Here is a 144,179-nt window from a genome sequence, read left to right on the forward strand (position 1 = left end):
CTCCGTTTTCTCTAAGCTTTTACTTTATTTCCTACAACTTTAATCCCTTCTCCCTTTCCATCATCCCTCCATCCCTGTCTAATGTTATTATTTATGGCACATCACTTTATTGTTGTCATTATTTGCCGGTTTTAGCTTGATATTCCACTGTTCTTTTGTCCCTTGATTTCCACAGAAACTCTCTATTGCACAAACATGCTTGCTAAGATAGGAAAAAGGAAGAAAGACATGGAAAGATGTTGGCAAAATGAAAAAGTGGAGTGACATCAGCAATATTGGTAAGAAGAATACAAGGTAGGGAAATGGTTGGAGACAGAGAGATACATAGATATACAGAGTGGAAAGTATCAGAAAATATTAGACAGTTTATCAGAGTTTTCTTTTCTTCTCTTGTGCATGCTGCAGACAGATTGGCACACACAGACAATAACCAGTTGCCACAGTTCAATTGGTCCATTTAGCAGAGAGGTAAAGGGGGAAATCTGTAATAACCCGGATACAAACAGTCACTGACCCACATTTTTCTGCACGGACGTAATAGTTACAGTAGAATGTAGCATGGGCAATACCATAACTTCCTAACATCTTTGGTATTACTGTATGTCCATTTCCGCTGTGCGATTATACTTGGTGGATTTGTGTTTGTTTCTGGCAAATCCACTCTCCCCAGAAATCAGCATTGACTGAGCTTAACAAATGCTTTGGCTCTGCAAATTACTGTTATGTCTGTATACCTGTCACTTTTGTGCCACGCACGCACACACACACACATACACACACACACACACGGTGTAAAACTCCTTACATCGTCCTTATATTTCAAAACCACAATGGTGTCAGTTTGAAAAAGTGGTTTATTTTTATCTTTTCAAAAGCAGTATACCCACTGAAGTTGTGTAGTAGTCGGTGAAGGTCATGTTCTTCTATCTTAATTGGCCAGTTAGCAGTAGTTTCAAAATTATGGTCATGGCAACAAAGGCAGTGACGGCGCAGTGAATTGGGACAAACAGGTACCGTTTCCAGTGTAAACAAGCCTTTCAACCTTGCTGTAGGTCACAAGTCATAAGGTTGTTTTTTTTGTACAGTTTTCTCTGACTCTCTCACCCTTATTATCTCACTTTCACTTTCTCACATGTCCATATACTACGTACGCATATTGTTCTTGCAGAGTCTGTGTTCACAGTCAGTGAAACACCAGAGCCTGTATGAACAATAATTATGTCATCAGCATTAACAGTAGCTTTGAAGGGAGGAATGTACAGAGCAAGTGCAGTAGCACCCAAGTAGAAGCCACATACTGAATGACATGTCTTAATTTTCGGTCTTTTCCACTTTTAGTTTTTGACAGTTCAGTGAGAGAAAGGAGAAAGACGTGCAGGAAATCGTCATAGGTCTGATTCAAAACCTGGACCTCTGCGTTTAGGTATAAACCTCAATGTACATGTCCGCCTGATCTACCACTGAGCCAACCTGGCCGCTACACATGTCGCATGTTTTTTACTTTAAAAAAAATATTTTTTACAGTCTACTGTTCTCTTCTTCTCCATGCTTTTTTTGTCATTTACAAACAAACTCCTGATAGACTCCTGATAAAAATAGTCAAAGAACAAAGCATTTTTTTCATCACTTCTTGTTTGTGACTGACGTCTGAGTGGGTGAGAGAGAGGATCAGAAAGTCAGAGAATGGGAACAATTGTTTGTGCACACAAATGTTGGTATTCGCGTGGTTAACCATGTTTAAACTGTACAGTGTGTTTATGAAAGTAGGAGAGCCAGAGTGTGAGAGAGAGATAAAAAGAAAGAATGGCGAGGGATTACAAAAGATATGTGGGTGTGCACAACCAGTGAGCCTTATTGGCCAGATGAGTTGTTTTCCCTACAAAAGAGTGATTTTCCTGAGATGAGAGGTAGTAAACCCAGGGATTACGTCTGTTGGGCAACAGAGCACTAGGCCCCAGGACGGGCTTTCTGGTTGGCTTACTGGAGGAATGGAGCCCATGTGTCATGTGGCTCATGTTTGGGAGACAGAGGGTCTGGTGTTTGTGAGCTAGAGTCATGCTTGCCTGGTAAGGCTTAATTTATGAGGCGGTAATTTGCACTTTACCAGCTAGCCTTTAAAAAACTACCAACATTGGCATTAACACACTGGGGGAAGAAACAGTGCAATGTGGTTTACCTGGCATACCTGGATTATCTCACAAAATGATCACAGACATATGCAGAGAAGCTCACACTAAGAACACACTCACCTTTTCTAGCACTTTCTCCCATCCAGGGTATTTAAAAAAAAAAGAGAGAGAGAGATGGGAGAGAGAGAAACAAAATGCATTAACTTTATGTTGCACTCTCAGTGATCTCTCTTGAGATCTCTCGCGTTCAGTGACAATTGACTATGTCTATTGTCAGCTCATTATCTTTATTGTGCAACCAATGCATTATTTAAATGTATCATAAAGACTGAAAAAAGACTGCAAAGTGTAATTTCCATTTTTTTAGAAGTCCATGGTGGTCAAAGTGCATGTGTTAAAAATAATTTCCATGTGGCTGGCTGGTATTAGATTTGTACTTTCCCCTTCCTAGCCTGAAAAATAATGAAGTCCTCAGAGAAGATGAATTGTTCCTTAGAGAAAATAGGCTTCTTTTCTCTTCCATCTTTTTTTGTAAGTGTAGTCACAGTGGGGTTTGTGACTAAAATCTGTCATTTTCAACTTCCTTGTCTCTTCATTGTTTCATCAAAAAATTACTGTGAGAGGAAGAAGAAAGTTAGTCTCATGTAAGTCTTTGAAACCTGGGTTGAGATTTGTTGCCCAATGAAAAAGAAAGGTATGCAAATGTTATGTCAAGTCCATCGAATTAGTTGGTTTTGTCAGGTTTGGTAACTCTTTTTGGAAACTGCCTCAAGCCAGTGCATTCCCGGCAAGCCATCAATCCTTTTCTGGAAAATGTCAACAAACAAGTCTTTTAGCAATTTGCTTTTTATACGACAAGTGACGTAGTGTTTTCCCCAGTACCTGGATTAGAAGCCACAGGAAGAAAAACTAAAAACGTAAGAAGCAGAGAATACACAATTCATAGTACAAGACCTAATAAACCGAAAACCAGTCAAAAAAAGACAGTAATCTCTGATGTCAGTGACATTGTGATGTGTTGTGGAACTGGTGCAATGACGTAAGACTCGTGCCTATTAACTAAGTAAATCATTGATTCATTGTCTTTGCTTAGGGTTGTGATAGCCTTGGTGGTTGCCTTGGGGCAGTGTTTGTGCCAGTGAACAAATATCCTATTTGTACAAACTGTTCTACAGTATTGATTAGAAAGTAAATATATTAGATACAGCAATTTCTTATTTTAAACAATTGAAAACTTAATTACCCATTCTAGACGGGTATTTTGCTGCCAGTTGATCTAAATACCCTGCTGTAATGATTGATGTCTTCTTTCTGTACCAGCTTACCTGGGTTGGGATAAAGAAATGTACCACCATCAACTGAACTCAAACAACTTCACGTTCTATTCCTGATCATTAATCTCTTCACTTTGGCAGAATTTAATCTGATTTTTCACTGGAAAACAAGCAATATGTATCTGTATCAGAGATACATATTCAGCTTGTGTGTGTTTGAGAGTAGATATACTTTTTATACATTTCTTTATAAACTTTCTGCTTTCTTGCTCCACCTTGTTTGTGGTTTTGCAGTATTTCAACAAACCTACTTCTGCAGATTCCCTTTTGATGAGTGTATCATATTGCTGGTTTGCTCATAAAATTATGTAGAATGAGTTTGCAAGAGAGTGAACAATCCCTTTATTATTTTTTACTTGTATGAACTTGTTAGGAACTGGATGCACCTCCAACAGAACAAGACATGGTTTATTTATTTCAAGAAACGGGTTGTGTAATCACCGCCTGCATGCTAGATATGTCATGGTGCGTTTTTATAAAAGCTTTGGCCTCCCTTTTTGTTTGCCATGCAAAATTCTCATCAGCAGATGCTCGCTCCCTACACCCCCTGAGTGTGCTTTGGTTAGTGAGGTTTGGATTCTTATTTGAATGTTTCCGTGCAACTTTCCATCGACATCCTACAGTCCTTCAAGACCTGGTCAAATTAAATTATAAATCTGAAACAAGTCAGACACTTCCCTTGCCAAATGCCAATCATTTTACATAGTCATTCATTGCTATGGCAGTCATTTTTTATGCTCAATCTCTTTAACTTCACTTGTCTTTTTGTTTTTTTAAATTGCCCTGAACTCACTTATTCAGTTTTAGGGCCCTGCAATCACAGTAAAATTTGATATCAGTGTTATACTAGCTCCCCCTAGTGCCAAACTATGCTAATTGGTTGCAGTTTACAACGATTGCCTGTGTGAAGTAAAGAACAAAGAATGTTGTCAGAAAAATCAGCTACTGAGAACATTTTAATTATAGATTTATGAGAAAGATTTTTTATTTTTCCACACAGTTATTATTAATACGGCAAGCGGCATAGACATACAAACTGGAAAATAAAAAGAATGAAGATATTGATGCCACAGAAAATTCCTAATCAGGTAGGACTGTCAGTTCCAAACAACGATCTAACTTACTTACTAGGAAATCATTTCTTTTTGGCCTGTGCATGTGACATTACTGGTTAGATCATAGTAATTTAAGGGTTTTATTCTTCGGTGCTAAGGTATGCCAAACCCATCAGAAATATTTAGAAAATTGTACACAGTTTTGACAGAACTGTTTAGGGCAAATAAACATATAGTAAAGGCAAACAATTATGTTGTACTTACATATGTGCATGAACACAGTCTCTCAGACTTATATTGTGGTATTTCACATACACAGAAGAACCCTGCAACTTGAATACAGTTGAACTTTGAATGAACATCCATCATATATCTAACACAACCATCCAATTTATGATAATCATCAGAAGTTGTTCGTTGGTGATTAAACTTCCAACAGATATGGATTGAAATAAGATGTTAAATTACCAGGACAGCTTTACAGCCAAAGAGCCTTTATCCATACTGACACTCAGGTGTCAATAATAGAATTAGTTTTGGCTAAATTCCATCTAGCTGCTTTGGATTCAGGGTGCTGATATCATAGACTGTGAAATATATATATTATTTTACAATAACTTTGCAGGCTATGGCTGCGATATAGAACTTTTTACAGAAGACAATTTGACGTGAATTATAATAACATTTAATTTAGCCATAATATTAGCATGTCAATTAGTATGCATAATAGCATGGCCATACTTGGAACACCTAAATTGTGTGGAGCTGTCGTTAATCTTGTTAATAACAACTGTGAAAAAATGCCAATAGTTTATGCTCTCAAAAAAACCTAAGGCTGATCAAATCGTACTTGAAAATTACTTGTAGGTGTTGGAAGCTTTGAGGATGTACCCCAGCCTGAAGACTGGTCAGGAGATTATAGTATCCCCTCACCAGTTACTGTCTGTGGAGTCTCTTCTCAAACAAGCCAGAACAGGCTAGTACAAGATTAGATGGAGACCGGGATTACTAAGAAGTTAACAGGAAATTACATTTGCATCTTTTAGCCAGACAGATGTGAGGGACTGGATACTTTAGGTAATCAAGTGCTAAAATCATCAGCAAAAACTGCTGATTAACTTGGAGAGTAATATGTTTCATCATAAAAAGACTGACTTTCAGAAGTATTGTTGCCTGCAATGTTACTACTGATACTTGAAGTTGTTTTTATTTGTGTCTTAACTAACTACATCCACTGTGTTGACTTTCAAGCAGTGTAAAAAGTACTCATAACATTATCAGAATATTAATACTAATGCATCAATATGTAAACAGAATTTTACTGTTGGAGCTGGTTGAGGTGGAGTTAATTTGAACTATTTTATACACAGTTAGCTAACTTTCAAACGGTCCCAAAATAAATCTAAGGGGTCGTCTTTGTGGAATATTAGATCATTTCAACAGTTATTGACTTTAAACCATGTGAAAGGTTTAAGTGTCTCTTTGGAGGAACAACTCATAGACATCTGAAACATGGCAAGGAGCCCAAACTAGACATTGCTGTATTATTAGAGGTTAGTATTTTACTCAAACAATAGGGTTATTTACTTCCATGTTTCCCTTTTTCTGTTTTTTATTTTCACTCATAAAAAACTCTAATTGATGGTGTTGTGTTTTGCCAACTTTAAATTTTTATTTTTTTACAAAATAACTCCTATCAAGACTTTTTAAAGATAGTGGTTTAGACATCTATTCCTAATAATGTAAAACTCCTCAGTATACTGTCCACTGGACAGTACAAAAAATGTGCTTTATCTTGTAGGCAATTGATGGTGAGGTCAAATTCCAACCACCAGGTGGCAGCAGAGAGCTCACAATCACTGAAGAACTGATTTTTTTTTATCGTCCTTGTCTCATACCAGCTTGTCTCATGCATTATGCATAGGATCGGCATTTTATAGGTTATTTTGGGGGGGATTTTTCAGCCTTTATTTTGATAGGACAGCAGAACACGTGAAAAGGGAGAGCGAGGGGGAACGACAAGCAGCAAACGGCCGTAGGTCGGAGTCGACCCCGGGCCCGCCACGTCGAGAATCAAACCCCCACACATGGGCGCCCGCTCCACCAACTGAGCCACCCGGGCGCCCGAGGAGTGGCATTTTACACTATTGCTTACTTTCTGCCCGAGTTTTATGATTCACAATAGTTCGACATTAATTGCATTTCTAATAATTTGCAAGCAATTCGCTTCAGACTCATAATTGGTTCCCGAAACTAAATCAATGAGATAAGGGCATTGCTGGCATGTAAATACAACAACAATACACATTTATGACCGTGTGTTGGATCACGGGAAACATGGCAACGATGCAGCTCTTTGTGTAACGCCGTAAAGTAAATTATACACACACCCGGTCCCTCGAATTCACCCAAAACATCTCGTCCAATCAGAGCACTGCGATCTGCATGGGGTAGTCTGCGCCTTGAATACTTTCTGGCCAGCTGAGAGGTGGTCTTTGTATGACATAGCTGAACAAGAGCTCCTGACTCTGCAGACAGCAGACGACAGGCCCTGCTGCAGCTGCTGGGAACGCAGATCAGTTCACAGAGAAGTGAGAGGCTGCGACTTGTGCGCACACAAACAGCAGAAAGAAGACGCGCACGAAAACTCGATTCCTACATCTATTCCGTTTTATTTGGCTGATGTTGCGTCTTTTGTAAGTTGTTCTAAATACGTTCCAGTCCGTTTTTAAGAGTCCGATGTCTCTTCGTTTATTTCGAAACTCACCCTGAGGTTCAACTGGCGAGAACAAAATACTCAAGAACTTTGCCTAAGAAGCATCTTCGATCTGAAATGGGCAGCAGATTGGTGTGGTTGTCCCTTGCGCTGTCAGTGGCGTTTTCCGCCGGGCAAGACACCGGGACCGGGACCACAAAGGAGGACATCCCGGAGGGAGCATCCACCCTGGCTTTCGTCTTTGATGTAACCGGCTCCATGTACGACGACCTGGTTCAGGTCATCGAGGGCGCGTCCAAGATTTTGGAAACATCCCTGAACAGACCACAGAAAACTCTGTATAACTTTGCCTTGGTCCCCTTCCACGATCCAGGTAATGTAAAGCATGTGGAGTGAAAGTCTAATTCTACAGTGGTCACTTTTTTTACGCATGCCATTTTTGTTTTGTCTTTCTTTGTAATTTGTCTGCACACGTTTTGGGATTATTTGGTGTTTACTCTCCGCTGTTACGACAAAAGCACACAGAAAAGTGAGAAATGTAATAGTTTGCTCACAATCCGCCCTTTGAATGCCTAATGTCCCTCACACCTCCAGAGGAGGGACTCTGGGAGATTTTGTGTCGGCACACAGATGTTCAGCCTGGCGGTCACTATCATTAGCATTCCGCCAGGGTTAGTGTGGCGTTAGGTTTGCAATGCAACTTAATGATTATCATCACCCCTGGGTGCTTTCATTCGGAACAGCTAATAATGCCCAGACAATATATCATTGGGCTATATAACAGTAACACTGACATGTACAGTAGGTCAGAGGTAATATGGCGCACTGTTATGTAAAAAGAAGAATTAGTGTTAAACAACCAGGATTCATTTGATTTGAGTATTATTTGGCAGTTATAATGTAGTATGGTAACGAAAACAACGTAACTTACATTAGTAATATCACTTTCAAGAAAAATGCAAATTTACCAACACAACCACATTATTGAAGTTGACGTATAAAGTTTTAAAGTTTTGGCGATGTAAAGACTTTGTGTACACATTCTAAAGTCTCTGTAATTACTATTTTCTGAGGAGGAAGAGAGGTCACTTACCTGCTTGCGAAAGCACCATCAAAGGCTGCTGTGATGCCATGTGAAGGGGGTTTGTGTGCTGATTTGGAGGTGAGACATGTTAAATGTCCACCTGCGAAAAAAACCCATCAAAAGCAAGAGCAGACAGAGACAGTTAGTGGCAGAAATGACAGAGGGAAAATCAGAGTGTGTGTTGCACTCAATAGCTATCTTTTGTTTAGGGTCCTACCTATTTCAAACATTTCTTACGATAGACTCGCTTGAATTGCTTTGTAGTATTTGGGTAGTATCCTGCAAAAATATGATTTGAGTCGTTTTAGATATGCTTCCCCCTCGCTACTTCGTGATATATATGTTTAAAATATACTTAACTTGAATACACTTAGCAACTGCAGAGAAAAAGAACGAGAGGAATCAACAGAGGTGATATGTGTGTTGAAGAGACATATTCCTTTTCCAGATGTTTGCTCTCTTTTGCTGAATTTCAGCATGTCACAAATTCCTATGAAGCTCAATGCCTCCATCACAGAGTCTGTGCCAAGAATAATAATTATCTACAAGGAAGAAATATGCCCCGTATACACAAGTGTAATAAATGATGAATTCATAATCGTGTGCTTCAGGGGGGAATGTAAATCTTAGATCGTTAGCAGATGACAAAAAAGCTGTGATGCATTGTATCTTGGACAAAGCAGTAATAGTGAAGGAGTTCTGTGATTACAACATGTATCCAACTTCAACAATTGATTAAAAGCAAATTTTACTACTACTATACATTTCTCCTCCTACAGTAAACTGATGTTGCTGCAGCTTGATTCAGAAATTCGTTGTTGACTTCTCTTTGTGTTTGTCCCTCAACAGCAAGTGACGTTCGTTTGCTTCTTAAAATGTTTACGAGGACGTCAGGATGCCCCCCCCCTCTAGGAATAGAGGAATGATTAGCAGAGCACACTGAGAGCAGGGGTAGCTTAACATTTTTCCAAATGTTGTTCTACCCTTGCCTTACTTTTAGTCCTTCTCTGACAATATCCCAGATCCTCAGAGAGAATCAGCTCTGTTTTCATAAGAACTTTTACTTTGGGTTTGTTTCATTCTGACACTGATCCATATTCTCTATCCGACCCAGTGCAATAACACAGTCCCTCCTGTTTGATTTGGCTCTTTTTAAATCAGAGGCCGGAGCTTCCCCTTTATTTACACTGCAATCTGACACGGTAAACATTAGAGTGTGTGTTTGTGTATCTTTGTGTCTCTCGGCCTGTGTGTGCGTGTGTGCTTGTCTGTGTGCGTGAAGCGAGAGTGTCAGGAGGATGCCTGGGTATTGGGGTCAGGCTTGTGTGGGAAGATCAGTCAGGAAGCCTCCCCCCTTCCTCCATCCTGCAGGGAGAGAAAGAAAGAAAGCAAGAGGATATTTTAGTCATTTTACTGAGGCACAGGGTTTGTGTATTTAGCACTACATTTTGAAAACACTTTAATAAAACAGTGATAGGGATGAATTTTTGGCCAACCTGTTGTGTTATCATTTCATACCGAGGTTACTTTTAAAAATAATTTTCACTTTATCAGAACTCCCTTTAAAGTTCCATCCTAATAACAGCTGTGAACATGAACATCTCTCTTAAGTAGCTACAGTCCAAAAAACAAGGACACCATTAAGGAATCCAGTCTTAGGCTGGTGGAGTCAGAGGTGTATTCCAAGTAGACTTTTTGGACTCAAGGAACATTTATTTGAGAGTTTACAGCTTACACTTCTACCATTACCACACCAGAATTTATCCCAGAATTAATTTCAAATCGTGCCGTTTTCCAATTAACCATAAAAAAGACATGATGTGTGAATAATGTGCTCTAAGGAGTTGATGTGAAATATAAATAGAGTGTGTGCGCACATGTCCACAAATTAGTTTTCTGTGTCCTCTGAGATTCTATGTTCTTTGTGACTCTGCTGACGTCCTTACATACATGCTTGTCCTTGTAAATACTACCTTGTGGTGAGGGTGTGTGTTTGTGTGCCCTGTACATGCCTGTGTCAGTTTTTAACTAGCTGAGTTTGAGTTGGGTCAGAACCCATTGCCTTGGGTTAGCAACACTTTTTTGTCGTGTTAGCTGTGCACTTCAGCATAACAGATTCCAAACGGAGCAATAAGGTTATCTTTCACAATAACCTTATTGCTCCATTTGAAATCCTTAAAATGCTTTTATTTGAGGGTGTTTGCATCTGCAACAAAAGTGGCAAATATTTCCTTTTTTACATATTGGTTAGCAGCGTAGTCCTTCAATTTTAAATGTCCAAAAGCAACAAGTTAGCATAAACTTAAATTAAGCCATTATATTTAATGTTTGGTTGCAAAGCATTTGTAATAAGTAAAGATTTGGACCCTTTCCGGGATGCAATTACTCAGTGATGTCTCGAGATTTTGCCATCTTCAGTTACTTGCTTGTTTTGATTTTTGTTCTTCTACGTTGTCCTATGCATGGTAACCGTATAAAAGTGGCTACAAAATCGCACATGGTGCTCCCAATATGGATGTGAAAGCTCCCAACACACACTTGGAGCTAATGATAGAAGTATGCTAGTTCATTGAACCTGTTTGACGATGTCTGGATGCAAAAGTGGTTGGAGCTGCTGTCATAGAGTCCACTTTGGGACTTTCCTGGAAGGCATTCATAGTGTTGCCAATCAGTCTGCCAATTATTTAATCCTTTGGGGGCAACGGCGAAGCCTTCCTCTCACATGTGCTCGTCATTGTTTACAGTATGAGTATTATCCAAGTCCAGGCGCAATTTTGCCTAATCTCTATTAAAGGCATAGTTGGTAACTATTTCCAAAATATACTTTTGTATAGTATTTCAAATGATCTTTACACTCCGACAGCAATAAAGAACTTGTTACTTGGCTCTGAAAAAGGGGGCAATCTGTGAGCAGGTCGGAGCCCCGAGCGGGGGGAGGGGTAGGACGGATCCCAAGGAGATGCTACCTTCAGATCTTGCTAGTTTTTCAACATAACCAACTATGTCTTTAACAGACATATGCATATGAACGCAGATTAATAATCACTGACAGTGACAGCTGCTGTTTTAAGGATTTGTTTCAGCTATGAGTTCTGTAGATTGGTTAAGCTGAGTTGATGGCCTGCTAGATAGAAGTAAATGGACCATGAGAGGAGTGATGAGAGGAGGTGACGGGATAGCTTCTATCTCCTCTGCATGATCAAAGGGCTCCCTTTGTTGGTGTTCAGCGTCCTTTTCCACCAACCCCTTTTCCCTTTGTTTCCTTCTTTCCTGAGCAGCAGTTTTTTTGTCTGAACCGACCCGCCCGTTTGAGATTACAAGGAGTCTGCGTTTAGCTGGACAGAGTCAATAATGATGCTATTAGGCTGGAATGCCATAAGAGAGAGGTGGAGGTTCTGGGAGAATTAGAGGAGGAGAGAGGAGTGTGGTGGACTACAGTGTGTCTGTGTGTTTCATGTTCAAATAGACCTACCCTGGAATATTAAAATGGCCTTTAATTTTTAGGACTGTATATGTACCTCCTGAAGAGCCCCGTGGTGCTCTTAGCACAATAATTTCAACTCTATTTAGCTTTGTAATCGGTGCTCAGAGGTTGTCTCCCTTTCATCTTGAAAGGCAGCACATACCTGAGGGCTGCTAGGGACGCTTTAAACTGCCATTTCTGTTCTCTGTATACAAATGTGTATGTATGATAGTTTTAGAGAGTCCGGGGTGCTTCAGGTAGCTGACCTTTGAATGCAGTGGTTGACATGAGTGACCCATGTGTCAAACGTTTGTGGTACTTTGTACTCTCAGCCATGTTGTTTCTCTCCAGGCTTTGACATTTATTTCCGACCTCGGATGAATTCTTAACCTCATCCTGAGGTTCGGAGGGTTCCTGGGCCCTCGTCGTGACCTTAAGGGATCTTTGACATCACTGGCTTGGCTCTTATTAATATCCTCTTGACCTTTTGTTCCTGTTTTTTTGTTTTTGAACAAGCATCTTTTGGGTAACTGGCCGAGCATGGAGGTGTGAATGTTGGACAGGCTGCACCAATGAAAAGGCGGAAAAACTGACTTGGGAAGTTTAGATGACACATAGCTATAGGGGTAAAGACATTATGCTATAAAGAAAAGGAAGAATGGGAATAGTTTACGCAATCAAACTAAATATGTTTTTCATTTCCCCAGACTGTGGAAGTTAATTATGTGAAAGAATAATTTCATGATGGAGGCCTTAGGAATGCCTTGTACGTTCATCTGAATGAGGCCACTCTGTTAGCACGACATCGATGCCAACACTGAGAGCACTAGCAAAAACATTAAACCTGGCTCAACTTTTACGGCAATGCATTATGATGTCATCCAAGACGATTGCAAGATTACGGTACGTGCCGTGTGGATTACTTTATAACCTGAATGCTGTATCTCTACTGTTTGCCTTGTGACCAAAGATAGAATGAGTGTTACCGTGAGAACTTTCCAGACTTGTAACATCCTGTCTCATAGTGTTTTAAACCGTGTGCATATTGTTGTCTCACTGGTATCTTCATACAACACACCACCAACTCAGCCCCTTGCATTTTTTCTGAACGCCCAAATTATAAAAATATCTTAATGAACATGGTATGATTATTTAAATTTAAAGGAGTCAACGATGTAGTAAATGTTTTATTTAGACCCTGTAAAGCCTACATCCCCTTAAGCACTGTGGTCTAGTTGTCAAGCTTAGAGTATAATTTGTCCAATTAAAATGTATCTTTATTGAAAGAGATTTATTAGTGTTATTTAAGATGACAAGCTAAAAACAACAAAAACAGGCTTTTAAAGGCAGGTAAATATGTCACAAATGCCTTGTTTTGCTGCATGTCTGAGATCTGTTTCCCCTTTCCTTGGGCAGAAATGTTTACCTTACCTATCCCTAACTCTTACCATGTGTCCACAACATAAGGAGCCAGTCACTCCAAGTCCATTTAGCTAGGAGAGCTGAGCACCCGAGGCAAGTCAGGTGATTTTGATAACAGCTGCCACTGGTTGCCATACGTTGGAGTTGCAGTTTTGTCCATTGGTGTACATTGGGTAGAGAACATTTTCAATTTTCAAATAAAGTTGTGAATACCATACTGACCCATTTACATGCTTTTACAACAACTATTTGGTTTGACTTTCAAAATCCCTACCCTGGAATCCAAGTGGAAAGTTTATGGCTTCTCATTGCAAACGTGCTGACATATATGCATTATATTGTATTTTAGTATTTGCCTGTCAGCATTTTATAGTGCTTTATTAATCATGATAATAATAAACAGGACCTCATCATTTTTACTGTTGCCTCTTTAATGAGGGCTTTCCTCAAATCAGCGTTTTTATAGTTAGTTTAGATTAGACAGATCGATGTCTAGACAATATTATTAAGAGAGCATTTTTGAAAGCACAGATTCATTTAATTGTTTGACGTCATACTTTTGGGCTCTTTAGGATGCATTTGGAACACATTAGATATGAGTCCATAGAGAACTGTTGACAGAGTTGAACATTCTCATGGTTTGGTATGGTATGACCTCATTTTCTTTACTGTGTAAGCCGTTTATGTACATTTTAGTTGAAACATATGTAAAGTTTCAGCAGCTTGGCGGGTGTGTTCAGAATGACATTTACTGCCAAACCATTAATACTAGAATGATGTGCTCCTTCCCATAGAAACAGAGGACATATTTTCTGAATTATTCTATCTTATGTCGCACATATGCATTTATTTGTACTGGATGAACCTTGCCAGGTTCATCGTGAATGTGCAGGACAGGAGGATAGGAGGGATGCAGCCTGTGTCTTGATTTCTTGGCCAAACTTCATTTTCCTTTTTTGGTACAGATTTTAATTTGTAAAGTTGCGTTTATCAATTCAGTAGCTCATTGTGACAAACCGACAGAGGATTATCTGTGAAGTGAACAGTGAAGCGTTTAGCTCAGCAGTTAGTCTAGACCAAAACAAAGATAAAAATAATGTAAATATATTGGAATAACATCAGTGTGCCAGAGACACAACTCCAAATGAATGTTGACTGTTTGCTAACATGTTCACCGCTTTATGAGGTGATAATATGTCAGTGTTGTTGCCAAAAAAGTCAATTATTGTGGCGTTTATTCAATTTTGTCTACCGGGCCAGCTTCACTATACTGGAATAGACCAAGGAGGGTATAACTTCTTTTTATTGCAGGACAATAGGTTTACAGCCGTATGTGAGCAGAACGTTTTCAGTGACAGGATCTACGCGATGAGTTTGTGGGTCACTGTGAAAGAAGTCTCGTCAGTGTCTGCTCAGTGAGCCAAATCACTCTGATGCTTTCTGTTTAATTGCCTTTTTGCAGGTACATTGTTATCATTTTTTAGGTATTCTCATCCTCTTATTTCTCTCTTCCAGAAAAAACTGAATAGTTTACTGAAAAGCTGCACAACTAGTGACGTGTCTATGTGTCCGCGCTAGAGGAAAGGACATAAAGATAGAAGCAAGGTATAGAAACAGAAATTAAACAACAAGGCATCTAAGAATTTAGATTGACATGGAGGCCTTTGTGGTTTTTAATTGTGGCAAAAAGTGTTTGAATTACAGACTGCAAGGCTGAAGATCAGGCTGTCAGTGCCCTCCGCCCCTGCCCCTGAGGGGTGTGTGTTGGGGAATGACATGTATCACGAAGATCCCTCAGAACAGTTTTTCTCAATATTTTATTTGCATAGCCCACTTTCTATGTACCAAAAATTTCTGGGCACTCTACAAAGCACTTAAAAATTACAAAATACACATTTAACTTTTTTCATTCCATTTAAATAATAGTATAATTCTGTCTGAAACTTGAGCTTATTTTGATGAACCTGGTATTCTGTGTCAATCTGATGAAAAGCTCATGGTCAACTGTCAAGGATGCATATAACGATTTATAACTTTCATTTTAAATTTTTACAACACATCTGGGCAGTTCTGAAGGCACTTTTGTAGCACACTTGTTGAAAATCATGGCCTCAAACATATGAGTGTGCATCTGTGTGTGGTCGGCAGTGTTGATCTGCTCAGCACGCACAATTAGAATTTCCTCAGTAAAACAAGAAAAGGCACACAAAACAGAAAACACCACCCAGTCACTTTTGAGCTTTTTTGGATTACACCATCACTCATGAAATACTTGGTCATGAGCTTAACATTTCTGTGGTTGTAGTATTATGTTTGTTTCCATTTATTTTAAAGCTTTCTACCTTATTTTTGAGGCAAGTTAATGCAATTAAAGGGCCACACTTACTTGTAAAGGTCATTTTATTCTGAGAGTGAATTATAGAGTCAGCCTCAGCCAAGTTTCAGGGTTTGTTGCCTGTATTTCTACAATGGAGACCATATGTAGAAACATCCCAGCATTCTCTGTGTGTTTGCTGCCTGTGCCAGTTTTTGCCCTTTCGATCAGAGGCATTTAGAGGCTTTACAGAGACAACACTACCTGATGCCTCTCTAAGCCAAAACTTTGTCTTTTTCATCCTCTTCTCCAGCCCTTCTGATCCTTAATATGTTGTCCAGACAATAGAATGATCATCTGTCTTAACTCTTTGCTGGGATGCATTTGGTTTAGGGGATATGTTGCACAACACATCAGCAGTGGTTGCAGTCTTGTACGCAGTTTGGTTTTTTAAGATGTTGTTTTAGAGATACAAGGTGTCACCACGAGGAGTCATGACCATGATTTGTATGTTTTTGAGTTTTACATTTTTCACAGGTGAAGATGATGGAAATTGTACTTATTGCAAATAAGCGAGGACTGTGTAAATTTCAAATAATCTCAAAATATACCATGGTTATCTACATAGGGTTGTGTTGAACAAGTTGTGTTCAAAGAGGTCAAAGAAAGATAAACTCAAAAGATAACCAACAATACCTGACCTAGGATGTCAGATTGGTAACAGACTAGTTTCTATAGTCAGAAAAGACAGCACAGTGTAAATTGTTGAATTGGGGATGTACGCATGTAGAGGAGCAAATACATATAATCTCTACCTCAGTCAACAATTCAGTTTTATGTAATAGCCATTTCTACATGTCCCAACATGAAAAAAATACTTTCTCAACATCACTCTTGTTGTCAGACAATTTTTTATCAACAAATTATTCACTTCCTTTTGCCTTCTTCCTTCCACATTTGTTTGCGTCCTTCTCTTGTTGCGGATATTCAGACACAAAGTCTAGGCGGTCAACCAACCATGCAGACAAGATTACATTCAACTCTCTCTTTTATGTTTAAATTTGCCATTCCACACATCACATTCAATCAAATAGAGGTTGTAGTGAGAAGGCTTTGACTGTTGACATGTGATTATGTTTAAATGAATCCTAAAGAAAAGACATCTTTGTTGGTTCCACTATGATTGCCTCCACCCTTTCCAAAACCAGATGTACTGTAAATGGAGCATAACAAATATGGTAGTATGGCAGTGAACTAGTTGAAATTATCATTCAATTCCTAAACTTTACTGCCTATGTTTGAGTTAATGACGTCACCATAAATTTGGATGAAGATCACCTGGCAATAATAGCACTCAGATTGAGAAAATGTGCAATCTTTGGTCAACCACAACAGTTAATTTACAGTTAAGATACTGCTGTCGGGGGCAAATAAAAAGGGTGGTAGAGGTTAACATATATGCACGGCCCAAAACTATTTAGGTACGTTATTATTATTTTATAAAGTCTCAAAAATTAACATTACATATTGTCTGGTCAGGTCATTTTATATTTAGCATATAAAATGAACAGTATCATGTTGACTTTACTTTAAAAAACATTAACTCAGACGTTTCATAGAATTACTTAAACCCTATTTCTGCTTTCTTGGAAAAAGGACAGGAAAAGTAGACAGAGACAGAACATGAAAAGCAGCATTTCTTTCTTCAGCATATCATTGTCTGATATTACTTTGAACATGTATACACAGTATAGTAAATACATACTTAAAATATACCAGGCAGAAGAAATCCATTTACTGCAAGGTCACCATGTTTCGTTGGTTGCAATAATGTCTACACCACAGAAACACATCCCCACAAATAACAATCATAGATTTACACACACACACACACACATACACACACACAAACACACACACACACACACACACACCCACACGACACACACACACACACAGACACATGGCACACACTTAATTAAGACTTACCCTCAGGTTGCATCCTCTTCTGTTTTCTGTCTCTGGCACCAGTTATCAACTGGAATTGATGACTGGTGGAGGGTTCAGAGCTGTCATCTGTCTCAGTAACACGCTCCCCCATTAGGCCATGCATCTGGGTGGGATTACATGCCTCACCTATACATGTGTGTGGTGTGTTCATCAGTTGGGTCTCACTATATATTTATTTGTGAAAGGCTGTGTGTGATCATTTGAACTCATTTTTAGGGATACATGGATTTGTGGCGCATCGTCCTGAAACATATCCAGTTGTGTCACGCAAAAGGAAACAAAAGAGGCCACGCTGCATCTAGCAGAGTTTAGCAGCCTGGTGGTCCTGCTCTCTCACTCTGTTGGTTGTGGCAATAAGTTTCCATCACAAATTCAAGTTTGTGGTGGTTAGAAATCGTCAGCTCTGTCGCCCTGGGCTAAACCTCAGTCATTAGATGGCAGCTAGTGAAGTCAGGCAGGGTAAAAGATGCAGTTTAAAAGTGCAATGTTAAGGGAGAAAATAGTGAGAAACAGAAACATACTGTAATAAAAGACAGAAAGAAAATGTAGTGAAGAAACAGAAAAAAATGATGAGACTGAGCATGGATTGTGCAGCCTCATAACCAAGATGCGTCCTCCAATCCAGAGGAAAGCGTAAAAGGAGAGATTTTGAAAACAGTCAGTTTACAACAAGCCTAAATGTGATCTTTTTATGGTCTTTGATGTATTACGGAGAATATAACTGAGAGATCTGACAGGAAAATGTACATTTGTAAATCGTACCCTGTCCACATTGGAAGCAGTACTGCGCATTAAATTAACTTGCTGCTAAGCTACATTTAAATACTTTATGTGTTGAATTTCTTCAAACATCATACTGCTAGAAGAGGAGGATAAAATTAAAATGTGTTTGAGTTGGGTTAAGCGTGGTGAAAGAAAACATTTCTGATCTAGCACTATTACAGGTGTGGCTATTGTATTAAGTATCAACATTATTTTAAATAAATTTAGATTATTATCCTAAAAGAGGGATAATAACCACACTGTTCTTTCCCATTTTAAATAGGCAACACATATGAACTTGGTAAATAACCAGGAATTAATTTTTTACAAGGCAGGAATTTCCTGTTTTCCTGTTTGGGAAAATTGTTTAGGGCAATTTTAAAACTGTGGTTGAGGAAGCTGTCCAATATAATCCCATTTTAATTTCTTTCACAATGGCAAGGAAAAAAAGAAGAATTGAAAAGAAAACAAAGGAATAAAAAATTAACAAATATGAAAAATGAATCATAAAGTGAATACTAAAAAATGGAAGAAAAGGACAGCAATTGCAAAAGAAAGATGTTAACAATTAAGTGCCACACATTGTTTGCATGCAGTGTACTCAGACCTTTTTTGCAGTTTAGTTGCCTATTCCCAAGAGAGACTTAGCATATGTGCACACTCTAAAAATACTGATGGCTGCGCATACTGAGGCAATTACAGAGCACTATGTTGTTTAGTTTTCATCCACAGCATATGTGTTTGGGTATTCATTTATATGTCAAGAGTGTAAATGGACTTGCGTGCCTTACCTACCTATACGCTTGCAAACATGTTTCCTACATTGCATGCAGTATACATAGTGCTGGTCACTTTCCTCACTGAGGATCACTAATTGCACCGTGTGCTGTTTCACATGTGTTTTCTCCATGGGGCTGATTAAGTGAATTATGCTTCATAGCTGGCGGTCAGGGTGACAGCCACTCTTTTTCTGGCAGATTTTACCCTGAGTCAGCAGAATGACAAAAAGCTGTGTGTGTTTATGGCATCTGTTGCTGTTAAGTGCTGTAACAGCTACGTGTTGTGCAACCTGTTGGATATTTTTGGACGGGAAAAGCCATAGAAGCTCCTTTACCTGATCCTTATTTAAGTAAATAACTTATACTAGTAACATTAAACTAGTTTGATAAACTGGGCACTTAGGGCACATTGCATTAAGAAGAATCTTGGACTATCAATGAACCGGTGGCTGTAAATAGGAAAAAGAACATTTTTGTGACTGTGTTGCTGCTGGTATTGTTGAATAGAAGATTATATACAATTTTTTTTAAAGCAGAGTAATTGTGAATTAGGAACTTCCTTGTATTTGCCTTTATGAATGAAAAAAATGATATATGAAGAGCATATAAAGAGCATAACGTTGCCAAAGTGCCAAATCATACATCATGGTCACAACTTTGAAGTGGTGTCAGTACGATAACTCTTTCAATTGTCTGTAGCAGCTTGTGAAGCTCCCCTGTTGTACATTTTGCTGCCAAAATTCAGAATTTATTTGGTTGGAAGACAAAAACGGCTGTGACCTTTCAATGCATTGGCCTTGAAATTCTTTGCTGGTGGTAAGGAAAGAGAAACTCACTTTGCAATGAATTCATGAGTGATTCCCAGCAAATTACTTTAAGCCTGAATGTCAGCGGAGGTGAAACTGAGTTTGTCATTGGACAGTTGCCCAGTTTGTTCCATCCCATTAGAATTTTTGTCCATGTTTAGGTTTGCACGTGATTTGCAGTTGCATGTTTGATCATTTATTTCAAGTCGACTTGTGTCAAAAACTTACACAATAGATTAAAAAAGAGGATGAGATGCAGACCTTTATCTTGATTTGTTTTAGGTTTGGTCATTTTCTCTCTCTCTTAGTCATTTTCTCTCTTTTGTTATTCCTTTGTCAGACTTTAGATACTTTTGAGTTCATTCACTTAGTCATGTTCATGCCACTTACAGGATGCCGTCTGTGTTAAAACTATTTTCTGTGCTGCAACCAAAGGACTGCCTTGAGATTTCAAATGCTTTGAGATTTGAATGTTCATTTAAGGTTTCATTTTATTTACAATATTCAGGTGTTAAATGAGGACAATAACTTTGTTCTAGGCCTAGGCCTAGTCACCCATTGTTTGTTAAACTTTAATGCTTTACAAACACCAAAGCAAGTAAGCGCTGTGACTAACGTTACTCCAGGCTAATGTGAAGGACAGTGATTGCATGTTGCTTCCTCAATTAAGTTGCATTAATCAGGGGATTTAGTTTGTATTTGCAATGAACATAAAACACTGACTACTGTAGCTTCGATGACTACCCATTGAACACTTTTGCCATCGCTGTGTAAGCGGCAGCTGCTGCCTACGGTACTGTTCTACACGCGGAGAGCCTCCGAGCCTCACTTCCCTCTGAACCTCACTTCCCAACAAACCCCGTCGAACTAACGTCACATACACGCGTTCCCCAGATGGCTACCTGTCTTAAAGGGGAAGGGTTGGATGATAATAATCATGTAAATGGACCACGGTGGAAGTTTACTTTTCTGAAGCAGCAATAAAGTTTTAGCGTCAACATCGTAGCATCCTACCACGTGACTATTGCGCATGCGCACATCGCGATGTTGATGCTAAAACACAATACCATTCAGCCCTACTTTGTTACACTGAGTTTTGTCCATTTGGCTGAAAAAGTTCTGATATTTTGGGCTAGGAAGGAACAATTGGTTTGACTCTTCAGACCCGCAGGGAAGTGTGTTTTTGGAAATGAAAATGTATTGATTTCCCTTCCGTTAACCACAATTGAAATGGCGCGCTTGGGCAAAGCACTTAACCCCCAATAGTTCTAGTGGACTGCTGGAGCTGGGAAGCTTCCAGGCATGGATGTTCTTTGGTGTTAGACCTTGGTGCTGGCACCGTAAGCACAGGTTAGGTTTATGTCATCTCATGCTGTTTAGATCTCATGAGTACTTGCTATGATTTTTAACAGTGCTGGTGCAAAGACAGTGGCTGTGGTTAAGATCACCGTAGCCAAACTAGTCTAAAGACTACTTACAACAGCCATGGGAACTTTTCTCATAAGAAAAGGGATGTCAGCTTTTCCATCTCTGAAAGGTTTGGCTCGAGATGCATATTCCGTTCAGAGCAGCCAGACACATTTCCATGTTAGTTTTAAAAAGTGTCTCTAATCGCTGTAAATGTTCCTTCGCTCCACCTTGAGGATTTACATGCATGCCAAAATCTGGTTAATTTGGAAAAAGGCTTCTTTGTGTATCTTATAGAAACTGAAAGTACTTGTGGAGTGCTTTTCAGGAAGAAATGTAAGGTAATGTTGGTTGCAAAGAAAAGAAAAGAAAATGCTTCTGATTCTTCATTGCATGCAGTTTAAAGTTATGTCAGACCCAAATCCTAATTTTTTTACATTGCAAAATCACTTGAGACAGAAAAAGAAGCGAATTATGTTCGAGAAGTCTCGTCACTGCACTAAATGTGGGCCCTGACTTCTAGACAAAGTATAAGACTGTTGTAAAACAGTAACCTTTTTCAAAAGTCAGGCATCCTTGTCCTCTCTTCAACAAGGGAAACCTTGTTTTACAATATACTTGCATGTGACCAACTGCAGTGTGTGTGTGTGTGTGTGTGTGTGTGTGTGTGTGTGTGTGCGTGCGCTTTTTGCAGTCCCTCATCAGGCTCATTCCACAGCACAGCTGCAGTGGCTGAAGTCACACAATTTTGACTCAAGAAGGGGCTTAGCAGCTCATTAACGGATAGAAGTAAGATGAGAAACAGCAGTGACTACCAACACTGGCATAGGTGGTGCTTGACTTTCATGGTACAGTTAAAAACTTGGTCCAACTTCAGCCAAATCCTAACTAGGCATTGACACAGGAACATTACATTACAATAACTAAATTATAAAGTATATTGTCTGCAACCAAAGAAGAGCCACTAACATTATATAGGGCCCTATTTTAACAATCTAAGTGCATGGCATGAAGCGCATAACGCAGGTGTGTTTAGATTCACTTTTGCTAGTTTGACGGGGGAAAAAAAGGCTCAGTGCACCGGGTGCATGATGTAAAAAGGTTGTACTTAGTGTCTTCATTAAATCATAGATGTTTTGGGTGTAACATGCAATAAACCAATCAGAGTATCATCTCCCATTCCCTTTAAAAGCCAGACGCGTTTGTACCTTGGCACATTGCTATTATGATGGTGGATTTGCACCGCAATATTTTTACATGTAATCTTTTGCATTTGTGTGTACTGCTACGCTTCCCTGCATGTATGTAACAAGCAGAGTTTGTGCGCTGTGCACAAGCTTAGGCACATTTCACTAATGCACTGTTAAAATTCAATGAAATGCTGCGCTATTGACTTTAGACCAGGTTTTTGTTGGTCAATGGCACAATCACTTTATGCTGCCGCAATAAAGCAATACACCAAGAATTCACCTGAACACACCTCTCTGTAAGACCAGCATGCCCATGGGCTCAAAGATGGGTGCAGGCACATTTTTTATATAAACAACGTAGGCGTGGGATGGGATATTAAAAACTGCATCAGTCTTAAAATATCAAGACACTTGTGTTGGGCTTTGCGCTGCGCCAGGTGCAATATGGGGCCCAAGGAATGTCAGGGAGGATTGTTATGATTAGTCAGTTAATCAATTAGCCTGACTGATTTCCAGTATATCTAGATGAAATTCTGGTTCATGGCATGTAGATGAAACCGCTTTTGCGCATCAGTGACAGAATTAATTGGCAAAGTATTTTCAGAGCTCACCATCATTATGTCTTGAGAAACATTTTAAGACTATAATTCTAGCCTTCCTTTTCATTCCTTTTATGTTTTTTTTTCTTTATTATCCATCAATCTATATGTCAAGTATCTTTCTCACATTTCCTCATCTCCCTCCTCTCTGTTGGATTTCCTGAACTTTTTCCTCACTGCAAATCATATAGTGACATTTTAATCTCGATATGCCAATCAGCCAAAAGCAATATTGTGCTATGGATAGGATTTAAGGAAACAAATGATACTTCAGACTGTGGCCCTATTAATCACAGAACTTCTTTCTGTTGTTTCTTTGCAGAGATTGGACCCATAACAATTACAACAGACCCCAAGAAGTTCCAGTATGAGCTAAGGGAGCTGTACGTTCAGGTGGGTTTAAAGATCACATCCATCAAACCAAGGAAACAACAGCAGTAGTCTTTACGCTATAGCATTGGTATAATGTTATCTAGCCTTGATAAAAGTGGCAGATTGTGGTCATACCAGACATCTGGGTGTGGACATTTGTTAGCTGATTACGGTATGACCAAGTCTGATGGGTAGTCTACATTGGATGATGAAAGACATTTTAAACAATGGTTTATTTTTCTTTACTTTTTGAAGAGACATGCCATTATTGTTACCTGTTTTTGTGGGGTTTCATCCTTCATATAATGTAGCTAGGGGTCCTAACACTCATGGGGTTACTGTCTTCATCCCATGTTTATTTGACTTCCTGCACCATTACAAACAAATGTATAAACATAAATATACAGTGGCTAGACATCTAAACAGAGACAAGAAGCTGTGCACAAAGCCTGTTCTTTAGCGAAACAGAAAAACTGCAAAGCTGGTACTCCTTATGTCTAGCTACAGGATGATAGAAAGAGACAGACAAGGGCAGAGATAAGCAGCATTCAGAGGTCTGTCCTTTGAAGAAAAATATTTTTGGCAAGTTGCTGTGCATCCTTGGCATGTGCTACAGTTGATCTGGTGTGCAAGCATGTTGTGTGTAGAATGGAAGAGATCCAGTTTCCTCTCACTTGTCGCTTCATTCCTGAGTCTGTTTTTCCTCCCCTCACCGTTTCAGAGGTTTTGGCCAGAATGCATAGAAAAGATACTCTTTGGAATGGACATTTTTTTTGAAATGTAAATTCTCCTGCCATGAATTATGATTATGGGTGAAGATGTTAGGCAAAACTTAAACTTTTTAAGCCGCAAGAACAAAAGTGCACAGAGGGTTTGTCAGGCTTAATGTTGGGGGCAAGGGGGGTATGGGGGAGTGCATCTTTGTCCAGTGGGGAGATGTTGGTGTTCTGGAAACACAGATGATTCCTGATTCCCATTCCCATTCAAACATACATCACAATTTTTTTTAAACGATGGCCTGTTGCTTTTATGGTGAAAAAATATTTTTTTTGCCACCTTTTGTCCTTTTTTAAATGCTACACAGTTCATGGATGTGATCTTTCTACCACTAGATATCTTTTTCAAGATTTAATATTGGTGCTATTTATGTATTGCAGATTGGAAAGTCTGGCATTGAAAGTCAAGACTTTCACAGACGCTTCTAAAAGGCAAAGCATTCACTGAAATGCAATTTTTGTTTAAAAATTGAAGCTTGAAGAGAAATTTGAACAAGCATTACAGAGTTTTGTAAGTTTGCATGAGAATTGTTCTATATATATGTGTTGGCTCCATCCATGCTATCAAAGCACTCCATTGGTAATTATATATTACATACACTCATTAACCAGTTTTCACATCGCATTCTTATGAACTGGTTCATACAATATCGGATGGAAATGTATGCACATCAATACAAATGATGGTCATGCAACGCCGGCTACTGAGCTCCTTGAGCTGTCGCCTGTATCAGCAACCGTTGCTAGTTGAGTTTAACCGACAAAAGGTTACTAGAAGCCGGCTACAGGGCATTGCGAGATGACAGTCCTTTCAGGGGCTGTGGCAGTTAAGTTCAACTGACAAAACGGAGCGCTGACAATTAAGTTAAGGCACCAAAACAACTAGTTCAATTTAGAAAAAAAGATTTTGGTTTGGATTAAAACACTCCAGAGGAAAGTCTTTTGTTGTCCTCGGGAAGTGAACTCCGCTCCCCGGCTTGAAAGCTCAGTGTTTTATTCAGCAGCAGTCAGTGTGGTGCATAGAGCAACAAATACGTTAAATACATACAAATCCTTGTTCTTTACTTTTCGTAGTTTAAGTCAGGTGTAGTTTAAATCAGGTGTTCATGAGAACACCTGACTTAAATAATGCCTATAATGTTCAGTTTGTGTTGACATAGTACAGGTATACCTAATGAAATGGCCATGTATTACCTTAGACTGCATACTAACTAATAATGACCAAACAAATCAGAGAGCTGTGTTGGTTGATCACAAACTCACACATATATATGTACATACACACCATTTGCTGATGATATCCTGCTCTTTCTCAGGGAGGTGGGGACTGTCCAGAGATGAGCATTGGCGCCATTAAAATTGCCTTGGAGATCTCCTTGCCGGGATCCTTTATTTATGTCTTCACAGATGCCCGTTCCAAAGATTACAAGTTGACTCATGAAGTCCTGCAGCTTATTCAGCAGAAACAGTCACAGGTTTGGAAATTACTGCACACAATAGCATATTGTATACAAGTTCAACATACAGGTAAATTATTACCTTAATGTAATTATATTTATATGTGTGTGTGTGTGTATTTGTGTGTTTGTGTCTGTGTGTGTGTGTGTGTGTGTGTGTGTGTGTAGGTGGTGTTTGTGCTGACAGGAGACTGTGATGATAGGACTCACATCGGCTACAAGGTTTACGAGGAGATTGCCTCTACCAGCTCTGGGCAGGTCTTCCATCTAGACAAGAAACAGGTCAATGAGGTAAGAGCATTACTAAACTAAATTTGGAGCTGCACTTTGGTTCAAGAAGAACAACTTTCTGGTCAAAGACGTGCTTTGGTCACAGCATTCACATTATTTCACTAAGCTGTGTAAAATAAATGGCAATAAAAGGTTTTACATATGCCCATGTTCAAGTCTGGACTCCAGATCCAATAAGCAGGAAACATTCAATTGAATGATGGATACTGTAGCTATTTCAACCATTCCTAGAATTGTAAATCAGCAGTCTTGGACTCGGCAGCAAGTCAAAGCCTGTAGTTCGAATAGCATTGCTGTTTTATTACTTTAATATAAGATTCAGGGTAGGGGAATAAGGGATTCTCGATTTTGAACAATTTTCTATGAGACTGCATGAGAGTCCTTCAACGCTTGTCTGTCATTTTGGTGATACTCCCATTTCTCAATGAATCCATTTTTTGTACCTTCTGTGTCTCTCGGTTTGTCCTTTTTATATAAATGTTAATCAGCAGCGTAATTTTCACTAAAAACATTTGCAGGATAACAAGAAACCTTCCTTTTACTATTATTTATTGTTATTTGTGCCACCAGGGCTGATTTCAATTAAAGCAAGGACGTAAATTAGAAATGTTGTTTTAGAACTAGTTTTGAGAAACACTAGCATCAAATACCTTGACCATGTTTGGTCTATTTGCAGTGATTATTCTAAAAAGGCTTGTAGCTTTAAGAAACAACTTGATGAAAATTCATGACAAATCCAGAAAATGTACTTTTATGGAGCATCATCTTACTCTCACATCACAAAAGCCTGTTTGACTTTTAATTGGTTAAATTGTGTCTGGGTTTCACACAGTAGCTGTTGAGTTCTCCATAGGGACAGGGGAAAACAGGGGGCAGGACACAGGGGAATGTCAGAAACTTCCTGATGAAAGCTTTGCACATGTTGAGGGGATGACCTTGTGTGCAGCGGAGGGGGTTTTGTGTGTGCGTGTATGTGTGTGTGTGTGTGTGTTTCTGTGTCTGTTATTCATTGATAAAAGGATTTGTTGTTGATTGTGGTCAACAAAGCACCTAATCTGACGTAAACAGTACCATCATAGAGACAGATTACATTTCCCACACTATAAATAATGTGTAATTCCTACATTGTTCACATTTTCTTCCTTTCGCTTGAGGTTCTGAAATGGGTGGAGGAGGCAGTTCAGTCATCTAAGGTCCACCTGCTGTCCACTGATCACATCACTGGTACCAGCAACACTTGGCAGATGCCCTTTGACCCCAGCCTGAAGGAAGTCACTGTGGCCCTCAGCGGCTTAGCACCTAACATTGAGATAAAGAACCCCCAGGGTATGATAAGTGTTACCATACATAAGCAGGATTGCTACTGGGATTCCTAAAAAATCTTCACTTTTAGATTGATGTTTATATAAATATAAACACAGTATATATATGGTTGAGAAAAATATAAATAACAGCGGAGTATAGGGTGTGTGGGCTCATTGAATGGTTTGATGAGCATGAAGATGATTGAATCATATGTTATGAACATCTATGGGAGATTTTTAACACAGCACTCTCCACCACATCATAATAAATACTGTATCTTTTGGAAAAAATTATCTTCCATTGCTTCAGTAAAACATTTCAGACTTAAAGACTAAGACTAAGTAGCATTATGTGTTGTTTATTTATATAAACTAACCAAAAACTTGTGTATTTATTGCCCATTTATTTGTCTAGTCTAGTGACTACGCGGAAAACAATAATTCTCTATCATAGGGCTGGATGTATTCCAACGTCATCTGGGGTTCAGTAATTAAGCACTTGTTGTTTAATGCTAAAACCATAGTCTTTATATGTCGATGACTTTTGTAATTTGAAGCCATGCATCAAGCAAAAAGTGTTAAGAATTCATTTGTATCAGTCAAAGCTGCAGAAAAGGTGAATAATTGTCTCAGTGTTCATGTTTGGCCTCTAGGGAAGCTTGTTGGGAACAGTGATGGCCTGACGGAGCTCTTGCACATTCTCAACTCTGCCAAAGTTGTCAACATCAAGGATCCACAGCCTGGGATGTGGTCTATCAAGGTAAACAATTCATTCTTTTTGGGAATGTGTGTAAAATTGCAGGCTTCTCCTTCCCCAGCAGGGAACTGTGCCCTTGAAAGTAGTTCCTAAGTGCTGATATATTACTACAGTAATAAATCAGCATGTTGGGATACAATGATATGTAATAAATTTAACATGCGTGACATCTGGTGAAAGAATTTTCAAGCAAACAAAAAACCTGATCACAAAGACACATTTGAGCATTAAAATGATTTTTAAGACAGTCTGGTAGATGAAGATAAAGTATGTTCAAGGCAACCACTGTCAACGTAAGCTGCTACATTTTTGTCTGGGGCTCTTGCTGTTTATTTCCACTTTTTGAGTTGAAAATGTTGGCATCTTGCTGTCGAGGTAATGCAAAAAAAGGACACACGTTTGACTGCCTGCGCTTTTGATACCAGATGTTGGGAAATTGCAAGCATTTTAACCTGGTGGCCCCTGTATTCTCTTTAGACTCCTTCTGGGACACCTTCCCTCATCTTTGCATAGCTGTGTAATGTGTTAGCAACGATTTAAATTTAAGATATTAGATAAAAAACTATGTCATCTCTATGTTTCCTCTTCAAAAAAAGTGCAATTGTGAGGACATGAGGATGTCTTAAGGATCTGATTTCCCAAGATTTGTTCTGGCACTTCTACACTTCTAGGCTGTTTTTATTCTTGTACAACATGAAACTTCCATAAATACAACCCTGCGTCTCTTACTTGTTGTGGCTCTTCTTCTATGTTCTTCACGTCATGTCTTTTAATGCTTCTGTAATCATCTCTCAGTGGACACTAATGGCATTATGGGCATTTTGCAAGATCCATTGTATTCAAAGTTTAAATTACATTGATTTGTCTTGATGTAAAGCTAACTCAAAAATGTAACATTGATGTGGGATGTACATTCAGTCAGTAATGCGTTTTTTGATTTTGGGACTGAGGATGATTTACTGTATAGGATGAAACAAGCCTTTTCCAGCTGTGTCTGCACTTAACCCACATGTTATTCTCATGCTGAGGTCTGTCACTAAACACCGGTGTAAGGAGGCCTTTCTCTGTTCACACAGAAAAACTGTCAGGAGCTTAACATTTCTTACTGTAGCATTACAGGTTTTTGTGTGTTAGAACCCTGTGAAAACACTCCTCAGTATGTTGCATTACCTCTGGCAAACCCTTTTCAGCTTTTGAAACGTTGTTTGCATTGGATTTCTATTTTCATTCCTGATCGGGGGAACTTGTTAAACAAAACTTTGGGGTTAACAGATGCTTTAACGTGAAAAGTTCTGCATTACTATGTTCTGTTTAATCTCAACTTAAACACCATATCAGAAGTCTTTGATTGAGGTCTTTTCTTTCAAACTTCAGCCAATTAACATGGTAAGCTGTTTCATTGATAGTGCTCATAAAAGTGATGAGGGATATAAAGCAGACATAGTCAAGAAAAATTGCATCCTCCTGTTTTATTTCTGTCCCATTTGCCTCTTGTTATGCTCTTGTCTCATCTTCCTTTATGACTCTCTCTCTGTCATCCTCTAATTATCTCCCTCTGAGAAGCCCAGGAGGATCTTCTGTTTTCTCTATCGGTCTCTTTCTTTGGCACCAATACATCTTTGTCTTAATACATCGTTTGTCCCATTTATTTTCTTAGGCACTGCCTTTTCCAATCTCATCTGGCTTGTAGACTAAAATATCTCCCTCTCATCTGTAGCCTAGTTTCCCAGGACATCGAAAGAAATGTGGATAAATACTTTACGGGGATTTATCTGTTCTGCCATGCTGGGTTTCAGTAAGGCTAATGGCCCTAACACCCCAGTGTAAGACCCAGGCCATAGATTGTGTGTGAAAAGGAATTTGATCCATTTTAATCTGCCTTTAATTGGATGTTGTGGCGAAGTGTAGAAGGTGGGCTCACCCCACTATCACCCCCTGCTTCTTCAGTTTTGCCCACAGTTTTAAACCTTGCCGACCTACCTTACATTCACTGTGTGCTAATTTCAGTATATTCAACTACTATTACTAAGTGTAATCAATGTGCAAATACTGTAATGGCAATTAAAACAGAAGAAATATTATAATTATCTGTTTTGCACTATGAGGAAATGAGACCAGGTGTGCATAAACCAAATGCCAGTCAACAGTGACCCTGTTGTCAGTTTCAAATGTGAAATCTTCAGACTGTTACCTCTGTCAGATAAAAAAAGGATCTTCATTAGAAGTGAACATCTTTTTCATTTATGCTTTGTGTGTGACTATGTGTGTGTAAGTGTTTAAATATGAGTCATGTAGGTCAGACTTCTTCATGCTACAGTGACATCAGCATTGATGAATGCATTTGAGCTTCATCCTGAATTTTATAGCACATGATAATAGTTTAGAAAGGCTGTAATTTGAAAAGCATTTAAACAGCTCAAAGGAAGAACGTCAGTGACCTGCCCCACTAATGTTCTTTGTGTCTGCCTTTTCTGCTCCTTTCTTCTTATATTGTTCTGTCTGATGGTCAGATAGCAGCCAGGTATGCTGCGCTAAACACAAAACAAAACATCACATCTTTAAAAAAATGGGGACAAAGAAGCAGGACAGTAAAAGACCTGTGCTGCTCAATTTGTCCGAGTGGGTGTGAAATTGGCTTTAATGACAGGGATTCTTCTAGTCTTTGGTAAGAACGTGACCTTTAAGGGACCTCTCCTCTAGTTATGGCCTCATTTACAACCAGCTAATGGCGGCCATTATAGCTGGTTTGATGGCCACTACATGTGTTATTTTTCATGTTGTGCAGGTATTAGCATTAAAGGCTGTGCCAGATCCTCTTTGCCCTGGCATAAACTCGTTGTTTGATAAATGTCAGCTCTAGCTGTGGTATACGTCTGTTTAAATGCACCACTCTATCCTGTTGGCGGGTTTCTTTAAACAAGGATTGAGGTTTTAGTCAAGTAGAACTCAGTAATTGCAAAATACAGTAAATCCACACATTCTCTTTCATTTTAGGCAATTGCAAATGACAGTGTATGTTTTGCGTGCCTCACTCTGCATCATGAGTAAATGTCTGTGACACCTCTGAGGTGTTTTACCTAAGATGAGGAGTTTCCACCTCTCTCCAACCTATATTTTATTGTAATTACTCTGTCTCTATTTCTGCAGAGCTTCAAAAGACCTCCACACTAAAAAGACCCCATGATTATAGTGGTTGTGTTTTTTTAATTAAAGTATGAATGTCAGACTGAATGGGTCATCTATGAATTATGGATGTTTTATAAGCTCTTGTGTAAGGCAGCCAACAGTCAGTCTTGACTTACTTAAAGTGGCCTGTCTATACACGCAGGGATGGTTGGCATACAAGAGGCTGTTACATCACAGTCCCAGTACTGTCTGTCATTTAGACCACTTTGTGCTGCTGTTAAAGCAACAACTATTCTTTCTTTTGTTTTCATAAGTTATAAAAAACATCAATTGTTAGCTGGAGTTTTTGACCAAATCAATTTGTACCAAAAATTTAATACTACAGTACTTATCAAACAACAGTTGTAAACCATAAAGATGTGACCGCAAAATGTTCTTGTTTTATATAAATACTGATTATTTATAGGATATTTTGTAGGATAAGACAAAATGTTATCATTCAGATTAAGCCTGAAACATGGATGTACTAACCAGTGAGTCTTGGACACATGTAAATCTACAGTTCCCCTTTCGTTGATACAGACCTCTAGTGAAGGAAGACATTCAGTCCGTATCTCAGGTCTCAGCACAATTCACTTCCGAGCCGGGTTTTCCAGTAAGCCCACCCTGGACTTCAAAAAGACTTCCAGTAGGCCAGTTCAAGGTCAGTGAGGTCAACCTTATAAAATTGTAAAAAAAACAAAAGAAAGCTGCTGTTGCTTGCTTTCCTTTCAACTGTTGTGTTTACTTACAATATTTTGCTTTGGGACATTAAAGTATACAGTTTAAATTTTACCATTGCAGGTATTCCCACTCACATCCTTTTGAACACCACCGGGCTCTCACCTCCTGCTCGGGCTGACAGGCTGAACCTTGTGTCAATCAAGGGCGAAGTGATCAAAACTTTGCCAATCCGCTACTACCCTAAGCGCGACCCATTTGGCCTCTGGAACATCACAGAGTTCATTCCACCCAATGACGCCTTCTTCCTGCAGGTGACAGGATATGACCGGGATGGTTTCCCGTTCCAGCGACTCTCCAGTGTTTCCTTCTCCAGCATTGTACCAGGTCAGTGATACAGGTTGTCACCCATATGTATTGCTTGGTAATTTATTCAACTGCCCGATGTTAGTGATTAACTTGTTTGCTGATTTCCAATCTCTCTCGTAGATGCCCCTAAGGTGCTGATGCCAGCCACAAGTCATGGATACTACCTCCAGAGAGGGGTTGTCCACTGCCAGATAGAGAGCCTTGTCCCCTTCACTCTGCGCTTCAGCAGGGATGGTACACAAATTGGGGTGGACCAACTCTTCAGGTGAGCAGGGTTGGGGAGATGTGTGTCAGTTTAGACACTGTCCTTTAAAATCAAATTGTTTCACATCAAAACAATATTATGTATGTAGCCCAATATCACAAATTTGCCACAAGGGAGGTCAGTCTATGCAGCATACCACCCCCTCTATCCTTAGACCTTCAATTCAGATAAGGAAAAACTCTACCAGGAAAAAAAAGTGACTGCTTCTCTGGTGCTCTTCTTAAATAAAAGTAAAAAAAGTCAGATATAAAGAGGAAAAGCATTGCAGTAAAGTGCATACATCTGCTAAAACTGTAGTAACACTATATGCCAGTTTCATGTGATGTAATTTCAACATAAGGTCTTTTTTTATCTATATTCCATTTTCAACCTGTTTAAAGTCATGATATTCATACATTATTATGGCGGTTCCTGAATTGTGTCATTGGATACATCTGTTAAAGTCTTATCCACCTTTTAAGTATGTCAGAAGACTGTTTCAGCAACATGTGTTCGATCAGAACTGTATTTGTTCAGCGGCTTTATGGGTTGCCCTTCTACTACCTTACCAGTTTTGGAAATCCATCACTCATTTTCAAACTGGACAGGAGCTCCACAGATGCACTGTGTGCAATGTTGATAGATGAGGTCGATGATGAAGCGGTTGCTCCTTCTTCTGTTTGCTAAGAGTTTGATGATGATATGATCTGTTCAGTCATTACATGCTGAAAAACCGTATCACTTACCCCTTTGGCCAATGACCAGTCATGCAAATCTGCTAATGTATTGATAGCTTCTGAGAGATATCTCTCCATAGGCCGAAAGACAAACTGATACACTTAGTTTGAGCTTAAATCTTGCATATTATGTTTCCATCTCTGCACTCCTGTGTAAATAAATCTGATTTGATTTCACCAGATCAATGGATGTAGTAGCTAGTAGGAGATTGAATGGATTCAGCATTATTCCGAAGGAATAGTGAAGATAGAGAAACTTAACATTCTTCCTTTTGATTCTAGTGAGTCCGACAATGCAATGTGGGAAATAGCACAGGTAACTCTTAAGGATGAGGGTTACTACGAGTGTATTGCTATCAGCAGCGCTGGGACAGGAAGGGCTCGCACCTTCTTGGATGTATCAGGTAAGCACACATACCAAGATTCATTCGCCCTGTCACAGTTTGATAACAGGCAATATACTCTACCTATTTGGTGATTTACTTGTAATAATGTAATAATAAAGCAACAATTCCATTAAAATCATAATTACAAGCAGACACACAAAATGCAGAGGGCCTCAGTAAAGCTAAACACTCTGTCAGCACAAATGAACTATGTTTACCAATACAATGACATTAGGAACCATATTGTCAAAAGAAAACAACTGAAGCAAAATTTATTTGTAATACTGTAATTTATGTTAATTAACAGTTGAGCTACCCTACATCACAATGTGTAATGAGCCAGGGCTGTTAGACAGAAATGTTTAGGGGCCGGCAAGCATTAGACTGTCAACAAGTGCAATTGGTGTGTGATGGATTTATTTGTAGGGTAGTCAGCAATTTAAAGTCCAACTGAAATTAAATTGCATTTTTTTCCTGCACTTATTTTTTGTTCTTTTTTAAGAAAAGAATGTAAAACCAAAAGAGAGATTTAGTTATTTTTGGTTTTGTAGTGGCATCCCATAGTTTTGCATAAAATCAGCGGAATACTGTTATTAGGTATTAATCTATATAGATGTGTTCCTTTTCACTGTCTGACATGTAGGCTGCAGCGCAAAGTTAGTTTACTTTCTCACTCATTCCCTACGGTGTAACATTGGCACTCAGGCAGCCTGCCAGATGCTATCCACACTACACACCGACAAGGCAATCTAGCCATCTGAGACGATTATTTTATATTATATTTCCAAGACCTTATTTCTTCCATTTAATAATACAAACTGTCAATACATTTAAACAATAACAATACATTTAAAAAACATGTTGACATTCTTTTTTATAACAAAAAGGGATGGAAAATGTGATTTCCCTTGGGCTTTTAAGTATCACTGTCTTTAATGAGCTGTATCATGTTTGGAAAATAATACTTGCACTATAAAGACACAAAATACCTTGAGTGAAATGGTGCAGCAAGAGGAAGTTTATGTCAAACTCAATAGGTTTACACACACTCTCAGTCCCACCAACCCATACACTTACACTACTTATGGACATATGTTTGTAATCTGAGTGCCAGTTGATGTGGGTTGAATTTCATAGGGTTTAAGGTATCTTGTGCATCCCAGCGGAGAACCTGCCGGATGGCAGAATTAATGTAGTTTTAAGGAAAATTTAAAAATATGGTATTTTTTTGTGCCTGATTTGTAAAGCAATTGGCTGTAAATATGATGTAAGTTGAGAATACATATAAAGCTGTAAAGGAATTCCAGGCTCTGCACAAAGAACACAGTGTAGTGATAGTTTAGGTCTGTATACTGTCACTCGTATGCACAGCAGAGCTTAAATACAAATACTCACAGGTCACCACCATAAGAAATGCATAACAATATACAATCCCACTGAGAAATTCATAATCTATTTAATAAATTACTTTGATAGTGATTATGTGATCATCTTGATGTCAAAGCTTTAAAAAAAAAACAGACAAAACCATTGGGATCTAAGGATTTATACCTACAGATTTCACCACTGGGCAACAATGTAGGTAGTGCGTTCATTTTTCAATCTGAGCCCTTTCCATTATGAGAACCCAGAACTGACACCACATAAGTCCCACTGCAGTCCACGTTTTGCTTTCCAAAAAACTTCCTGCTTTGTGAAATTCACTGGAGTTCCATCAACATGATGAATGTCAAGCCAAAAGGAAGAAGGGGGAGCGCAGAGAAAAAGAGAGTGTGAAGTAGTTGAAAGTTGCTTTGTGAAACAGAAAAAGGAGGAATGGAGCCAGGCACAGATCTGTGGAACGTCTAAGCGTAATTTATTACTACAACTCACCCACTATGTTTGCAGTAGAAAAGTGCAGAGGGGACATGGTTTGTTCAGCTTTTACCTCTTTTAACATCACTAAAGTTAGTCACTGGGTCAGTAATATTTGGAACACGAGGACAGTCCTCCACAGTTTAGACTTAAATACAGAAACATACACATAATACCCGCTCAGCTGCCAGATTTATGACATCCTAATCCCAAGGAGTGGTGCTGAAATCCCCAGCATCCTCCTTGTACCAGAGCCAAAGCCTCTGATACCTTTCCTTGCCCTCATCTACTGTTTCTCTCTTCATTTCCCTACTTGGCTCTGGCTCACCCTTGAAAAAAATGATTGAAGACACACTGAGACATTGTGTTGAGAAGAAATACAGAGATAGTGGAAGATTGAGAGACAAATAAGATATGAAAGGGCAAATGATGAACATCATTCAAATAATTACCATATCAATATCATTATCATTATCACATAATTGTATTACATTATTTTACACGCAAATATGCTACATGTAATTCCTTTATTAAAAGTTAAGAAATACACCAAAACACACTGTAGGTAACAGCTGAGCATCATAAAAGGGTTAGACAGACATCAATATGCTGCTTTTGACGATGAAACATGGATAAAATAACATTGTATTCACTTTGTATGCCATAAAGTTGGTTGACATGTGAGAAACAAGTCGTAATAAAAAAAATTTAATAAGGAATGGTCAAATTGAATTTCCCGATTATCTGCTAACAGCTCAAATTCACCTTGAAAATGGTTGGGGTCCTGACCCACAGGTTGGGAACAACTTGTCTGACTCAAGCAGAAAGTCAAGTTTTGGCACAAAGAAAATACATTTAGGGTAAAAAGAAATGCTATAGACTTCTAAAAATGAAAGTAATTGCTCCCCATGACTGGAACATATCTCATAGATGTCTCAACGTATGTAAGTGTATGCAAGAAAGTAACCACTTGCTCTGAATTCCTGTCTTGCTTTCTTTATGATGTAAAGTTCCTGGCAGCTGTCAACAACATTATTCCCTCATCCTGCAGAGCCGCCTCCAGCCATCACAGTGGAGGGTAATGTAACTGTCTGTCCTGGCTCCAGTGCTGTCCTCACCTGCCATGTCGTCAGCACGGTCAGCTTCAACCTTACCTGGCTGAGAGGAGGTCAGGATGCCCGTTTGGACCCACAAGTGCAAATCTTGACCAACCTTTCCCTACGGGTGTCCGCTGTGACCCCAGATCACTCGGGCTGGTATGAGTGCATCGCTATAAACGAAGGAGGGGTGGTGGCAGAGCGAATTTACCTCACTGTGCAAGGTGAGGAGTGTGTTCTTGCTTTTTAGTTGAATTCTTGAATAAAAATAATAAATAATTTCTGGGCAGTTTTGAAATTCATGTTACCATGCCCCCCTTCCCCCTCTCGTCCTAAATTTGACCCATTCTCATGTGGGCACCCTACACCCTAAAGCTTTATGAGATATGTGAAAATAATTTATGGCTGATTGTCAGGCAGCTCTAAAATACAGTTTTACATATTCAGACAGTTCTCATAGTCTGTTCCTAACACTTCACTGACACTGAATCAGGAACACTTTGTTGTACAGAGTATTCCTGGCTATCTGACCAGCACCACAGAGTACCGCCCGTGCTTGGCCAGGAAATGCTGATGTATCACAGCCATTCAAACTATAACTATAATCCAATCCAAATGAGCATCCAGTATTTACTTTGTTATACAACCATCAGTCCCAAAATCAGTCAGAAGTTAATTCAAAGACCATATGCTGCTTACTTTCGCCTGAATTCCTCCTTGAATGTGTCTTGCAATGTATGTGTTTTTATTGTTTTAGAATAAAAAAAAAATTGTTCCACTTCACCTTAAACTGACTTTTTTTCTTGACTTAAATTTGACTGATTGGAAAATTCTGTGTGATTTTGCAGCAAATAATTGCCTATGCAAAGTAAACCCCAGTGACACCCATTGAAAAGTTGCAGATTTAATACCCGTGCAGGAGACAAGTTTGAAGGGCAAACTCTGTCATTTGGCTTGTGTCACTGAGTGATGAGTTGACAAGTTGACCCTTAAACATTTTCTTGGGTATAACTAGACATTTTTCTCTTTTTATATCTTCTCAAAAGTGCATTGTTTTTCATATTTTATGTCACAGCTTTCTTTGTTATTCTTTTCTATAACCAATTTCTCACAGTTTCTTCATTATTATTATTATTTTTGGTCCCGTCTCTTTCCCTCTCTAATCCAGCTGTCAGCAAGCCCTTGGGGTTTCCTAATTACCCCCTGGTCATTCTTTTCCTAGTTATTAGTCTCACTTTGAAGTGAGTAAAGTCTGTTGACATCTTACAACACTTGGATGGAACACAGTGGAACCACATGCCAAGAGAAATTTGATGAAGTAGAGGTATATAGCTGTTTTTCTGCTGTGAAAGAAAGTTCGGAAGAAAAATTTAAGGAAAACAACCTAAACATGCTATTGTGTACGCACATTTTTAAAGATTATTTATTTTATTTTAAAGATTATATTACAAATTTGGCAAAAACTAAGCCTACATTGGGAACACGCTCTACTGGATGAGCTGAAGGTTTTTCCTAGATGTACGAAGTTAATGAAAAGAAAGGGGAAGTTGGGATAGGAGGAGGATGCATTGTGAGCGGGAGTTAATGCTTGTGAGCGGGAGTGAATGCAGATGAGTGGGGGAGGAAGAAATAGGGAAAATCCAAGCAGGTGATGAAGGGAGTGCTAAAGACAGGCTTCTTTCTGCGGCAACTCAGGGTAGAACAATGTGTCTTCCCTCTCAGGAACCTCCTTGTTCCTGAAGTTGGAGATGTCCCTGCCCCCTCAGGGCAGGGACATCTCCAACTGAGTCATCTTGTCGTACAATCAGCACAGTACAGCCTGAGGCACCCCTAAGATATATAGATCAATACAGTGGAAGGTTGCACTATTTCACTATATTTTAAGTCAAGGTTGTGATGTATCAAAAGTCTTAACTGTAAATTTATTGTCAGCATTTGGGAAATGCATTGTATTTCTTTCAAAATGTGGCATCACTGATGATTGACGTTGAAGCGTCAGTACAAAAACTAAACATTCCTTCACACCTAGTGTACTCAGGTGTGTCAACCTTTTGATCCTGTTTTCTACTGGCTTTCTATCACCACAGCACTTATTCAGTCAAGCCAAGATCGCTGTCATATTTTGGTTTATAGATGGCATGCAAGGAATAACAAGTTTGACTTACTGTCTTTCTTCTCGTTATAGGAAAAAAGTAAATCCCTCACTGACATTTTAATGTACACAAATCAGATTTTTGTTGTTTTGGAAGCGTATTTTTGTTGTTGTTACAACTAGTTCTCACATTGTATTTTCTACATTTTGGAAATGTCAGAGCATTGGAGATATTTCTAGCAATGGGAATAGAATAGAGAAAACACGCACTTGAAGTGATGAGTTACAGTTCACATCATGAATCAATTGGAAAGTCTTTTCAGATTCCAGAGCTTCTCCTGGTCTGGATTCAATATTCATCCTTTTTTTTCCAATAAAGAGGAAATAAGGGTGAAAGATATGCTGTGAAACATTAGTAGTTGTAGTAAAAGTCACCACTCTTCTTGTTACAGTGACAAAAGTGTATGCTCTGATACATCTTGTGACCGAGCCTAAATTCATTCAGGGTTACGAAAGAAGTTCCTGACCAGCATACACAGGTCCAAATCCTCAATGACATTATCTTAGGTTTACTAATAGGTAACAATATATATATGTATCAAGATTTTATGTGAAAATTCTCAAAGCCAAATACACTAATATCCTTATTGAGAAAAGAGGCCCCAAAACACTTTTATATCACAATATACTAAGTGAAACAGGCAGACATGTATAAAGTACTAGAGACCCGGGCTTGAGTAAAAGTACAAGTGCTCTATAAGAAAATTGACATGTGTAGAAGTTAAAGTGCTCTAAGTGGAAATACTTAAGTATTCAACATTTTTTGTACTTAAGTATTGCAAGTAGTTTATTTTAAAGAAATGTGTTACAATCAAAAGTTTGAATATCATATTGTTTATGTTATTTCAACTGGTTTTGTATAGTTTTTTAAAAATAAAAATAAAACTTGCTTTGGGGAGAATAAAACCACTCTGTGCTGAGTTTACTAGTAACCAAAAAAGCTCAGGGTCCTGCAAATATTGGTATAATATGAAAATGGCTATTATTGGATGAATCAAATTTGAACATGTTTTACATTATTAATTAATTTCCTATGCTGGCCTAGGACACACATTCATACAGCTTGATAAAGCACTTATTGGACTTTAACTTATCATTCCACTTACAATAACGAGCGTAGAAAGAAAAAATTGCAGCAAAAGTTGCGGCCATTCACAGTGATTTGTTGTAACAAGTAACGATGCAGCACATCCAAAATGTATGGGAGTAAAAGTATAAAACTCATAGCAAATATTTACTAAAGTAAAAGTGTAAGTAGTAGAAAAAAAATAATACTCCAGTAGAGTACATATACAGCCTTTTAGTACTTAAGTAAAGTAGTGAAGTAGTTCTACTTCGTTGCTATACATCTCTGGAAACGAGTGACTGAATTAGATGTTATATTGATTCATTGTTTAATATTTTGGCAAATTTTTATTTTTGATTCCCTTCGCTTTTCCTCTAGAGGTGCCCAGAGTTTCAGTAGAGCCTCGGAATCAAACCTTTACAGCAGGAGATGAAAAGAGGATCAGGTGCTCGGCCAGGGCCTACCCTCCACCCCGTCTTGTCTGGACCCACAATGACATGTTCATCATTGCGTCCAGCAGGTGAATTCATCTTCTTTCACATGAATAAATTAGAGGACTTTAGAATTAAAGGTCTCTCTCCCATTTGTCCACTCCCACTTCCATGTGCACTTTTTGATCATGCTGAAATGTCATGGAAATACTGAATTGTGTATCTTGTGTGTGTTCAGACACAGGATGACGCCTGATGGCACATTGGTTATAAGAAACATGGAGAAAAAGGATGGTGGATTGTATGGCTGCCTGGCCAGCAACCAGGCTGGGACAGACACTGTTACCTCCGTCCTCACTTACCTTGGTGAGTGCCACAGTGCAAATGCATCCATTCATCCATCCACTCATGCATCCATTCATCCATCCATTCATAAGCTCGATTCTCTTATCTTTTAGAGGGCCGTGGAGAGCTATAGCCAATCTCAGGTGACATTGGACAAAAGTACACCCTGGACAGGTCTCCAGACAATCACAGTGCTGACACATAGAGACAGACAACCATTCACACCTAGAGTCAATTATTAGAGTTAATAATAACCTAAACGTTATGCCTTTGGATTTGGAAGAAAACCGGAGCACCAGGAAAAAACCATGCAAGCACAGGGGACCTGCAGTCAAATGGAGATAAATAAAACAGACATTAACGTTAGCTGCACTATGAACAGCCATACATTATGTACTGCATTTCAAATTGTCAACAAATTTGTTTCTATTTTTTTACTGTTTTTTAACTGATTTTGTGTAAAGCACTTGGAACTGCCCTGTTGCTGAAATGTGCTATACAAATAAAGCTGCCTTGCCTTGCCTTGTCATACTGGTTTTCTTACTGGTGTTCCATAATTGTCCTTCCCTAGAATCACCTGTGGTTACAGTGGCTTTAAGTGATATTCTCATTGGCATTGGAGAAATCACAGTGATGGCCTGCTCTGCATCTGGAGTCCCTCAGCCTAACATCTGGTGGTACAAAGGTAACATCTCTGAAGGAAGGAAGTATAACAACAAAAGAACAATATTTGCATGTTCTGGACAAAAACAAACAAAAACCATAAACAATTATTAAAAGTTCAGTGTAGAGCTATATTTTCACAGAAGGACTGAATAGTTTGATCACGTAGCCTACCTATTAAACTGTTGCATTTGTTCTCATTGCTAGATGATGTGCAGTTGCATTCATCATCATTCTTGGACGTGGATGCTTTAGGAGGTACATTGACAATCAAGGAGACCCAAGATGTTGATGCTGGAGATTACATCTGTGTAGCAGTCAATGCTGCAGGGAGTTCTTCAGGAAAGATCTCTCTCGATGTAGGAGGTAAGAATGGCACCAAGTTTAGTTAACGTTTAACAACACTAATCAGTTTAATGACGTTAGAATGAGGACAGAATAAATAGAAAGATTACTACTTATGTAGCCTTACCATAGCTGGGAATGTGAGTGTAGTAGCAATGGAGGCATTGGTTGTTTTTTATGTTGCAAGGCAGCTGTTTCATGGAATGCATCTTAGACCCTTAAACCCTAAACTGTCAATGAAATGGGTGTTATGGCTCACTGTATACACTAGTGTGTAATGTCTGTTTATAATGAAACAAAAGCTGTTTTGGTGTAGTTAGTGAATGATGGCATTGCCTAGGCCAAGGACAGAACGTGTCTGGTTTACACCTTAACAAAGTTACACAGGGATGTGTCAATATCGTGTGCGAGCTAGAATTTTGCACATGCGTAAAATATAGAAATAACCGAAAAATATAACACAGTACAGTGCTAAATCAACCCATCATACTTCTGCCAAATCAACACATATCAAACCCTAAAATGTTCAATATTAAATGAATAAAAAAATACATTGTGAAACAAATAATCACATACACAATAAATTGTGTAAAATATATAAATGGGAACACACCGCCGGCGAAGTACCATGAAAAGTAGATTTGTAGTGAACAACCAAAGATTATACGATGGACAAAGTCAAAGTATTTTTATAAGTCTCCCTGAGGAGAAATTTGTTTTGGACACTGGGAAAATTGCTGCAAGAGTTACAGGACACACAAAAAGCACATGATTAAAACAATTAAAAGACAAATGTACAGTAAACATATGGGCTACTCAAAGAGCTGTACAAATTGCAAATTACCATTTTTGTATACAAAAAAGCTATTCTTCACCTGGATTGTCGGCACTTTTTTATCTTTTTACTTTGTTCCAGCCGAGCCCAAGTTCACTCGAGAGCCATCAGATGTGGCGTCAGACATTGGTTCCAATGTGACCCTGCTGTGCCTCGCCCAAGCTCACCCCGAACCACAGATCACCTGGAGGAGAGAGGATGGACTTCCAATTTTCAACAGGCCCCACACACATGGCATTATTACACAGAGCGGCGGAGCACTACATATTAACAGTTAGTTTTTTAGTGGAATATGTGCATACACATTACACATGAAAATGTTCTACATTGATGCCTACATAAATATTCCTTTTCCTCTCAGACCTGTGGGTGGAGGATGAGGCAGTATATGTCTGTGAGGCTCACAACCACTTTGGCAGGATCCAGGCCCAGGCCAGAATCACAGTAACTGGACTGGGTAAGTGCAACCTTTGAGAAGTCTTGCTTCTATTGATTAATGTATTAACTTTTGAATCCCTAAGAAGAATTTGATAATGCTTTGAATGTCATAAGTTTAGTGGGAGGCGAAGGAATACTGAAGGGTAGCTGAACAAAAAAAGTGCTCAGATAGGTATGCCTTGATATTCTTTTGTAGTTCAAAGGCCTGTGGAGCACAACATGCATTTACACACTTACACATGCTTACATTACTTTTGGCTGAATTTGCAGTTTACTGAGTTGTCATATCAAAGAGCACATCTACCTTTCATGTGAAGTAATTTTTCTAAAAAAATGTACAGTACCTTTGAGTGCATAGGTCTGTCTGTACTGTATGTCCTTCTGGATGTGTGTGAGTGTGTGTCTCTGTTCAGTCTTAACATGTACCTCTGAGTTCATTAGCACATTTCAGTGGGTGTGTTTGAACACATGGACCTTGTTAACCCCTGTTTCTATTTCACCACACTGTTTTCTTCACAGTGGAAACACACTGAGCGCTTAAATGTGGGCCAAAGGTTAGAAACCACATATCACTGCCCCACTGCCCCCATTTCCCTACTGTGTGTGTGTTTGTGTGTGTGCGTGTGCGTGTTTGTGTGTAAGGTTGTGTTCCCAGGCCAGTCAGGGTGGTCGTCAAATTCCCCTTGACGACACCGTTGTCTATCTATCACAGACTCCACAGATGACATCAGCATTATGTGTGTGGTGTGAACACAGTCAAACCAAAAAGACAAACGTGACCATTAAATTGATGTATAGGTATTCATATGTCAAGGAAGAAATGGGTGTGTTGATATTTTTAGCAGTTGTGGAAAATGTATACTGTATGCTGTGTTGTTGATGATTTTCCCATTCCCATTTCATCATACACATGAACACTTACATGTGCTCCTTTTTAGTTTTTGATCTTTAATCATTAGTATTTTTATCTAAAAATAAATACAACCACCCTTTTGTTTCCAATCTTTCTCATATTTTCTGCATTTTATGACTGTCTTGGATACGTGAGTTTTTTTTAAGGATGAACTGGTTTACAGTAATTGGTTGGTTTCTTTTAAATGTATGCTTTCAGACACACAAAAAGAGTTGACCTGTGTGTGTGTGTGTGTGTGTGTGTGTGTGTGTGTGTGTCTGTGTGTGTCTGTGTGTGTGTGTTTGGTCTCTATGCACAGAAAAGGCTGCTACCTACAATGTACATCTCAACCGAATCAAATAGCTTAACAGGATTTTAGCTCTCTGCTAATATGAATCTACTTAATCATTTTGTTGAATACTTTCCCGTCATCCTTTCATGGCATCTGTAGTCTCGCCCGTCATTGCGATGAGTCCAACTGTGCTCAGTGTGATCGAGGACCAGCAGGTGACTTTGCCCTGCGTGCTTTTGGCTGGGAATCCACTGCCTGAGAGGCAGTGGCTACATGACTACGGCTTGGTGAGGACACAGAGAGAATATGTATGTCTTCCATGTCTTCATTTAAAAAAGCCATGGTTTAATTTGAACCAATGTTACCTATAAATCGTTCAGGTGACCTCAGACGAGTTTGTGACTGTGAGAAAGGACAGCAGTCTGCATATTGAGAGAGTCCGGCTGGAGGATACGGGTGACTACACCTGTTTGGCTGAAAACGTTATTGGGGCCACCAACCATACCACCACTGTCAACGTCTATGGTAATGTACAGAACTGTACATACAAACTAACTATGAACAGAAATGCATATGCATAAAAACTAATATGGAGAAAACTCAGTAGTTTAGCCTTTAAGGTATCTTGTGGAGTTTTTGAGCACATTGTGTGTGTTGTATCAGCACACTCACCTGAACAATAACGTACTGTATATGTAGAAATTTGGAAAATGTATTAAATGTAATGTATTGTGCATACTGGGACACTTAATGGAACTGACCAATGGTTAATGTTATTTATCACATGTGCTTTTTCTTTTTCTGCCATGACGAGTCAAAACATCTTCTATGAAAAAGGCCTATTGTAAATGTTTTATTATAATTGAAATGCCCCCTTCTCTAAATGTCTTCTTTACATGACAGAGAGCTCTTCACCCATGAATAGGATTATCTTTGAGGTTGCATTACAACCAGGAACAGCTGAGGATAATGGCAGAGTTTGGAGCACAGTGAGAGGGGAAAATGTGTTCTCCATTTATACTAACGTCAGCCATTGCTAGATTCTACCAACTTAAATAAGATTTGTACGTGAAGAAATGACTCCCTCATGAAATTAGGTCAGTCCTTTTCAGCTGTACATACACAACACCCTGAACATTTTTAGGTCAGTGTATAGTTACATTTGTCATAGCCCTTGAAAAATACTTCCCATAGAGTCAACATCATGCCATGTACATGCAAAGATGCAGATGGAAGACCACCATGCAATATTTCATATTGTGTAAACTGTGTGTGATTTTGTTGTTGAGTTAAATTCCAGTTTTCAACTCCAACAAAATGCTCCAAGCCCCCCGGGGCCAATCTTTTTTGCAGATTCCCGGGATCATGCCAAACAACAAAAACAAGACAGATAGTGAACGAGAGCGAGAAAAATAAAATAATAGACACACACAGACAACCAAACACACACACAGAATATACAGAGAACCAGACCTAGATTTTGTAAATACTTGATGAATGGATGTATGCACAAAATAACACATTAGACTAACTGCGTCTTATGTTTTCTTATGTTTCCAGTAATTCCTACCATTCAGTATGGCCCTCAGGTGTTCAGCACAATTGAGGGCACACCCATCACTCTGCCCTGCCGCGCCAGTGGAGTACCCACCCCTAACATTACTTGGGCCAAGGTATGTATTGGCATAACCTCTCAGAGGAATGTAAGCCAAAGTAAGAGCCAGTACTCTGATTGCGTTGGTGTGCGTTTTTCCTGACACTGAAGGCCTTTTTTTTCTCTCCATGAATGGCAAAATAATACAAGATAGATGTGGGAAACCCCATGAAAATTACGTTCAGGAGGTGATCAAGAAAAGAAATGTCTCATCACATTTTGGCCCAATATCACCAGATGAGACTCCACAACATGCAGCAATAGGAAAGCTCTTTACCAGCAATGTCATGCCATTTCAAAGTAATGATCTTTTTACTGACAGCAAAAGGCATGAGGCACTTTCTGATGTCTTAACTCACAAACTCCCACTCATCCACAGATACACCTCTTGACTGTTTCCTTTTAAATTAATGCTGGTATGCAGCTCATTTAAAGTCGAAATGTGGACTGTTTGTGTTCATGTAGTGTGGCTGAGATAAACTCAACTTAAAATAGTCCAGATGCTCTGCTTCAACTACGATACAGGTCCTTATGTTGTTTAGTCTCAAAAGTCAGAAGTGCTATATATTTTTAGTGAATTAGTTACTCTATTAAGGGGCTCTGGCAAGACAATGGCACGTGCTAGGAATATGTGTGAGGGTACATGAATTTTCCTCATGTGCTGCTCCATGAAATCTGTGTCCCCTGGCCTTGACAGTGTGCTCACAGTCTTTACATGTGTTCTTTTGTGTGTTTGTGTGTACTATTAGCCCTCAGCTCCTCTCTGTTTTCCCTCTTTTACACTAGTTTTCTAGGAGTTGTAAAATTGATGCTATTAAAGTGAACAGAGCTACAGGGACATATAAAACTAGACCCTGCTACGTTTAGCACCAGCTCTGGTGATGTTGTTCTTTCTGATTCCTTTGCTGTTCCCTATAATATTAGTCAAGTCAATTCAAGTCAAATTAGTTAATCAGATCAAAAAGGACAGTCCAGAGATGAATCATGATGCACAGACTTCACATTTGCTTTGTGTTTTGTTGTATTTGATTTTCTACCCATTACCATTTTTATTCACAGCCTTTTCATTCAACAGCAATTCAATTTAACTTAAATCATAAATTTAAGAATGCTAAGTAGGTCAAACCACACACCCGTCTGAACTTTTTTTCTTGGACACAATGTCAAGTGTTAATAAAGCTGAGTTAATGAAACAAACTGTGGCCCCTGCCCTTTTCCTGTTGTGATTTGTTTTGCAGGGTGGGGAGCTGCTGTACTTGGGTGGTCCAGCCTTCTCCCTAGATTTTGACGGCAGTCTCCTCATCACCTCTCCCTCTGGAAATGAAACTGGAGAGTTCATCTGCACGGCTACCAATGCTGCCGGCTACGCCTCCAGGAAGGTCCAGCTTACTGTCTATGGTAAACCCCACCAGCTAAAGCCTGGATAAAATCTGTACACGCAGATAAAGGAGAAATAAATAGCATTTAACGTCAACAATTTGTTACTAAACTAATTTTGAGACATTAGTATAATTACTATGTTAGATCTTGTCACTGAGTTCAATTGCAGATCCAGTGTCCTCAAAGACTGTTTTTTAATGTTTATATTTACAATACACAGTCACATTTAGATAGCATATGTGTATAGGTTTGAAAATGAGTTCCAAGTCCTTAGCAAGTCATTGGCTCCACTTTCCTCACAGTTCTGCTTGTGCTACTGTTTAGTGCTCAACCACACTGATCACTTTTGTGTTGGCAGTGATGGAGCAGTTGAAAGTGGCTTTGTAGAAAATAAGGGGACAGGTATATGCCATCCTGTTTTCCATTTTTTAAAGGTGCTCTAAGTGATGTTGGGTGAGGTTACTTCTTCTTCACGTGCAAAGTATTTTCAAACAAAACAAGACTAGCTTGCCCCTCCCTCCTTCTTATCCCGTCCCCTCCTCTCCCTTCTGTGCTTCCGTGCACTACTCCTACCCCCAAATCCTTCTTGTCCATTTTTGGCTGGAACGCTGGAAAACAGTTTGTGAATGCTTCCTGGTGCAGGTGGGCACAGATTGTTTTGGCATTTTTGGCAAGTTTATCAATATTTAACTCTTTGTTTGCATATCTTTACTTTATTTAAACATTATATGTTTGTCCAGTCCGTCCTAGATCCAATGTTGGTGGTGCCGGAGGCTCAGCAAAGCCTCAAAGAATGTCAGTGATTGAGGGTGTGGATGCCATTTTGCCATGTGAGGTCCACAGCGTCCCACCTCCCACCATAAGCTGGGCCAAGGAAAGGCAGCTCATCTCCCCGTTCTCACCCAGGTAAAACCCACACAGAACCCCACACAGCACTGATGATCCAATTACAGTAAAATCACCCCTACAGTAATTCTTTCAAACACACTGCTGCCTTTAAGTGCTCATAATATGCTTTTTGGCTTTTTCCCTTTCATTTATTGTGTTATATATCTTTTTTGTGCATGTAATAGGTTAACAAACTGAAAAAGTCCATCCCTTAACAGATTTACCATCTCCAACAGAAAACACAAACTGCTCCAAACAACTCTATTGTAGTCCAGCCATTACTTCCTTGATGAACGTACGTTCACTTTGTAACAGACATTATAATGCTATCCTCGCTGCTAGCATGGCATGCCCTCATACTCGGCTTCTGACCAGCTAGCAGTGCTTACCTAGTTACTACACATGTGCAACTCCCAACAAAGATGGAACAAAAGTGAGATGCCTCACTCGGTAGCTAAAACAGAAAACTCACCACACAGGGTGAAAAGAGGAGCTGCAGCAATGTGCAGTACAACAAAATTATGGTGTTTAAAAAAAATGAAACCATGTAAACCTATTCTGATAAAACCTCTAAATAAAATTATAAACCTGAAAATGAACGTACAATGAACACTGTAAAATACATGAATAATATTGTCTATTAACTATTAATAAACATTTGATAAAATCATATTATCATGGTTGTAACCTCAAAGTTAGAATTGTAGTTTTAAGAGAACCTCAAGGCTGTCTACATTGCTGTGCTCTCTCTTTGAACTGTAGCCTCAGGATATAGTTTGTAGTTTTATAAGATGACTGAGTAATCATACTCTTCTCTGTGATCTTTTGTACCTACTCTGTGCCTGCCACGGCAGCTGTAATTGTGGTTGATGGTGGATTAGTAAGAATTACTGGAGTATCTGTTTACAGTAATTACTGAATAAGCCATTAAGTGGAAAAACAATCAGTGAGTGTGTGTGCTTGTTTTGTACTTGGATGCTATGGAAGACAGATTTTTACTTAGACTTTCACTTTACCGTTTTTTTTGTGTATGTGTTCATCCCAGGCACACTCAGCTTCCCTCAGGCTCTATGAAGATTTTGGAAACCAGAGTTTCAGACAGTGGGCTTTACGTGTGTGTTGCCTTGAATATTGCTGGCAACTTAACACAATCCATTGAGCTGAATATTTTGGGTAAGTATATCATAAATACTAAAAAGATTAAATACTGATATTATCAGTGGTAATGTAACAATTACAGTTTTTCTACTATGCATAAAGGTAAATGTAAATGAAAATGTTGTAGTACTATCAAAAGATTACATAGTAAAACGTGCAATCATTTGGATCAAAGTTGCTGAGTGAATTCATAAAAAGTTTGATTTTCATCTAACTGTCCAGATGATGTTACTAAAGCTTATTACATCTTCTGTCCTGCAGTGCCCCCGAGTATTCAGGCTGGTCCCAGGGTAATGAAGGTACGGGTGGGTCACCCTGTGGAGCTGCTTTGTGTGGTGAGAGGGGTCCCTCAGCCCTCTGTCACCTGGACAAAGGATGGTAAGAAGTACCTAGTATCCCCTGATGGTAGCCTGGCATTGAGAAATGTGGGGCTGGCTGATGAAGGAACCTACACCTGCACAGCCACAAACACTGCAGGCAGAGACGAGGCCCAAGTTCGCCTTCTTGTGCAAGGTTGGTTTCAAGGTCTTGATCCCACAGACTTGCACTGTGTTCATTATACTAAAGTGTGTTGAAATGTTTTCAGAGTTTTATTTGTCACTTTAAGTTGGATTTTTGTTGGACTGTCACGTGTCTTTGGTTTTTGGAAAAGAATTGGTATTAATGAAGCAACTCTAATTTTAAATGATTAGAAACAATTATTGTATGGATCAGGCATGGATCATCTCCTGAACAAAACATTGAACACATGTACCGCATGTTTAGTTCAGTTTGTAATTCTTTGTTTGAATGACAACTGATTCAATACAGTTTCAGTTTCAAAGATGCATGCTGACAACTATTGCTTTGTAGTGAGTTAAATTGTATTTTGTAATGTTGTAATTTGTTTGTCACTGATTATGTGTTTGTGGGTTCTCAGTGCCCCCTGTGGTTGAGGTATTAGAGCCCCCCTTCAATAGTCCCCTGCAAGAGAGAGTTGCAAACCAGCGAATTGCATTCCCCTGCCCTGCCAAAGGTAATGGAAAATGTCCAACTAGACACAGATATAATGATAATATGTTTCCCTGTGCACAAAAAAAAAAAATACTCATACTCCTATAATAAGTTATGTTCTGCTAAAAGTATGTACCAGACTTTCACTAATAACGATGACCATGTCAAGTATCACACATCATTTTCTAATTGCAACGGCTTGGGTTTCATTAACATCCTTCTTTCTTTTAGGTCTTCCCAAGCCAGTGATTCGGTGGTCGCGTAATGGCCAGGAACTGACGGGCAACGAGCCTGGTGTGTCCATCTTGGAGGATGGTACACTGCTCATTCTGGCCTCTGTATCACCACTGGACAACGGAGAGTATGCCTGTGCTGCTGTCAATGATGCTGGTTCCACTGAAAGAAAGTACCAGCTCAAAGTTAATGGTGATTGACCTGTTCTCTGGTTCTGACCTGTGACTTTGGAATAAGTTTACAAGGCATTTGCTGACACATGACTGAAACATTACATTCTATCTTATATTTTGCATACATTTTATTCCGTGGAAACTAATGCATAAATAAAGCTTGGTTATCACCTTGGAAACTTCACAGTGCCCCCAGTGTTCCGAGACAGCGAAACGCCGGGCAACGTGTCGTTGGTCCTGAGCCAGTCCACCAGCTTGCTGTGTGATGTCATAGGAAGTCCAACCCCTGTCATCACTTGGTATAAGGATGGGGCTCCTGTAGGTGAAATCCTATTGAATAAGATGTCAAACTGTATTTTATACAAAAAAATTAATTTACATTTACAACTCTTAAGATCCAGTTTTTGTATAAATGTTCATTTTAAATGTGAATACACACATCAAATACACAGTCAGAGTGTAACATGCTGCCTTATAATTTTCATAACCTATACTTAAACTGTGGTCTAGTAAGTCATCTATGTGGATTGGATCACAAAACCTTACGAGCACAAAAGTAATGAGAAATTATAATGAATTTTCCTTTCATTTACTAAGTGCTCATAAAGTCTGAATAAGCTCTGATCACAGGGTACACTGTCCAAGAGAGAACAGACCTGAAACCACATGGATCCTCTGTGTGTGTGTGTGTGTGTGTGTGTGTGTGTGTGTGTGTGTGTGTGTGTGTGTGTGTGTGAGTGAGTGAATGAGTGTGTGAAAAAATACAAGACAGACCAGCCATGGTGGCTGCAACAGTCAAAGCTATAATGACAGAATAATTATGATTGATGTGAGAACAGAAAGTTAGCACACACTTTGCTGTAATATCCCAGTTAGTTGACTGCTTTTTGTTCCCTTGGCTGCCGTACAAGTTATTTCAGCAAGGGACAGATAGGAAATTCAGAGCACTTACTTTAATCTGCTACTAATGACCAAAGAACGACGGTTTCTCTGCTCTCTGAATGTTTTTTACTCTAAGCAACAATTTGAAACTATTCATGTAAATTATAATTCTCAGCTGAATAGATCTTTGGCTTAGACTTTAGATCCTTTTATCGTGATGTCTTACAATACGCCCCATAATTACTGTCAGACAGTATTTGTCTGTAACTTATGCTGTTTTTGCTTTTGTGTTTGATTTAATTTACTTATGTTGATCGACAGGTAGTTTCTAGTAACAGCATCCAGATTCTTGACATGGGAAAAACACTGAGACTATTGAAGGCAGCCACAGCAGACGCAGGCAGATACAGCTGTAAAGCCATCAACATCGCTGGCAGCACAGAAAAAGACTTCTTTCTGGATATACTGGGTGAGTAAGTGCAGTGAGTACAGTAGTTGTCAATGGTAGAGGTTCTTTCTTTTTTGTGCAGCCAAGAACTCCCAAGAAGATAGAGATAGAGAACATACAGCGGACTCCCTCATGTACTGTATGTCCCTTGGAATGATTTGATGTAGCCTATTTTTTTAAATTTCTATAGATTTAAAAATTGCAATGGTATTTGCTGAACCATGTAGCCTTTTGCAAAAATAAAAAACAACAATAATTTAACTAAATTTAAATAAAAATATAATTATGGACCCCTTAGCAGAGTGCCACGGACCCCTAGGGGGCCCAGGATCCCACTTCGAGAACTACTTGTTTATGGAAACTCTAAAGAAAGGACATACAGATCTTGAAATTAATTCCACATCAGTGGAAAACCCTTTAAAACATTTTAATACATAAACACAGCCACATGGAAAAGACTCTAAACTTCTTGGGCTTTCTCATTTAATCAGTTTCTAGAAGAGTCAGCTAATATACACTGTTTCTTTGTTTCCCAGTTCCACCAACCATTGTAGAGTCAGGCTCTTCTCGAGATGTTTCAGCCATTGTCAAACAGGAGATAAGTCTGGAGTGCAAGGTGCAAGGAGTGCCCTTTCCCACAATCCAGTGGTACAAGGACAGGAAGTAAGTGCCTTCCAATATTATTTAGAGTATTTACTATTAGGGTAAAAATAATCAAACTAATTTAAAAAAACTGAGTTAAACTTCTGTTTTTAGGCTGGTGTTTCTTGGTGATCCCAACATAGAGGTCACCCACAGGGGTCAGGTTTTGAGGATAAAAAGTGTCCGTCTTGGGGACAAGGCACGCTACCAGTGTAATGTAATGAATACAGCTGGCAAACAGTCCAAGGACTTCAACCTCAGTGTATATGGTGAGTGTGGATTTTGACAGATCCTAGCCAATCAGGCACCAAGTACAAAGCTTACTCTTTACACGGTAAACTAACGTGACTAAAAATAGCTTAATTATGGAAGTCAGATTCATAATTTGTGGGCCATTGTTTCAGTGCCCCCCTCCATCAAAGGTGGTAACATAACCACAGAGGTCACAGCCCTGCTCGACACAGTGGTAACACTGGAGTGTGAGGCACGCGGAGTGCCCCTTCCTAGCATCACTTGGTACCGAAATGGAGAGGCCATCCTGTCCAACCGGCAAGTTCAGTACGTCGAGCGAGGCCACTACCTGAAGATCCCTCGGGCGCAGGCTTCCGATGCCGGCCAGTATGCCTGCAAGGTGACCAGTGTGGCCGGGAGCGCTGAGAAGAGCTATGAACTGGACGTCTACCGTAAGAATCTGACATCTAATCAGAAATACACATTTAGCTTTTTTTTACCGTTCTGTATTTTAGCTTGAAACAAAAGCTTTTAGAAATTCAGAGCACATTTTCACATTAAATCAGGTTTTTGAACAGAGGAACTTATGGAACTTAAGTTTCCATTGTCTCTGCATTTGCAATCCTTCTTATATGTTTGGAGATCTGAATCTTATTATTGTATTAATCAGAGCTTTAAGGCATTTGGTTTTCACTCACACAGCATGAAGACTTTTGCATCAGACAGGAATAATTTCAAACAGCTGTGGATAGTCAGCAAACAATTTATTTTAAAAATAAAATCCTTGAAGAGCATTAAAATGGATACAGAGTGGAGTACTTGATGCATAAAGAAATTTTACATGTTTTTGGCTGATGAACGCCTTGTGTGTGAAATGTAAAAAAGATATCAATCAAGCAGAAAAGTCTTTAAAGCTTTAACTCTCCCTTTTTAATGCATCCCCCCAGTGCCTCCTACCATTGCAGGGGGTGATGATGGGCCAACTGAGAGGAAAGTGATCCTCAGTAAGTCTCTGATTCTGGAGTGTGAGGCTGGGGGACACCCTCCCCCCTCCCTCACCTGGCTCAAAGATGGAGTTCCTGTGCGTGATGGTGAAAGTGTCCGTCTTCTCGAACAGGGGAGTAAAATAGAAATATTCTCAGCCACGGTGTCAGACTCCGGACGTTATGTCTGCGTGGCTACGAGCATTGCTGGAGAGAAGGAGGTCAAATACGACGTCAGAGTTTTAGGTATAGAGACACACAATGATATGCACAGAACATACACACACTCATGCTTCATTGTTTTAATTATTACATTGTCACCGTCTGGCAGACCCAAAGTAACAAGACATGATGTCAACAAGTGGGCTGTCTTTATATTCAACATTTTCAATGTTTACAAAATATAACTTTTCAAGGATGATAGCTTGCTTTTGTGTATGCATGTTGTGGCCTTGCTGTTCTTTTCATAATTTCTTTGTTGTACTTCAATTCTAGTTTTTGACTCAAATTGATAGTGAAAAAAGAAGGATTTGTCTCTATGCATATCATGTGAACAGCAGTTGAAGAAATAAATAAAGGCCAAACATTTGATTTAGCATATGTCAGGTAAAAAGACATCCGAGAAGGTTGTTACCTGAACTGGCCAACCAGGTACAAAAATTATATAGCTGCTTGGAGCCAGGATATCTGTTGAGTACTTATGTTGGTCCAGGTTACCTAACACATACTGAAATATGTTTAGCCATGTGGCTGGAGTTGTCATCATTAATCAGAAACTATGCAGAAAACACTCTCAGTATGGCTCTATTTTGGATCAATCATTTAAGTAAAAACTTTAATTGCAAATGTGTTTTTCAACCATTAACCTTTTCGCAATCAGTAAATGCCAGAGGGAAACGCAGTGCTTTCTTCTTGGTATTAGACGGATGGAGTTGTCACAATTTAGGAAGTACCCTCTCCCATGTTTACCTTATCACTCCAACAACTTGTCATCTTCAGTTTATTCTTTAACAGTTTGTGCCAGCTAGAAAGATATAGTGCTGTTTTCAGCAGGATTTGAACTGGCACAGGGAGACCCCAATGGATTTCTAGTCCAACACGTTAACCACTTAGCCACAGCAACTCACATGAAACCAACCTGAGCTGAAACTGTTCTTTTGTGCTAAGGCTGTTGCTGTTTGCACCATGTGTGCATTTTACATGGAAAATAGACATCTGCCATTTCCCGGTAACCAAAAGATTGCCTGGTATGATATGCCTGGGTCTCTTTTCAGAGCAAGAGACCCAGGCATACCATTATTACTGATGTTTTTTGGTTACTGTTACTATCAGCAGCAGAAATAGAGGAATACTAATAAAAGTGGAATAAATTTGGTTCATTTTCCAATTGATAATGTCAAATATAAGAACATCACAGACCTTTTTTTTAAAATCCTAGTTCCTCCTTTCATTGATGGAGCTGATGACGTGACAGACAGCACGGTGATCATCAACAGCCCTTTGGAGCTGGAGTGTCACGCCACTGGAACACCTGCACCTGTCATTACGTAAGGATCTCCATCTCATGCATACAGATAAACCTAACTACACATACATTAAATACACATGCATATGTACACAAATATTCACTTTAAAATGATTATTTTCCAGGTGGTATAAAGATGGAAAACCAGTCAGACAGGGTGAGGGGTTGAGGGTAGCAGCCAGCGGTCGACGGCTGATTGTTTCCCGCCCTCAGGTCTCTGACACGGCACGTTTCCAGTGTGTAGCCACTAATGAAGCAGGAGACCACGAGAAAGACTTCAATGTGGTTGTCCATGGTAAAATATTAAAATGCTTTGTCATATGTTTTGCACTATAATGTATAGTTTTCTGACAGGCACAATAATTGAAATGAATGTAATTTTTGCGTTGAATGCAAGCCACAGGAACGCTCCCACTTTGGGTAAATAATACCCTCTGCCTTTTTTTCCAAATTTGCTGCAAAGTGTTTTTAAGAGAATAACTATCCTCTTCATCTCCCCAGTTCCTCCATCCATTCGTACCACCGGGTCTGCTGAACGTTCAGTGGTTCTCCACAAACCCATTAGTTTGGAGTGCATCTCCAGCGGCATCCCTCCTCCCAGCATCACCTGGCTTAAAGATGGTCGACCTGTCGACACAACACAGGGGCACCTTAAGGTTGGTATCCTGATTGACTGATTATTAATTTGTTAAATTTTAACTACATACCACTGGAATAGGCACAGGGAAACCCCAATACAGAATGATGCTGCTCAAATGCCCCGGACACTGTAATTCGTTCAAAAACTGTTGCTGAATTAAAAAAGAACTGTTTTGTTTCAGGTTTGTAATTTGAATTGCTGCAATGCAGCACAAAGAAAGAAATTAGGCACTGTTATTTTTTCCAGCTTACAACTACAGTTGATGTTTTGACTTTTGCCTGTGATGTTTTTTCTTAATATAGTATGTTTATATAGGGTTATGCTTAAAACACAGAAATAAACCATAGGATTAATGGACTAATTGACTTCCAAGCACTGAAGTCACATCTGTATTGGCTGATTGGCATCAAATTCTTCCAACATGTAGAATATACTTTTCTGATCACGTTTTAAAATATGAAGAAGTTTCTACTCTGAATTCTATATGCCATATGTTTGTTTGTGCATGTATCTTTCACAGCTGGAGTTGGCAGGCAGAATGTTAAAAGTCATAGAGTCAAGACTAGATGATTCTGGGAAATACACCTGCCTGGCCACCAATGCAGCTGGTGAAGCTCAACACCACATACAGCTCAGTGTCCATGGTAACTTATAGATAAACACAGCACTATCTCTGCATGTTTCTGTCTGTTGTCTCACTCACCTCCTGTTTTTTTTGTCAGATATACTTTTATGCTTTCTGTGTCGAGAGACTGGGTGGAGGCAGAAAAATATCATCTAATAAATTATTGTTCTTGTGTATGTCCCTCAGAACCTCCCAGTATCCCAAACTCTGAAGAGATCATCAACCAGACCATCCTGTCCGGCTTTCCCACTGAGCTCGAGTGCAAGGCCACAGGCCGCCCATTACCTGGTAAGACGTCTCACAAACTTCTTCCTTCGCCCTGCTGTGCTCACTCTCACGCTGGAAATTGATCTCAGATGATTTCTTACAGGCAGCTTCACTTCCCACTTTCTTTCCAGTGTGCAAATTCAGTACAGATAAGAAGTCACATTCCAATGTAATTGGACACTCTTTTCTTGGGATGTTTCTGCATTTTACAGCATGTGTCGCGTCCAACAATCTGATATCTGTGAAACCATGTTACATGTGAAAATACTTTTTTAGAAATCTGTTTCAATGTAAGCTTCTTTGTCCTAAGCAAAAATATAGAGCCCTGGTTTGTCAGCTACTTTGCTTGGTTGCTTATTTAACAAAAAACACAAAAAAATACATATGTATAAATATATATAGTATAAATATAAATTTATTTTATGCCCATTACTGCGGACACACAAATTTCACATCAAAGTAGTCAAATAGTGAATTCTATTCTATTCTATTTAATTCTAATTCACAATGTCCAATTTTGTATTTATCTTTCTTTCTAATGTTGTTTTTTGTTTTATGTAATGCATTTTTGTTACCCTTTGTGTTTCAGCTATCACTTGGTACAAAGATGGCCGGCCGCTGACAAGTGCCACTGGGGTGACCATGCTGAAGCGTGGACAGGTGCTGGAGATTGAACGAGCTCAACTGTCTGATGCAGGGATATACAGATGCGTAGCGGTCAACCTGGCTGGAGTTGCTGAGCAATCCCACAGCCTGCAGGTGTACGGTGAGTGTCTTTTTATATGACATGCAATAAACTGAGATTTGCTGATGTAATATGAAATCAGATAAGTGGACATTATAATAATGTTTCTCTATAATTAAGAGATAAGTTAGTGACAGGGTTAGGATATAATTTATCCAAGGGTGGTTATCCACCGTGTCCAACCTCTTAAAACTCCAGCAGTAATGTAGAATTTTTCTGTATTTGACTATATGTCATGCATTTATGCAATCCTTTCCCCTTCTTGCAGTGCCTCCAATCATCTCCAGCCGAGGTGGTACAGTAACAGTTGTGGTGAACGAGGCTGCCAGGCTGGAATGTGAGGCCACCGGTGTTCCTCCGCCCAGCCTTACATGGCTCAAAGATGGCAGCCCTGTGGCAAGTGTATCACATGGCATACAGGTGTATACATATTTTTGAAACTTGAATCACTATCATTATGTCGTTTTTTATGATGAGGCAAAAATGTGGCATAATCTCCAATCAAATAAGGATGAGAATTAATTTAAACACACTAAATTTAAACACACATTATAAACCAAATGTTTAATTAAACATGTCAGAGAGACGTGGTATTAGTCTGTCGATTTTTGGATGATTATATTTGTGTGTATTTGTGTGTGTGCTGTGTGCTATGATCTGGTCTCTGACCTGCTCCCCTGGCTCAGGTGTTGTCTGGTGGCAGAGTGCTGTCTCTGAACAGTGCACTGGTTAGTGATTCAGGCAGGTACACCTGTGTGGCTGTCAACGCCGGAGGAGAACAACATAGAGAGTACGACCTGAGAGTTTATGGTGAGTAAATCAAAATGTGTTAGGAGTTGTTACATTAATGATTTTACATGGATTCAACAATTCTGTCGATTTTGACTTTTAGTGGTGGGTTTTTTCCTTTTGTTCACTTTGCTCACTTTGCTCATATTAAAGTTGTTGTAAAACAGGCACTTTTCCTTGTTCCTTGTTCTTTGTGTCTTGTTTCACTGAGTAATGCTTATGGTTGATTGTAATATGGGTTTTTACAGAGCACCAGATGCAACACAAAACCTGATTTAACATACTTAAACATTTAAACATTATTTGAAAAAGTCCTCAGGCTAAACATGTGCACAGAGAGGGAGTATGATATGACTAAGTTTAGCACTCCAATAAACCTTGTCAGTTCCCTACACAGAGCTTAGCTTGATGGCAGATCAGTTGTTATACTAGTCTGATCAAAGAGAATGTCACTGAGGTAATAAGAGTAGTAGTTTACATATAAAGCCTGTGCTTGCGTGTGTCTGTCCCTACATGTCTGTTTGAACATAAGCATGCAGAATACAAACATCCACATGATGTTTGTTTCCTCAAAAAGCTCAAAAAGAACTTGTCCAAAGAAATAAAAGGCAGATTTGTTGAGGTAATTGCTACCACTCTTTTGCAGCTTCCTGTGTCTGGCCAAATACTGAACTGATCTTTCTTTCCCCAATGACCAAATTGCAGGGAAAATTGGCCAGCAGTCATTTTCTAGACCAGGCCAGATTCATCAAAAAATGGAGACGATCCTGTCTCAATGAAAACTGATAAACAGAAGCCCAGATAATAATTGCCACCTAAAATAGAGTTATATTTAAAAAGTCCAGTTTGCTATTAGAATAGAGACATTGTCATACAGGGGGTGGAATCCACCAGATGTTTCCTGAGTTTTTGCGCAAACTTAATACTTCTTCCAACTGTTTGCCTTTCTGTGTCTCTGAAATGGGTCCAATAAATGTTGAAGGAAATCTAATTTACCGGTCTCAGCGACACCCATCTTTGGTTGTGATTATACTTAGTCACAGGGGAACAAAAACATTCTTGTGGGAATTTCTCTTGAGTCATTATGTATCTCAGTGCATGTTTGCCATGGAAATTAGGTTTCATGAATTTCTTAGAAATTAAGCTACTCTGATTGTTAATACCACAAACAATGTTGAACTGGTTTAAGGATGCTGTCATAGCCCAAGATAGAATAATTACATAAAGAGCACCAGATGCTTTATTTAACAGAGCCAGTGCATCTCAGGAAGCAATCAGTCTTTTTGTTAATGAGATAATGTGAAGAATTTACAGCATTTAGAATGGAATAGCAGGCTAACTTTCAAGTTAAATGGATGCAAAAGAACATGTGCTAATAAATAATAAATAGTATGCATGCTTATCTCATGAAGTGTCTCATTTTGTATAAAAAATTCTCTTTCATCTGTCAGAGAAACATTTTCAGTAACTTGCCTTCATGTCTGCCATAGTACCACCGAACATTAAGGGTGAGGAGGTGAATGCCACTGTGATGCTTGGTCGTCCAGTGGAGCTGCACTGCCAAAGCGATGCAATCCCTCCACCTAAGCTCACCTGGCGCAAAGATGGCCGTCTACTCTTCAGGAAGCCTGGTCTGACTGTCTCAGTGGATGGTAGTTTGCTCAAGGTACAGATGGAGATTATAATACTTCTTCAATTCACCTCTTTTTTTCACATAAAATGTTTATTGGCTGGCTTCCCAGATAGCTGAGTTGGTAGAGCGGGCGCCCATATATATTCCACTCACCAGGGATGGTTTCAACTCTGACCTGCAGCCCTTTGCTACATGTCATTTCCCCTCTCTCTACTCTTTCATGTCTTCAACGGTCCAGTCAAAAATGAAGTCCGGAAATGCCTCAAAAAATCAAGTTTAGTTCAGTTATTGTTATCAATCTTTAATGATTTGTCTATATATCTAATTGTTAGGTTGATAGTGCCCAGGTGCAGGATTCAGGCAGGTATTCCTGTGAAGCCACCAATGTTGCTGGCAAGACGGAGAAGAACTACAACCTCAATGTCTGGGGTGAGTTTATCTTAAAGGTCCCATGCCATTAAAAATGTCACTTTATGAGGTTTTATGATTAGTGTAACCCGAGCCCTGGGTATTCTGCTCTGCCTTTGAGAAAATGAAAGCTCAGATGGACCGATCTGGAATCTTGTCCCTTATGAGGTCATAAGAAGCAAGGTTACCTCCCCTTTCTCTGGTTTGCCCGCCCAGAGAATTTGGCCCACCCATGAGAGAGAGACATCAAGGCTTTCAAACTAGCAAAAGGGGCAATTGATCAAGTTTACACCCCAGCCTTCCCCATATCTCCTCCTTAAAAGCTACAGACACAGAAATGGCACATCCTAGTAAAGCTCATTGTGGGACTGGCTGAATTTGGGGAAAGAGACTTCAGATATTTTATTAGGGGACCACTAAGGTCTATGTAAAAGCATCCAAAGAGCACCATGTCATGGGACCTTTAATTGGTTCTATTTTTCTGTTATTCTGTCCACAAGAATATGTTTGTGTTTGCTAAGGTGTTGATTCTGACTAAAGTAAAACATTCAAGTTGTTAAATTAGTATGCAGAGCACTAATGAAGCTGAACCCACTATGGAAGACTGCATGGGCCTGGTACCATACTGTAGATAGCTGTGAACTGACCTGAAGCCTGTTTTATGATAGCAGCAATGGCTGGGCATAATTTTGGTTTAAGTCCCTACATCCACTGTTCTAGGTGTAGGTTCAACAGTTGATGTTTTCTTATATTCAGTGTTTATATTAAAAATAAAAACCCCAATATACAAACATTTTCTAGTTACCAATTTACATTGCACTAACTTTTAACCAGCACCAGCATGTAACTTGAATAAGACATGAGCGCCTCCTTTTGGTGTCCTGTCATTATTACAGTTTCTCCCAGTATCCGCGACTCAGAGGAGGTGTCTCCTCTAATTGTAATTGAAGGAAGTCTCATCACTCTGGTGTGTGAATCCAGTGGCATACCACCCCCCAGCCTTACCTGGAGGAAGGACGGTTAGTGTGTGTTTGTTTGTAGAGACCCAAAGAAACATATATGGACAGTACATGATGCACTGAATACTGTGTGATTGACATGTTTGAACACCGTATCTAACCTTTTGTGTAAACCAGGTTCTGAGCTCAAGTCGGACCAACGGCTCAGGGTTTTGTCAGGAGGTCGCCAGCTGCAGATCTCCAGCGCTGAGATGACAGACACAGGCTCCTACATCTGCATGGCCTCCAGTGAAGCCGGTACCATTTCCAAGGAGTACAGCCTCCAGGTTTATGGTATGTGTGTCACCAAATGTGTGACATTGAGTGATCAAAGACATTCTGTCATTGTTTTGCCTTTTATGGAGATTACACTGTCAGAAAAGTCTTATCAGTTAGAGGGTGGTAAAATCACTAAAACCTGCTTTGAATAAACAAGGTAAAATAATATATGAAAACTTACATTTTTTCTAGTATTTTTATAGCATGATTTAAACTGAAGGGATGTCAAAACAAATTACACATTTATAAAGCCATGTTTGTATTATCTTTACAATTAATAAAACACAATTAAGATAACTGGATCTGCTGTGGTTGACCATTTGACAGAAAGGTGTATATTTATGCAACAAATGGTTATAGATATAGAGCGTGTCTACCAACTCACTTGCTTTTCTCACTTCAGTCCGCCCTTCCATTAGACGCAGTGAGGGCGACACCAATGACGTTGCTGTGACAAAAGGAGGCGATGTGACCCTTCAGTGTGCTGCAGAAGGCGTGCCACGACCAGCGGTAACATGGCTTAAAGATGGGCGGCCTATCACTGGGGAGCACGGTGCCAAGGTCCTGAACGAGGGAAGGCTGCTGCAGATTAAAGATGCTAAGGTGTCAGACACGGGACGCTACACCTGTTTTGCTGTCAATGTGGCGGGACAGGCTGACAGCAGGCATGATATCAGTGTACATGGTATGACTTATCAAATATTATTATTAAGTTGCTGTTTTTTTTTAACATTTTTTGTTCTTCAGTTTGGAGAGTTACAGTCCACCTCAAGGTCTTAAATTGTCTTTCTATCCCTTCCCCTCATTCCCTCTCCTCTTGTTCAGTCCCACCTAGTATAATTGGTCAGGTACATTTGCCAGAAAATGTGAGTGTTGTAGTGAAGAACCCAGTTGCTTTGAATTGCGAGTCATCTGGCATCCCTCTTCCTGCCATCTCCTGGCTGAAGGATGGTTGGCCAATCAAAGCTTCGAGTGCAGTCCGTATCCTCTCGGGTGAGTTCCTTTTTTGACTTTCTGGACTTGATAACAAGTTGCAGAACTCAAAAAATATGCAGTATTTCAAATATAATTGTTTTAAGATTTTCTTCTCTGTGTTATGTATCATGTCATATATCTTCATAGATCTATACCATTCTTTCTTAGTTTAGTGTCCTATTCATTAAGGAACTGACTCAAGTAGTGCAAGCTACCAAGAATATGAATGATAGTCTGAATTTTCAACAGAGTAACTCTAACTATTTTGCTTCCTAGCTGGGTTTCAGAGGCCAACCAGTTGCAATACATCATCAGTAATAAGATGTAATGGGATCATTGCAACTGGGGCCAAACTCAACAGACAGAGATTGGAGTGAAAACTGTGAAAAAGGAACAATTGCTTTGAATTGTGTTTTTAAACATTTAACAAGATGTATTGGGTGCTTCCAAATTAAACCATTTCAGTTTCAATTAAATTCAATTTATTTATATAGCGCTAAATCACAACAGTAGTTATCTAATTGCGCTTTTCATACAAGAGCAGGTCTAGACCGTATTCTGTGATGTTATTTACAGAAACCCAACAATTCCCACCAAGAGCAAGCACTAGGCGACAGAGTGCATTAGCGCATGTCCAAAGATAACGCCAAAATTCCAAGGTTTTAACATCCTGAAGGCACGTTTGAAGTTTAGCTAACTGATTAGTGTAATCCGGCTTGATTGATAGATATAATTGAGTATTGTTTGCTTAACAATGAAAGTTTATGGAGTGTTTCCTAATAATATTGCCTAAAGGAAGCATATATAAAGTAAACATGATTGGACCGAGCACCGATCCTTGTGGGACTCCTTTACTAACTTTGGCCTGCATGGAGGATTCATCATTAACATGTAAAATCTGAGATCGATCTGATAAATAGGACTTAAACCAGCTTAGAGCAGTTCCTTTATTGCCAATTAAATGTTCCAGTCTCTGTAATAGGATATGATGGTCAATGGTATCAAATGCAGCACTAAGATCTAATAACACCAGTACAGATCTAATAACACCAGTACAGATATAAGTCCTTTGTCTGGTGCAATTAGGAGGTCATTAGTAATTTTCAGAAGTGCTGTCTCTGTGCTATGATGAACTCTAAATCCTGAATGAAAATCCTCAAATAAGCTGTTGCTATGCAGAAAGTCACACAGCTGTTTGACGACTGCTTTCTCAAGAATCTTAGAGAGAAATGGAAGGTAAGATATAGGTCTATAGTTGGCTAAAACATCTGGCTCAAGGTTGGGCTTTTTCAGAAGAGGTTTAATTACAGCTACTTTAAAGTACTGTGATAAATAGCTTGTTAATAAAGACAGTTTGGTTATATCTAGTAGAGAATTGTTGACTAAGGGTAAAACTTCTTTCAGTAGTCTAGTCAGTATGGGGTCTAAGAGGCAGGTTGATGGTTTAGATGAAGAAATAATAGAATTAAATTGATAAAGATTGAGTGAAGCAAAGCAGTCTAAACATATATCTGATTTTACAGCTGTTTCCAAGGTTCCTGAGTTTAGAGATAAATCAGTGCCAGTTTAAGGCAGGTCTTGATGAATTTTGTTCCTAATAGTTATAATTTTATCACAAGAAGCTCAAAAATTTAAATAACACGCTTATACAGAATAATCTATACCATTCTCTGCCAAGTTCACTTTTTTTTTTTGACTTCATGATTTTGTGCATAAACTCAGGATAATGGATTATTTTTGGATTATTTTTTGGAACCAATCAAATGTCATTTTTTGTTGTCATGGAGATTAATTCAGTGCACTGTAGAGTTCACATTGTGTCAATGTTTTTCACTTGTTTTCTTAAGAGATTCTCATGAACCCTGTTAAGACAAAGAGAGATGCAATTAGTTTTAAATCTCCATAAAGTGGTTTGTAAATGTTTTAACAGCTGTGTGCCTCAGAGTCTAAATTCCTTCTGTCAGTCGATTCCACTTTTCAAAGAGGGGTGATTTACTTTCAACAGGCTTTAAAATGTTGTTTACACATCCATTGGGTGTTTTACCTATGTGAAAAAGGTTAGATTTATGCTGACATAGCTTTTGAAAACATTCCATGATGACAATAAATATATGATTATATTTGGCCCGTTAAATCTCTAGGGGGCCGGAGCCTGCGTCTAATGCATGCTGCAGTTGAGGATGCTGGGAGGTACACCTGTATTGTGTCTAACAGCGCTGGAGAGGAAAGGAAGAATTTCGACCTCGACATCCTCGGTAAAGATATTAGAAACCTGTTTTAGTATTTTGTTAGATTGCATCATGTTGAAAAAAAATGTCTTCAACTTCTGTGAAGAGATTAAAATACTTTTTAAAAGTCTGTTTACATTTATTGTATGGTGGATTGTTCGATTTCATTTGAAATCAATGAAGAGATGTGATGAGCATGTATTTCATTGTGAATGAATGGGGAGACAGTGAGAACCATGTCATTGATTTTCAGTCTAATTTGACAGTTCCGCCAAGCATTGTGGACGAGGGAACTGTGGTGGATACTAAAGTTAAAGAACAACACAACATCACTCTCATTTGTGAAGCGTCAGGTAATTGACATAATCAATACATATCTGCATTGAAATCTAAAGCACATGATCTTCTAATGTAAATGATCTTGATCAACCCTTAGTGTAAATTACTACTACTAAATGACAATTAAAGATACATTAATTTCTAACCTCACATAATCATTTTCCAGGTAACCCTGTACCAGAGATTAAATGGCTGAAGGATGGACAGCTCTTGTTGCCCGACAGACGTCACCAAGTTTTGTCTCATGGTCGTTTCCTCCAAATCTCCTGGGCCCAGGTTGCAGACACCGGCAGGTACAGCTGCCAAGCATCCAACAGTGCAGGGGATCGCAGTCGGCACTTCAACCTCAATGTCCTTGGTACAAACACATCTCTTCAATAATTTCTAAAATGAATCAGAGAATTTGAGATGTATTTAAGAAATGTTCTAGATTTAATTTATTTCCTCTTTATTCCTTTTTTTGCCAGTTTCTCCCACCATTGCTGGGTCAGGTCCTGACGGTTCTTCAGAAGAGGTTACAGTAACTCTAAGCAGCCCCACCTCTCTGGTGTGTGAAGTCCAGTCCTACCCTCCTGCTCTCATCACCTGGCTCAAAGACAGCACTCCGTTTGAGTCCAGTCGCAATGTTCGAGTCCTTTCAGGTTTCAAATCACACACACATAACAATAGATTCAATTTAATTAAAATACAGTAGTATAGAACATCTTTTGTCATTCTTCACCCATGTTTTTACAGGTGGGCGGACCCTGCAGATTCTCAATGCTAAAGAAGAGAATGCTGGGAGATATACCTGTGTGGCCACTAATGAGGCTGGAGAGAGACTGAAGCACTATGAGGTCAAGGTTTATGGTGAGATTCCTGCATCTTCGAAAACATGCTGTATATTTCTTTACAAGAAAGGAAAAGCAGAGTACAGTGTAAAGCTTAATTTAACTTGTAGCTTTCGATAAAGTAAATTAGTAAATTATTGATGTTGGATGAAGGATGATCGTATAAACATACCTATATAAATTTGTCAATGTAATCTAAAACATGTTTCTTGACTGCAGTCCCCCCTCAGATTAATAAGAATGATATCCCAGGGGAAGGACTGGCCCCAAAAGAGGTTAAGATCAAAGTAAACAGCACATTGACCATGGAGTGTTCAGCTCAGGCGTTTCCTACCCCAGCACTGCAGTGGTACAAGGACGGAAAGGTATCAATCTACTTTGATACCAAGGGAGATTACAGCAGTAAAAAAGAAATAACTTGTAAAAGCTAGAACTTCTTTTTTTCTCCACAGATCCTGCGGGCAGATGACCATGTGTCCATAACAGCCAACGGTCAAATTGTACAGATCAAGCATGCTCAGGTGTCAGACACTGGCCGCTACACCTGCGTAGCCACTAATATAGCTGGAGAGGATGAGAAGGACTTTGATGTAAATATACAAGGTGAACTGGGTTGACTGATGCTGATGCGTTAACTGAGACTATTTGTGCATTATATGGGCTCAAAGAGTATTCTCAAGCAGTGACTTTTTATTGTTTTACTTTAAACTGCACATTGAAAATTGTTAATAACTGAAAAAAATATTTGTAACATTAATACCATTCATTTTGAAGTCAACATCCTTTGAAAAAAATGCGGAGCCATAGCCTTGATTGTGTTTCCAACCACACTGTGAAATAAAGTTTCCAAAAATGCTCAAAGAAGAGTTTAAACATGTTTACTCTTTGTCTTTTTCCCTTTTCAGTACCACCTCATTTCAAAAGGCCTGGTGGAGTTGGTGATACCACGTCTTCCCCAGGCTTAGGAGGGGATGTTCGAGATGTGATTCTTAACAATCCCATTTCTCTGTACTGTGAGACCAATGCTGTCCCCCCTCCAACACTCACCTGGTTCAAAGATGGACATCTGCTGACCTCCAATGACAAAGTTCTGATTTTGCCAGGTGAGTTGACAAATAAAACAGAGCGAAAGAGAAGGAGCAAGACAGAGAATGAGTTCATACTAACATTTGACAGTGTTATTCTCAGGTGGGCGAGTGTTACAGATTCCCAGATCCCAGGCGGAAAACACAGGGAGGTACACGTGTGTCGCTGTCAACGAAGCAGGAGAAGACTCCATTCAGTATGATGTTAGAGTGTTATGTGAGTAAAAACACTTTTCTTTGTGGTAGAAGTATCAGTCAGTTTAACAGAGCTAGGGGAAAAGTATTTTCACATAGAACAGTTTGTCATTGAGAATTTCTGTCCTGCACCAGTGCCCCCAACCATACGGAGAACAGACAGCGATTTGCCTGATGAGGTCACAGTGTTAGTCAACAAAACTACGCAACTGGAGTGTGACGTGGATGGAAACCCCGCCCCCAAGATTACCTGGTTTAAGGACAGCCAGCAAGTCAGCTCTGATGGGCCACATAGCATCCTATCTAATGGGCGAACACTTCAGGTAACAACCAGAAAGGATAAGTTATTTACACGTTTAATGCCATAGCCCATTTTTATTTTATTAAACAACTTAAACTTAAAGTTTCTCTAATATACCAATTGCCAATAAAATCCACAGAAAATAGAAACCCTTGTAAAATGCAATGCTGTCCATGCAATAAATTCTAAATTTATTAACAAGTTTCTAAGGTCCAGATAAATGAAACACACATTGGGAATATCTGTCCCATTAAAAAGAAATATAATATGGTATATTCTGTCAATGTATAGTAGATTCAGCTCTTACTATTTTTCTCTCATGTTCAGGTGTTGACTGCTCAGGTATCTGACACAGGGCGCTATGTGTGTGTGGCTGACAATGTGGCTGGAAGTGCAGAAAAATCTTTTAACCTTAATGTCCATGGTGAGTCACATGTAAAATGGAAAAACACATTTACATTCAAAACTGTCTTATTTTATCAATTTGTAAAAAGATAATGTTGAAAATACAACATTTCACTTAAACTTAACCGTTGGGAAAAAAATGGAAAAGGTTATGAAGGATTAAAAGCAAACTTGCTATACTGAATGTTTTGTTTTCCCTCTCAGTACCTCCCACCATTATCGGCCTGAGTCCTGAGACTGTGACTGCGGTGGTGAACAACTTTGTGTCTCTCTCTTGTGAAGCTACTGGTTTCCCTCCTCCCACCTTGAGCTGGCTAAATGACAGGGGCCCCATTCAGGCCAACACCAATGCACTCATTATGCCAGGTACTGCAAATTTGGGTCACATGTAATAGAACGAACATTGAGCATTGGGTTACAACAGAAGCTACTTTGCTTTAAAAGAATAATTATAAAATCTGGTCATGAGCCTACCAGAAAAATGATCAACAAGCGTAGATTCTGAAAGTGTCTGTGTGTCCATTTGTGCCTTCAGGTGGTCGTACGCTACAGATTCTAAAAGCAAAAGTATCTGATGGAGGAAAGTACAGATGTGTGGCCATGAACGCTGCAGGAGAGGCTTACAAACATTTTTATCTCACCGTATTTGGTTAGTCTACTTTCACACTTTGTGTACTGTACACTGAGCGACTTACTTTGCATCATAAACTTACTTTAAATATTTTCTTCTGTCTTCGGCCTCTCAGTTCCTCCAAGTATCCGGGACAGTAGTGGGAACTCTCCTGTTGTGGTGAATGTGCTCGTTGGGAAATCCGTAACTCTGGAGTGTGAGTCCAACGCTGTACCTCCTCCCACCATCACCTGGTACAAGAACGGCAGGGTGGTGACAGAATCAGCAAACCTGCGCATCCTTGCAGAGGGACAGATGCTTGAGATCCAAAGCTCAGAAGTAAAAGATGAATGGATGCCATGTTGTCTGTTTTGTTTCTTTTTATTGATAGCTGTAGTTTTTTTAATGTTTTTTGTTGTTGTCATTTTTTTACAACTTCCTTATATGTCACCTCTTTTCTCCAGGTATCTGATACTGGACAATATGTTTGCAAAGCCACTAATGTTGCTGGACAAGTGGACAAGAACTTCCACTTGAATATCCATGGTAGTGGTCATTATAGATATTCATTTATTCAAAATGTGAACATTCATAAAAACACATCATGTTTTCCAAACAATGCTTACAATACTTGCAACATAATGTTGAAGAATAATCTTTGTCTCTTTCTCTCGTCAGTACCTCCAAGTATTCATGGCCCAGCAGAGGAGAGTGTTGAGGAAACCATTAGTAACCCAGTCACTTTTGCCTGTGATGCTTCTGGCATCCCTCCTCCAAGCCTCACTTGGTTGAAGAATGGACGACCCATAGGTACGCCTACATTTCGATTTATTGAGCTGCAAAGAAACAGTTTTCAAATTTGTTAATGTCCTCCTGGACATTAGGGTTATTTATTTTTCATCTGTATCTTACATCTAAATCAATGTATCTGTTGTTTCAACAAATTTTACACAGGAAAAAAAGTAAAAGTGTAAAGGGGAACATTACATAACTAGGTACAGTAGCTTTGTCATTATCATTTCCCTTATACCAAACAAATGAGCCTGATATTTCTGTAGAGAACTCAGAGTCTCTGGAGATGCACATCTTCTCAGGAGGAAGCAAGGTGCAGATTGCACGGTCACAGCTTTCTGACAGCGGTTCTTACACGTGTGTGGCTTCCAACGTGGAGGGCAAGGCACGCAAGAGCTACCACCTCACCATAAAGGGTACATGCGCATGCATAGCCTCAGTCATTATAATAATAATTATAACCCTTCTCTAGAGATCTTTTTAAAATTAAAGGAATGCAAAGCTTGTTTGTTTCCATAGAAGCCCCATAGAATATTATTACAACATAGTTTTGTCAGGCCGTAACCTGTCAAGCTTGTTAAGGTTATAGGTTATCATAAATAAATGTACTGTATTTACAATTTCATGATTTCTCATGGTATTCATAGGATTGCACTAAGACCACTTATTCTTTCTTAGTCCCTCCCAGTATCTCTGGATCGGAGCTGCCCAGTGAAATGGGAGTTCTGCTAAATGAAACCATCCAGCTGATTTGTCGAGCCCAGGGAACTCCAACTCCAACCATCCAGTGGTTGAAGGATGGGGAAGTAATCAACAATACAAGGATCGAGGGGCTAAGGTAATGCTTGCCACACAAAAGAATAACAAAATAGAAGATAAATGGAGATTTCACAGTACACCACTCCAGTGATAAATGATGTTATAATGATTATAATGATGATAATGATGATGTAATGCTGCCTTTCTGTTTAGGATCAGTCCAGATGGCAGCACACTCACTGTGACTGGAGCACGCACCCCTGATAGTGGCAAGTACACTTGTGTGGCCTCCAACACTGCAGGAGACGAGGACAGGATATTCAATCTGAATGTGTATGGTGGGTTTATTTCATTTTACTACATGTAAAGTCCAGTACAAACAGTCTGAGTCACTATTGTCTTTGATGATGACATGACAGGTTTGTTTTCATGTCACTGACCCAGCTTCCCATTTTACTTTTCCAGTGCCTCCTGTGATAGACGGCAACAGAGAGACAGTTGAGCACCTGACCGCAGTTCTGGACAGTTCTGTCAACATTGATTGTGTTGCTGCAGGCTCTCCTCCGCCACAGCTCAACTGGCTGAGAAATGGCCTGCCTCTGCCAGTGTCCTCCCACATACGGCTTCTTTCTGCTGGGCAGGTGCTCCGGTAGGTCAGTGGACAGGGCTCAAGAAGAATATGTTACACACGATGCTGCATCAAGAACAATTCCTTGTGCATCTTGTGTATAGGAAAATGCTGGTCGGCATATATTGCAAAACATTGTGTGAGATGTAGGTGTAATTCTTTATCTGTGTTTTGCAATTTTGTGTTTTGTATTTTCCTACTATTAAATCAGTATGGAAATTCACCCTGCATAAAACAATTTCACTGTAATGGGTTGCATTAGAAAGTGATTCATGGTTTATTATAAGCTGTTTCAAATATTTCGCTGTTCTACTAACAATAAAAGGGTTAAAAACAATGGTTTGTTGGTTCTTTTACCCGTAGTTAAAATGTAACGTGATACTTATATGTTGTACCTTTTGCATTTGTCAGGATTACACGAACTCAGGTGTCCGACAGTGGCACCTATACCTGCGTTGCATCAAACAGAGCAGGAGTGGACAACAGACATTATAACCTACATGTGCATGGTGAGTCTGAAAACATTACTTGCTTCTAAAATCTGAGGAATACATCAAAGCAATAAATAATAATCATTTGTGTTTTTTATTACTCTCCTCAGTTCCACCCGGTCTGGATGGGGCAGGGACCACAGAGGATGTGACTGTAGTCAGAGGAAACTTGGCTTCTTTGCTGTGTAATGCTAATGGGTCCCCGATGCCCACTGTGTCCTGGCTTAAAGAAGGGGTAACTCTAATTCCTGACCAACACCTCAAATTACTCAACCTGAATACCACTTTGCAAATCTTCCAGACCCAGGTCAATGATACAGGACGCTACACCTGTGTGGCTAACAACACCGCGGGTCAAGCAAGCCGCCACATTAACCTGAAAGTGCTAGGTGAGTAAAAGCCTATTATAGCTCTTATTTTCCAGCTTCTGCTTTTGATTCATGGATGAGAAAATAAATATAATTTGCTTTACGTTTTCTTATTCAGACCCTCCACTCATCAAGGGCTCTGGTGTAACAGCAGAAGTATCTGTTGTGATTAATAATGTACTAGAGCTTCATTGTGAGGCCTCAGGTATACCCACACCCTCTCTGACCTGGCTGAAGGATGGACGTCCGCTCCCACAGACAGACAGTCTGCGTCTCCTCCGGGGAGGAGAAGTGCTTCGTGTGGCCTCGGCACAGGTCAGTGACCAGGGATTGTAACAGTGAAATCTAACATGTTTCTCTAAAATTTAAAATCATACTTTTTTTACATAGTGTACATAATAACATAATTGTGGCGATTATATTTGTCTATTGAGTCTTTTTCCACACTTTGTTTATACTTTTTTTTAAACTTTTACTCAGTTGGAGGACATAGGCAGATACAGCTGCTTAGCCCACAGTCCAGCAGGAGATGATGACAAGGAGTTCCTAGTTCGAGTACATGGTGGGTAACACAGATTTGAAATACACATTGCAGTGTGTGTGTATGTGTGTGTATGTGTATTTACATAACGTGGGAAAGATCTATGGCTTGAGGGTAATTCAATTCAGTCAATCTGTATTTAGTTAATAAACAAATTTTACTCATATTCTTTTTTCATACTATCCATACTGGTCTAGACAATTAATAAATAATAAGGTGAGATGTGATTGGGCTATAAAAATCAATCTCAGCCTTGGTCTCTTTCTGGTTTTTCGGTAACAGTTCCCCCTAACATTGCGGGGGAGAGCACACCTCAGGACGTGTCAGTGCTGCAGAACAGACAGGTGACTCTGGAGTGCAAGTCTGATGCCGTTCCACCTCCAACTCTGACCTGGCTCAAAGATGGGCAACCATTGCAGGTCAGAAATCAAACAAAGAACTGTCCACAAAATGCTATGAATTCTTCTGAAATGTATTTACAAATTACTTTTTACGTTTGTGTAGGCCTCTGCCCGTGTGCGTATTCTGTCCAGTGGCCGTTTCTTACAGATCAACATGGCTGAGCTCAGCGACAAAGCTCAGTATACTTGTGTGGCCAGCAACATAGCTGGCAAGACCACGCGACAATTTAACCTGGCTGTCAATGGTACAGTTACATCTTTTATCTACAACTAATGTAAATATAGAGATACTGTACTGTATATCCTTTCTTTTAGAGCTGAACAATTCCGTCTGTAATTAGGGATAGAGCTAAATTCATTACCCAGCTACAAATGATTAACAAATATGTATGTGTTACCTGTCCCCTCAGTGGCCCCAATTATTAAGGAAGGCTCCCAGACAGTGTCAGTGCACATCCACAAGCCAGCAGTGCTTGAGTGTGTTGTAAGTGGAGTGCCACCGCCTCGTGTAACCTGGAGGAAGCATGGTGCAATATTGGCAGGAAACAACCAAAGGCAAATTAACGTCATATAACAATGATGTGTTTTGTATTGTATTGTCATTATCATCCAACAATTGCATATGCAGTTCTATGTGATTAATATCATGTATTAATGGTGACCAGGATATTAAATCTAGAAAGTAGATTTTAATATTTTAGCACAACTCAATTATGGGCATTTCCTCTGTGCTGTACCTTACCCAGTTTGTAAAATTGTGTGCAGGTACACATTTGCAGAGGATGGGTCATTACACATCCACTCTGCTCAGGTGACTGACACTGGACGTTACCTGTGTTTGGCAACTAATCAGGCTGGGACACAACACAAGAGAATGGATCTGCAAGTATATGGTAGGTGGCGAATATGTGCATATAAAACACATGAATACTTTTAAACTGTCTCAATCACCCGCAAAAACAGTCATCCAATAATTTTATGATCCTTGATTCTCATCTTTCAGTGTCTCCCTCTATTGCTGAAAGCCACACTAATGTGACGGTTACAGTCAACGTTCAGACCACCCTGTCTTGCGAGGCCACCGGCATACCTAAACCCACCGTCAGCTGGATGAAAAACGGTTGTGTCATCAATACTGACCAGAACGAGAATATGTACAGGTTGATCCAGGTTTTCTCCCTCTCTGTTTTCTAATTCAAGACTATAAAATCACAAAACACAAAACTGGAATTTAAGACCACATTAATTAACAGCTTTATTGCTTTAGTGTTTCATTGTAAGATTCACAGTTTTAAAATATATACCATATATCTCATTGATTTTGCCAATTTTAAAGAGTGGACATCAAAGTGAAACTACTCTTCAATCCTAATTTTTTTGATATTTCCAGATTACTATCATCAGGCTCCCTTGTAGTTATAGCGCCAACAGTAGAGGATACAGGAGTTTATGAATGTGCAGTCTCTAATGAGGCAGGGGAAGACTCCAGATTCATCAACCTCACTGTCCACGGTGAGTAACACAGCATTTGTTTACAAATTGATCATTCTTTTTACGCTATGTTCATTGATGTTGTGACATTATTTGATTACATTTTTTGTTTTTTATTGTTCTTAAATTTCATATCTAATGTCCCTGTAGTTCCTCCATCAATAGCAGATGAACCCACAGAGCTCATTGTAACCAGACTGTCCCCGGTGGTCATTGCCTGCACTGCATCTGGCGTCCCAGTGCCCACAATCCACTGGAGCAAAAATGGCATGAAGCTTCCAAAAGAGGGACAGGGCTACAGCATCCTGCCCACAGGTTAGAATCATAATTAATGTGAATAGTACAACACATTTATTTGTTAGAACTTTTCAAACGACCACCCACAATTCTTGATAGCAATAATTGCTAGCAAAATATGTTGCCACATATGAAATATAGGTACATCACATACCTATTTATTAGTATTAATAATGTTTCTATTCAGTTAATTCCTCAACTGGTCTCAAGAGATACTTACTGCTGTGATTCATTTAATACAGCAGTTAAGATTATGCTAAGTGATTTTCAGGTTACTTTACTAGCATTATTAATTATGTTGATTGGGTGTCTGTGCTCAGGTCCAGTCGAGATCGTCTCAGCTGAGCTCAGCCATGCAGGACGCTACTCGTGCACGGCCAGGAATGCTGCAGGCTCCAACCATCGCCATGTGCAGCTCACAGTGCAGGGTAAAAAAATCCTAAGAAACAATATATCAAGAGACACACTACTGTTAGGGACTGTCTAAAGTACAAAAAGCCCAAAAATATGCATTGTTTAGAACTTAACTGCATGTGATACTAAATAATACAATGTATGCATTTTGCATTAGGCTAAGACTATACATGCTTTTACTTCATTTTTTACCATCCCTCTCCTCAGAGCTCCCGATTATCCAGTCTCATCCCACCGCCCTGGATGTGATCCTCAATAACCCCATAATTCTGCCCTGCAGGGCCACAGGCTTGCCCAGACCCACTATATCCTGGCAGAAGGAGGGCATCAATATACCCACCACAGGTAATTAATTCTGTCTACGTTTATGTGTCAATAATCATGAGTTATCAGTCATAACATCATGTCTCTTGCTTTATGCCAGATGGAAGTTTCACAGTGCTGCCTAATGGAAGTCTGCAGATCACTAAGGCCTCTGTGTCGGATTCTGGGACATACATATGTGTGGCTCAAAACCCTGCAGGCACTGCGCTGGGCAAGACCAAACTCAGAGTACAAGGTGAGGCACACACTCAAGTCAAAGTAACTTGACTAACAGATGTATTATGTAATTACTCAGCGGTTGTGCTTGTGGATGTAAGAAGAACACCTTCGAAAGCGTATACTGATAAAATACACCTGCATTAAATGAGACTTTTGAAAAAATAAAAACAGTATCCTGATACTGTAGGTAACAGTTGTCAATGTGTCTAACTAATGAATTTCGAACATGCACTCCCTTTAGGCATCAAAATCCATTTTAAGCAGCTTAATTGCTTATTTTGCTAATGTTGCGAGTACATTTAAATGTTTTGACTCCATATTGTTTTCCTATTTGCTGTGTCCTGCAGTTCCGCCAGTGATCAGCTCAGAGACTCAAAAGTACCTGGCACCTGTGGACTCCTCTGTGACGCTACACTGCCAAGCTGATGGTTCCCCACCCCCTTCTGTCACATGGTATAAAGACGGTCAGCCGCTGACTGAATCTGTACGCCAGCGGGTGCTCAGTTCAGGATCCCTGCAGATCTCCTTCATCCAGCCAAGCAATACTGGACGATACACTTGCACTGCTGCCAATGCAGCGGGCACTGTCAGCGCTGTGATGAGCCTCACAGTACAGAGTGAGTTTCAGTCAATACAGTATTTTAAACTGTATCACTTAACACCACACACTATGTTTCTATAATAATAATTTAAAACCACAATACACATAAAACCTAAAGTTCCATTTCTCTCTGAAAAGATGATGTTGCTACTTGGCCTACCAAGTGCACTTTGTCTTTGTGTGAATTTGTTTGCACTCCCTTTACTAAAAAAAATCAGTAAAGGGAGTTAACACTTCACTAGGTACACCATCTATGATTGCAAGGAAGTTTTTGTTCAGCATTTTACTGATCTTAAATTAGCATTCCAGCTAATTTGTCCCAAAATGTAAAATGTAGTGTACAGCGCATTAGGGGCTGCTAATCCCCTCTGTAATTGTATATTTTATTCATTCAATTCAATTTTATTTATAGTATCAATTCATAACAAGAGTTATCTTGAGACACTTTACAGGTAGAGTAGGTCTAGACCTCACTCCAGAATTTACAAGGACCCAACAGTTCTAGTAGTTTCCTCCGGGGCAAGCAACACTGCGACAATGGTGAAGAAAAACTGCCTTTTAGGCAGAAACCTCGGAAAGCACCCAGGCTCTTGGTAGTCGGTGTCTGACGACCGGTTGGGGTTAGAATGAAGAGTGGCAATAACAGTCACAAAAAATAGTAGTTTGTAGTAGTTCTTTGTAGTAGTTCATGGCATAGCAGGGCACTGTGCGGCATTACAAGATACAGGAGGACGTAGCAGGGCATCGCAGAGCGTAGCAGGATGTAACAGGCACTGCAGAGCGTAGCAGGACATAGCAGGGCACCGCAGAGCGTAGCAGGATTTAACTGGGCATTGCAGAACATGTAGCGGGATCATGGCGACAGCTGCTACCATGATTTTGGAGCCTCCCTGATCCAAGGAAACATGCTGGGCAAAAACGAATATAAGGACTCCGGGGAATGACTCCCCAGAGCTAGGTTAGTGACAAGCATTTCTGGGACATGGATGCACACAAATGGAAAGATAGAAAGATAGATAGATAGAGGAGAGAGGAGCTCAGTGTGTCAAAGGAAGTCCCCCAGCTATCTAAAACTATTACAGCATAACTAAGAGAGACAGGGAAAGGAGAGGAGCCTGGTCAGGCTAGAACTCTCCCCAACCAGATTTTATTTTATAAAACCATAACTAGACTAATCTTTTTTTTTAAATTGATAATGACTTCCTTTGCAGTCCCACCTTCCATTCGTGGTGGAGAGCTGGAAGTAGCAGTGGTGGAAAACAGTCAGGCTCAGCTGGTGTGTGTGGCGGAGGGGGTCCCTCAGCCCAGCATGTCCTGGGAGAAGGACGGTAATCCTCTCAGTGAAAGCACAGGGGAGTACACAATCCTGCCCTCTGGAGAGCTGATTATAGACATTGCCCAGGTAAGGGAAACATGGGGAAAACAACATCTCATCTTTCTGTTTGTTAATGTCTGTAGATTGCTGGAACGTTAAACTGGCTTGTTTTAAATTTAGCCTACAGTAGGTGGCTTAACTGGCTTGTCTTGCCTCAAAAAGATGCATTTAAAGACTTTCGAAATACTCCCACTCTCCTCATCTCCCCTCCTTCTGTACCAGCCTGACGATGCTGGAAGTTATACTTGTGTTGCCACAAATGCAGTCGGACAGGACAGTCGGACAACAACCCTGTCTGTTCATACTCACCCCCTCTTCACTGAGCTACTCGGAGATGTGGCCCTCAACAAGGGAGAGCGCCTCGTACTGGCTTGTGGAGTCAGTGGCATCCCCCCACCTAGAATCACATGGGCCTTCAACAACAACATCATCCCAGGTATATAGCAAGGTGCCCTTTGATTAGGAACATGTTTTGAACCTTATACACCCCCCACCCCCCCCGCCCAATTATGTGGCTGTATGTGATATATTAGATTAGAGACTTGTTTATTGTGTTTTTCTCTTATTGTTTTTTACTGCCTTCGGTTAATGTTTTAGTTCACTATAACCACATGAACGGCCACACTGAGCTGGTGATAGAGAGAGTGACCAAAGACGACTCTGGCACCTACACCTGTGTGGCAGAAAACAACGTAGGAACCATCAAGTCACTGGGCTTTGTCTATGTCAAAGGTAAAAGAACACTGCCACGAAACTATTTCACTCAGCTTCCTTTTACTGATGTCCCCATATTTAGCATTTATAAGCGGTGTATAAACATTTATTAAACGGTTTATAACACATTTAATGTAGTAAGCAGATTTATGCAATGTAATTGTTAACAAATATCTCCTTATGTGGGCACAAAGTGGATGCTGGTCTATGAACAGATAATGAATGACAGTTACAGATATTACAACTTAAAAAGGCCCTTATAGCTGCATACAACTGTGTTATAGTGTGTTTTAAGTCATTTATCAAATGTTTGTATGCTGTTTATAACTGCTAAGTAGGGACATTTAAAGTAAAAAGCTACCATGTGACTTACATCTCAACTCTAATCAAGTGATGTGTCCATGATGTCAACTTGTTCTGTCTGTCTCCAGAGCCTCCTATCATCGATGGAGACCTTCACTCTAACCGTATTGAACCCCTTGGTGGTAATGCCATCCTGAACTGTGAGGTCCGGGGAGACCCCCTGCCCACCATCCGTTGGAGCAAAAGTGGGATAAATATCCAGATCAATAACCGCATCCGTCTGCTGGACAACGGCTCTCTTGCCATCTATGGCACAGTGGTAGGAAAACACATGAGACTGAGACAACTTGTGTGTAATACTCTGTACATAATGTTGATAAAAACTTAATTTGGCTATATACCCATATATAAAAGTCACTTTATATAAAAAGTTTATTTGTAAACCTATTATGATAATGAAATGTGTTTTCATTTAAATTTATACAGAGTGAAGATGCAGGCAACTACATGTGTGTGGCAACAAATGATGCTGGGGTGGTGGAAAGGAGTGTCACGCTTACCTTGCAAAGTAGGTGTCTTTATTATATTATATATATATATATATATATATATATTATATTATGTGTCAGTACTAATTAGCATAACATTTAGCATTTGCTACATCAACAATGTGAAAGTTGTTATAACCTTAAAGGGTATTCCAGCGATTTAGTATTGGACCGTAAACTGTGAAAGCATCAGTAGCTGTTTTCTTTGTGCTCCTTGTGTCTAGTAAACTGGTTTGGATGTGTGACATCATTGTAATTCCTCGTTAAAGTTTTAATCACACGGATCTGCTTTTCTTCCAGGTGCACCCGCCATCATAGTGGAGCCAGTGCAGACAGTGGTAGATGCTGGATCCACAGTTGTGCTCAACTGTCAAGCAAATGGTGAGCCTACTCCTGCGATAGAGTGGTCCCGCCAGGGGCGCTCCCTGCTGGGCAACGACCGCTTCTCTTCTCTGTCAAACGGTTCCCTCAGGATCAGCAGTGCCCAGAAGGAGGACACAGCTGAATATGAATGTGTTGCCAGAAACTTGCTGGGATCAGTGCTGGTCAGGGTCACTCTTACTGTACGAGGTGAGCTGGATTTTGTGGGGATTCTTTTCATTCTGCCATATTTTAAGTCAATTTCCATTAAAAGAAATATGTATTCTCTTCTATGACCTCCTCAGTGAAAGCAAAAACAAACAATCATCTTAATTGACAAATTAAGTTACCGTAAATTAATTTGTTTTTGAAGTTCATGGGGGCTACTCAGAGTGGGCAGAGTGGGGTCGTTGCAGTGTGTCCTGTGGTGTCGGGACCCAGAAGCGGCTGAGACAGTGTAACAATCCTCTACCTGCCAATGGAGGGCGTCACTGTGCGGGATCAGACACAGAGACTCATAGTTGTCATGGAAAGCCCTGTCCAGGTGAGAGTGCTTTCATAAGTCAATACTTGTATAAGAGACTGGTTGCAAATAGCACATGTGGTAAAAAAGGCTGTACCCTTTTCCCTCTACAGTGGATGGGAACTGGTCAGAATGGTCTCTCTGGGAGGAGTGTTCTCGTACTTGTGGTCAGGGCAACAGAACCAGGATCAGGACCTGCAGTAACCCTCCAGCTCAGCATGGAGGCAGGCCTTGTGAGGGAAAGGCAGTGAAGGTCATCATGTGCAGTGTCAGACCTTGTCCAGGTGAGTGACCATACACCTTTTCTGTAAATCCAGCAGAAGACTGTCAGCTGTATGAATAGGGGGTATGATAAGGTGCACCTGGCAGGAATGATTGTCTAATCTCAAATGGATCTAAAAAGCTAATTGCATTTCATTACACTTTTCTCAATTTGTAAATACTAAAGTCAACCACCCATAATAAATTGTACATTTACCATAGATGTCAAATAAATGTTGAGGTGTAAAAAGTATTATATTTTTCTCAGAAATGTTTTGGAGTAGTAATATACAGTGGCATCAAAAGGAAATACTTACGTCAAGTAAAAGTTCCTCAAAATAGTAGTACTAATAGTACTTGAAGTATACGTTTGTGATATGTGACTATAGGCTTGTATACAATGACTGTCTGTTTCCACTCCTGCAGTGGCGGGTAACTGGGGGTCTTGGCTACAATGGAGCCCATGCAGTGAGACCTGTGGTAAGGGCATGCAGTCCAGGATCCGCCTATGCAACAACCCTCCTGCAGCATTTGATGGTCCGCAGTGTGAGGGCACCGACACCCAAACACAATTGTGCAAGGAAAGATCATGTCCTGGTGAGGGATTGAACTTTGCGATAAAATCAGATTTAAAGACATTTCAAATAAGGAAGTCTAGGTGACTGATGCTCCAGCTTCTTCTTCTCTTGTGCCCTTCAGTGGACGGGAAGTGGTCGTCTTGGGTGAGCTGGGGAGCCTGCAGTGTTTCATGTGGAGGTGGGACCAGACAAAGGACACGCCTCTGTGCCAGCCCTGCCCCTCAGCATGGTGGCAGGCAATGTGAAGGAAACAATGTGTACATTGACTTCTGTAACAGCGACCCCTGCCCCAGTGAGTCATACTAACTTTTATTCAGTCGTTATGGTTAGATTTTACAAATGCAGCATCTTTTACTTAACAGGAAAAAAATAGATCCTCTATATCTTTGTATTTCTCTGTACATATGTTTGTAAAAAATGTATTTTTTCTTTCCAGTAACATACCTGCTTTTTTATGTCTTTCCGCATCTGTCTTTGAGATTTTGACTTTCTTTCTCTCAGTCAGCGGTAACTGGGGTCCATGGAGTAGCTGGGGCAGCTGCAGCAAGACATGTAACGGAGGTCAGATGAGGCGCTACAGGACATGTGACAACCCGGGACCTGCCAATGGTGGGAGGGCGTGTGCAGGTGCAGATACACAGATACAGAGATGCAGCACAGCCAACTGTCCTGGTGAGTAAGCATGTTCCAATTTTTTGGGGGAAAAAAATGACAAATTTGCCTCTAAAACTCAGATTATGAGGTGATAAAAATTGCCCTGCAGTGTGTCTGGTTTACAATGATGATGTTTGTTTTTGGGGTATATCATTGCAGTTGACGGTAACTGGGGCTCATGGCAACCGTGGGGAGAATGCTCTGCTTCCTGTGGGGGCGGAGAGAGGACACGTGTCCGTCTCTGTAACAGTCCGTCTTCTAGCAACGGTGGTCGACCTTGTCCAGGAGACTCCTCTCAGCTGTCCAGGTGTAACAGTCAGGCCTGCCCAGGTGAGGTGTTTTTGTAAACATATAGAGATATATTGTATATGTGTGCAGTTGAGTGCAGCTCTTGAATTGTTCTCAAATACCATCTTTTTCTTGTCAGGTGGACCCCAGAAGGCACGAGGAAGCATCATAGGGAACATCAACGATAATGAGTTTGGCATCGCCATTCTCAATGCCACCATCACAGACAGCAAATCTGGCGGCAGAATCATCAAGGCCACTATTACTAATGTACCAAGGACATTAGGTAAGTTTTCAAACTGTTTCGTATGTTTAAATATTTGACATTTTGATGAGATGTGCACCAAATAATACCAGTCTTCAGTCAACTAGTGCACCTAAGTTGTTCTCTTGAACTTTCTCATGTAGCTCATTATAAATGAAATATGCCCTTCTTTACCTTTTAATTTCAAGGTCCTGCAATGAGAAAGCTCATCTCAATCTTGAATCCTGTCTACTGGACCACCGCACAGGAAGTAGGAGAGGCTGTCAACGGCTACACCCTAACCGGAAGCATCTTCAGAAGAGAGACACAAGTGGAGTTTGCCACAGGTAATAGCGGGGTGCTACTGTATGATAACTACAATGTGAGCTGTTTAAATAATACACATTGTGAGTTCAATCTGGTGCTTGTTGTGGACTGATGATTTTGGATGTGAAAAATGTTAGTAGGGGGAAATATGACAAAGACCTGTGGTATAATCTTGGTAGGTGAGATTTTGAGGATGACCCACATTGCCAGAGGCCTGGACTCAGATGGAGCATTGTTACTGGACATCGTAGTGAACGGACACATCCTACAGCTGCCCTCACATGCTGAAATCAGCATCAAGGTAAATAAATAATCTATGCAAGTGATTAGACTTTGTGACTTACTGGTAGGTGTTTTTATTACTTAGTTTCTTTAGATTAGATTTCATCTTGTATAACATCAACTTTTAACCAGTTTACTATAAATCACATATCCATTACATTACTGAATAACCTTTCATAAACAATGCCATATTAAGTGAAGCCTTGCTACAATATGTCAAAATACTTTAAAGCTGCCTCACATGTACACTTTGTTTGAATTAGGACTACACGGAGGATTACATCCAGACAGGCCCAGGCCAGCTATACGCTCTGTCCACCCGCATGTTCAGCATCGACAGGGAGAGTGTGCCCTACTCGTGGAACCACACCATCTCATACGACCTGTCAAAGGGAAAGATGCCCTACCTCGTTGAGACATTGCATGCCACAGCCATCAGTGCTAACTACCACCCTCTGGAGGAGATGTTGGAGTATAGCATCCAAGCTAGTATCACCAAGGGTGAGAATGCTGGTCTGGAAAAAGGACTGAATGTAGGAATAGTATTTTGATTGTGGCTAAGAGATGGAGTAAAAAAAAGTCTCTAACTTCATAATAGGCTCAGTAGTTTTCCTCTGTTGTTGCATGGTAATCCAGCCAACCTTTAACATCAGATCTTTCTTTTTTCCTACATATTTACTGTAATTTAAATTAATGATGACATTTTTACATGATTCCAGGTGATCGCAGTAACCAGTGTCCTCAGGGATTTACTTTGGTATCTGCTGGTCCCTACTGTGCAGGTAATGTTTATCACAACATATTTTGCCGTTTCATATAGTGGATTTAAAAGCCCCTTTCAAATGATAAAACTTCTTATCCTAACATACTTAGCAGAACTTTATCATTGTTTGCTTAAATCTGTTCTGATTGTTATAATATTGTTGTCAATGTATCATTTATTTGCTGTAGATGAGAACGAGTGTGAGGTTGGACAACCCTGTTCTCATACCTGCCACAACGCCATGGGCACCTACTACTGCTCTTGTCCCGGAGGCCTCACCATCTCAGCTGACGGCAGGACCTGTCAGGGTACACGACTCACTTCTGAATCAGTGCTGTCAACATTATTGTTAAACACACAGGTCCTTGTTTAGATAATTCAATGCTCTTCATTCTCGTAGACATTGATGAATGTTCACTGGGCGGGAACGTGTGCCATGATGGACAGGACTGTGAGAACACTATTGGCTCTTACCGATGCGTCATGCGCTGTATGCGTGGCTTCAGGAGAACAGCCGATGGTCTCAGCTGCACGGGTACACCAACAAGCTTTATTGATCAGCTGAGCATTTGTTGTGAGTGTTGCAGATGTGGACCTTTTTAAAATTGTGTTATTTGTTGCTCAGATGTGAACGAGTGCCAGGAGTCCAATCCGTGCAATCAACACTGTCTGAACACAATTGGCAGCTATCGATGCGCCTGCGAGCCGGGCTTTCAACTCAGAAACCGACGCTGTGTAGGTAAGACAGCTACACCTTTCCGTATAGTGCTTTATCTCTATTATTCATTCACTCACCTTAAATAATTTCCTTGAAGAAACTTGTTGTCTTGGATTTGACCTCTCCTCTCTCTAATCGCCATAGATATAAACGAGTGCAGACAGAGGGTTTGTCGATCAGATCAGCAGTGTAAAAACACACGGGGTGGTTACACCTGTATTGACCTGTGCCCCAATGGTATGACCAAAGGTGCCAATGGGACATGTATAGGTGAGTATTCACAAACAAACAGTGTTCCTTGTTAAGCAAGAGAGCATTCTTTGAAGTAAAAACTATTAATTATCAGATTGGGAGAGATTTTTGTTCTGCACCTTGATTTACTTCTGTATCCTTTGTGCTGTAGACATTGATGAGTGCAGAGATGGCACTCATCAATGCAGATATAATCAGATCTGCGAGAATACCAGAGGCAGCTACCACTGCACATGTCCACGTGGCTACAGATCTCAGGGAGTGGGACGGCCCTGTCTCGGTACGTACATCCTTTGTGTCTCTTATAAACATAACAAAACATACATCCTATTTTTTTTATGACATTCAAAGGGCTTCATTTGCATGATCAGGCAGGTGATGCGTCCACCTAATGGTGTGTAATTCTTTTTCAGCTGAGGATATTTGTCAAAACATCAATTAAAAAGTGTTAAACATTGTTGCAATGTTCTTTCCTTACTCTTCCAATCAATTTGCTTGATTCTGCTAGCAAACTTCTCTCTTTGTGTCAGCAACTCACTCTTGTTGAAAAACTTAAATAACTCTGCTGCAATCTGCAACGTAGCATGGCCATTCTGCCAGTGCTTGCTTTCATCTCTAAAATACTGCAATTCAAACTGCTGACTAACAAATAACATTAAAGACCCTGCAAAGATGTAATGCATGGTATCAGGTCCTCTAAAGCTCTACATTAATGCTGTGCCTTCTTACACTATCAGATAAGTGTATGAGAAAAGGTAGTAAAGGACTACAAAGGAAGGGAAAAAGAAATGTCTCCTTCTTTGATGCATCAACCATAAAAAGACCAGCACCATGACCTCACCTCTCTGTCTGTCACTGTGTTTCCCCCACTATCTTCCAATTTTCAGACTGTTTCCTTACATTTGTATCTGGCTATTTCCTGGAGTTGCTTTGTAATGGCATAGATCCACCAGTGCCCTTGTGACATCATTAACTTTGTACACTGATGTGATGCTGTCTTTGTGAAATAATCATCTGGCATGTTTTGGATTTCTTACCTGGTATCAAATGTGAATTATTATTTGTTATAATTTAAGTTTCATTTCAGAATTGAGTTTGGAGTTATAATCTTCAAAGCGTTCATTTTATTTGAAATGAGAGAAGGTAATCTCAGATGTATTTATAGTCTCAATACATTTCTGTCTGTTAGGGACATGAAAATGTATTGTTGTTCAGTGGGGTAATTGACATATACCCTTTTTTCCCCCCTCATTCTCATCTCCCTCCTCTATTTTCATGGCCCGCACCACTTCCTTTGTTCTTTTCATCCCTCTAAATATCACCTGTTCCCGTTACTTCATGCATTCTTTTTGCACCTTTTTCTCCTTTTCCCTATCAATCTGTCTACTTGTCTTTTCCTGCTGCTGGTCTTTCTTTGTGCTGAGGGCAGACATAAATGAGTGTGAGCGGCTTCCACAGCCCTGTGCCCACCAGTGCATCAACACACCTGGCAGCTTCAAGTGCACCTGCCCGCCAGGGCGCCACCTTCTGGGTGATGGCAAATCCTGTGCTGGTCTGGAGCGTCTGCCCAGCTATGAAAGTTATTCATTCGGCTACCAAACATCACAATCCTCTCCTGAGCACAACTCCTACCAGCGACTCTACCACAACTTGGCCTCTCAGAGCTACCACTCCTACGCGGCCACCACAAGGGGGCGCAACAGGAGCCAGAGCCGCAGAGAGACTCCTATACATTCCTCACAGCTGGGCTTCCTCGCTTGTCAGCAGGGGTTTGAGTCCAGGGGTGGTTCCTGCTTAGGTAACAATGGAGGACAGGCAGGGTTAAGATGAGGGAGAGTATGAAAGTTGTTCATAGAGAAACTCTCTTTGCCTTGCTGCTTGTCGTTTTAGCTGTAAATATGAAAATATGGGACTTTAAAAATGTGTCTTGATGTGTCATTTTATGTTCTCTGATTTCCTCTCTATCATTCTGTGGCTGTTTGTGTGTTTGCGTATGTGTGTGTGACACCAACAGACATCAACGAGTGTGAGGTGAGAGACGCCTGTCAGCATGAGTGTATGAACACACCAGGGAGCCACAGGTGTCTCTGTCCTGCTGGTTACCGCCTCATGACCAATGGCAAGACGTGTCAAGGTGAGAACCACCAGCTACTCCCTGTTTCCTTCCATCGCCGTCATTTGGTGTTCATTATAGCATGTACTGTAATGACGATGAGCTGTTTGCTGTATCGACAGATATAGACGAGTGCCTGGAACAGAACATCCAGTGTGGAGCAAACCAGATGTGTTTTAACATGAGAGGAAGTTACCAGTGTATTGACACACCCTGTCCACCAAACTACCAGAGGGATCCAGCCACAGGGTAAACGATCACCTTCAGAGAAATACACTCAATTAGGATAAACTGTGACCACTAACTATTAGTTTAATTTAAGGGAGTTGCAATCATGGAACAGTTTGTATTTTTAGATACTTTTAAAACTTTAAAGGATCAGTTAATCAAAAAAATAGTTTTTTCCTGGAGCCATTGTGGTACCATATCATAGTTTCTGCCTCCCATGACAATTCTAAGTAATGACAACAAAACTGTCGCCGCGTCCACATTAAAATAAATAATAAAGTTATAAACACTAGTTAGTCACTTGCAATTACCCTTTACACAATAAGTCACTCTAACTATTCATTTATCTATCTTAGACAATATAAATGATTTTTCTGCTTTCCTACAGTATACTCAACTGAAATCTACTGTCTATGTTGTTTCTAGGTTTTGCCTGAAGAAATGCCCACCAAACGACCTGGAGTGCGCACTGAGCCCTTATGCCCTGGAGTACAAACTGCTGTCTCTTCCCTTTGGCATTGCAGCCAACCAGGACCTCATCAGGCTGGTGGCCTACACACAGGATGGCGTGATGCACCCCAGGACCACCTTCCTGGTGGTGGACGAGGACGTCACGTTACCTTTTGCCCTGCGAGACGAGAACCTGAAGGGAGTGCTGTTTACCACTCAGGCGCTACGCGAGCCTCACACGTATCGCATGAAGGTCCGTGCCCTCTCCTACAGTGAACACGGAGGCATCGAGTACCAGACTACCTTCATCGTCTATATCGCTGTCTCTGCCTACCCATACTGAGAGCACTTTAAATTACATTAGACAAGGGTGTGGTTATGAATTTGCGTCCTAAATGAGTGAGTGGGTGTGGTTTTTGGAAAAGCAGCAACATCAGTGAACAACCTAAAAAAGACTCTCAGTGTGAGAGAGTCCAATGAGTGCATACAGCCCTGAGGACGTAAAGGAACTAATTTAAAGTGGATACATTACATGCCACTACTAGAAGTTAACAGGTGGCTTGGACAAAACTGGCTATTTATTGGCTCTAATCCCTGGAATCCTCACCTCAGTTTGTCAGAACTTTTTCGGCAAAACATCGGATATTTTTGCCTTGTTATTTTCCCCTGCCTGAATTATTTATAAGATCAAGGTTTTTTTCCTCAAAGCCCAGCGTCTACTGCTGGCTGGCTCAGAAAGTTAACTTTTACCCTACTCAAGAAAGTTTAGCTAGCCTTTATTTTTATTTTTTTCGATTATTAAATGATTGTGCTTGAATGAGAAAATGGGCAGTTCCCACCTTTGTTCAGGCTTTGTGTCAAGTGGAGTTGTGACTGTTCAGATATGGTGCTCATTTTGGAGATTGAAAACTTGACTGTCACATATTCTGCATCCTCAGGTAGCAGCCAATCATTCACACAAATGCATCAAATAGCAACCCTATCTAAATATCACACTGACTACATCATCAATGTGCCATATACTGCCCCTTCCAATAGTTGATACCAAGATGTATTTTTATTTTTATGACTTGTACATATGGTTTTTTTCTGCATAATGTATTGCCATACTGGACTTAATGTAGCCATTTTGTAATAAAATGTATTATATATATATATATATATATTTATATATATACACACATACTGAAATTAAGCATTGTGTATGTCTGCAGCACTACTGCATAAAATAGCCCTGATCCTTTTGATTAATGAGCACATCAAATCTGGGACAAAGTGTGAGGAATAGGGAATAAGACAGTTATCAAGCTACTTACAGAAAAGTGTAAAATGAACATATATGCTCTGGAACAGCCAATCAGAGACAAGGATTTACCCTTTGTTGGCCATATTGTTCTTATTTTATCCTTGCATTTGTTTCAGCAAAACAAGATGTAACATGTGAAATTAACGATCATAATGTATAAACATATAAATAGGGATGAAATAATTGGATGGAAGGAAATATACTTCTTACAGTGCAATCAGAAAGTATTCACTTTACATTTTGAAATTTTGCTCAGGTGCCTACTAATTATGCTGATCATCTCTGATCAACTCTGTTGTTACACCTTGTTTGGGGTCTCACCTGCAGTTAATTCCATTGATTGGACATGATTTGTAAAGGCCCACACATACCTGTCTGTGGAAGGTCTTACAGCAGACAACGCAAGAACATATGCTACCATGAGGTTAAAGGAAATACTTGCAGAGCGCATAAACAGGATTGCGTTGACGCACAGATCTGGAGAAGGCCACAAAAATAATTTCTTCTGCATTGAAGGTTCCCAAGTAGCCTCCACACTTCTTAAATGGAAGACTTTTGGCACAACTGGGACTCTTAGCAGGCTGCCTAAAGAATTGAGCAAACGGGGGGAGGGGCCCTGATAAGTGAGGTTACCAATGAACTGATGGGTCCCCTGTGTGGAGAAACTTCCAAAAGGACAAACATTACTGCAACACTGATCCGAGCTTTAGGGCAGAGTGGCCCGGGGGACTGGTCAGGGTTGAAGGGAAAGCTAAACAGAGCCAAGTACAGTGAGATCCTTAATGAAAACCTCAGGACCTCAGACTACTTCTGTTGGGATACGTCAGTGTCATTTTAAATCATTTCATAATAATCATTAAATTACAATCTCTCCAATTTACACCCTATTGTTATTACACACAGGCCTGAATTACACACACATGCTCAGTACCTATACATGCACTAAATGGAGAGATGTCAATGTGGGGGGGGCCGCCCATGGAAAGGCACCCCGAGCAGTTGGGGGTTTGGTGCCTTGCTGAAGAGCACCATGGCAGTGCCCAGGAGGCAAACTATCACTACTCCAGCTACCAGTCCACCACCATATTTTGGTCTGTATGTGGACTTGAACCAGCGACCCTCTAGTTCCCAAAATTACACTGTAAAGAAGATGGATACTTTCTCGAATGCACTGTAAGTCAAAGATTTAACTTTTAGCAGTAATAAATACAGATCCTGACTTGTGTTTTCCGTACTTTGTGTGAATGTAAAACATCAAAATGAATGGAAAAGTACTGATCAGCATTCATACCTTATTTATTTTTGTCAAAAAAAACACAAACATAAAAAACGTAATATTGAGTAAGGCAGTTTGTACATCAGTTTATGTTCCCTCGTCTTCAACTAGAAGAGCATCTGGGACTAGAAATACATGAAGAAATCAGGCCCTTATCCTTTTGTGTTCATGTAAAACTAGACTTTACTGCATTAGAAAAGGAATCTAATGTCTGGATGCATCATCACTGATGACACATGACACATGAAAACCCATGTCTGGTGGTAACTCTTGAGTAGAACAACTGATGCGTGTTTTAGAAAAAGCAACATCCATCGGAAAATTCCACTCAGTTTGTGATTGGAAATGAGCAGGAACAAAACGTTAAGCTGGAACTGAATTCCCCTAATCCTAGGTCTACATAATATTTTCAAAAGAGCAACTTTTTGACCAATACACTTTGCTTTTATGTTCTTTTACACTTTTTTTAATTAAAACTCAACCCTGTTATCAAAAAAGTCTTCAAATACACAAGGGCAAATAATTCATCAATGTCAGCTAGAATATTTCCATGAAAGCAAAAATAAAATCATTTGGCAATGAACGTAATCTACCTGATAAGGCAGATAAAACTTTTACATTTCCACTTTTCCTGCTTGGGTAATAAAATGTATGGAAATGAAAAGCATACAGACTTCCAATTGCCAGACATCACGACATCTGGAGGATCTGTTTGAATGAACAAGCGCAATTTGAAACTGATTAAATACCCGAAACAAAAATTCTCAAGAAGAGACTCATGACAAAAAAAGGACAGGTATGAAATGCTTGAGAAAATACTCAAAAGGGATCATGCAAACAATAGATTTGTTTTAAATCACATATAATTCCCACTGTTTTCAGAGAAAAAAAAATTAATTATCTTAACTTAGTCTTTCCTGCACATTTAGCAGGCTGGTATTAAACCTTTTAAGCAGTGTTCATTTTTGATCAAGTAGGGATTTGGCCTTGATGCAATTATCCCTACTATGAAAGAAAACCAAGAGAAAAATGTTTAATCCTAGATTATGTTTCTGGTAAATACCAAAAATAAAAAATAAACTCTCTGAGAAAGGATTCTCAGGGAGACATGTCAGAAATAAAAGCAGCTTCTATAAACGGTACCAGCAGAGCCACGTGACGCCCGTACAGTAGCAGAGGGTGCATGAGAGTCAAACATGAGGGATGTGAGCAACAGTAAAATGGGATTACTAAGAGTGGCGGTGGAGATGCATCGTGGGTAATAATCCTTAACCAGGGCAGCAAGCAGCGTAAAAGGATGGATTGATGGATGGACACCCCCCCTACCCTCCATCTGTTACTGTGCTTTTTAAGAGCCTCCCACTGCTCAAGTGTTACAGGGAGAGGCAATGCGAGGCTTTTATTCCATCACAAAGTCTCTACTGTAGAGATACTGCAAGAAACTGATGGAAGACAAATACTGAGTTGTTTTCTTCTGAGAGAAGCAAAGCTGAAGCTTCTCTCAGTGTGGAAGTCAATGGAGAATACATTGCTAAGAATCACAACTGTGATTGTGCACAAATGTGTTCATATATGAGTGTGTAGGTACAGTACTGTGTACAACTAGGCTCCCAACCTCTTTAGCTTGTGACCAATACGAGGGCAAATGATCCAGTAATTCACAAAAAAGAAAAGATTAATAGAAGGTCTCACATAGTTTCCTTTAGCGGGAATGTGTTGTTGTTTTTTTGCATTTGTTCTATGATTTATCTCCTCTAGGTTGGGAACCACTGGTGTGCATGGAAATGACTTGGAGAGAAAGCGGGATACTGAGAGTAGATCGGGGAAGCAGCACAGACACGTGGGATATGCGGTTCTCTGTAGCACCCAGTGAGAAATACAATTTAGTCGGCTGTGATCATTAATGGGAAGAAAGAAACAAACTCTTTTTTCACCTAATGTGACCCCAGATTTGAGCAGATATTGTTTAGTCTAGCATTGAACACAGCAGGATCACATTGGGATGAAAATCAGTTCTTTCCTTTAGTCCCTGTGCCATCTGTTATGATTATATGAACTACTGTTCGGTGATGTGGAGTAAACTGATGCTCCGCTCCTCTTTTAGACCGTCTTCCTTGCTGTTAGTACCCTGACGATGCTGCCCACTCCTCCAGCTGCCAGGGCCTGGAGACACAGGAAGAACAACACGGTGAGGGTAATTATTTATTTTATGGAAAGAGTCTCTGGAGGCTCATGCTGTTTGCAGAGTTGTGGCCACACCTAGTCCATCTCAAACTGGCCTGTACAGTCCCACCATGGCCTCAAACTACAGACCCCATACACACTGCTTTTCATAGAAACATTCATATGTTTTACTAGTTCATTATCAGCATAAATCTGTCACTACTTCTAAACATTTATCACTTCTCTTTGACAGGTTAGAGTAAAAGTATTTCTAAAGCAAAAGAAAACATTGTCCCAGACTTTGTGTTTGAACCACTTCTCATTTCAGCACTCTCATCTCAAAGCCAGCACGTCTTCAGACCTGTCCTGGACATGTCCTGGATTTAATTTCAATTCTGCTCATCTGCTTCATCTCAAATGACAACTTACTCCCTTACTCCACTTGACTTATACTTCAATATCATCTATATAATGGTTACTTACCTTTGCTATATTATTTGATTACATATTATTTAATTTAATTTCACATCACTTACTTACATTGCAATATTTTTCGTATTATGGCTCACTTTACTTCAAAATACTTTTTATTTAATGCCATTTACATTCATTCAGTACTTTTTGCACATTGTTGTGTGCTTGCTTGTTTGTTGGGTTACTTTTTACTGTGTAAAAGTGCTGCTGTAACAAGGGAATTTCCCCATTGTGGGATGAATAGAGTATTATCTAATCTAATTATTATCAGAGCAAATACCGACCGACCGACCTGCAAACCGGATCGGTCATTCATCAACGTTAAATAGTTACTTTCATTCATTTTGAAATTCTTTGGTTTGCTCAAGTCGAATGCATTGCAATAGAACAGAACTTTTTATGTGTAGAAGAGTATTATTATATAAAATGTTTACAAGCCTAAAAAGAGAAATGGTCAGTGAAATTAAATAGTTTCTTTAGAGGTATTTTTGGAAAGATTCCCTCTCACTTTGTAAATTAGGTCAGACAATGAGGTGTAGCCTAAATAGTTACTTTTTCATGCCACTGCAGTAGGACCGCGCTGCTGTTTTCTGACGGCTTCTCGAAGCCCTTGTAGATATATTTCATCAGCAGGTCAACGCCGTTCTTGTCGAGGGACTGCACCCCCTTCTCAATGTCACTGCTCTTAAAGGCGGTGAGCACCTTCAAAACCAACGCCTCAGCACGATCCTGAAAAGAAGGGGGGGGGGGGGGGGGGGGGGGGGAGACATGTGAAGACAAGAGTTAATTACTGGTTCCAGACATCTAAATCACTGGCCACATCTCTCCACTGTATATGTCAAAGGTACCTCATCATCTCACAAATGTCATTTAGAAGTTTTTTTATCATTTAAAAGTCTAAAAGCATCCTTAAAGGATTCATTAGACAAACAAGAATGTGGCATTACTGACCTAGAAAAACAAACCCACCTTGACGTTCTGGTTCTTGGTGTTGATCGGCGGGTTCTTCAGGACTGCTTGTAAAGCCTCCATGACATTCCCTGTGCAGGAAGGGTCAAGGTTGCAACACACAGGGACCCACCTACTAATCACAATATTGCCTACAAGCCCAAATGTGATACATAAGCCCAGTGTTAAGACATCACTATTCTGTGCGACTATGGCTCTTAGCTTCTGACTTCATTCCAGTCAGACCTCTCAGGTCATCGGTTGGTGGGTTTTCTAACTGTACTTAGAATAAGATCTGGATTCTTCCTGATGACCTGAGATCTGTCACACATGTCTCCACTTTCAAAAGGGAACTCCTCAGGCTTGAAGATAAGTTACTGTTGAGGTGTGTGTGTGATTTATGTATTTATGTATGTAGGAAGGCTATTTGGTCTTTGCTGTCTTTGGGTGAATGTTTGCACATTTTAACTTACATGTAATCAAATGTGCTTTTATACAATGCAAATGGACACCTTAAAGAACAGGTTCACTTGGATGTCTTAAAATAACACTCACATGTTTCATATGTATATTAAAAGAGTTGTTGCTATATCTGCTACAGAATTCATCATGTCCATACTGCCTGTAAAGATATCCCATCTTAATGCAAACATGCTAACAGTTCAGCAAGAGTTAGACAAATCACGTAGCGTACCTTCAACCTTCTCTTTACAGTGTTTGTGTGCTCAGATAGCAAAAAGAATGAATGTGTACTCTACACTGCCAGAATAAACCAGTAGGAGCCGTGTGCCATATGGGACTGTACATAAAGACAGATACGCTTTGGTTTTCATGTTCATAATTGGAATATTGTTGTTGTCCCATTGCAACATGAGGTGGGAGGTAACTCTCTTATTCTATGAGGAAGTGCTACACTTTGTTGCCTTATACAGTCCATAAGACTGAAGCTGCTGGCTACAGACTTTACAGACACACTCCCCTAAACTGTAACTGCTGTATCAAAGAGAAAATATATTAATTTGACTTGGCTAGCCTCAGGAAACACTAAGCTGCACCAGTATTGACCAACAGCGGTTGATAAAGTCTTTTTAAGATTGGATAGGGAACTTGTAGTTATGCAAATGCACTATCTTGCAGGTAATATACATTAAATCATGTTCAGTCTTTGAGCAGAAATCCCTGGAATGCGACAGCCAGGCAAGTCTGAACAGTGACTGGCCTAATTACAAAAACCGCCCATTCATACAAGCAACAGAGGACATATGCAGACACATCTAATGTTAAACCCAAAATACAAACACAGACTTGTCGGCTGTTTTCCTCAGAAAATCGTGCATGCTAACAGACAGGCTAGCTTATCATATAAAGGATATTGCCTAATGAGGGAGTCCACCTCTGCCTCGTCGGGACCCAGCTGGTTTTCTCCTCCGTCCTCCTCGTCCACAAATTTGTTCTCGTCGTACTCATCCACGTCCAGTCGCCGGAAGCGGGCATACACAGTGTTCTTTGACATGTCAACGGCGGTTTTGGGAGTCGAATTATACCTGAGAAGGACAAGAGTTCAAGCTCTACTCCGGCCTTTATTTTAACTGCTTTTCTTAGACACGGCTGTCACAAACAGACAGCTTCCTGACTTCCTCCCTTTTCCTCTGAGTGCTTTTTTGCTTTCCTGTGCGCGACATCGCCCCCTCGTCTAGTGGACAAAATGTGAAACTGCAAGTCGCTGTGTGGTATTTGGGTATTTCCCTTCCATGGCAGCCAGAGAGCGACAAAATATAAGGAATGGAGTTTCAAGTTTCAACAACTGCAGCGAAGCAGTCGTTGACAATGAAAATATTCCCTCCAACATTACTCATTGAATATGTATGAAAAGAACATCACTTAAGTGAAAAAACGAATTTAAAACATAAAATTGTGTAAGTTAAAATATGCGGACAAAATATAACATGTTAAAAAATATATAAATGTATGGTAGACTGTAATTTCAAATGAATGTGACCTATGTGCGTAATGAAATGTAAAATAATATAGAGGTGTGAACAATTTGTTGAACAGTAAGTAAAAGGCAAAGCAATGGCAATGTAAAAGGACTAAAAGTAACCACTGTCTGTGAAAGCAGCACACTGACAATATATCAATTTAAGTCGATATCACGAGTCAACACATGTATGACCAATTAACAAAATCATTCTGTAATATTCTCTACATATAAAAAACCTCAACATTTCTTTTATTTCTTTATTAAGGCAAATCAATACACACACAGAAAACAAATAGTAAACATAGCTAATGGCCCATACTCTAGTATTGACAATCAAGCAAACACTAAATGATGGAAAAATACAATCTCATTTCAATTCAACGTTATTGTCATTTTACTGGCATAAAATAATGAATATTAATGCAGTGCAACTTGCTAAAAAATATTAAATAAATAAAACTATTAGTAGTTCTGTGCAAAATTATTTTAAGATGCAGGATCGTGAGTAAATTGATATTAATTTGTTTTTTAACATTTTACAATAATCAATTTATATAGAAACATATGTAAAAATCAAGTTCTAAAGCAGTTTATAACAGTGTGTTTGGCCTGTTAGTGAAACTTTTAGGCAGCAAATGCTACAGCCAGCCATTTTTTATATTGTTGATTGGTTATTTTAACAGGTAGCCTGACTAAGTTTAAGATCTCTTAAAAAAAAAACTGTGTGCATCTTACATTTGTGTATTCTTGTGCAATTTATATTAAATTTTTCTTACACGGTGCCTGGACTTCAAGCATAACTTATATATGTGCATGTGGCCTATATTTGTTTAAGTTTAGTACATGACAGTATATGGTATATGTGTACTTTTTTTCTTTTTACCTGTGCTTTTTCTCTCTGACACAAATACAGTACCGTTGATGTCATAGCATCCAAGCGTATCATTTATATTTGTTCATTTATTTATTATTGTTATGTAATGTTTTGTGTCACTGTATGTAAAATTGTTTTGTTTTTTGCTTCTTTTTTTAGAGAATGAAAAACCTGTGTACAAGGACACACATCAACTGTATAAAAGCAAAGATAGAATGTTTTCAATTCTACTAATGAAATGAAAAGGTTGTCATAGACTAAATAATGCACACAGTCCCACACAATGGGACGCTGTAAGTGTGTGATAACCCTGCAGAACACATATAATTCACCCCTACTATTGCATGAGCATTTCCAGATGCAACTGCTGGGGTCCAAACAGATGATCTTATTGTGCGTGTGTGTGTGTGCGCGCGGGCGCTGAGTCACTCCATCCACTTTACCGCTAGTACGTAAAATACATGGAGTATTTATTTAAGTCATGGATAGACCACCGCGTCAGCTCCGTGATGTCAGGGTTTCCCTGCGTCTTAATCAAGTTGTTTTCTTTTCTTTGCAAGAAGTAATGAACACTTTCCATGTCCTGAATAAATACAATCATCGTCATGAACAATTTGAATCAGAGATACAACTTGGAATAAAAACAAACAGACATATCTGCTTGTCAAACCACAAGACTAATGGGTTAAAGTTTTGGCACCTTCTAACCTTTTCATCTAAGCTTATTAAATTAAATTATGACTGGGGGTCTGGGAGCTGTGATGTTGCCATGAGTAACAGGCACACAATATGTGTGTGGCTCCTGGTCAATAGAAACTAGTTCATAACACACAGGCCTTTTCTGGGAACTCAAGATAGTGCGACACGCCTCTGTTTCATTGACGCCTTTTTTACTTGGAAGTGGAATTTTTAATTTCCTTATCTACCCTCTTTAGACTGATGTCCTTTTGCTCCAGGAGCCAATGATAATTTCCTGAATTTCCCAAATACCATCCAATACAGACACACCACATGTGACATATTTGACTCAGGAATGCAACAGGTCTGTTTCAGGAGAAAGAGAAAGTGTTGCTCACTGCACTGGAAATGTCTACATAAATGGATAACTGAATAATACCACCAGAACAGCAGGATATATGATTGTGCAACAGAGGAGTCTCATTCAAAGCCCTCCCCCCCACCCCCCCCAACATTTGTTTTCCTTTCACTCCCACTCTCTCTCTCTCTCTCTCTCACACACACACACACACACACTTACAGACACAGGCACATATACACACAGCCTTGCGTGCATTGGTCATGAGTGTCCTCACTGCGGCCTTTCTGGAGAGCCCCAACCCGTCAGTGCTATGTGAATGACTCAGCACATCAAAAGGCGAGGAAGCAGGCACATACATGACCTTCACGTGAATGGGAAAATTAACAAGCCCTGGAAAACTTAAATATTGAGACGACTTCCCCTCTCCTACTGTACATTTCACATTGAGACAGACAGGCACTGCAGAGGGGATGAAAGCCTCTAAGGAACAATTTTGTGCAGGCTACAGGAACCTCCAGATTTCATGTCAAATCTGCAGGGCACCGGGCCAGATGCTTCCGTACCAGAGAAAATTAGTACTTTCATGGACGGGAATTATTGGCCTTGGATGCTGATTACCTGGGGAATGTAATGAATTAGCGGGTGCAGGTCTCTTAGGCTGAGAGAGAATGTCGGTGTCTTTCTCCTTTCTGGAGGTGAACGTGGCTCTGTTGTGTTATTTGTAACATCACATTTACACCTTCATCACAAGTTTAGAGCATGTTATGATTATCACAACGGTGAAGCACATGTTTCTGGCTTTGAGATTTAACATATTAGTATTTGGAATACATGCTGACTGAATATAAGGCAAGCTAGTGATTTTGGAAAAAAATACTGACAGATATACACAGAAAGTTTTCTTTCTAGTGTATAAAATACACCATATCACAGTATATCACCATAGCACACAAAACATCTGTCTATATATAGATAGTTTTTTTCCCCCAAAGATATGGAGAGATCCAATTTTGAGATTTAGTGCTGTACAGAACATGAAATGACTGTGCATTTATAGGTTCAGTGCACCCAAAGATTGTTTTGGTTGTAGTTGAACATGCGGGACAGGAAGACAATGGGGTTATGATCAGTATATACAGAGACAGGCAGATTAGTGGAACCAACATAGACTTCAAAATGTTGTAGAGATAACAACAGAGCAAGAGTTTTGCGAGAGGTCCTGGGTTCAGATCCCGGATGAGCCCCCATATTTAACGACCAGGCCTGTTGTAAGATTGGGCGTAACATAAAATGGATGAATTTGGAGGAACCAAGGCAAAAAGGGACCGTAACAGAGCCAAACAAAGGAAACAACACACTGGAACAGTGACCCTGCACTTCTTTTTTTACGTATCTGCTATTATACGTATCTGTTATTTCAGGAGGTGTCTCGCAGCTTAAGGAAGGATATGAAGTATTTTAACAGAAAACATTACACACAAAATTAATTCTCTCTTTTATTATCATCCTTTTTGTATGATGCACATAAATGTTATGCATCTCATGCTTTGCCATTTGTATTAATACAAATAGTTAATGATCACATTAAGTATTAATGTGCACGTCTTGATTCCCTAAAACTGACCGTTAAGCATCTGAAACATTTGTAAACATTGTCAATATGATATAAATGCAAAATGAGAATATTATAAGAAAATAAAATTACTACAGCTCGTTCATGCTGTCTAAATTAGGCTAAATAACCTTATGGTATGAAGAAAAATAAAGGTGTAACATGATAGCTCACAGAGTTTTACAAGATGTCAAATACGTTGATGAATGCTTGTTATGATGCTTTATAAACTTTGTCTTAAAGGACTATTCCAACATTTTGGGAATGTGCTTATTTGCTTTTTTGTGAACCTAGACAGAAAATCAGTACCACTCTCATTTATGTCTTTCACATATACGACTTCAGCCAGCAGCCTGTTAGCTTAACTTAGCTCTAAAAGGTCAAAATATCCATCATCAAAAGATTAAGATGTTCCAGTTTTTCTTTGTTATGTGTGTAAACTGCACACACACAAAGAGACATATAAAGAAGCCTATAAATAAGACTGGTCTGCATTCTGAACTTGGACTCGTACTTTATCTATGGATGTCTCAAATATACTCTAGCCATTATTGACAAGCGACAAGATTGTAGAACAGACGTGGATTCATGACTTTGCTCTCTGTAAGGAACAGATACTGTATAAGAGTGGTATTGAATAAAAAAAATCAAATAAACGTATTCCCCAAACTATTTCTTAAAAAAACCCATAAGGCAATCCTGTAAACTGCAGAAAACATAAACATGCAAAAAAGGACACAAATAATCTGCTAAAAAAAATAAACACAAAGGCAAGTTGGAAAGGTTGGAGGGTCATAAATTCCTGCAGAAAGCCTTTTTTGTCTTCTCAGTTTCTTCCAAACCAGCAGGGGTGAAACATGAGCATATAGGTATTGGAAGTGCTTCAGTGTGAAATTTCACAGCTCTGTGTGCGGCCTTTGGGCCCCTGCAGGTATAGGTGTAGTATGTCAGATTCCAGGCCTGCACTGCTGCAGGTGTAGGTGTAGTGTGTAAAATTCCAAATGCTGGAGAGAGCCACCTTTTTCAGCTTGCAGCAAGTCTCGTGATAACACTCACCACCACCGGCACACAGCCTGACCTCAGCCCCACCTATTTGTATAGGGGCGTTTGGGGAGTCCTGCAGCAAGTTGGGTTTGTTGGAGGAAACGGCCCAAGAATAACAAACCGTCCCTTTATCAAAAAGGCAGCCTGAAATAACATGATCAGGAAAATAGTCACAGAGATAGAGAGAAAGAGATAAAAAGCGGGGCTGTTTCTATGGCATCAAGTTTTGTTTTTCCAAAATGGTGGCTTTAACATGAGACACTCCCTACCAGGGATCATGGACTGCTCCTTTCTTGTAAGTCGGAAAGCATCATTGAGATGTTTGAGGTATCCAGGGGGTGTGCTTGGCCTGTTTAGGAGTTGCCAACAAACAAAAACAATGGTTACAAGCTCCTCTTCCATGTTTCCGAACAGGGTTTCATGTTTAGACGAGCAATCCGGTTCTTTGCATGTCTTGAAGTCAATAAGGAAAATGTTCAGCTGACAAACAGTTACAGGTAAAGGCAAGGCTGCTTACAGTGCATTCACACAGCTCCAAGCTTAATTTAGATATAGCTACATAAAAAGGCATAGAAAATATGAAAATGCAGCTTTGCCCTAGGCAGGATGACATAAAGGCGGGAGGTGTCCACATGAATTAGGAATGTTGCAACAAGAGTAGAAAGTTCACATGAAGCATTTAAGTGAAATAAATAAACACAAAGATCTGAGATGGATATTTCTTTTGCACATGAAGAACTAAGAAATAGCATAGTTTCTCAGTTAGTAACAAAACAAAAGTAAGGACCCAAAAACAATATCCTGTTGTTTTTGAAAGAGCCAAATGTTTGCTGTAAGAATCCAGTCACTCATAATGTTAAGTAAGTTGATTTTTAACATCCAGTCTTTTTCACGGCCTGAAGGAAAACTAGACATCAGCTGTCTGTGGCCAATAAACACCAACAGTTTCCCAGCAGTCACATTTGTGCAAATAAAGCCAGATGAAAATTCTCATTCTGTTGTATATCTGAATGCTATCATAATGTTTTTACCAGTAAACGTTAAAGTTAAGGTAAATTATGATGTAAAGTATACAGAAAAGAGATCCACATAGCATTTTCCAAAAAGAAAAGACTGAATCAACAAAAATCCCACTTTATGCAAAGTCCACTTTATGTAAAGTTTTAGATCAGGCTACTGGTTATCATTTCCTAGGAGGTTCCAGGGATTTGCCAGATTATCTCTTTTGAGAAACTTCTTTTTCGGGATTGCACTGAGGGAGAAAGGATGGGAGAGGCAGGGATTCTCCTTCCGGGACACAATGCAGTCCTTGATGGCTTCTTTAATCACCTGCAAGAGACAAATACAGGGTTTAAATCCAAAATACCACACTGCATCAATCAATATTGTATCATCAAGGAGAAAAATATTTTGAATAAAATGTACTTAAATCCATTAAGCTATATTTCAAAAATCAGGTGTTTTATCATTTAATGTTTATGAGAAGTGGTATTTTGGTTCACTAGGGATTTTAACATCATCCATCATTGCTGATATAAAACTAAATCCGATCCAAAATAGTGTTAGATTACTATCCCGAGCATGGCTTGAAATGTTGTATGACAACACTCTTAAATGTACAAGATCCGTATGCACAAATTAGTTTGAAGTATGTTACTGTGGAGTGTTTTTATTTAATGCTGCCTAAATTGCCAACAATTTGGTGTTGCTGGGCAGATTTGACAAATGTAACTACATTGAGTGCATCGGCCTAACTGTGCTTAAATCTGCAGAGTCCAGGCATCTCTATTGTATTAATTGTATATGTCTGGCATAATAAGCTTACCATCCAGTGATATAAAAAGTCATTGCATCACATCCTTACCCAGCAGTGAGTCAGATACAGTGAGTATAAGTCAGTCTGACCTCTTACAGTAACACACCTACTGTGAACTAGACAAAACTTGCATCTAGTCTTAGACAGGCCTTAGGAATTTGAAAATGTTTGATGTTGCACAACAAACTGATATTTGGTAGTGACAACGCAAAAATGTTAAAATCCCCCACTGACAACATTGAATGAAGGTGGATTACTAAAGAATGACTGAGGGAATTACTGAAAATAAATTGGCCGATGTAACTAAGCCCTGAATCCCTGTTCAACCCCCTGATGACGTAACTATTGTTTCCTGTTGTTTGATGTCAAAACCTTTTGCATCCCTCCATGTAAACATCCTGTAGTGAAATCACAAAGGACACAACTGACCTCCAGGTTGTTGAGAGTGTTGAACTCCATGAGGTCATGGAGTTGGGTGAAGGCCTTGTTGGAGTATTGGAAGTTAAAAGTGGAGAATGGTGACTCAGGGTCGTCAAAAATGTCAAAATCCGCCAAATCCTTTTCCTTCTCGGTCTCTCTGGGAACACCTGTAAGTCAAGTAATACGTTTAATACTTACTTAAAAAAGTAAAATGCTTTAAGCTGGAGTCTTTGATCATTTCACATGATATTCATCTGCAAAGGGGATGTTTTTCAGGGAATTGTCAATGAACCTCTCTTTCATGTTGGAGATTATAAATTCAAACTTGACCTTGGAAACAACTAAATATATTGGTTTTGATTTATTTGATTAATTGATTTATGGTGCCAATTATGAACTTAGAAACTAAACTTTTATGTCAACATGAATTAAAAAGTCCATTAAGTGGTTAGAAAAAAATGTAAATCTTTGCAAACTCCATGTGCAAATTAAGCTCAGGAGATGTGTATGAATCTCCAGAAATGCTAATACTAGACCGTGTTGAGGTGGGCTTGTTTGGTCAACGATTATGGGCTAAAATATGTGCCAACTGAAACTGAACTTGAATCAATAAATTTGAATTTGTATTGTTAAACTTGAATAATTGCATAAAAAAACTGAACTTAAATGGTATAGTTTAAAATTGAATTTATTTGTTTGGAAACTGAAATCCAATCAAATATGATCATCAATAAATTATCTTTACATTCGGTTCTCACAATTTAAATTCAGTTCACAAAAAGTTACTGTGACAGATATCTGAGTACTGGAAGGATGAAGGAAGAGCAATTGAGCATAGATCAATGTGTATCTTTTGCGCTCCCAAATTGCTGACAGCGCAATAATCATTTAAATGTAAGTATCTTTAGTGTTTGCTGTACATTTGTTATCACTGTTAATGTGTTACACTAATGTAAAGCTAAACACTTTAATGCTGGTACAAATTGCTATTGATAATAAGGTAGATACTGTTGAGTTTTAAAAAGTTAAAAACAATGTTTTGAAAACAATTTATTTCTATTTATGTAGTCAGGTTAGATAAAATATGCATTTTATTTCTCATTCTTTTTCTATGTGAAGAGGTCAAGACTGGCCCTATTGTGTCTCGCCTCTCTTCCTCTTCCTCTAAAGAATTGATTAGGCCATATCTATCATTTAGCATACATGAGGCAGCTCATTGTTCCCGCAGGAAAGGTACAGTGGGTTTCGAAAGTTTGGGCAGATTAGATATTTGTATAACATGTCACAAAAAGTTAGATTTCCATCATTTCCATAGCCATTCCATTCCATAGCATGCACCGCCCCCTTTGGAAAGCTGAGACCTGACAGTGTCATGGATTGTTCTCAATCATTGTCTTGAAAGACCAGGTGATGTCAGTCTTAAGGTTTTAAACGTGTTGACAATTTCCACTGGAGAGTTTTTAATATAGACAGGTGTATTTGTGAGTTTGTTTTTCCTAAAATCTACAATGACCTCCTTAGTTTTCTACACATTAAGGGTCAGATTATTTCTGCGGCACCACATGATCAAGCTACTCACCTCATCCCTGTAGGCACATGCATTAAGAAGGCACATCAGAGGCTATATTTTTTGAGGTGTCTGAAGAAATATGGTTTGTCCCTTAATATTCTACAGAACTTTTACTGTTGTATAATTGAGAGTATATCAAGTCTAGTTCACATGACCTTAATCTTTTGACAAAGGTTGTCAACACATCTAAAGCATGCATCTAAAATCATCGGCGTTCCACTTGAACCACTGCAACATATTTACTGGAAACGCAGTACTAAGAAGGCACGAGGTATTATGCGGGATTCTAGCAACCCTGCACACAATCTCTTCTCCCACCTTCCATCAGGGAGACGTTTGCTGAGTATCCCAACGCGCACATCACGTTATAGGGATAGTTTTTACCCCCAGGTAATAAGGTTACTGAATGATGGACACACAGCAGGAAGGAGGACTGTAGCTTGTACTTAGTCACTTAGTCACTATGTCTACTGTGCTGTTTTAAAGTTTTAAAGTCTATTTATGTTATTATTAATAATGTTATTATTACAAATGTTATTGTTGAATGGTGCTGAGAGAGTGCAAAAATGCATATTATGTTTCATTGCTGTAGTACTCTGTACCAAGGTGCATATAACAACTTGAAACTTGAACTTGAACCTTGAAACAATTTACTGCATATCATGTGGTAGCTCATTAGCTGGTAGCATTTACCTTCTTGTAGTTGCTGATCATATTTTGCACTGCATTTGTCTGAAAGCTAAAAAGCTTCTGAACAATGAGCTAATGCTACATGTATGCAGTAAATACAAGCTAATGTAAATTGTAAGCTACTGTCAGTTTAATGTAATTGAGATTAATGAATGCAATTCTCCTTACCAGTAAGTGTTATGACAACTACAAACATGAGCTCTCACGAGTTTTTAATTTATTGACAAGGGATAAATAAGAGCTAACGACTATTGCTTACATTATGCCTATTAGTGTTGGTAACGTTACTTACCACCGCATGTTGAGGGCAAAGTTGCTGACAGTATTTTTTCCAACTGCAAGCGTTCTGACAACGATTCACCTTCTCTATCTCAACAAAAAAAATGAACAGCACCAGTGTTTTGAAATGCATCGTGCACAAATGACGTGCACTTGCTAGCCTATTCCATGTGTTCTCCAAATGCAGCACAGGACCCTGACCTCTGAAGGACCTGAGGTGGAAGGAAAGATCCTTGAGTTTAAGAAACGTTGTCTATCTATTGATCTGCGCCCGATTTCTCTTCCTTCATCCTTCCAGTACCCGGTTGTCTGTCACAGTAACTTGAAATTAAATTTTGTGAACTGAATTTGAACTGCGTGAACTGAATGTGAAGATATATAGAGAGTTGAATTTTCATTGATTTCTGGATTTCAATGCAATGATTCAAATTCAAATGTAAATGATTCAAATTCAGTTTCTGTTCGCACATATTTCAGCCCATGAAAATTTTTTTTTTGTTCCACTCATATTCCACTGCCTCAAATTTGACATATTTAAAACATAAAATGAACTTCCCTGCTAAATATTCAAAATAGATCCATTATGTTGAACATTGATTCTGATTGTTTTTTTATTACTGGAATAAAGATGAAAGACCACATGCAGAAAGAAGTTGTGGTTTTGGAAAATCCACATATACAGCGGTGAACCAACTCCGTAATGGCTTGAATAACTTCCTCAAACGGGAAGTCCATTTATGGTGTATTTCCCTCAGATGTCTTTGGGGTTTGAGCGCAAAAAGCTAATGTAACCTCCATAAACAGACTGAGGAAGTATGTGGGCTGAAGACCTAATGAATGCAAAGATGCAGCAGTGCAGATGAGATGGAGATAGTGGAAATAGTGTGTCTACGTATTGCTCATAATATATGGCCTATTTACACACAGAGCTCTCCCACTGGAGCTAGAGATTCCCTACCGGCACCTGGCTCCTTAAGGAACCATAATTCACCCGAGTAGCTTATAAAACTAAACACACTGTGGTCCACATCTGTGCCTGTGCACACACATTCACACTCAGTAGACTGCAAGTATGCTTGAAGACATACACACCATTTCCACAACAAAACCACAGAGGCCCTGAGCAGATGCTTTGTTTATTGGGGTCACTCAGATCAGGGGCCCAACTTCAGGCTGAACATAAAAAACTGTATGTTGCTGGCCGAATAATTACAGTGTGCCATTTTATGGGAGATATGTCTCATGTGCTATGACGGTAAGACAGTATTATTATAATGATACAAAGAGCCTTGGTATATTTTCCTCCTCACATTCTGTGGAAACCTTCACACACATATAGTACTTACCAGGTGCCTTGAATGTCCTGAAATTGATGTTGACCAGGACAAAGTGGATGATAGTCGGGCAGTTCTTTTCGCCTTTTTTTGGCTTAAAGATGTAACATTCCTTCAGGCCCTCGCGGTCAAAGACTTTGGGATCGATCTTGGGGAATGGAAGCTTGTTCATTCGAGCCCATTTTTCGGCCAACAGGAGCTCCTGTGGCATACATTTACAAATAAGAAAAGCTGTTCATGGTTTTGCACAAATCATTTTTAGCAATTCATGACCGTAAAAAGAGTTTAGACACTGACTTTGAATGGGGGGCTGGTGTCGCTGGGTCGTGCAGAAAAGTCAAAGGAGATGATGAGGTTGACACCACGCTCTGGTCGCAGGATGAGAGGGTAGGGAAGGTTGTAGGTCAGGCCGCTGTCCACTATGTGGATCTTCTTGCTCTTCACATCAAGAGGTTCGTAAATACGATCAAACTCATCTGGGTCTGAGAAAATCACACTAAATCACATATATGATGCAGGAATATGATCGGGAAAATGTCTGCAGCAAAACTTCATGCCACACGCCCAACCAGATTTAGCTTGAGATTCATTCATTTGTCGTAGTTCCTTACATACTTACATACATGAAGAAAATGAAAATACAACAATCATACAGACGTATGTAAGAATACATAGACTAAAATATATAAAACCAGATTTAAAAAAACATTTAAAAAACAATTTAACTGAGTAATGACTCACCTATAATGTTTGATGGAAGTATAGGGCTGGGTATCATTTGAAAAATGTACTAACCACATCTGTGTTTCAGTACCAGTAGCAAAGCTACCTTACTCTTCCAAAAGAAATGTCTTTTATGTCTTTTTTAATTAAAGCTGTGCTAAGCAATATTTTTATATTAACAATTGGGTTCAAATAAATGCATGCGATGTAAAAGAAGTTGCTTGTAGTAATTAACCTACAATGAACTCAAACTATGCAGATTACCTGAGCTCAACCGAGCGTTTTGGCATCTTACATTTCATTCTTCTAGTTTTCTAGCCAACAACTTTATTGTTTTGTTTCACTCTCACTGCTCTCATCACAGACTGCTGCTTACAGCAAAAAAGCTCCACACCTAACACATTGCATCTACTTGCAAATTAATTTTTCTTGTCCATTTCCAAATATTTCAATATAATTTCATAATCGGTCTTGATATAGTTCCTTTAACATTGCCAGACAGGACTGTCAAAAACTGGAGAATCAAAACCACAATTTGTTAAATAATTATGTCCTTTTCGTTTTTTTTCTTTTTCTTGATAATTTAAGCCGGGGTAGAGTTTCATGAAAAACAAAAAGCTATTCTGCAGCTCTTCCCTCCGTCCTAAGCTTCTCCCACCTGACGCTTTATACATTAGCCCATGCAATGATTTCCATCATACTGATGGCTATGCATGTTATTCACATACATGATTGTAATCCTGATGCTGTCCCGTTTTCTTTGCAAACTTGTCGGCCTGACATTTGAATTTGGGATGACATACTGTGATTTGAGGCTCAAGCCACACAGACGTGAACTTAAATTAGTGGCAGCTCTGAGCCTTTGCCTAAAGTTAGCTGAAGGCCAACTGTTTGCAACATTTCCTCTCTATCTCTGAGATGCTTCACAGATATTGACACTTTTTTGTATTGCATTTATTGTCAGACTCTCTTTTAGACCATCTTTTTGATAAGTCCAGCTTTTTTGTTTTAATTTAGAGTGTAGACAGTTGTTGCCAATATTGAAAAAGCAACTTTTTCTGCAGGATTGTCCACCATTGAATCAGACATGCACAACTGCATTTGTAGAACACCCAATAAGAAGGCTCTCCCTCTAAAATGACCTGTGATTTATTGGCCAAAGTCACCCTCCATGGGCTAGATTCTAAAGCCTGAAAACAGAGCGAAGAGAAGGTGCAGAAGTCTAGTTTTCTCTCTGACCACTTAAATAGCAATATGCTGAAAGGTTATTATGGAATTGTTGCTCAATGATGCCAAAATATAACTGCCTACCCCGACCTATAAAAGCAGTTGGTTGTGACCATCCTTCTTACCTGTGACAGCATCCACCTCCTCCTCAGGTACGGGGGCGTAGCATCTGACCTCACTGTCCGGAGAGAATGGGACGCTGGTGTTCAGGTTTAGGCCCAGCATGAAATTATGCACCTGGCAACAGGGTGAGATAGGTTATAAAGAGAAAAAGATTGTTACAGAAAAAGTGAAATAAAGAAATGCAGCTAGAGCACATGCAGTGTTTACTGAAGTGTTACAAAATAGTATAATTTTGTGACGAATAAACATATTGAGTTACCTTCCCGGCCCGGCCCTCTCTCGTGTTGAATAAGGATGAGTCACTAAAAAGTGACGAAAACATTCGATGAGTCCAGCTAGCCTTAGCCTTAGCAGTGCGATCGTCTTCTCCATCCTGGTTCTCTGTCCCCCCTGAGCAACAAAATGATGACAGAGAAAATACTGTAAAATCAAATGTTGTAGCAATCTTTGCACACGTTTTACACCAGTGGTGGCACCAATGTGTAGACAAACACAGTTACTGACTAGCAGGTGAACACAGTGGAGCATTTAGAGCAAGCTACAGTATTTCCCTAAGAAATTGGTAGAGACACAAGAGTTAAAAGAGAGTTTTCAGGAGCTATAAAGATGCGTAACAAAAGATTGTAACAAAAGAGAGCCAGAAGCGATTTTATAACTAGTTTCTTAAGTTTTTTCAAATTATTTTCAAGTTTTATACAAAGTGATTTTTTTATTCTATCTTCAAGAATAATTAATTTGCACCCAAAAAACGGTCTGTCACTCATTTTACAGCACCCCTTCTCTTTCTTTCTCTCTACCTCTTTTTTTCTGTCTTTAATTAACTCACAACGAAAGCTCACATTTGCAAAAAGAAATCAAGAAGGAGCATGAAGAGGAAAACACTTTGGTCAACATGTGTAAACTAAAACTGTCTGCAAACCACAGAGTACCAAGTAAAAGCTCAATGTATTTCTGCACTTCTTCCTGCCCTGACAGAAACCCCATTAGCTGTTCCGATGTAGACGAGTCATAACAACACATTCTGTAGGTATGGCAGCATTACTACGGACATTTTAAGAAAAAGGCGTTAAGGCGTTTACTTTCTCTAGGACTTAATGTGTAAAAATAGTTGCTGACACATCTCTATTGCACCATAAAACATTTAATCATACTGCACAATAAGATGTCTATATGTAAACTCCTTGTGTGAATCACGCGTATCTTAGCTCACCTTTACGGGGCTCATGGTCATTGTCCAGACTGTCTTCTCCGACGATGTGCTGTGGTTTGATCTGCTCTGTATGACACAAGACAGCTTCACTCATCAGGTTACAACTTCAACAGTAGGATGTTAATTCATACCACATAGCAATACTTTCACCGACAGAATGCTTTTGTTTAGTTATATGACATTATCAAATTCACTGTCTATTATCTCTTTCAAAATAAGTCCTCAAAGAAACGCAATACACCTGATAAAGTAAAGCATTTTTAAACTGGGTGGAGACATTCTCAACACTTTCAGACAACCAATGCATTGTCAAAGTGTCTGAATGTTTAAAGGTCACCCCAAACAAATGCGTTCAACCAAAATAAACATCCGATGAGCTGTTGGAATATTCACAGGAAAGCTGATACCTTCCCACTGTTGTGGTAACATCACACACACACACACACACACACACACACACACACGCAAACACGCACTCACTCCACGTTTTAAACCTGTTGAGAACATTTTTGGTTGGCTATCTTTAAAGGTGTGAGGACACCAAAGTGTGAGAAAATAATTCTGTCATGAGACAAAGTGGAAAGGAAATTCAAGCACAACTGGATGTCAGTTTCAGCAGAAGCTGTTTTTTCAGAAGATTCAACACTCTGGCATTACCTGGAAACAAATGAAGATGACTAAACACACATTTCAGATTATGTTCAAGATTGAGATCCACAGTTTCCCAATATGTTTTTTACAATATAGTCACATATACTGAAAGGATGATACCCATTTTATAGTAAATATGTTTTGGACACTGGAAATACATTTTAGTTGTGCAATAATTAATTTATTGGCCAGTTCATCAAAGTATATTTACAAGCAAGAAATAGTCTTTTTTTATTCACACTAAATAAAAAATACAACATCACTGTGAAACAATATTTTTATACTTATCTTTTTTGGTTCATTGTTTTATTGATTGAAAAATCATTTATATAAGCCAACATGGATGACAAGTCCTTGGAAGAATTTAAAATTTGAACACCTACTGTTCCCTGACAACTGAGCTAACTCAATCTGCTGATTAAGATCATGTTAGATGATCAATGGTGACTAAACAGCTACTAGACTGACTTAGTGGTGAAATAGTTTTGAATTTCTGCGCTGTTCCAATCAATCAGATGAATGTGTTTAATGTCATTTGCACTTAACCTGTAAAGAAGCATTATTTATTCAGGGCTTTATATCTTTAAATCAGTGCAGTTCAGGACAAACACACATATGAAGAAAAACAGAAAAAGTACCTAACTCCTCCTCCATGGTGCTGCCACCAACTGTGTCTTTGACTCCCAGCACTCTGTTAAACAGAATGGAGAAGGCGCTGCCCCACACACCTGGAACAGTGAAAACATACTGTTAGTAGGTTTACTAATGTCAAATGGCCTGACTGTTTTAGATGAAAATATCTTTCTCACCCATCAGAAAATGTATCGGGTTCTCCTCGTATTTCTTGATAACGGTTCCCATGAAGAACTTGCTTCCAAACAAGTCGGGGGTCATGAAGGTGCCGTACTTTGCCATCCCAATTTCATACGGGCTGAACTCCACCCAGTCTGCAGGTTAAAACCTCAGGGTTAGTGTAATGGAAATGTGACACATTTTTTTAACCAATATGATCACAATAGTCATAAAGTACCTGTCACTGACTAATACGTCCTCTCCATGTGCAATTGTACTGTACACTAGAATTACAATGCAAAACAGTCGGTAAATAACACAAATGTAAAAATATTTTACTTACACTAAGGCACTGAATATAAAAATAAATCTGCCTTGGAGGAGATAGCCACTTTCAATTCAATCTCCCATGTGCCAAAATGCATTTATGGAGGGTTAAATCTGAATATTTTTGTCAATTGGACTAAAATCAGACAAAACTAATTTGGAATTAGTCAGTGTCTGCAGTTGTCAGTAATAAACAACAGTAGGGGACCTTTACTCAAGTACTGTAGGCCTACTGCAGTTAAATTTTGAGGTACTTGTACTTTGCTTGAGTCTTTCCTCTTAAAGCTACTTTAAAATTCTACTCCACTACATCTCTAAGAGTTTGCAGGTTTAGATTATTAATACAAAAGGTCAATAATTATGAACTAATATAATATGATGTATTGTTATATATTAAACTACCCTACAGTATATAAAGTACCTTTACCAGATGCAACATCAAAGTGATGAACACATTAATGCATCAAAAATTATAATCCAGTAATATAATGTATTTATAGTTCTAAAAAGGGCCTTACTGCATCTAACCCTTGTACCTAAGAGTAAGGTTTTGCATGCAGGACTTTTACCTGTAACAGAGTATTTTTAAACTGTAGTATAGCTACTTTTACTTAAGTAAAAGTTCTGACTACTTACACGGTACATTATATCTACACAGAGAGTGGAGGGAACTACAGGGGTCGAAAAGATCAGAATGGAATTATTTAGGCCCTGGCTACGTTTCTCTCAACACCAACTAGTCATTAGGTCGCATTTGCAACAACTTTTACAGCAGCAGCTGTCACATACACACAAACACTCAGGCATGCAAATCATTGCAACAAATGCACATAAACATACACAGAGAAAAATGCACATACAATAGAACTACTTCCTCTGTAACCTAATGGCCTCTTAAATGTGAAGAGAATTTCACAGCTGTCTTTTGATAATATGGTATCTTCGATTGAGCCGGATAAAAAAAAAGGGGGATTTAGGTAAACAAAAGTCAAGAAACAGCCAAAAGACAAGTCTTGTCTAATTTATTACACATTTCTAATGACTTGGCACTTGTGTGTATTTTTTAAATTTAGCTGTGATTCTAGTTTAGGGTTGAGTGCATATCAAAAGTGATGCTGCACATCATTGACACTTCATCAGACAGAAATATACAGTTTCCTATTGTTGTCACAATTGTGTGGAAGACATATTTCGTACTGAGTCTCCTGCACTCCTAAGTGACATACTATCTCAGTGTTTTGTTATCGCTGTTTCCTTTGGCTTCAGGATCCAATTGCAGCTTTTATGATGAGGTTTATTTTAGTCAATCTCCTATTCATTGTTTACAGAAGAGCTACAGAAAGTGTCTCCAAAATACAACACCCACTTGAGTCTTACTGTAATACTATAGTTTTTCATTTTGAAGTCAGTAGATAGTGTGTATATGTTGCTGCTCCTTTATTGTATTTTGTATTTAAATGTCAGTTCCATGGACAGAAAGCATGCCATTACAGTACTGTGCAGGCTGTTTCAACTATGAGGAAGTATAGTACAACATGGGAAAAACCCTATAACCCTTGTGAACACTACTTAGTTCCTCGATATAGCACAGCCACCACAGAGCCATCACTAGATGACAGCCCACCACACCATGACACATCCTCTCTCTCGGAGCAGCATTATAAGGAAACTTGGTAGTTTTGCATGTGGCCAAACTCGTCCTCTCTAGTTACTCATTACATATGCAAAATAGTTATATGATGGACACTGTTTACATGCAACACACCATTCAATGTAAAGGCACATGCAGGTACTTACAAAAAGACAGATATTTACCTGCAAACATGAGCTCAGAAACATCTGGCTTGACATGCAGACATGTGAAGAGAGGAAGAGGACTCTGGGCCTGATTTATTTTCTCCTGAATGCTGCTCAGTTTGATGTCCATCCTCTGGTGGGAGAGAAGACAGTCTTTTAGCAATTTACACTCACGCTCTGCAAGTAGTAAGAGTCTAATCTCATCATAGCTATCATGGTTATGCGGAAATAAAATATGGATGGGAACAAACATGTGTCGAGGGGATGCCAGTTCAAGAGAAAAGAGAGGGAATGAATCATGAACTGAAGGGAAGAGGATGATTTGCATATTTCTGAGAAAGAAGGAACTGGAGAAATAAGGAAATAAGAAAAAATATACATAACCAACAGTTGTCAGGTAGCTCTTACCGCAGGTAGAAGCGTCTCTCCTATGAGCATACCAAAGATATCGGTAAAGGTAACAGGCTGCCCGGCAGCCTTTTTGGTCCAGAGGGCATGTATGTAGTTGGTGATGTGTTGGGGCAGCAACAGCTTCAGTGGGTTACTGCTAACTCTCTTCATTAGCTCCGGGTTGATGTCCTTTGGGCCCTTATTTGGAAACTCTGGGTGGGAGTAGAGAGTGGACATGTACCTACAGGGAAAAGAGAATTGTACAAATGTCAATGCAATGTAAATTGCTTTCAGATCAGTCTATAAATATCACTTTGCTTTGTACAAGAAGTATGAAGGAGGTACTGCACTTGTAAGGAAGTTAAATCTACAAATATGAAGATGGGGACTGAAATCAGTCAGAGGTGAACTCTTGATGTGACAGCATTATACCAGCAGAGGAGGGCAGAAAGGTTTGCCAGAAGGGAAGAAAAGGACAAAAAACAAACAGGAAAATTGTAAAATGAGCGAATGTTTCTTGAAATTAAAGGTGTCATAAAAAAAAGAGGGGGAATGAGGAGAAATAAAAACTGACCATGTAGATCCGGAGAGGCCAGCAACGTATGTGGCACAATCTAGGACCCCAGACTCAAACAGCGCTTTCATCACACCTGAGAAGCCGACCATGGCACGGAAACCACCTCCTGAGCCTGCTATGGCTATCACCGGTACCTGCAACACACACACACAAACACACACACACACACACACACACACACACACAAACACACACACAAACACACAGACATAATGTGTAAAAGCAGAAAAAGATAGAGGCATGCTTAATTACATGATTACGTACTACACAGTAGAGTGTAAGTCTCGCAATCATTCTCATTCTTTCAAGTTGAGTAACTTCCCTCCTGTGCCTTTATACATCACGTCTCTGCAAAAAAATGTTGTGCCTTCAAATTTTCAACTATTTCCTAATTCTCATTGTGCGAAATAGCTTCCTTTCTGCAGTCTGTGGTCAGTTCTGAATATCCTGGCAGACATATTTCCAGAAGAGTCCTCCTGGATAGGGAGTTGAGAGATTTTGTAGCATGGGGGAAGGCAGCAACTTTTATCTCATTCTTCCGGAGCTTCCGGAACATGTTAAAGACATGAGCAGGCCTGGCTAGAGATTACAGCCAGCCCCAAGGGCATCTAGCCAAAACCACACCACCCTGAAACAGCTGCAGAACTTGCAGGTTTATGAGGCTAATTGTATGGTTTGTGAGAAATATCAGTGTTATGTGTGTTAGTGTCATGAGCTGAGAAAACATTTGCAACAGTTTTTTTAATTTAGCAATTGTGATCATATTACTTAAGAACGTCAGACCATTTGCATGATTTTTCTTTGTAGGTTTTCTTCATCTTAACTAGTAAGTGTTACAGATAATAGGAGTGAATCTGCAAGAATGAGAGCATACAGTAATCACACATATCCCGCCCATCATTTACATGTAGTGTTAAGAGGCTACAACAGCTACACATAACCATGGAATGTAATATGGTATTATGTAGGTGTAAAATATGTACAGTGTAGCTATTTGGCATTTAGGCTCTGACCTAATCACTCTCCACAAGAAAACTTGGCACAGCAGGGAGCAATATTACTAACCTTTTTCCCTTTTGGAGAATGCAGATTCAGAGCCTACAGGTGGATGCTGGGGTTGAGGTGGGGCTTTTGAACTGCTCTATAAATAGTAGCAGTGGCAGCAAACAATAGCATAGCTTTTAGGTGAATGGTGCAGCAGCAAGCTAGCAGAGCATTGACAACTAAAGTTCACCACCAACATGAAAAACGTTAAATATAGATAAAGTAAGAAAAAGGAAATATTAAAGAAATAGTTTTAGAATTGTGTGAAATAAGCGTATTTGATTTGTTGCTTTAGAAAAGATAACACTCTGTATGCTAAAGCTACAGCTAGGAAAGTGTTAGGATAGCTAGCATAAAGACTAGAATCAGGGGGAAGCAGCCAGTAGCAGCACACAGCAGCCTCTCAAATCTTCACTTCTGTAGCATTACATGTTCTAAAACTAGTTTTAACTTTAAATACCAACTGTTGCCATGTTAAAACTTGAATTTGTTGCTCTTTTCCCACCTCCTCTGGAGAGCTGGGGAGAAAAAGAGGCTTCTCCATGTCAAGCAGCTTCTTAATGCCCAGCATCACTCTCTCTCGGCGGGTCTGTCTGAAATGCTTCTCTTTGTCACACAGGGCCCGGCTAAACCGCAAGTCCAGTTTGGTACTGCAGCAACAAATGACAGAAATAAGGTTTACTGAAATATAATAGTGGAAAGACAAACAATAACTCATGTTTTACATTTTCTGTTGAGAGGCAGATATAGAATATGATCTCGCCACATGTAAAGACTACTGCTGATGCTGAAACTGATCTTTAGGTCACAAAAAATCTGCCTATGGGTGGTTTGGTGTGACACACATTCACAGACAAACAGTCCGGACCTCTTACCTTTTACTGCCAGCCTTCTCATGATTACACCCTTCAAAAAGGTATGGCCTTGCACAATCCTCCCACTAACCCCTATGTAATGATGCCACAGGACTTATGATTCATGTTAACACTATGTATGCGTACACACATCCTGTTTGAGTCTAATTTTAGTTTCCTGTCTCTTCTTGAAGCTGTGTACACAATTCTTCACTCATACATATCAGTGTCGCTGTTTCACAAAAAAGGGCCTTTAGGTTGTTCACAGAGTGAACTGTGCAAAAAAATAATTGCTGTACAACTAAATAAAATATAGTGAGATAATTTCTGATTTCAATGGGATTACATACCAGATCTCCAGTGTCATCTCTAGGTATACTTTGGTTGCCTGTCAAAACAATGAAATATGTGATTATTGTCATGTAAAGTTGCAGATGGTTGTGGTTGGTGATTCTGTCAACGGGAAAACATAAAGTGTCAAAACAAAATCTATGAGATGAAAAAATACAATAAGAAGGAAAAAGACAGGAATGGTTCATTTAAGACTTTTTGGCAAACATTCTTTACATAATTTGCAGAATTATTGCATCATTTAAATAGAAATGTAATTAATTACTTCAAGCTTCTTCTTTTTTAGAAGCATATCATTTTATTATTCTGTTATTATTAACTACAAAAAAATAGTGATTCCGTTGGCACACTCTAGTCTTGGTACACATGCAGTATATCTTCAATCAGCAATATGGAATATTATGTTGTAGTATGTAATATTAATTTATAATCCATCTTCACACATTTCGTTTCTTTGTAAAACCTGGAAGCTTAACCAATTTTTAAAGGAAGTTCCTGTACATTAATCAATGCTCCCCCTGCACAACTCCCTATGTCTGCTGGGGTTGAATGTCTTACTTTTCCAATGAGAAATGGCTCCATCTTTTTCCGGCCTACGGTGAGCTTGGATATGTCATAGGTCGCAGTCCCAAGTGTCTCATCCATCACATAATTTGCGTCCATTAATGTTACCTGATTGAGATAAACATAATCATTAAATGGTTAAATAGCCTAGAGCCAAAAACCATTTGTTAGTTATTCTGGTTTGTGATTAAGTCCCATTTAGTTTTGACAAGAAATTAGACAATGATCAATTTATACTTTGAGAAGAGGCTTAATTTATTTATTTCGCCTTAGATGACCTTAAACTATGAAGAGTAATTTTGATCCTACTTTAAATACTTCAAAGACTTGTAGTTGAATGAAGCTTTATTTCAGATCTCACCTAGGTATTAGAATTTCTACCACAACGCTTAATTACTCTCCTCTACGTTAATGCTTGTCATCCTTTACTGTAATAGACATTGCTACACAATAAAATGCAAATCTTAACCTCCAGGACGTTGTGCAGGTTAGGGTCCAATATAAAGTGAAAGGTCTCGTTCCATTTTGGGTTGATGTCATTGTCTATGTGCTTGGTCCTCTTTCTGCTCTCCGGGGCCGTTGGGATGAACAGCTCCACATATGGATCCGGGGTGTCCACTGTGCACACACATTCACCGACATTAATGAAATGCCGAATCCTAAAGTCAAAGTACTTTAGAATACTGTGTACTCAGCTTAAGCACATAAACAATTCCAGTTAAAATAACATGGACATGTAGCTACTATGGGCATGCAGCATGTTCTGAATAATTTGCGAAAATATTGTTTGAATGTTAGAATGACATAACGGGGAGGGGGGGGGGGGGGGGGGGGGGGGGGGGGGGGGGGGGGGGGGGGGGGGGGGGGGGGTAAATTAAGACTCACACAGGTCACCCAGCGCTCCCTTAGTGACGCTCTCGGCTCGAACCACCGTCACTATGAATTTGTGAGAAAACTGCTGGTCCACCTGCAATTTAACATTCATTCAGTTAAGTTCACTGTCTCATGTGTGAAAATTTCTCCAACCACAAAGATAAAAATGACAATGATTAGACTCACGCATGATAGGTAGGTGCATAACTCATACTGAATGGGAAATCTAGTTACAATATAAAATATGACGTAGGCGAGTTCCCTTTAGATTCATCATTCATCTCTCAATCAGTTAGAACATCTGAGGTTTTTGGCATGTTGACGCTGGCTGTCACATTTGCTGTGAAATTCTCTAGTTCAAAGTTCACTTCCCAGCTGTGTTCACACTGATCAAAAAATACTTTCTCCATGCAAAAGGAGAGCAAAATGCTCATTTTTAAAACATGTGGTAGCACAGCCCGGGATTCACAGTGTAATTGTGTTTCATGAGTCAGGTGGCAATAAAAGACTACCTGCTCCCACTGGTTCTTACATGTAGGCCCAGTGGAAGAAGAATACCATCAGGATTAAGGGATTAACCATTGGACAACACTTTATAATAGCAGTTTTTGTCAGGTGAAAACAAGATTTTCTGTTGGATGGAACCTCAACTAGTAACTGCTGCTATTTGGTTAGCACGGAAGCTTCACAGCAAGTAGGCACTACTGAGTACTGGGTTCGATTCCCAAGTAGGGCTTTTCTGTGTGGAGTTTGCATGTTCTCCCTGTGTTTAAATGGCTTTTTCTTCCACCATAAAGACATGCATGCTAAGTGACACTGTAGTCAATCCAAAGAACATAAAGTGTACAACAAGTAGCCTATATTGCTGTACACCACAAATGATTTACAGGTTTCTCATTATTCCAAGATTTGTATTCCTTTTCTCCAAGCTTCATCATTTTGGGAACATGATCCATATACTTTAAATGTAACCAAGAGATTTTCCCTACCCTACTACTTCCCTACTACCCCAACAGTTTTGGTAGCATATCTATCTATATTGGAAGATACTTCAATTACTTATGTGTCTCATTACTGTAACACCTTTTTTCCCAAACTGCAGGCTTGTTCCCTATTACTGTACTCAGTAGACAAAATACAATTTCCTCTAAAATGTTCAATTGTTACTTCCTTGTTCCTCTTAGTCAAGTTTTCTTCCACTGTACCTACATTTAAGTACCAGTAGCAACCTTTGTGTTATAAAGCATTACCAAACATAGTATACAGGTATACTTCAAAGTTTGTGCTAGTGTCGCCACTCTTTAATGTTGAAAAATATATAAGATATATAAGTTCAAATACAGCTTCTTTTGGAGGTTATTAATCTTTAAACAATGTTCCCTTTGTCCTTCATACATATGCATTACTGAACCCATGTGTTGGATTAAGAAGAAGTTGTAGTTTTTTTGAGTCATCCTCACAGGCAGCCAGAACTATCAGTCTTTTTCAAGAAATCTTAACATACGTTTATATATATTTTACAGTAGTTTCAATATGTTACCTTTCCTGACAGAGAATTTGGTTTAAATGTTTCTAATATTTGTTGCTGAAAACAACCTACATTAACTTGTCACCTACTGCAGTGTTAATGAAAAATGCTGATTAAAACCACTGGAATCTTTTTGTTTCTGTTTTAACTTGGTTTGGTTTAACTGTACATGTCAATACTCACAACTATATTGGAAGCCATTGTGTGTTGTCAATTGAGTAGTTTTTAGGAAAACCTTTGTCAAAATGTGAACTTTAACTCAGGACATCTCAGTCCAGACCTGCAGCATTTGGAACCTGGAAAATTAAACAAAAATGTTTAATATCAATGCAAAGGCAGGAGTGCAGCTTTAACAGACAGAGAACATTTACATATCACATCACCACAACACAATCAGGCATATTAATTAAACCTTTTAAACTTCTTCTGTTATGTTGTGAATGTGAAAATGAATTGCTACCTTCTCTGTCACCTCTAGCCACAAAAAGAAATAAGTGGCAAAATCAGGCCAATTATCAGAGCTGGACAGTTTGATGTCATGTTGCCTAAGCTCGTTTGTTTCATGAGCTTGCCCAATTGCGCTGGTCACAGGATGCTGATAGCCAGGCTCTTGTTTGAGTTAGTTGTTAGTCAATCAGAGTCAAGCTGCTTAGCTTGTTGGATATTAATGGGAACTGGCACAAATCAGGCTGTGTCTTCTTAAAGGCTTTCTATACCACGCTAGAATGGCTTGAAACAAGGTAACCAAGACATTTTTTCCACAGAAAATGTGTTACAGAGTCCATGGTATAACTCCAAACATTACCACAAAGTAATGAAATACGTGTGGCAGGGCACCTTTAAAGGTCCCATAAAATTCTGCTTTTGGATGCTTTTATATAGGCCTTAGTGTAGAATACTCTCTTATAACAGCCAAAGTTGCTTAAGAAATATCAGTAATGCTTTTTGCATCTGGGCATGGGGAAATAGCTGGGCCAATAACAACCATGTATGTGTAAGCACATACATATACCACATACATATGTAGAGATAATGAGAGAGAAAATGTGTGGATCTCTGATGCCAAAGTTGACTGATATGACAGGCAAGGATGGTGTGTGTGTGTGTGTGTGTGTGTGTGTGTGTGTGTGTGTGTGTGTGTGTGTGTGTGTGTGTGTGTGTAACATACTGTACAGTCTGTTTACAATGTTTGAACATTTGTTGATAACTTGATAAGACATTTGCATGTAGTGTGTATGTGTGTGTGTGTGTGTGTGTGTGTGTGTGTGTGTGTGTGTGTGAGATAGCATATCAAGGTCAGCGAGCCTTTTCTCAACGGTTCACCAAAGCGTATCATTACTGAGGGGACTGAGAGCACGTAGGGAGTCTGTGTTCACAGCACTGGTCACGTAGTTAGCATCAGTGGTCCAACTTTTGCAAGTGCCAGTTCACTCTGCCCTTGTTTTGCAGTGACAATGAGTGCATGCAGGCCGCGGAATCCTTTGTGCCTGCCAAAATAACCCGGACGCTTCACAGCGCTACATTTTCATATGAGGATGCAAAAAGTGAAAGAGGCACACATTAACCAGCCATGATGATGCACAACAGCTGCAGGAAATGAAAGTTAATGTCTTACTGTACAAGTATAGTCCTACCTGAGACATAAAAGGTAAAAAATAATTCTCACTTGATTAAATCACTATGCATTTACCAAAAGAATCGAGGATCTCTTATCTGAATAGTAGGCGTTCTACAAAACGTGTTAGGGCCACTATAAACAGGTTTTGCCTGATTCTAGCTGGGGAGAATAAGGTCAGATCTGACAGGTCTGATGGATTGAGTTTGTAACATGGAATGCTCATCGTTACAGATAATGTAAGACAATGCAGATATAAGCTATCAATCTGCAATAATATAAACATGAAACAGGAAATAAAAGCAAGTGTTTATCATTTGATATGCAACTAGTGACATCTGTTCACTCTGATATGTCATATTTAGCGCATAATACAGGCTGTTGCAAATTTGATTCATATGTTTACAATTGGATTCGCAAGTATTCTTGCTCTGTAGGTGTTGGCAATAGCGCATTTCCTTGTCCTCTGAGATGCGTTACTGTAAGGGAACTTTCTTACGAAGACCCTCGTTAAACCACCACTAGTTACAATTGTCCTTCCTCTTCAAACTGCTGTCCTACTTGCGAAAAAGGCATTACACTACACTCTAAAAGAAAGAAAATTGGAAACGTACCTTGACCGTAGAGCAAATCCCGAAAAATATGTCATGCTGATAGAGAATATCGTTGAACCACTGCAGGACTGGAGAAGTAGGAGGCGCTTATCGGCAGATAAATAGTACGCAAACCCGGCAGTCAGGAGGATCATAGTGAACGACACCTAAATACAAGTAGAAGACTAACAAGTATTGTAACTTTAAAAATGTTGGTTTAAAGAAACTGGAGAGTTATGGAAAACTCTCAACAAGAGTCAGACTTTGACTCAGTGGGGGAATCTGACTAGGCGACTGATCTCCAAATGCACAATGACGTCCCAACGACGTCCACATGAGGGCGCGTAAAGACTAGACTGTGATGCGAGAATAAACATTTTTGGAAAACATGACACAGGTTGACCTAAAGTTAAGCATCCTAGTAAAATATTCCTTTTGGATCAGTCTGCTGGTCATCTCCATTAGGTTTAAGCCAATTGATTAGAAGACCTGTTGACACAATTGTATTAAATTAGCCTAAGTGTCTCTTTCTGTGAGCAGTATGTGTTGCAATCAAATGTTCTCAAGAAGCACTGTTATATCATGCTATTATATGCTATTATTTTATCATTTTAAGTAGGTAATAACTAATTCAGACAATAAAAAGAGAGAAAGCTCTCTCTGCACTCGATTAATTTTATTGTAGGCTATCACCTCTTAGAGAAAAGACATTAGCAGGGAATTACTCATGAAACAAAATGTACTAATACATAATATATCTTTGTTTCCATATTTCCTCCATGATTTAGACAGATTTCGTTTGTAACATGATGAGGATGCTTCAATACCTTGAATTAGAGTGATCATCCTGTGGACATGTGGTCTACATAATTAGGATGTTCGGGGGAAATGTATAGTTTATATCGCAAAAGTGGCCGTTTTTGTACTAGTTATCATACAAACATTAGTATTCTACTCTGCGTGCCCTGCTACGTCCTGCTGTGCCTTGTAATGCCGCACAGTGCCCTGCTATGCCATGAACTACTACAAAGAACATGAACTGCTACAAACTACTATTTTTTCTATTTTTGTTATTTCCACTCTTTATTTTAACCCCAACCTCCCCGTCAGACACCGCCTACCAAGAGCCTGGGTCTGACCGAGGTTTCTGCCTAAAAGGAAGTTTTTCCTCGCCACTGTCGCACTGTTGCTTGCTCTGGAGGAGACTACTAGAACTGTTGGATCCTTGTAAATTCTGGAGTGTGGTCTATCTGTAAAATGTCTTGAGATAACTCTTGTTATGAATTGATACTATAAATAAAATTGAATTGAATTGAATAATAATAATTAAAATGTAAAAAGAAAATACTTTATGCTTGCCGTGAAAAGAAATACAGCTTCACATATGAAAGTTAAAACTTGTTGGACAGAAACTGCCAGTAAAATCATCTGAGTGCCAAAAACACACATCAGAAAACCAGATTCATTGAGAAAGAAAAAAGATTTCGCGCTTAGTTGCGTCTTACGTCTGTATCATTCATTACAACTGTGGACGATGAGTGACTGTATGACGTCACCGTTCTCAACCGTTAAAAGGTGCTCCCTAAGCAGGTTTCGACATTCATACTTTCAGCGACATCCCAGCGGAGGAGAGAGAAGGATAGAACGAGATCCGACCAAGTCTTTGGAGTATGAAGACACTCACGTTTGCGGGTTTGCTCTTGGCGCTGGGGTTTCTTGTCTGCGAAGGGGGTAAGTAAAGAGAAAATTAGATAAGAAGTTGGCACTCTTAAAAGTTCAGTTTTCGATGCCATAAGTTTTGTATTTCCTTTTGATTTTCTTTTTAATCTTTTGTGTATCTTTATATTAGACATTATTATAAACCACTCAATTTGTTGATATGGATTCTAGTAAAGTATAGCCTATGACACTAAGGTAAAAAAAACATACTATGTCATCATTAGCTCAGACATTTAATAAAGCGTAACGAGTATTGTAGTGTTTTTTGATAATTTATTTTTTGAGGCATTTTTAACAGACTTGTGCTTGCATCTGAAGTGAATTGTCAGTAACCACAAACTATTGTCTAAAACAGGTAATCCATGTTGCTCAGAGCCATGCCAGAACAGAGGCGTTTGCACAGCTCTTGGGTCAGATAATTACGAGTGTGATTGCACACGCACAGGATATCAGGGACACAATTGCACAACACGTGAGTATGAATGGCACACTGGACGTGAATGTGAAATCTTGTTATTTGTTGTGGTCATTTGATCATTAACTGACTTTTCCCTCCTGGCTTGTACAGCTGAATTCCTCACTTGGGTCAAAATATCCTTGAAGCCATCGCCAAACACTATCCACTACCTTCTCACCCACTTCAAGGGCTTCTGGAATATCATCAACAACATCTCATTTCTCAGGGATGCCATCATGAGATATGTGCTGACATGTAAGCGTCTCTAGCTGAAGGCAAAAAATTAGAGGATCGTTTGCCTTCATATTACATGAAATCATTTGTACAGCACTTCTTAGAGAAACATTTGTAGCATTTATACTTATATTGAAATGCCTTTTGTCTTGCTCTAGCTCGATCCCACCTGATTGATAGTCCTCCAACTTACAATGCAGATTATGGTTACAAAAGTTGGGAAGCCTACTCCAACCTTTCCTACTATACCCGCACTCTCCCCCCTGTGCCAGAGGATTGCCCAACACCTATGGGAGTAGCAGGTGAGTTATACTCTTCCTGCCGTTGGAGAACCAGTTTTCTCGGATTCTTGAAATTTTTTTACAACAAAGGAGGTGCACACATTCAAATGATCTCTTCTGCTGGATTGATTGATTGAAAATATGCCAAGGGAGCACAGAAAGACCTGCCCCAGCAAGCCAAAACTAAACCACATTCAATATGTCTCAGGAATTTATAATGACAGTAAATCTTAGTTATAACTATAACTAAGTAAAAGTAATCAATCACATTTCAATCACTTTAACGTGTTTTATCCAAACTAAATTGGCTTGGTTCTGTGGTATATTGTGGTATGCTTACTGTTATGTCCTTAATTGTTTCCCCAGGTAAAAAGGAGCTACCTGATGCTAAGCTGTTGGCTGAGAAGCTTCTAATGAGAAGGCAGTTTATCCCGGACCCACAGGGCACCAGCCTGATGTTTGCATTCTTTGCCCAGCATTTTACTCACCAGTTCTTCAAATCTGACATGAAGAAAGGACCTGCTTTTACCTCAGCTAAAGGTCATGGGGTAAGCACAGCCAATTTCGAGCCTCATCAGATTTTAGTCAGGAATGAGAGACAAAAAGATTTGTGAATGAATAACTTGTATTAATGGTTTTGTTATTGCTTTCAGGTGGACCTCAGCCACATTTATGGAAACGAGCTGGAGAGGCAACACAAGCTCAGACTCTTTAAGGATGGCAAGCTTAAATATCAGGTATGGGAAGAGACAGAAGTTTAGTTTAAACAGCAAAATGCTTCAGACCACATAAGTGTCTAACAGTTGCTTCCTCTCTTGTTGAACTCTGCAGATCCTGGATGGAGAGATGTACCCCCCAACAGTAAAGGAAGTGGGTGCTGACATGCACTACCCTCCTCATGTTCCCGACTCTCACCGCTTTGCTGTGGGCCATGAGGCATTCGGCCTGGTCCCCGGTCTGATGATGTACGCTACCATCTGGCTACGGGAACATAACCGAGTGTGTGATATTTTGAAGGAGGTCCACCCGGACTGGGACGACGAGAGGATCTTCCAGACAACACGGCTCATTCTTATTGGTGAGTTTATGCACAAACGTCTTAAAGACATTTGCTGTAACGTAGCAGGGAAAATAAAGTCAAACCAATACCACTTGTCACAGCATTGGTGTAGTTACCACGTAACTTGTGAAAAGAGGAAACTCTTCTTTGTTTTGTTAATCACAAACCAGCAACCTTGTTGCACACAGTAGAGCATTTGTGCTCTACTGTGAGAAACAGGAAATATCTGAGATAGAGGATATGTTTAGTTTTAAACACTTGTGTAAAATACCCTGCTGGAATAAAAATGTGTCTAATATGGATTTACCATAAAAAGTACCTTGTTACCTAGTTACACATTCATTAAGCTACAGCTACTTTTTCTCCCACATTAAAAAATACAGGATCTATGAATGTGCATATATTTTTATTCAAAAGTTTAACTGCTGGACCAGGTGTCCTTATTCACTGAAGTCAATTTTAAGTGGAGGGACTTAAACATCTCTAATGTCTGCAATTGCTAAAATATTAAATCCTCTCTTGTGTAGGTGAGACCATCAAGATTGTGATTGAGGACTACGTGCAGCACCTGAGTGGCTATCACTTCAAGCTCAAGTTTGACCCCGAGCTGCTGTTCAACCAGCGCTTCCAGTACCAGAACCGCATTTCATCCGAGTTTAACACCCTGTACCACTGGCACCCTCTGATGCCTGATTCTTTCCACATTGAGGAGAAAGAATACAGCTATAAACAGTTTGTCTTCAACACCTCCCTAGTGACCGAGCACGGCATCACTAACCTTGTGGAGTCGTTCACCAATCAGATTGCTGGACGGGTAAGAACTGTTTGAGCAGCATTTTGATTCAGATTGTACAACCACTGCTTCAAAGCTGGTTAACTGACTTCCATTTAATTTTTTTTTAAGGTTGCTGGTGGCCGAAATGTCCCAGGACCTATCATATATGTAGCCATTAAGTCCATTGAAAACAGCAGACAAATGCGCTACCAGTCTCTAAACGCCTACAGAAAACGATTCTCCATGAAGCCCTACAGCTCTTTTGAAGACATGACAGGTGAGACAGAGTCAACATGCCTAATACTTGCAGGTGGAAAGGACGGCGTCAAATGATTAGTAAAGAAATTATCAGTGTAAAGTGAAAGAAAACGTTGCCTCAGGCCAAATTATTGCTGAATTGCCATGAACTGATTGCAGGAATTAAATGTACTAAACTCCACGCTGCGGATCAAAGCTTATATCATAGATTTCTTATTATTAAAGAAATGGTGTGGACTCTGTCTTAGTCCCCATCAGCTTTGGAGGTTAGGAATTTATTTCCGTGACTCTAAGAACCAGATGTCCATTTCTTCTTGAGCTAATGTAAGCAGATTGTCATCACAGAGAGCATGACATAAACAGACAAGAGAGGCCTCCTGCTTTAGATGAGATTTAATTTTCACAAGGAAAGAGGATTTAATGTTGTTCTTATTAAAAACCAAGTGTGATGTATGAGGAGAGAATATATATGTGTGTATGTGCTTGTGTTAGAGACAAGATGAAAGAAGTAAAAATGAGGAGAGATCATTATTTAGTCAAATTTCTGAGCTCATATTTAGACTAGCTGCATGCTTTACAAATGCTGAGCGAGTGGGAGAAAAGTATCCAGATCAAGTTGCTAACTAAAACTATGTTCTTCTTTGGGGTACTCAGGCGAGAAAGAAATGGCCGCAGTGCTTGAGGAGATGTACGGACATGTCGATGCTGTGGAGCTCTACCCAGGTCTGTTGGTGGAGAAACCCAGGTCTAACGCCATCTTTGGGGAGACCATGGTGGAGATGGGGGCCCCTTTCTCCCTCAAGGGCCTAATGGGAAACCCCATCTGTTCCCCGGAGTACTGGAAGCCGAGCACATTCGGAGGCGGCGTGGGCTTCGACATTGTCAACACCGCCTCCCTGCAGAGGCTTGTCTGCAATAACGTTCGGGGCCCCTGTCCCGTGGCATCCTTTCATGTGCCCGACGTTAAAGACACGGGGTCCATGATCATCAACTCAAGCACATCCCAGTCACCTGGTAGTGATATCAACCCCACAGTCATTTTGAAAAAAAGAACTACTGAGCTGTAATTTGTTTTATTTTATAAGGTCATTTTTTAATGTATGTATTTATTTATTATTTATTTATATATTTATTGTAATCTATTTATAAAATAACTGAGATTGTTTTTATATGTTATTTTGTCTTTGACTGTGTGACTGGTTTTCTAGAACAAAAGTATGTGGCTGTGTTTTTTTTATTGAAGATTGTTTTATAAGTTATTTTTACAGTAATGACCTCAGACACTGAAATTTAATACTTAGATCAACTGCTATTTGCGGTATGATCATAAATTTGGACTGTTAGGGTTACATATACAGAAAAGAAAAGAAATAAAACAAAAGAAAATGACTACAACAATATCTGCTTACAAATGTACTGTACATAACCAGATTGTTTTGTTCTCAATGCTTGTTGCTTGCCCCAACCGGTCGTCAGACACCGCCAAGAGCCCTGGTCTGACCGAGGTTTCTGCCTAAAAGGAAGTTTTTCCTCGCCACTGTCGCACTGTTGCTTGCTCTGGAGGAGACTACTAGAACTGTTGGGTCCTTGTAAATTCTGGAGTGTGGTCTATCTGTATAGTGTCTTGAGATAACTCTTGTTATGAATTGATACTATAAATAAAATTGAATTGAATTGAATTGTTAACTGGTAGGACTAACACTAATAAATGCCACGAGGAAATGATGCCCATTTCTCAGAAATCAGCTGATATTGTTGTCATTTTCACTTCCGATTGTGCTCTTATATAAACTCTGATGCTACGGGAGCAAACAAGTGCTTAAAGTTGGCTAATTTTCCATGGCGAGAGAGAGAGAGAGAGAGAGAGAGAGAGAGAGAGCAAGGGGTTGAGCAAGCTAGAGAGTAAATGAAGAGAGGAAGTGATGAACAAAGCAGTGAATCAGAGGAATACAATGTTATTTTCTAAATGTTTAACAGTGATTATGGTCTAATCAATCCCTCCAGGAGTTTGTGACGTCACGATCGCAGCAATTCAGGCAAATTCAACCAATCACCGTGACTTTGGTGCAACTTGCAATTTTGACCAATCAGCGCAACTTTTCCACAAATTTGAAAAATAACCGGAGTTTTCCGCAACTTCAACCATTCCCAGCAGTCCCACGTGTCAGACTGTGTATCAGTATGTGATGCTGAGAACCACTGACCAAACGGGAGTGAGAACGGATTAACGTCACACGTGCGTCACCAAATTAATTTCCTTGTTTCTGAATGAAGACGAGATGTGTGTGACTCGAACGTCTCACATTTACCAACAAAAAGTACAGCGAGCAATATATCAATCTAATAATTCAATCACAACAATCTAAAAAAAAGGCAGCGAAATCCTAGAGGGGCAAAGCAAAGGTTGGTAATGAGAACAGGCTGCAAAACCTGCAGGCTGTTACTGGCTCAGGGTTACATACCAACGTGGGACCCAAAGGCTCTTTGCTGACCCCTACAAAGGTCCTTACCTTGCATGGCAGCTGGATTCTGATTTTAGTCCATATCAGTACCATTTCTTCTTTTATTAAGATTATTTTTTGGGGGCATTTTAAAGCCTTTATTGCCGCAAGACAGAACTAAACAGCGCTAAACGTGTCATAAGTACTGTTACTTCTCACTGAGTAGAGCCACCTCCTCCGGTACGTACGCACTCCAGTGTCTCATAGCAGCTTTATGCTGAGAAAAAGCGCTCAAAATGTAATTGGTAACATGGATAAATGTGTTGGATTTTACATATTATGTTTTCTGTTGGGTTAGAAGTTACACTTTATGTAGTCTTGATTTGTGTGGTTGTCATTCAGCTACATGTTAAAGGGTTGTATAAATACTGTACATCCAAGACATGTGCGATAATCATGTCATGCTTAACTAGAGTACAGGCAACTTTTTTTGGTCCAATTCAGGCATTGGTCTGAACAACCTGTTTACCGTACCAATTTGAGTCAGGTGAGAAGTTGTCTCACTTTTACAGAACATCCTGCGGAGCGGAAGAGGGTCTGGCTAGTCCACATAGCATTCTGGGATGGGTAAAAAACTTGCTTTGGTTTATTCGCATTTCTTTAAACCAATTACAATCGTCATGGGCGACGCTAAGCCAAGGATAAAAATAGCCTCAGGTGGAACGTGTACATTCAAAAGTTATTTTAGTGTGAGAGAAAACTTAGATTGGACTGTAAGCCCAGCTAGCTGTCTCCATGTACCATGCAGAGATCTGAAGAGCAGTTAACCAAAGTCCTCAGAAATCCCCTAGAGATTAAAATTCAAAACAAAATAAGGCGAAAGGAAACAGACATCGGCGAAAAGTGTGACTATGTATGATACAAAATGTATGATACAATTACTGTAAAACGGAGTTTTCACCAAATTGAATGTAACTTTTCTTCGCATGGACTCCACCACACACTTATGGTGGGTCATAAGTGATGAAAGGGATGATTTTTACATTACTGTAGTCTATGTATTGTTTAAACAGTCAAGTAAAATACTGCATATTATACCTTTAATGATCATTGTAATGTAATACTTTGGCACTAGAGTTTAGATTCTCTGCCCTAGCCCAAACTTGACTCGACCCAACGCGCAGGCTGGGTTGGGCTGATGTTTCCCGCAACTATCCTCTGGGCCCTTGATCTAGTGTTAATCATTATTTTATCAGCCTAATTGGGTGGGGAGAAAACTTTGCCTCTCCAGCTTCTCTTAAATATAATTTAATCTTTCAATAATTGTGCAACCAGGCCCGGTTGTTTCAGATATCTCACAAATCCTTTAGCAGCAGATTTGGTCTCTCCTATGTCCAGTTCGTTGTTCGCCGGTGCTTTGGCATGCAGATCGTGGAGAAGTACAATATTAATTAAGTGATCGAGACAAGTAAGTCTCCTATGCGGTTCATGGGCTTTAATTATGTCCAAAACCAATTTCTTTTCTGAATATTGAGTACAGGCCATTTATTCATAACTTTACAAAATTCAATGAATTAAAATAACAGAAAAGATAGATGGATAGATAGATAGAAAGATAGATAGCTGTTAACCTTTAGTGAGATATTTGCATGTTCTCCTTGTGCCTTAATGGGTTTCCCTTTGAAGGTCTGTCTGTTAATTAAATAAAATATTTTTATCACTTCATGTTCCTCAAGCAAAGCAAGAGTGTCCATGAGTAATACTTTTTCCCAGCAAAAGTTTCTGTGTATTGCTTCTGTTTCAATACTTTGTGTTTAGTTTAGATTTCTAACATAACACATGCAACACGGTGTGTATCAAAGAGCAAATGACTAGATGATGATAGTAGAGGATTTGGTATTATTACACATAAAAACTTTCCATTACTTGATCTACATTCTGCCGGGAAAAAATGCAGAGGGACTGTATTACTACACATGATGTGTGAAGATTAGCACTTAGTCCAAAAGCTTACAGGATACCTTGCCTCAGCAGTATGGCTAGCGGTGCAGTAGAGGAACAAAGTTATTGTTTGAGGATACCCATTCCAAAATAAACGCAGTGGAAGGAATGTTGACGTGACTGGCGGCACATAGAGGTGAGTCAGGCCGTCGGGCATCATCCCATCTAAACACAGACAATGACAAGCTAAATTTTCCCATCCATTTACACACTTCTCACAACAGCACATTTACTTTCTCCCGTCACACTGGACAATTTAAGCTTTAAACACAAAACCACACAGAAGCAAGGAAATTACAATAATTAAGTAATGTGCATCAGTTGTCATCTTAACTGAACCTGATGGACAGTTCTTCCTCAATCTGGTCATCTTTGTCCTATACTTCAAAGGACGAAGGCATAGGATTCCCCTTCCTTGGCCTATCACGGCATGAAAATGACCTAATTGTGTGTCACATTATTTGTTTTCCTTACTGTCAGTTGCCCAAGGGTAGGTATTATTATTTCATTGAGCATCAATGTGGGGCATGCTCAGGACCGGTCTATGAGATCGAGCAAGGAAGCATATCTTGCTTTGTGTGGGTGTAATGAGCATGAGCAGGCCGTGGGCCCTGGTGTGGAAGTAGATCAGGAGACTTCGATGTGTCTTTTCCCTCTGACCGCTTTTGGACCTCTTTGGAACCAGACCCAGTGTGAATCCAGTGATCCGAGACCGGAATTACGTGATGCCTTGCAGGTGGCCGGAACTCGGGTCAACTGTGAGCTGGCGCCGGCCACCTCTGCACGTGAAGCACTGGCACTGACCCACCAGAAGCCAATTGTCACTTAGACAGATTTATACAAGCAAATCACAAATGTAGATCATCTGAGAAAAAATTCATGATTCTGAAAACAATGTGTTAAATGTTACAATCTTCAACTGTTTTTAGATTAACCCTCTGGGGTCAGGGGGTATTTTCAGTCACACAGATGATTTTGGCGTGCTCAAATAAGTGTTCAATAATTTGAACACATAAGCAGTATTTTCCAGGTCACATGCCTTTTTTAGTATTCAGCACAAGTTCATCTAACATAATATCTAAGTTGTATGTATTTTATAATGGTACTTAAAAAAAACTTGTTGTAAACAAGCTGTAAAAAGTAGTTTTAGAACCGAACTGGAATTTGGGAAAAATGCATTACCTGTTACACTGTTGTGGGGTTTTAAACCTCCGCTTTACCACTACCATGCACACTACCCTCTCCAGCTGTTCAAAAGAAGACAGGACTCAAAGGATTTTTTACTTGCTGCAAGGGGAGCGCTGAGTGTCACCTCTGACAATCTCCAACCAACTCCGAACAACTCCAACGCTCACCTTCAAGTGCAGCCTTTTTATTGCGTGAACAAGACAAGTTACCCAATGCATGCTGAGACATGGGCGGCCCCTCGTGACAGGAGCATTGTATTCAAACCCTCACACAATGGAGAAGTGAATAAATCTAATCAATTCAAAAAGGCATAGATACACTATGGAGAGGTGAGTAAATATCATGACAAGTAAAGTTCACAAATGAAAATACATTTAAATCTGTAATATAAAAGCAGTATAAAAACCTTGAGCATTATTGGCAAAGTAAAATCAACTGTGAAGAACAATTTTGGTTCCTCAAGATGAATCAGTTAAGTGTTAAGTATACTAAGGTGTTGTTTTAGGATCAAAGGTTTGGTAAGCATAGCATTTTATCTGGTTTACTATGTAATAAGTGTTTTCTAGTGTGACTGAGGTCCTCTATGAAGGTAAATTTGGTGCAAAAGGTGAGAGCCTGTAGAATATAATGTGAGAACTGTGTATGTCCAAATTTCCACTTGTAAAATTAAATTTGAACTTGTAAACATAAACTTTGCTCTTGCAAAAAATCTTTGCACACATTTGATCTGAATTTGAAGTCACACAAAGAAAAAACACACAAGAGCTTATGAAAAATATCAGAACTTGTAAAATTAAATTTGCACTAATAAAATGTTCACACACCTGTATTCTGAATCTGAAGTCACAAAAAAAATTATTCACAAATGTGTAGATGTACACATTTGTGTACATCATGTGTACATCATGTGCATGAACACAATGACTGCTGCAAGCGTGTAGTGCAACATTTACATACTTTTTTTAAACATTTTCCATCACAACCACAACTCACTGATTACAATCTATTGAATCTGTCACTGCAACTTCACATGTGCTCTCTCCCATCACACTGTGGCGTATCTGGGACTTTTGAAAGACTTCTTGCAATACCAAAACTAATTGGCATGTGAATAAATTCAAATATGGGGGGTCGGGTTTGCGCACTCCTTGTGAAATGTCACCTGACTCAGTGATATGAAACGTTTGATCTTTTATCTAATTCACAAAATTTTTAAAATCACACATTTTTGGGCAGTGGAATCATTGGAAAGTGTAAATAATAATGTTTCTATCAACATTTTCACCACGCTTGTATACAAAAACTTGTGAGACTATTAATCTCCAATAGATATCCATTTATTATTGTGACCAAACGTTTTTATTTGAAGATTACAAACAATTTCAAACAATATGCTGTCACATTAGAACGTGTCCCGGGACCAACAAAGAAAAAAAAAACACAGAGGAAAGACGAGAAGGAGGGAAACACAACCAAAACAAAACAGCTAGAGCTACGTCCGTCACAAACAACACACAGAAACAGACATACACAAACACACACACAACCAGACACACACGGACAGAAACAAGATAAGGGAACAAACACATGCGCAAATACAGACAAGGAGGCCGCAGCACCAGTCTACAGCATGGACTTCAATGAGTCAGCAATGCTGTACCAAGTGCCCAACGTTTTTTCTAGTGCTCCATTCATGCAAGGTGTAGAGAGATCCAAATATACTGTACAACCTCCAAAAAAAGCAAGGACACGAATAGAAACGTTTCCAACGGGTTGCAATCCTTTTCCCAGCAGCCATGAGTCCAGCAATCACAGCATATTTTTTAGGTCTAGAGAGCTGAACGGCTGACAGTTTATTCAGGTTCAAAACATTGACAATAACAGGTACAGTGACATTAATCAGGGCAGATATTTTAGATGCAATACTGTTCCAGAACTGAACAAAAGGAGAGCAATCCCAGAACATGTGAAGACAAGTGCCCCATGCCTTCAGTGGGCAGAAAGTGCATAAAGGGCAGTAAATTAGCAGTTAATTACTTTCATGTGATGCATTTTCACAGGGGTGAGATTTGTCCTGTAAACGAAATTGTTCTGAATCTGCAGATTTTCTGGATTGCAAGATACTTCTGGGATGTTAGACCAAAAATCATGCCAGTCAAGATTGTTGCTTGTGTATTGACAATCGCGTTCCCAGACCTTCTCAATGGGAAGGCCAAAGGAGGGTCTGGCTAGTCCACATAGCATTCTGGGATGGGTAAAAAACTTGCTTTGGTTTATTGGCTGAGATCTGAAGAGCAGTTAACCACAGTCCTCAGAAATCCATCAGAGATTAAAATTCGGACAAAATGAAGCGAAAGGAAAAGAAAAGATCTGAATCCACCGGAATTTCCTGTGGCACCAAAGAAATCCTGGAGGTGGAACGAAGAGGATATAGACTAGGTGATGAGCTACTGGCAGCTACCGCTGTGGTTAAGGCGTGTGTGGCGTGACCATTGGTTTAAAACAACAATGGCAAATGTGATAGACAGATGGTTTATACACCTGTCATGTCATTTTTTTAAAAGCCCTTTTCCAGACGGCTTCTCAGATGGTTCTGTTTAACAAACCATCTGATTTGTGAGGTTATAAAGGTCCCGCGTTCAGCAAAATAGGAGAAAATCCAGGCAGAAGGCAGGGATTCTGCAGGGATACGGATTACAATTGCTCCATTCACTTGGACGATGTGAGAGTAGATGTAAAGAAAGATATAAAGAAGATGTATAGGAAGATGCACCAAAGGAAATGAGGATTGGTTTAAGGCGGGTAAATGTAGTTACATTTTCAGGAAGGGAAACAGTGTAACAATGTATGATACAAATGTATGATACCAATTACTGTAAAACAGAGTTTTCACCAAATGGAATGTAACTTTTCTTAGCACGGACATTTATCATCACACATCATCAACATAAATGCAATTTTGTCTCTTAACTGCAACAGTGTTTAAGCAAATGTGCTCCAGAAATTTATAATATCTGAGAATTATAGCGCAATGGTAGCTGAAATTTAGTTGAACCTTGGAGTTTGATTTAAACGTGTAACCTGATTTCTAATTGTGAGTCTCTACCATGATGATGTGAGGGGTTTCGCTGCTCTTTGGGATACTCAACCGCCACAGGGAAAATGTTCATTTGTTATTTTTGAAGATGTCATTTTAAAAATAATGAAAGTTTCATTTAACTGTTGACACACTCACACTAACAACAGTTATTTCATTCCATCATGAGCATGCAATTGTTAAAGTCATAGTGGCATTAAGGAAAAGCCTGGGGCCCATGAGCTGTTGGTTGGGTAAGGTTTGAAAAAAAAAACACAAGGACAATGAAACATTGTGCAAGTGGGAAAAGAAGGTGATGATTCAACCTTATCTACCTGTGTGTTTACGCCCATTTGCATTTGATTGGTTTTGGTTTGCATAAGATGACATTTCTGACAATGAGGGGAAAATTGTATCATACTGATTTCTGATCAACAAGAAATCATGGAAATGCACACCTTGTAATCTTGATGAACAGGGGAACATTGATAGTTGAACTGCTTATTTATCAACATTAAATCAGAAATGAATTGATCCATAAATTGAAAACAAACATTGAAGATTAGGTGTCTACTGAATAAAATTAAGGTAAAAAGAAAAGAAAAAGAAAACAAAGGACAAAAAGAAAGGGTTAAAAGAAACAAAGAGAGAGAAAGGCACATAATACATATTCAAGAAAGTGAGAACAAATCTGCCTCTATTGGCTTCACTCGCACCAAGGTGAGGAGGAATGCCTGGTAACTGATTGCCTCCATTTCCAGTTAACCCGCATATTTTGTCTGTGTTGTGCCGCACAGGAGCATCCATAAGACAGACACTACCTACAGTAGCTCTATGACAGAGCCTTTTAAGGTCAAACAGGGGGGTAAGAAGCCTTCAACCTCTACAACATTGTGTCACAGGATGACAAAACAGCTAAATAAAAACATAGAAACAACTGTTAAACTGTCAGGTATCACACAAACATGTTGTCATATCATATCATTGACACATCATAGCACACACTTACTCATCTATTAGACACTCAGCACTGAAACCTTACTGTTATATTGCAAAAGCAGACATAGTGAATTGCATCACATACCAAAGATAACAGAGATGAACTTTGTTCTATCTGAATCTAAATCCACTCTCACTGAAACCTGAACCACCGGAATTGAAAGTACCTCCAGACCAATTAACAATCTTATATTCTGACATCATACATGACAGGTTCACATGTTTTCAAGCCTATGTTAAGAACGGCTAATTGGTTGCTCAAAACATTCAAGTGACGCGGGATTAAATCCTGAGTCATGTTGACGTTAAAATTAATCTAGTGCAATGATTCAGCAGTCCACAAATCAAGTGGGTAGCTCCAGAAGTTACACTATTTTTAGCTTGAAATTCCCTTTTTTTGCTTCCACAGACTATGTTTCCTTGCTAAACCGGCAGAGGGACAGACATGGAAAAAGTACTCACTACAAGTACAGATACTTGTGTTAAAAAATACTCGGGTAAAAGTAGAAGTACTGATTTAACTAAAACATCACATATAACTGTTGTGACAGATACTGGGACTCCAGGCCAATAAGATTCTGACTGTGTGGCAATATCTTCAACTTAGCATTTAAATATTTGCTTAAATATGGCTTCTGGAAAGAAAATAAAGGATAATATATTAATTACTAAACAGACATTAATTAAGAAGTTCCCCATACTTTTAGAGTTATGCAACACATTTGCCAAGAATCATTCTTTATGCCTACTGTCTCAAATATCTCTCTCGCCAAGAACGATTGAGAATGTCTTGCTGTCTTGCTTTGGGAGGTGCTACTGTTACCACCATCAAGCTGTAATAATGTGCCGCGAATGAATGCCGTCAAATCTGTTGATTCGTCTTGGAGTGGTGCATCAAGTGCAACGTATATTTTCATCCAATTAGATTGAATTCAGTATTATATGACGTGAAAAATAATAACTCCACTGAAATTATTTTAAACTAAAGTAACAAGCCAATTTTGCTAAATGTAAGGAGTAAAAGTAAAAAGTCAGCACAAAAATGAATAGTAAAGTAAGTTAAAATTCTACTTCAGTACAGTAACAAAGCATGTGTACTCCGTTACTTCCTATTTCTGCAGAGGGATAGTATCACAAAGGGGAGTTTTGGTTCTAAAAACACAAACTTTGGAAAAAACATACCTGATTTGTCTAACTCAGATTGCTACACCTGAACTATTAGCTACACCTGAATTTTAGAAATAATTTATGCAAGGGAAGAGCACTTTGATTTAGTCCCTCACTGAAATTGAAAATGCATCAAGACTGGATCTGTTTGTGAACAGTATGGGGCACCAGGCACAATTACAGCAACTAATAACACTTTAAATGTACTAATAGGCATGGGAGTACTTGCATTAACATAGAAGTGAAGAGTTTGCCTTTTGGTCATTGTCCTCTTTTAGACCAAGACCAAGACTTTGAGTGGCTGGGACCGAGTCAAGATCCAACCAGTGTGAGTCGCACACTGCATGCCATGATAAAATGTGGAAAATGCTAACCATAGGCACTCTTGAAATTGATATCAAAGATCTAAATTCCCGTAAAATAAACACAGAAAAAAAAGGTCCCCCTTTATTCAACTATTTTATTGCCATAAGTGTATCATGAGAAATGCCTTGATTAAATCGTCAAAAGGCAGTTGTGATCTTGACCTCTTTACCTGAAGCAAGACCAGGTAAAAATGTTGTCGATTCTGAGGCCAAGACCGATCTTTAGTCTGAAAACACTTTCTCTCACACACACAAACACACTTCCAATTAGTGTGGGTGTTGCTCAATCGCACCATTCCAGTGACTAACAGTACCTTACTATTGACTTGTAAAATTTCAGTTATTTCATCTAGTGTCTTAAAAACGTTCCCATGTTAGTAATAGGGTGTCTGGAGCTCTCACCTTGACACACCTTGCATATCTGTCTCATCTTCTCTGCATTCCACGTACAGTGAAATTCTTTGAAAACGTTTTTCTAAAACCTAACAAACAAGTATTATTGGAATGAGTTATGGTTTAGTAATTGAGTTCGGCACCTAGTTGCAGTGGAAACAAATGATACATGTGCAAGTGGAACTTTAAGTCAAAAAAACTCAATTATTCAAAAATCTACCACACATTGATAACATTACCAAATTATAATGACAGCTATGTGATTCACATTTGTAACAATTTTGTAGATTTAGTCCTGGCTATAAAATCTTTCAGTATTTTTATCCTTTTAAAGAAAAAAAAACACGTTTCTTATTTTACTCTCACCCAGGCTATTAAGCTGAAATGAAGTGTTTGCAATTGTTGGAAGGCTCTGTGAATCAGACTCCACAGGGATCCAAGACTTGGCAGAACAGACGTAGGACACCCAGAGACTGAGCACATTCAGCAAAGCAATGCGTAATTAGTGTACAGAATCAGCACGTAACTTGTGCGTGTATGTGTGTGTTAGATTTTTGGAAATCTAGCAGCCTGTTCCTTCAAATTCAGACTGGATTTTGAAGCTGACAAGTTTAAGTGGATGCAAACTCCTCTTAACCCCAAAACCCACAGGCGGGTTAAAAAAAGCATGTTGGTTTAAAAACTTTCCCCCCAAAAAAAACATTTTAAGAAGCTGACAAAAAACAATTGTTTGATTCTTTAAAATCCGACGATCCCTTAATGCGCCTCGGCTGATTGCGCCAACAGTATTTTAAAAGCTCTAAAGTTAGGCCAAAAAAACACTAATGTCACGATTGGGGACAGAACTCAGGTGCAGAAACTGGAATTGGTGCAAAAATAATTTGTTTATTGAATAATGAAAGTCAACAACCCTCTTGCAAGGATCGTGGAGGGAGCCTGGGAGTATGCCCAGCTGGTCTACATATGTTTTGTGGATCAGGAGAAGGCGAATGACCGGGTTCCTTGGGAGACACTGTGGGAGGTGCTGTGGGAGTATGGGGTGGGGGGGTCCCTGCAAAGCTCTCGATCTACCGGTCAGTTTTTGTTCGTACCCTCACCTATGGTCATGAAGGCTGGGTCGTGAATGAAAGAACGAGATCCAGGGTACAAGCGGCCAAAATGGGTTTCCTTAGAGATAGGGTGAGAAGTACAGTCATACGTTGGGAGTTTGGCAGCCAGATGAGGTGGTTTGGGCATCTGGTAAGGAGGCCTCTTTACCAGGCGCGTCCAGCTAGGAGGAGGCCTCAGAGACGACCCAGGACTAGGTGGGGGATTGCATCTCCAATCTGGCCTGAGAACGTAACTCTCCCAGTCACTGAACACCTTTACCCCAGCGACGGGAGTCGACAATCCGACAAAACGTGTACGCAGTATGGTCGTCAGTCATCCTGATGAGAAGGAGGCAGGAGCGGGCTGACCTTGATCGGTTTGAGCTGAGAAACATGAAATAAAGGGTTCACCCTGATAGTGAGAGGTAACTAAAACAAGCAACCAAACAAGCAAAGCAAACAACAACAGGGTTAATAATTCTCTCAATCACAAAGGGACCCATGAGCCAAGAAGACAACGTCCTGGAGTCAGTCTTCTTAGGAAGATACCTGGGCCACACCTTGTCCCCAACAGTGTAGGATGGAGCAGGAAAGAACCAAGGGTGATGCGGAATCGGCAGCGGAAGCTGGAGACCAGAACCTGGACTGGTTTGACGTCTTCCTCTGAACAAGACAGGCAGAAACTAAAGACTTAACATCTGCCTCCATCATCGGCCACCAAAACCGTCTCTGGAGAAATTTGGGAGAGTGAGCCACTTACGAGTGACAGGTAAGTTAAGATTAATGTCCCCACACTAACACAGATGTTCTGACAGAACAAACAGGCGTCCATGTTGACCATTACCTGGACCTGGTTTTGCTCACAGTGCCTCTTTAACCGCTCTGTCGATACTCCAAGAAACTGCTCTAATAACACAGGCATCTGGTATGTTGGTGTCTGGAGCTGAAGAATCACTCTCCTCTTTAACTACTAGGCGGTAAAGGAAGTCTGGCTTGACGTTCCAAGAACCTTCTGTAAGTTGAAGCAACAAAAAAACAGGGCGTTTTGAAGAACGGATGTATTCAAGGTTTTTATGATCTGTCCAAAGAAAAAGCTGTTTTGCTCCTGCCAGTTTAAATGCCAGGAGCTCCCGGTTCCCGACATCTTAGTTTCTTTATGTGGGCAGAGACGGGAAGAAACGAATCAGAAATACTTTGTTACTGTCCTCAAGAAGATTTTTCTGATAATTTTACTTCATTATTTTTTGATGTGGCGACTTTCTACTTTTACTCGGTACAAATATCGGTACTTTCTACTCCTTACATTTTGCAAAATTGGCTCGTTACTTTAGGTATGTACAAGAAGTTGTCATGTTGCTCAATGGCACAAAACAACATGCAATAAAACAAAATCTGAAACAACCTGTAACAAAACGATAGCTCTCTTTTCAAATTAACTAATCAATACGAAATACTGTTCTAAATTTGACCTATTATGTATCAGCTTCAAAATCCAGTTTCAACTAAACATCTCTTAAAATCTTTTCAATGTAACAAGACAAGGTTTTTCGGGTCTATATGTCAGCTTTGAGATCTCTAGCATCTTTAATAGACACTGAAACATGTGTGTTAGCTATGCATACGGTGCACACCGCCTCCCACTGGCTCGACCAGGACGATACGTGGAAAAGTTTTTTGCAATTGTGAAGCTGCACTTACGCTTTGGCATTGTCTGTGCAATGTTGCTCCGCCTCTGATATGCTCCCTGAATGTGCTCCCTGTCTGATGTGCTCCCTGAATGTGCTCCCTGAATGTGCTCCCTGTCTGATCGGCTCCCTGTATGTGCTCCCTGTCTGATGTGCTCCCTGAATGTGCTCCCTGTCTAATCGGCTCCCTGTACGTGCTCTCTGTCTGATCTGCTCCCTGTACGTGCTCTCTGTCTGATCTGCTCCCTGTACGTGCGGGTCGCAGAGCCAACCGCAAGGCAGCCACTCGGGAATTACATCAAGCAACAAAATACTGTAGTATTGTGTGCAAAGCGCTTGTCAATTTAAGTACACGCTTAATGGTCCCATGAAAGACAGGGAAAACCGGACATTTGAATTTATAACACCCCGGACGCCCTGGACAATACGTAAAAAGTTGGTCACCGTAGCCTAAACCCAACCAAGCCTTAACATTGACTCTTCACAAAACTTAACAGTCTTTTATAACAGTTTTGGAAGCCACTGACTGACAATGTTGTCTTGCCCATGAGAAAAAAATGTTTGTGAACACATACAAGATTGTTTTGCTGCCTGGGGAATTTAAAGTTTAGTCAATGAACTCCAGAGACTTTGCACTTGAGCTGGCGGGTCATGACAAAAATGCAATTAAAAGACACCTGCTGAGGTTAGCGCTCTTTCTCTCTCGTGTGAATTTTCCACACAAAACAACACTAGCAATACAGGTAACTACCTCCTCATCATGTTCATAGTCATCTGGAGACTGGTTGTCAGAACAAAAGCTGCTGCTAAATTTTCCATGTGTAACCTTTGTACTGTGTTGTCACAACATGTCGGGTAGCAGGTGACAAGGAACTCAAAGCATGTCATTAGCACAAAAATGTACTTCCTTAGGTTGGGTCACACACCGGGGTTAACAAACAGAAACCTATCAATATGTATGTCAAAGTCAAGAATCCCCTAAGATTAGACTGACAAGAAACTAACATAGTTTCTCCAACTCCAAATACGTTGACCCCTCACCCTGTCTGTGGCACTCGGCCCCAAGCTCATTGGTTCCTACTAAAGACATCCATCTTAAAAACAAATTCACTAATATATTGTTACATCAAAAATAGGCAGGTCATTTCCTAAAACAGCAGGGCACTGTGGTTTTTAGCAAACATTGCTCAAACAGTAAAAGTGTGTTTGTGGGGAGTTTTGGGCTGCGGATGAATACACATGGTGCACAGTAGTGTATTTATGGCAGCAGGATGACTTACATGGGATTTACTCAAAACAACCTACAGTTCATTATAATCAAGAAGCATGTCGCTCAGTGGAATGTGTGGCTATGGATGTGTTCTAGTAGTGTTTGGACCACAACGGAATTATGCATAGCACAAAGTAATACACTGTATTGTATCTTTTTTTTTAAATTGCTCTGAGTTTGGTGACACACAAAAATAACCACTAACCGTATGATATTTAACAACAAACAAATCAAACTAAAAAAATCTATAATTTCTCTTAGTTCTTCTGACATTTGGGTGTAATTCATGTATAGTGTTGTGTTTATATTTAGACAACACCCACGGTGATTTCGAAAGGAGTTCCTAATGATTTAGTCAATGACATAATGTCTAAGAAAACATATAGGAATCCCTCAGCAGCTGTTGGCCTGCTTATGTGGATGAGTCATTGTAAGGTAACGTGTTAGTCTGAAGAAGGAATGAAGGCAGAAGCGGAAGGGGAGTGTTGGGCAGTGAAGCATACAGGGAAGAAGTATACCTGAGAAAGGACAGCTGGCTTCGGTCCAGAATATGACAAAGTTCAATCAAAAACCACGACACTAAAGATAGACCAGTTTTGATGTTTCATCTGGCATCAGGGCTCCCAGACTTGTCTCAAAATTGTAGTCAGAGACGTGTGGACTACTAACAAAGCTTGCTGACAGACATCAGTGAACTTGTGGCTGGTTTGATCTGGTCTAAACCACTCTGAGGTGATCATGCAGAAGTACTCATGATGTCTTATGATCCAATGGTACATGAAACCACGGAACCACATTCTGTAATTGTTTTTTGTAACTTGCAATTTGATCTTTTGATTCAGTAGACAGTAAACTTGTATTTTTTTATGTATTACCTCTACTTAATTTCCATAGCAGACAAAATGTCAGGGGAAAATAAAACAAAAAGAAGCTATTTTTTACTAATAGCTTGAGTAAAAAAATGTTTTAAAAACTTTTCCAGAACAGGTTAATTTTACCTTGAATTTAGGATTAATTTCAAAGTTTGATAACTGATTCTTTTTGTCTTTTAAATCATTTCTTGAAAGCTCTGTTCAAAAACACAAAATACCACATTCATGTTAACGTTTGTTTTACCACTTATCAGTTTTTATGTTATTGTTCAGTAATTTCTTTTTTTTTCGGTTCTCTTTTTCATCTCTTTTTTAACCTTGAACTGTCTTAATCTTTATTTGCTTACCTTGCCGTGTTTTTAATGTGTAGGTCTTCAATACTAGCATTTTTTTACTTTCTGATTTATAACATTAGATCATATCAGGATATTTATAATTTAATTAAATCAAATGTGTCATGCAGGATTAATGAAAATAGAAATAAAGTTCAAATCCCTGCATGATGCAGAGAAAATGAATGACTACTGTAGTCCTCCCATTACCACCTCAGACCTGCTGCCTTCTGCTCACTGATTGACTGTGATTGCAGCTTTTCTTGTGGTTTGCTCTGTATGTCTGCAGCTCCTCCCTGTGGCAGGTTAGAATAGGCTACATGTATAACACACTACAGTACAATGTTATTAAAGTGTGGGTCACTTTTTCCATCTGAAGTTGAAACAGTCATGAGGGGCCTCACGAGTTGAAAACAGTAACACCAACATTACTGTGGGATTACTAATATTTATGAATGGGTTGTGATAGTAGCAACCGTGGCTGACAGAGGAAGTGGGTGACTCCTTTCTCGTCACTCACTCCCTCCTTCTCTTACAAACTACTCACTGAACCAGCTTCAGTGTTGCACAATAGACAAACACACACACATACAACCACACACACACAAATGCATACACAGTGAATAGGGGTCTTTTTTGGAGATAATTAACCACTAAACCTCTTTTTTTGCTTAAATAATGACACCCATATCTCATTCAAAATTATTATTTTATAGTCATTGAAAATTAATAGAATAAAGAAAACAAAGGAATTAGCCTCCCTATTAATTGATTGTTTGGTCTATAAAATGGTGAATAATGTCCATCAACCATTTCCAGAGCAGAGAATAAAATCTTTAAATTGCTTGTTTTGTCAGACAGACAGTATATATGTAGTTTTACCATCATTGTGAGACAAAGAAAATCAGCAAAAAGTTCAAGTATGAAAATGTGTAACCAGATGGCATTTTTGCTAGCAGATCTCAAGCAACTGTGTGATTGTCAAACATTTCTGTCAATTGATTAATTGATCAATCAACAAATCATTTGAGCGCTATACGAAAATTCTCTTTTATCACAAGAGTTTTCTTTCAAGTCAAACCAAGTAATGTGTAGTGTTGTTACAGTATTTTATGTTTGGTTCTTCTTTTTTTACAGTAACTGTCTATACAGTTTAGGTGGATAAACATATTGAAGCAAACTGCAACTCTAAAAGACTGCAAATACACAGAGCTAAAGAATTCAATAATTTAGAAATGGATATTGTTGTTCAAACCGAAAAGGCTTATTCTGGACATTTTTTGTTTCTTTCTTTTTTTTTGAACTGCTCCTTTTTCTCACTTTAGTGCAGGGGTCTATGATGTTTTTTAAGCCAAGGAGCCCTTGACCGAGAGAGAAGGATCAGGGTCCCCCTACTACATTTGTACATATTAAACTGGGCCAACAATAACTTGTAGGACGGCCTTAAACCCCTACATACCTCTTTTGGCCATAGAATACCGAGCTATTACAATAATAATTTTATAAATCATTTGGATGAACTGTATCTGTGGATGACTATCTTAGTACTTATAGGCCAGTTAGCCTATCATCAGTGTATTATTT

At 39.5% G+C, this 144,179-nt stretch overlaps 4 protein-coding genes across 5 annotated transcripts; 2 read left to right on the top strand and 2 right to left on the bottom strand.

Annotated features, from left to right (window-relative positions):
* The first annotated feature begins 6,859 nt into the window (after positions 1 to 6,859).
* hmcn1 (hemicentin 1) lies at positions 6,860 to 87,316 on the top strand. Of its 2 annotated transcripts, XM_034882706.1 has the most exons (107): positions 7,352 to 7,607; positions 23,393 to 23,463; positions 25,535 to 25,693; positions 25,844 to 25,966; positions 27,121 to 27,292; positions 27,924 to 28,030; positions 31,736 to 31,856; positions 31,997 to 32,260; positions 32,363 to 32,507; positions 33,506 to 33,627; positions 36,515 to 36,784; positions 40,157 to 40,298; positions 40,448 to 40,575; positions 41,126 to 41,239; positions 41,425 to 41,583; positions 42,479 to 42,670; positions 42,759 to 42,854; positions 44,179 to 44,306; positions 44,400 to 44,544; positions 45,580 to 45,692; positions 46,912 to 47,071; positions 47,794 to 47,959; positions 48,987 to 49,114; positions 49,361 to 49,612; positions 50,019 to 50,114; positions 50,324 to 50,518; positions 50,687 to 50,817; positions 51,703 to 51,850; positions 52,366 to 52,492; positions 52,586 to 52,740; positions 52,876 to 53,154; positions 53,650 to 53,931; positions 55,124 to 55,232; positions 55,336 to 55,505; positions 55,712 to 55,866; positions 56,371 to 56,494; positions 56,662 to 56,763; positions 57,332 to 57,508; positions 57,756 to 57,907; positions 58,174 to 58,297; positions 59,767 to 59,942; positions 60,242 to 60,338; positions 61,214 to 61,336; positions 61,454 to 61,609; positions 61,998 to 62,279; positions 62,420 to 62,587; positions 64,711 to 64,824; positions 65,064 to 65,150; positions 65,303 to 65,494; positions 65,604 to 65,777; positions 65,872 to 65,985; positions 66,186 to 66,331; positions 66,419 to 66,569; positions 66,872 to 67,069; positions 67,155 to 67,268; positions 67,382 to 67,569; positions 67,875 to 67,971; positions 68,157 to 68,318; positions 68,488 to 68,601; positions 68,699 to 68,901; positions 69,027 to 69,108; positions 69,241 to 69,372; positions 69,621 to 69,770; positions 70,033 to 70,192; positions 70,327 to 70,451; positions 70,579 to 70,762; positions 71,153 to 71,250; positions 71,343 to 71,621; positions 71,719 to 71,915; positions 72,081 to 72,162; positions 72,424 to 72,560; positions 72,646 to 72,787; positions 72,953 to 73,097; positions 73,308 to 73,435; positions 73,546 to 73,702; positions 73,933 to 74,054; positions 74,184 to 74,348; positions 74,651 to 74,758; positions 74,952 to 75,089; positions 75,169 to 75,303; positions 75,635 to 75,904; positions 77,100 to 77,290; positions 77,486 to 77,699; positions 77,861 to 77,995; positions 78,409 to 78,599; positions 78,767 to 78,848; positions 79,129 to 79,398; positions 79,562 to 79,732; positions 79,825 to 79,995; positions 80,399 to 80,569; positions 80,672 to 80,842; positions 81,052 to 81,222; positions 81,364 to 81,534; positions 81,632 to 81,778; positions 81,946 to 82,083; positions 82,243 to 82,364; positions 82,609 to 82,846; positions 83,065 to 83,127; positions 83,297 to 83,416; positions 83,509 to 83,643; positions 83,734 to 83,847; positions 83,971 to 84,096; positions 84,230 to 84,358; positions 85,508 to 85,876; positions 86,093 to 86,212; positions 86,314 to 86,440; positions 86,846 to 87,316. In XM_034882706.1, the coding sequence occupies exons 1-107, from the start codon at positions 7,352 to 7,354 to the stop codon at positions 87,210 to 87,212; spliced, it is 16,875 nt and encodes a 5,624-aa protein (XP_034738597.1). In that variant the 3' UTR covers positions 87,213 to 87,316. The 2 variants fall into 2 exon arrangements, with proteins under 2 accessions (XP_034738598.1, XP_034738597.1); XM_034882707.1 differs by lacking the exon at positions 85,508 to 85,876 and having other exon boundaries at positions 6,860 to 7,607.
* A 4,067-nt stretch (positions 87,317 to 91,383) lies between these two features.
* arpc5b (actin related protein 2/3 complex, subunit 5B) lies at positions 91,384 to 94,703 on the bottom strand. Its single transcript, XM_034882709.1, has 4 exons — positions 94,410 to 94,703; positions 93,058 to 93,130; positions 92,641 to 92,817; positions 91,384 to 91,614 (listed from the first exon to the last, which is right to left on the bottom strand). Exons 1-4 carry the CDS (start codon positions 94,547 to 94,549, stop codon positions 91,552 to 91,554), a joined length of 453 nt encoding a protein of 150 aa, XP_034738600.1. The 5' UTR covers positions 94,550 to 94,703; the 3' UTR covers positions 91,384 to 91,551.
* Positions 94,704 to 98,415: 3,712 nt separating this feature from the next.
* On the bottom strand, positions 98,416 to 121,225 carry pla2g4ab (phospholipase A2, group IVAb (cytosolic, calcium-dependent)). The gene is made up of 19 exons (XM_034882708.1): positions 120,956 to 121,225; positions 118,910 to 119,022; positions 117,211 to 117,292; positions 116,795 to 116,943; positions 116,320 to 116,433; positions 115,761 to 115,798; positions 115,062 to 115,206; positions 113,510 to 113,646; positions 112,954 to 113,176; positions 112,564 to 112,678; positions 110,439 to 110,576; positions 110,268 to 110,357; positions 108,979 to 109,044; positions 108,028 to 108,158; positions 107,771 to 107,882; positions 105,993 to 106,177; positions 105,708 to 105,897; positions 101,832 to 101,989; positions 98,416 to 100,915 (listed from the first exon to the last, which is right to left on the bottom strand). Exons 2-19 carry the CDS (start codon positions 118,925 to 118,927, stop codon positions 100,760 to 100,762), a joined length of 2,247 nt encoding a protein of 748 aa, XP_034738599.1. The 5' UTR covers positions 118,928 to 119,022; positions 120,956 to 121,225; the 3' UTR covers positions 98,416 to 100,759.
* Positions 121,226 to 122,452: 1,227 nt separating this feature from the next.
* On the top strand, positions 122,453 to 126,959 carry ptgs2b (prostaglandin-endoperoxide synthase 2b). The gene is made up of 10 exons (XM_034880374.1): positions 122,453 to 122,665; positions 123,009 to 123,125; positions 123,222 to 123,365; positions 123,503 to 123,646; positions 123,992 to 124,173; positions 124,279 to 124,362; positions 124,457 to 124,703; positions 125,213 to 125,499; positions 125,590 to 125,737; positions 126,373 to 126,959. The coding sequence occupies exons 1-10, from the start codon at positions 122,605 to 122,607 to the stop codon at positions 126,783 to 126,785; spliced, it is 1,827 nt and encodes a 608-aa protein (XP_034736265.1). The 5' UTR covers positions 122,453 to 122,604; the 3' UTR covers positions 126,786 to 126,959.
* Positions 126,960 to 144,179: the final 17,220 nt, after the last annotated feature.

This window comes from Etheostoma cragini, chromosome 9 (genome assembly GCF_013103735.1).
Source record: "Etheostoma cragini isolate CJK2018 chromosome 9, CSU_Ecrag_1.0, whole genome shotgun sequence".
Classification (NCBI taxonomy): domain Eukaryota; kingdom Metazoa; phylum Chordata; class Actinopteri; order Perciformes; family Percidae; genus Etheostoma; species Etheostoma cragini.

Coding starts and splice junctions, on each gene's coding strand:
- hmcn1 (XM_034882706.1), top strand. CDS start 7,352: ATGGGCAGCAGATTGGTGTGGTTGTCCCTTGCGCTGTCAGTGGCGTTT. Junction 57,509..57,755: donor CCACAGCCTGCAGGTGTACG/GTGAGTGTCTTT, acceptor CCCTTCTTGCAG/TGCCTCCAATCATCTCCAGC. Junction 81,535..81,631: donor TAACAGTCAGGCCTGCCCAG/GTGAGGTGTTTT, acceptor TTTTCTTGTCAG/GTGGACCCCAGAAGGCACGA.
- arpc5b (XM_034882709.1), bottom strand. CDS start 94,549: ATGTCAAAGAACACTGTGTATGCCCGCTTCCGGCGACTGGACGTGGAT. Junction 92,818..93,057: donor CCAAGAACCAGAACGTCAAG/GTGGGTTTGTTT, acceptor CCTTCTTTTCAG/GATCGTGCTGAGGCGTTGGT. Junction 91,615..92,640: donor TACTGCAGTGGCATGAAAAA/GTAACTATTTAG, acceptor CTGTGTCTCCAG/GCCCTGGCAGCTGGAGGAGT.
- pla2g4ab (XM_034882708.1), bottom strand. Junction 101,990..105,707: donor CAGGACATTCAAGGCACCTG/GTAAGTACTATA, acceptor CTTGACTTACAG/GTGTTCCCAGAGAGACCGAG. Junction 100,916..101,831: donor ACACTCTCAACAACCTGGAG/GTCAGTTGTGTC, acceptor TGTCTCTTGCAG/GTGATTAAAGAAGCCATCAA.
- ptgs2b (XM_034880374.1), top strand. CDS start 122,605: ATGAAGACACTCACGTTTGCGGGTTTGCTCTTGGCGCTGGGGTTTCTT. Junction 124,363..124,456: donor ATGGCAAGCTTAAATATCAG/GTATGGGAAGAG, acceptor TGAACTCTGCAG/ATCCTGGATGGAGAGATGTA. Junction 125,738..126,372: donor CTCTTTTGAAGACATGACAG/GTGAGACAGAGT, acceptor TGGGGTACTCAG/GCGAGAAAGAAATGGCCGCA.